The 144,179-nt window shown below is 43.9% G+C and overlaps 7 protein-coding genes across 10 annotated transcripts; all 7 read left to right on the plus strand.

The window, feature by feature from the left end:
* Window positions 1-13,366: 13,366 nt before the first annotated feature.
* Window positions 13,367-22,249, plus strand: LOC129863160 (arrestin-C-like). Its single transcript, XM_055935090.1, has 13 exons — window positions 13,367-13,450; window positions 18,678-18,738; window positions 18,835-18,879; window positions 19,781-20,034; window positions 20,134-20,207; window positions 20,393-20,531; window positions 20,651-20,735; window positions 20,816-20,888; window positions 20,978-21,115; window positions 21,203-21,286; window positions 21,396-21,469; window positions 21,821-21,844; window positions 22,191-22,249. Exons 1-13 carry the CDS (start codon window positions 13,367-13,369, stop codon window positions 22,247-22,249), a joined length of 1,194 nt encoding a protein of 397 aa, XP_055791065.1.
* Window positions 22,250-23,543: 1,294 nt separating this feature from the next.
* Window positions 23,544-29,948, plus strand: LOC129863161 (putative thiamine transporter SLC35F3). Its single transcript, XM_055935091.1, has 7 exons — window positions 23,544-23,619; window positions 25,486-25,867; window positions 26,278-26,497; window positions 27,501-27,626; window positions 29,013-29,205; window positions 29,392-29,481; window positions 29,646-29,948. Exons 1-7 carry the CDS (start codon window positions 23,544-23,546, stop codon window positions 29,894-29,896), a joined length of 1,338 nt encoding a protein of 445 aa, XP_055791066.1. The 3' UTR covers window positions 29,897-29,948.
* A 23,306-nt stretch (window positions 29,949-53,254) lies between these two features.
* Window positions 53,255-55,510, plus strand: LOC129863460 (protein ZNRD2-like). Of its 2 annotated transcripts, none has more exons than XM_055935479.1 (4): window positions 53,255-53,446; window positions 53,533-54,053; window positions 54,259-54,343; window positions 54,655-55,510. In XM_055935479.1, the coding sequence occupies exons 2-4, from the start codon at window positions 53,871-53,873 to the stop codon at window positions 55,098-55,100; spliced, it is 714 nt and encodes a 237-aa protein (XP_055791454.1). In that variant the 5' UTR covers window positions 53,255-53,446; window positions 53,533-53,870; the 3' UTR covers window positions 55,101-55,510. The 2 variants fall into 2 exon arrangements, with proteins under 2 accessions (XP_055791454.1, XP_055791455.1); XM_055935480.1 differs by having other exon boundaries at window positions 53,256-53,446; window positions 53,908-54,053.
* Window positions 55,511-55,599: 89 nt separating this feature from the next.
* LOC129863461 (leucine repeat adapter protein 25-like) lies at window positions 55,600-59,734 on the plus strand. The gene is made up of 3 exons (XM_055935481.1): window positions 55,600-56,549; window positions 56,819-57,079; window positions 57,451-59,734. The coding sequence occupies exons 2-3, from the start codon at window positions 56,828-56,830 to the stop codon at window positions 57,733-57,735; spliced, it is 537 nt and encodes a 178-aa protein (XP_055791456.1). The 5' UTR covers window positions 55,600-56,549; window positions 56,819-56,827; the 3' UTR covers window positions 57,736-59,734.
* Window positions 59,735-64,638: 4,904 nt separating this feature from the next.
* On the plus strand, window positions 64,639-100,580 carry LOC129863462 (EH domain-binding protein 1-like protein 1). Of its 3 annotated transcripts, XM_055935482.1 has the most exons (23): window positions 64,639-65,352; window positions 75,154-75,211; window positions 75,341-75,436; window positions 75,592-75,645; window positions 75,781-75,959; window positions 76,078-76,217; window positions 82,576-82,632; window positions 83,379-83,577; window positions 84,356-84,847; window positions 85,187-85,801; window positions 85,941-86,411; window positions 86,648-88,117; window positions 94,683-95,199; window positions 95,360-95,532; window positions 95,769-95,817; window positions 95,924-96,490; window positions 96,643-96,694; window positions 96,854-96,915; window positions 97,611-97,722; window positions 97,879-97,978; window positions 98,133-98,206; window positions 98,539-98,653; window positions 98,798-100,580. In XM_055935482.1, the coding sequence occupies exons 1-23, from the start codon at window positions 65,249-65,251 to the stop codon at window positions 98,883-98,885; spliced, it is 5,844 nt and encodes a 1,947-aa protein (XP_055791457.1). In that variant the 5' UTR covers window positions 64,639-65,248; the 3' UTR covers window positions 98,886-100,580. The 3 variants fall into 3 exon arrangements, with proteins under 3 accessions (XP_055791457.1, XP_055791458.1, XP_055791460.1); XM_055935483.1 differs by lacking the exon at window positions 85,941-86,411 and having other exon boundaries at window positions 64,641-65,352; XM_055935485.1 differs by lacking the exons at window positions 85,941-86,411; window positions 86,648-88,117 and having other exon boundaries at window positions 64,654-65,352.
* A 1,728-nt stretch (window positions 100,581-102,308) lies between these two features.
* Window positions 102,309-108,992, plus strand: LOC129863468 (ras-related protein Rab-1A-like). The gene is made up of 6 exons (XM_055935491.1): window positions 102,309-102,783; window positions 105,905-105,977; window positions 106,109-106,204; window positions 106,315-106,410; window positions 106,506-106,637; window positions 107,598-108,992. Exons 1-6 carry the CDS (start codon window positions 102,770-102,772, stop codon window positions 107,790-107,792), a joined length of 606 nt encoding a protein of 201 aa, XP_055791466.1. The 5' UTR covers window positions 102,309-102,769; the 3' UTR covers window positions 107,793-108,992.
* A 31,300-nt stretch (window positions 108,993-140,292) lies between these two features.
* Window positions 140,293-143,214, plus strand: LOC129863464 (endosialin-like). Its single transcript, XM_055935487.1, has one exon. The coding sequence runs from the start codon at window positions 140,436-140,438 to the stop codon at window positions 142,518-142,520; it is 2,085 nt and encodes a 694-aa protein (XP_055791462.1). The 5' UTR covers window positions 140,293-140,435; the 3' UTR covers window positions 142,521-143,214.
* The last annotated feature ends 965 nt before the right edge of the window (window positions 143,215-144,179 follow it).

The raw sequence follows: 144,179 nt of genomic DNA on the forward strand, positions 1-144,179 counted from the left end.
GAACAGAGGCTGTGTGGAGATATGAAGAGAACAGAGGCTGTGTGGAGATATGAAGAGAACAGAGGCTGTGTGGAGATATGAAGAGAACAGAGGCTGTGTGGAGACATGAAGAGAACAGAGGCTGTGTGGAGACATGAAGAGAACAGAGGCTGTGTGGAGACATGAAGAGAACAGAGGCTGTGTGGAGACATGAAGAGAACATCGGCTGTGTGGAGACATGAAGAGAACAGAGGCTGTGTGGAGATATGAAGAGAACAAAGGCTGTGTGGAGATATGAAGAGAACATAGGCTGTGTTGAGATATGAAGAGAACAGAGGCTGTGTGGAGACATGAAGAGAACATAGGCTGTGTGGAGACATGAAGAGAACAGAGGCTGTGTGGAGATATGAAGAGAACAGAGGCTGTGTGGAGACATGAAGAGAACATAGGCTGTGTGGAGATATGAAGAGAACAGAGGCTGTGTGGAGACATGAAGAGAACAGAGGCTGTGTGGAGATATGAAGAGAACAGAGGCTGTGTGGAGACATGAAGAGAACAGAGGCTGTGTGGAGACATGAAGAGAACAGAGGCTGTGTGGAGACATGAAGAGAACAGAGGCTGTGTGGAGACATGAAGAGAACAGAGGCTGTGTGGAGACATGAAGAGAACAGAGGCTGTGTGGAGATATGAAGAGAACAGAGGCTGTGTGGAGATATGAAGAGAACAGAGGCTGTGTGGAGAAACAGAGGCTGTGTGGAGATATGAAGAGAACAGAGGCTGTGTGGAGACATGAAGAGAACAGAGGCTGTGTGGAGATATGAAGAGAACAGAGGCTGTGTGGAGATATGAAGAGAACAGAGGCTGTGTGGAGATATGAAGAGAACAGAGGCTGTGTGGAGACATGAAGAGAACAGAGGCTGTGTGGAGACATGAAGAGAACAGAGGCTGTGTGGAGACATGAAGAGAACAGAGGCTGTGTGGAGACATGAAGAGAACAGAGGCTGTGTGGAGACATGAAGAGAACAGAGGCTGTGTGGAGACATGAAGAGAACAGAGGCTGTGTGGAGATATGAAGAGAACAGAGGCTGTGTGGAGATATGAAGAGAACAGCGGCTGTGTGGAGACATGAAGAGAACAGAGGCTGTGTGGAGACATGAAGAGAACAGAGGCTGTGTGGAGATATGAAGAGAACAGAGGCTGTGTGGAGACATGAAGAGAACAGAGGCTGTGTGGAGATATGAAGAGAACAAAGGCTGTGTGGAGATATGAAGAGAACATAGGCTGTGTTGAGATATGAAGAGAACAGAGGCTGTGTGGAGACATGAAGAGAACAGAGGCTGTGTGGAGACATGAAGAGAACAGAGGCTGTGTGGAGATATGAAGAGAACAGAGGCTGTGTGGAGACATGAAGAGAACATAGGCTGTGTGGAGATATGAAGAGAACAGAGGCTGTGTGGAGACATGAAGAGAACAGAGGCTGTGTGGAGATATGAAGAGAACAGAGGCTGTGTGGAGACATGAAGAGAACAGAGGCTGTGTGGAGACATGAAGAGAACAGAGGCTGTGTGGAGACATGAAGAGAACAGAGGCTGTGTGGAGATATGAAGAGAACAGAGGCTGTGTGGAGATATGAAGAGAACAGAGGCTGTGTGGAGACATGAAGAGAACAGAGGCTGTGTGGAGATATGAAGAGAACAGAGGCTGTGTGGAGACATGAAGAGAACAGAGGCTGTGTGGAGATATGAAGAGAACAGAGGCTGTGTGGAGATATGAAGAGAACAGAGGCTGTGTGGAGAAACAGAGGCTGTGTGGAGATATGAAGAGAACAGAGGCTGTGTGGAGACATGAAGAGAACAGAGGCTGTGTGGAGACATGAAGAGAACAGAGGCTGTGTGGAGATATGAAGAGAACAGAGGCTGTGTGGAGACATGAAGAGAACAGAGGCTGTGTGGAGACATGAAGAGAACAGAGGCTGTGTGGAGACATGAAGAGAACAGAGGCTGTGTGGAGATATGAAGAGAACAGAGGCTGTGTGGAGACATGAAGAGAACAGAGGCTGTGTGGAGACATGAAGAGGACAGAGGCTGTGTGGAGATATGAAGAGAACAGAGGCTGTGTGGAGACATGAAGAGAACAGAGGCTGTGTGGAGACATGAAGAGAACAGAGGCTGTGTGGAGACATGAAGAGAACAGAGGCTGTGTGGAGACATGAAGAGAACAGAGGCTGGCTTGGTAGAGAAAGGAGTAACGGATCTGTCTTTGTCACTTGTTTGTGCGCTATGACCTGACACACCTGATACACATAGCCACAAGAAGAAAACAAGGTAGCTTAGGATGCCTCGATCTGCCGGGGAGGGGCGGAACCAACCATGACTACGCAGTTTTTGGGTTTCTATATAAACCCCTTGTGTTTCTGTGTTATTTGGGTTCTCAATGATCACCTATGGGTGGTTGTTGACCAGCTCCATTATTGCAACAATTAATCGCTATTGAAGTGTGATTGTTTGAAGAAAGAACAAAGTCTCTCCTTATTGGTTAGAATTTCCACCACAGCAGACCCCAGACCTCACAGCCATAAAGGGCAATGGGTTCTATAATGATTCAAGTATTTTTTGACAGATCCTAATTGATAAATCAAATTTTATTTTCCTTTTGATGGCATAGAAGGCCCTTCTTGTCTTGTCTCTCAGATCGTTCACAGCTTTGTGGAAGTTACCTGTGACGCTGATGTTTAGGCCGAGGTATGTATGGTTTTTTGTTTGCTCTAGGGCAACAGTGTCTAGATGGAATTTGTGATGAACGATGAAAGTGTGTGTTTTTTGCCAATTTTAACAGCACACTCGTTTGTGTACATGGATTTTATAATGTCGTATGTTTTTCCCCCCCAACACCACTTTCCATCAATTTGTATGGCGGACCCTCATGCCAAATTGAGTTGAATTCAACAGAGCATGAGAAGACTTTGCCTTTGGTTTGTTTTGTTTGTTTGTCAATTAGGGTCTCTCTCTCTCATTCTCTTTCTCTCTCTTTCACACACACAACATTGAAACTGGTGTATAAACTGAAACCTTTCTCCTAATGCAATGTGATATACATTCAGTAACATTAATGCCCTGAGGAATAGCTAGTAACAATGGTTGGTAATGCGTGACTTTTTGCACAAGGGAGGGCTTTATAAATGTATCGAATGCAGTGTTTCAGCCTATGCAACAAAATAATTACTAATAGAGAAAGCAATGATGCGTGCAAAACCTGTCACCCATGATAAAACAAAGTGCACTATGGTAAACTGCATCTTACGGCTTTAATGAACTGGGAGACGCATTAATGTACATGATGTCGCCATATTGGACCGGAAGGAACGTCGACTGAATGACCTCCATTTTAGTGAGAGGCATAACCTGTACAGGAAGCATGTACAGAATACAAATATTCCAAAACATGCATGCTGTTTACAGCAAGGAACTAATACTGCAAAAAAAAAAAAAAAAGTCAAATCAATTACATTTGTCCTGAAAACAAAGTGTTATGTTTGGGGGAAATCCAATCCAACACATTTCTGTGTACCACTCTCCATATTTTCAAGCATAGTAGTAGTTGCACCATGTTATAGGTTTGCTTGTAATCGTTAAGCACTAGGGAGTTTTTCAGGATAAAAAAGAAATGGAATGGAGCTAAGCACAGGCAAAATCATAGAGGAAAACCTGGTTCAGTCTGATTCCACCAGACACTGGGAGAGGAATTCACCTTTCAGCAGGACAATAACCTAAAACACAAGGCCAAATCTACGCTGGAGTTGCTTATCAAGAAGACAGGGAATGTTCCTGAGTGGCCTAGTTACAGTTTTGACTTCAATCTGCTTGAAAATCTATGGCAAGACTTGAAAATGGTTGTCTAGCAATGATCAACAACCAATTTGACAGAGCTTGAAGAATTGTTTACTGCGAAAGGTGATTATCACATGTATTGAGTCAGGGGTGTGAATGCTTCTGTAAATGAGATATTTCTGTATTTCATTTTCAATAAATCTGCAAAAATGTATAAAACATGTTTTCACTTTGTCATTATGGGATATTGTGGGAAAAAAATATTAAATCCATTTTGAATTCAGGTTGAAACACAACAAAAGGTGAAATAAGTCAAGGGGTGGGAATACTTTCTGAAGTCACTGTACACATTGAGTTATATCTCTCAAGTAGTTTTCAAAGCAGTTACCTGTGGCCTGGCCTATGCCAATTGAGGAAAGCCTCTGAAATAGCAGTGAGCGAACAGTATCGAAAGGCCTTACTGCTGGTCACTGGAATTGGTTTGTTTGCCATTGCCCATCTCTGCACACGATTCCTTGATGGGTGACTGGAGAGAACTCTTGATCTCGTTTTTTTCTGCAACTTTTAAATAATATCCAAGTCCTCGAGACTAAAACAGTTCTTTTGTCGCTTCTGACTGAGACAAAAAACTAAATGTATTTGTTAAAACATATATGATGACAGTATTGTGCCTCTGACCAATCAGAGTATCGTGATAAGCTTCTATTCTGTCAAAAACCTGTAGGTGAATTTCGTGGATAACTCTGTCATTTCTTTCTTCAGTATTTTTGGTCACTTAAAGTTTTTTGGACTGAAGCTAGCGCAACATCCTTTTGGAATTTATTTGGTCATTTCACACTTTCCAATCTCATGATACCAATGTCCTCGTCGATAGATGGATGACTGAATTCAGTGCTGGTAATATGAGAGGGTGGGGAAAGTTATGTAGCCTATATAGTCTGTGATGACTTTGTGAGATGAAAAAGGTGCAATGCTTCTCTAACCAAAGAGTTTCAGCAACAAGGATCGCAGCGGAATTCCTGTGGTGTGACGTTCAGAACCACATGAAATTGGACAGCGAGTGACTGTGAGGCAGTGCAGAGCATCCACTCCACAACAACCTCAGCTTTGTAAATAATAGGGACTACGCCTGTAAAAGAGACTCCTCAAGGTACAGTACTATGGTTAAGTGTCTTGCTCAACGGCCACATCAACAGATTTTACACCTAGTCTGCTCAGGGATTCGAACCAGCGACCTTTACTTACTGGTCCAACGGTCTTGCTTGCCCTTGCCAAGCCAGTGGACATATTTAGAATGCAGGATGCCAGCTTCCTGACCGCGTCGAGTCAAACATCTCTACCAGTCCTCCTGTCTGGCACAGTGCCTTACAGAGAGAGAGAGAATAAAATGTTCTTCATGCCTGATCAGGACTTGTGGCGTTCTGAAAGCAAGGTTTCCCAGTCCCCAGGTGTCTTGTCTATCTATAGCAGTCTGAATTGATTAAGAGATAAATCTCCCTCAATCTGTCTGCCGTCTCACTTAGTCTGTAATTGGATTGTGTTGCGGATCAGAGTTGGGTTCCAAGAGACTCCCAGTTAAACTCACAGGGGAATCTTTTGAGAGCTTGGCTATGATGGGGCACGCCAGAGAAGCATCAGATAGGCATCCTACACTCTTAAAACAAAAAGGTGCTATCTTGTACCTAAAAGTGTTATTCAGCTGTCCCCATAGCAGAACCCTTTGAAGAACCCTTTATGGTACCAGGTAAAACTTTTTTGGTTCCAGGTAGAGCCCTTTTGGGTTACATGTAAAACCAGTTTCACAGAGGGTTCTACATGTAACCCCAAAGGATTCTACCTGGAACCAAACTGGGTTCTATCTGGAACCTAAAGGGTTCTCCTATGGGGACAGCCGTTTGTAACCCTTTTTTCTAATAGTGTACCGACTGGCACTGCACTCTCTGGCATTGCAAATGTATTGAGACTGTGGCAGTTGTTGTTGCCCACAAAAGCCTATGATCAAACACAGATATTTACAAACTCCACAGGTACTTGGAAACTCCAGGGCTACTTGTACACTTAGTATTGGAAATAATGGCTACAGTATAGAATAATATCTGGCACCTCTTTCTAGGCATTCTTAGTCTGGCTGATACCAAACTTGTGTTATACCATGTGGGCTATATCAACCAGCCTAAGTCATCCAGGGTATGTTTAAGCAATAAGGCCTGGGGGAGTGTGGTATATGGCCAATATACCACGGCTAAGGGCTGTTCTTCTGCACGACGCAACACGGAGTCCCTGGATACAGCCCTTAGCTGTGGTATATTGGCCATATACCACAAACCCCTGAGGTGCTTTATTGCTTTTATAAACTGCTTACCAGCGTAATTAGAGCAGTAAAAATAAATGTTTTGTCATACCCGTGGTACATGGTCTGATGGCTTTCAGCCAATCAGCATTCAGAGCTCGAACCACATGGTTTATAATTCAAAATAGAAAATGTCACATCTTACTGTATATGTCACTCATCTAAACTGACTTCCAGATCCACATGACATCAATAGTTGTACTACGAAAACTTCACGTGTCATATGAGTACATAGACCTGATTGTTTTGGGCCTTTTACAGATGTTGTCAGGATGATGCAGAGGAAGTCCTTGTATCATATTTCTGGTTCTTCTGCTGCAGAGAACAGGTGGTAGGATCCCTAAATCCAATGAGATGAGATGAGGCTTCCAGGAGTCAAATGTTGGCCCAGTGGAGTTGTTAGAGTTGAGCTCAAACGTTGCGTGTGTGTGACAGAGAGAGACAGAGAGGGGATGTGACAGTATTTTAAAGGTTTGGGGGAGTATAACATGGTAAGTGAATGGTATATAGCTGGATGTTATGTCAATGAAGTGCACACCACATCTGAACTCACTCACCACTTTAAAAATATTTGCCTCCAGAACAAGTATTTAAGACAGAGCTTAACGGTAAGGGGATTACCTTAATTACAAAGAACTTTACTATAGCAGTATCCGCTCCCATGACTACAGATATAGACGCCCTATAACGTCACCTGAAATCAGAAACAAATCAAGGCAAGGCCAGGATGTTGTGCCCTTGTGAGACGTAGGAGAACTCAACAGGATAACCAGACAAGGTAAAGAACACCATTCATAACAGTAACACTAAGCAAGGAAGGCAGCCTTGATGCATGTTTTTTTTCTCGAAGAACCCTAAATATTGGAGACTTAGCACACTCTGTTCAAAGATGGACGACAAAACTCACAACTAGCAATGTTAACTGACTGGCAAATAGATGACATTCATTTTCAAGCAGAAACATCTTCATAAACATTATTTCTTCCTCATTCAAACATAGATTTCAATGTCTTTCAAAGCTGTCACTTCAACACACGACTGAAACTTAATGGTCTTGGTGTGTGAATAACAGGAGCGAGTTTTAGAGTTATCTCAATCGACTTATGTTTTAATTGGTTTCCAACAAAGGTGTTAGCCTTGGTGTCTGGGTAATTATTGGTGTTAGGGTTAGTGGTAGGGTTGCTATCAGAACACTCCCTCCCTGCAAGGACGTGCAGGTCTACGTACCTTAACAGATGTTCCATGGAATTACTTGAAAAGTGACCCTTGGACACACAATGAAGTACCTGGTGATGTTACTGTAATGAGGTTAATTTATATTAAGAATGAACAGTTTTTGCATGTTTTATTGGTGTTAGGGTTAGTGGTAGGGTTGCATCTGCCGGAGTACAGTTATTAAAGGACCAAGAGGGTTAGATTAGGATGGTCATAGGGATACTATGTCACATTTTTGTGAAAAATAAATACAATACCATATTTCCATCCGTAATTCATAATAGTTTAGTAATTGATTCAGAATTAAAAACACATTTATTCAAATTGCAAAATGTGAGGAATTTAATTTGTCAACTGTGCCATCTATTTTGTGAAGTGCACCTATTCCTCCTGCAGCAAAGCACCCCCACAACATGATGCTGCCACCCCCGTGCTTCATGGTTGGGATGGTGTTCTTCGGCTTGCAAGCCTCCCCTGTTAACCTCCAAACGTAACGATGGTCATTATGGCCAAAAAGTTTTATTTTTGTTTCATCAGACCAGAGGACATTTCTCCAAAAGTACGATCTTTGTCCCCATGTGCAGTTTCAAACCGTAGGCTGGATTTTTTATGGCGGTTTTGGAGCAGTGGCTTCTTCCTTGCTGAGCGGCCTTTCAGGTTATGTCGATATAGAACTCGTTTTACTGTGGATATAGATACTTTTGTACCTGTTTCCTCTAGCATCTTCACAAGGTCCTTTGCTGTTGTTCTGGGATTGATTTGCACTTTTGCACCAAAGTATGTTCATCTCTAGGAGATAAAACGCGTCTCCTTCCTGAGTGGTATGACGGCTGCGTGGTCCCATGGTGTTTATACTTGCGTACTATTGTTTGTACAGATGAACGCGGTACCTTCAGGCGTTTGGAAATTGCTCCCAAAGATGAACCAGACTTAGCTGATTTCTTTTGATTTTGCCATGATGTCAAGCAAAGAGGCATTGAGTTTGAAGGTAGGCCTTGAAATACATCCACAGGTACACCTCCAATTCACTCAAATTATGTGAATTGGCCTATCAGAAGCTTCTAAAGCCATGACATAATTTTCTGGAATTTTCTAAGCTGTTTAAAGGTACGGTCAACTTAGTGTATGTAAACTCCTGACCCACTGGAATTGTGATACAGTGAATTATAAGTGAAATAATCTGTCTGTAAACAATTGTTAGAAAAATGCCTTGAAAAATGACTGTCATGCACAAAGTAGATGTCCTAACCGACTTGCCAAAACTATAGTTTGTTAACAAGAAATTTGTGGAGTGGTTGAAAAACTAGCTTTAATGACTCCAACCTAAATGTATGTAAACTTCCAACTTCAACTGTATAGATAGACATGATATAAGCCTTATAATGAGACACTAGGTAAGTTTCCATGAACTTGTCCAGTGATTTCTTGTCACCAGTTAGAAAGTTAGCATGGAAAGTAGATTGCCTGCCATGTTGCCTTTCCATTAAACTGCGTTGTGTCGATGAAAACAGCTGAATGTAATGACGTCACAAGTAACGCCTAACACCTTTTCTCATAAACCTAGTTGAGTATGTTGAATAAAGTGGTTGAAGTGTAAACCATTATCCATTTAGGCAAATTGAGCATTAATAAAGTGGCGACAGCCTGTATGCTGTCCCACAAATCTGTTTCATGTCTCAGGTAGCCCGCAAAAGCCAGCATGGATAGAATGCAAGAGGTGACCTAATATTCTTTATAATAATTCTCAATTGCCTACTTATGGCCATGGTCCGTGCCATTGCAGGCACATAGGCCTAGTATCGATCAGAAACAATTTTATGGTGAAACTTCCAATTGCAATGTAAAGCAATACATCTTCTTGATGATCCAGGACACATCATAAGCAATTCTTGTCTTGCAAAAAATGTATTTAGTTTTCAATCGTAAAACAGCATTTCCATCATCATTTATCTCAATAACGAAATCTCTACAAAAACCAACCCACCCTTGTTGAACTGATACTTTTTTTAAATCTGCTGTTCTCTTACATTTCCATTTTTTTGCGACATTGCTTTTGTCAATGGAAAACGGACAAATATTATCCTGGACTAGTATAATTATTATCTTGGACTGCTATTATTATTATCCTGGACTACTATTATTATTATCCTGGACTTCTATGACAGGTTCTGCAGGAGAGTCTCAGCAGGGTCAGTGACATCAGAGTGACACAGACAGGTTGCCCTGACGATTAACATGATTGTGAAGTCTGCTGAAGCTTAGTGTTGGGGCCTCTGAACCAAATCTGGGTTGCGACAGTCATCAATCAGGACCTTGATGGACGACCTGGCAGTCACTACAGTCAATGCCAGGATACAATTGGATTCTGCAAGGGCTGGAGAAGCTGATCGAATGGGCCAGGATGAGCTTCAAGCCTACAAAGTCGAGTTCCATGGTGCCGAAGAAGGGCAAGGTCGTGGAAAGATTAGGCTTCAACATTGCAGGAAAGCCAATCCCAACCATCTCGGAAAAGCCAGTGAAAGGCTTTGGCAAGATATTCAACAGCAGCCTGAACAACTCAACATCAGTTCAAAAGTCTTGTCAAGAGCTTGAGAGTTGGCTGAGCGCGGTAGATCGGTCTGGACTGCCTGGCAGGTTTAAGGTGTGGATGTATCAGCACGGTATCCTTCTGAGGATACTCTGGGCTCTGCTTATCTACAACGTCCCCATCTCCACTGTCGAGAACTTGGAGAGGAAAGTCAACAGCTATCTCCGGAGGTGACTGCGGTTGCCACAGATTCTGAGCAGCATCGCCCTCTACGAGAACAAGAACAACAAGACAACTGTGAGACCAGACATCACCCTGGTCTCAGAGTCCACAAAGACCATTATCATTCTGGAACTGACAGTCCCTTGGCAAGACCGTCTAGAGGAGGCGTACAAGAAGAGGGCCAAGTACAAGGGACTGGTCATGGACCGCTGGAAGCAGGGTTGGAAGGCACATGCCTATCAAAGTAGGTTGCAGGGGTTTTGCTGGGCAATCCCTTCACAGAGCCTACAGCACACTCAGCATCACTGGAGAGCCATCACCAGCACCAACGAGGCAGCATCACTGGAGAGCCATCACCAGCACCAACGAGGCAGGATCACTGGAGAGCCATCACCAGCACCAACGAGGCAGCATCACTGGAGAGCCATCACCAGCACCAACGAGGCAGCATCACTGGAGAGCCATCACCAGCACCAACGAGGCAGGATCACTGGAGAGCCATCACCAGCACCAACGAGGCAGCATCACTGGAGAGCCATCACCAGCACCAACGAGGCAGCATCACTGGAGAACCATCACCAGCACCAACGAGGCAGGATCACTGGAGAGCCATCACCAGCACCAACGAGGCAGCATCACTGGAGAGCCATCACCAGCACCAACGAGGCAGCATCACTGGAGAACCATCACCAGCACCAACGAGGCAGCATCACTGGAGAGCCATCACCAGCACCAACGAGGCAGCATCACTGGAGAGCCATCACCAGCACCAACGAGGCAGCATCACTGGAGAACCATCACCAGCACCAACGAGGCAGCTGAAAAAGCCACTTGGACGCAAGTCGAGGTCTGATCAACCTTGGCTGGTTTGCCTGGGCGAGGGCGTCTGATGTTGAAAGACCTAAAACACCCATTGAACCCAGGTTACATCACTTATGACGTGTCCAGGAGCATCACGAAGATGTATTCATCTAATAACAATACATTGTAAGGTTGATAAATGATAGCAAGTAATAACAAGTAATAAAGCATTACAACCGGAATGCTTTAGGCAAAGTGTTACCGAGATGTGAACATCAACATTGGTAAAACAAAAAGTACATATTTTTGTTCATGTAACCTCAAATGTATAGTTCAAGCCTGAGCAGGTATTGATAGATGAACACATTACAGCACTAAGCAGATATTGTTAGATGAACACAATATTTAAGTTAATTCAGCTAAACTAGTAATGTAGCCAACATATAAGATATGTTTAGCAAACTGAAAATATACACTACCGTTCAAAAGTTTGGGGTCACGTACAAATGTCCTTGTTTTCCATGAAAACATAAATGAAATGAGTTGCAAAATGAATAGGAAATATAGTCAAGACGTTGACAAGGTTATAAATAACGATTTTTAATTGAAATAATAATTGTGTCCTTCAAACTTTGCTTTCGTTAAAGAATCCTCCATTTGCAGCAATTACAGCCTTGCAGACCTTTGGCATTCTAGTTGTCAATTTGTTGAGGTAATCTGAAGAGATTTCACCCCATGCTTCCTGAAGCACCTCCCACAAGTTGGATTGGCTTGATGGACACTTCTTACGTACCATACGGTCAAGCTGCAGCTCAATAGGGTTGAGATCCTGTGACTGTGCTGGCCACTCCATTATAGACAGAATACCAGCTGACTGCTTCTTCCCTAAATAGTTCTTGCATAGTTTGTAGCTGTGCTCTGGGTCATTGTCCTGTGGTAGGAGGAAATTGGCTCCAATTAAGCGCCATCCACAGGGTATGGCATGGTGTTGCAAAATGGAGTGATAGCCTTCCTTCTTCAAGATCCCCTTTACCCTGTACAAATCTCCCACTTTACCACCACCAAAGCACCCCAGATCGTCACATTGCCTCTACCATGCTTGACAGATGGCGTCAAGCACTCCTCCAGTATCTTTTCAGTTTTTTTGCATCTCACGAATGTTCTTCTTTGTGATCCGAACACATCATACTTAGATTCGTCTGTCCATAACACTTTTTTCCCCAATCTTTCTCTGTCCAGTGTCTGTGTTCTTTTGCCCATCATAATCTCTTATTTTTATTGGCCAGTCTGAGATATTGCTTTTTCTTTGCAACTCAGCCTAGAATCTCGGAGTCGCCTCTTCACTGTTGACGTTAAGACTGGTGTTTTGAGGGTACTATTTAATGAAGCTGCCAGTTGAGGACTTGTGAGGCGTCTGTTTCTCAAACTAGACACTCTAATGCACTTGTCCTCTTGCGCAGTTATGCACCGGGGCCTCCCACTCCTCTTTCTATTCTGGTTAGAGCCAGTTTGTGCTGTTCTGTGAAGGAAGAGGTACACAGCTTTCTACAAGATCTTCAGTTTCTTGGCAATTTCTCGCATGGAATAGCCTTCATTTCTCAGAACAAGAATAGACTGATGAGTTTCAGAAGAAAGTCTTTGTTTCTGGCCATTTTGAGCCTGTAATCAATCCCGCAAATGCTGATGCTCCAGATACTCAACTAGTCTAAAGAAGGCCAGTTTTATTGCTTCTTTAAATAGCACAACAGTTTTCAGCTGTGCTAATATAATTGTAAAAGAGTTTTCTAAATATCAATTAGCCTTTTAAAATTGTAAACTTGGATTAGCTAACACAACGTGCTGTTGGAACACAGGAGTGATGGTTGCTGATAATGGGCCTCTGTACACCTATGTAGATATTCCATAAAAAATCTGCCGTTTCCAGCTACAGTAGTCATTTACAACATTAACAATGTTTACAATGTATTTCTGATCAATTTTTTGTTCTTTTAATGGACAAACAATGTGCTTTTCTTTCAAAAACAAGGACATTTCTAAGTGACTTCAAACTTGTGAACAGTAGTGAACATTTGTTCACACTCAAATGTGAAAAGTTTAGTTAACTTACAAAGTATTGTAGCCAATTACCAAGGTAGGCCTCTTTCCTATAGTGCAATACCCTGTGAGTATTAGATGTTCAGCATACTGTAAGCCACGGGACCAACAACAGGCTTTAGAGAATCACTGTTGTTTTATACTTACCATAGATCAAGGTCATGTCTCTGTCCCTGGGAGTACTTTACTGTGCATTGCACGTTTTAAATCAGTTGGCTGTGGTATTTTTAAACCATATGTTGTCAAAAAAAGGTGTTTGCTTATTGAATAATTGGATTGAGAGACAGACAACAGCATCTTAAACGAGAAAGTTAAGTCGGGGGAGGGGTCAGAGGTCCGGCTATAAGAGTGATGTCAACAGTCAGAGACTGCACTCTAACCACAGAACACTCAAGGGATTTGAACGTCAGTGGAACACTGATAGCTTTAAGAAAGGTAAGATCACCATTCTTTTTGCTTCACAGTTTTGTAGTGAGAGGGATGACGGAAGAGACAAAGCCTTACTCTGTGAATATCAGAAGGACATTATATCAACAGAGGACATCCTAACTGCAAAATAGGTAGAATAATTTAAACTTTCAATGCCTACACAGTTTTCAACTGGCTTTAAACCAGTACTGATGCTGTCTAAACCACTGTAATATAGATGAAAATAAGTTGGTACATGCTTCAACTTGTAGCAAACCAATTATATTTTGACATTGGGATAATGACTGTTGCGCTCCAATGAACATTACTCACTGCATAATTAGGAGCCTCAAATGTTATAGTGGCATGGAACAGCTCAACCCTGACCTCTAAACACTTAGGTCTTTCCTGTCTGGCCTGTTAATACCCATGTCAGTCAGATTTAGTAGGGGATAGTAAAAGGTATTAAGGGAATTACATTGTAAGGATTATTTTTGTCACTCAGGTCAATGATAGAGAAGTAACATAGCATCCCTCCTGTAATTGCTGTAAAATGTACAACACTCAGGCTTATAGCTACTCAATCTAATTCATTAATATCTGATACTGGAAATGGCAGTGGGTTAAATCAGTGTCCGGTAGCCAACTGGCAGAGTCTGATAGCCTACCGGCAGTGTCCGGTCGCCTACTGGCAGTGTCCGGTAGCCTACTGGCAGTGTCTGGTAGCCTACTGGCAGTGTCCGGTAGCCTACTGGCAGTGTCTGGTAGCCTACTGGCAGTGTCCGGTCTCCTACTGGCAGTGTCCGGTAGCCTACTGGCAGTGTCCGGTAGCCTACTGGCAGTGTCCGGTCGCCTACTGGCAGTGTCCGGTAGCCTACTGACAGTGTCTGGTCGCCTACTGGCAGTGTCCGGTCGCCTACTGGCAGTGTCCGGTCTCCTACTGGCAGTGTCTGGTAGCCTACTGGCAGTGTCCGGTAGCCTACTGGCAGTGTCTGGTAGCCTACTGGCAGTGTCCGGTCTCCTACTGGCAGTGTCCGGTAGCCTACTGGCAGTGTCCGGTAGCCTACTGGCAGTGTCCGGTCTCCTACTGACAGTGTCTGGTAGCCAACTGGCAGTGTCCAGTAGTCTACGAGCATTGTTTCTGGTAGCCAACTAGCAGTGTTTCTGGTAGCCAACTGGCAGTGTCTGGTAGCCTACTGGCAGTGTTTCTGGTAGCCTACTGGCAGTGTCTGGTAGCCTACTGGCAGTGTTTCTGGTAGCCAACTGGCAGTGTCTGGTAGCCTACTGGCAGTGTTTCTGGTAGCCTACTGGCAGTGTCTGGTAGCCTACTGGCAGTGTCCAGTAGTCTACTAGCAGTGTTTCTGGTAGCCAACTAGCAGTGCTTCTGGTAGCCAACTGGCAGTGTCTGGTAGCCTACTGGCAGTGTCTGGTAGTCTACTAGCAGTGTCCAGTAGTCTACTAGCAGTGTTTCTGGTAGCCAACTAGCAGTGTTTCTGGTAGTCTACTGGCAGTGTCCAGTAGTCTACGAGCATTGTTTCTGGTAGCCAACTAGCAGTGTTTCTGGTAGCCAACTAGCAGTGTTTCTGGTAGCCAACTGGCAGTGTCTGGTAGCCTACTGGCAGTGTCTGGTAGCCTACTGGCAGTGTCTGGTAGCCTACTGGCAGTGTTTCTGGTAGCCTACTGGCAGTGTCTGGTAGCCTACTGGCAGTGTCTGGTAGCCTACTGGCAGTGTCTGGTAGCCTACTAGCAGTGTTTCTGGTAGCCAACTGGCAGTGTCTGGTAGCCAACTGGTAGTGTCTGGTAGCCTACTGGCAGTGTCTGGTAGCCAACTGGCAGTGTCTGGTAGCCTACTGACAGTGTTTCTGGTAGCCAACTAGCAGTGTCTGGTAGCCAACTGGCAGTGTTTCTGGTAGCCAACTAGCAGTGTCTGGTAGCCAACTGGTAGTGTCTGGTAGCCTACTGGCAGTGTCTGGTAGCCAACTGGTAGTGTCTGGTAGCCTACTGGCAGTGTCTGGTAGCCAACTGGCAGTGTTTCTGGTAGCCTACTGGCAGTGTTTCTGGTAGCCAACTGGCAGTGTTTCTGGGTGCCTACTGGCAGGGTTTCTGGTAGCCAACTGGCAGTGTTTCTGGGTGCCTACTGGCAGTGTCTGGTAGCCTACTGGCAGTGTTTCTGGTAGCTTACTGGCAGTGTTTCTGGTAGGCTACTGGCAGTGTTTGGTCGCCTACTGGCAGTGTCTGGTATACTACTGACAGTGTCTGGTAGCCCACTGGCAGTGTCTGCCATCTGTAGGAGAAATGTGCTGCTATTACATTGTGGAACAGATCTCTCTGATAAAGACAGCTGACTGCTGACAATCCAGTCTTAACTTCTTACTACTGAAATATAGTCAACTACTACCTGTAAACTATACAGGTAGTCTTTGTAACACTTTCCAAATGCAACTCAAGAAGGCCGCTCTCAATGGTCATCAATACCATGGTGTCTGTGGAGGTTGCTGAGGGGAGGACGAAACCATGTGTTTGATGCATTTGATACCATTTCACTCATTCCGCTCCAGCCATTACAATGAGCCCATCCTACCCAATTAAGATGCCACCAACCTCCTGTGCAAGGCGTATCCATTTGGGACACTTCTGGAAGCACTATCCAGGAATCCACTGTAATTTATTGAATACCGGTCGAGTATTGAGATCTGGACCATGGACAGCAACATTGTTGAGGATAGAAAGTGATACAGTCACAAAATACAAACAAGAGAAATGTCAATAGTGGATTTAAACTTATTTTTCAGTTAGACTAAAATGAGAATTCTTATTCTTTTTTTATTCCTTTTATGAGTATTGATACTGTTATGATCTCGTTTTATTATCTTCATCTATCCACTGTACATTTTTCAGGAAACTAAGACACCTTGTGACCCTGTGACCTTGTGAATGCTTTTGGGAAGCCTTGGTCAATATGTGTGACCCACCAGGGACGTGAGGATGAAACCCCTCCATTTAGAATGGAGTATTACATAAGAATGTGCTACCTTGTAAATCCTTCCCAGGTTAGGGTCTCTGTGCCTCTGCAGTCTATTAGATGAGCGTTGTCAATAGCAGCAGTACTTTGAAAAGCTAAACCCCAGCCAAGATTTGGCTCAGGGCAACTAACAGTGATGCTGTAATCTCATTCCACCAGATTATTCCCTGTCACTCAACACAGATACAGCATCCTTTCATCCATAACTCATTGGTGAATCAGGGGTTATGCCTGATAGTGATTGAGATTCACTTTTTGTTGTAATTTTCATGAACTCACACGTTTTGTTTTGTCCACAGAAAGAATTCCTGAAATTGCTGAAAAATGTCAAAGTAAGCCCCCACCTGATTTTCAATTAGACTACATGTTGATACTATTGCAATGTTATTGAATGTCATACATGGTTATATTACTATGTTACTAGTAAAACTTTCTTTTGTTTGTTCGGCCAATGTAATTGGCTGTTTGCAAGTGTTTCAGACCATTTGAGGACACCTTGACCCAAAGATCCTCTTAATCTGTAGAGAGCACAGAGGCTGATGGATCTATTGAATTAACCTGTTCTCTCACCCACTACATCTAGCTTTGACTATCTCAGGTGTCACAGAGTAGATGTCCTTAGATGCACCTCTTCGTCTTCACTATGCTTTAGAAACGCACATGGGAAGAATTCCACTTAGAAACCTTTTCTACTGAGCGGTAGCAACACTCCTCTATTTTGTATACACTCTTAGAAAAAAGGTTTCCAAAAGGGTTCTTCAGCTGTCCCCATATGAGAACCCTTTTTGGTTACATGGAGAACCCTCTGTGGAAAGGGTTCTACATAGAAACTGAAAGGGTTCTACCTGGAACCAAACAGGGTTCTTCAAAGGGTCATCCAATGGGGCCAGCTGAAGATCCCTTTTAGGTTCTAGATAGCACCTTTTCTTATAAGCGTGTACCCATCTATCTCATGTAGGCCTATCTGTTATAACCCTACTTGATGGTATCTGTTAAATGGTGCAGAATAAGAAAATGTATCTAACAAAAACGTCAAGAAATCCCTTTAATACTCAGAGGACTGCTGAGTATGTCAGGAAATAACACAGGAAATAACATGAGTCCTCTCCAACTCTCAGCACATGGATATTAATACCATGAAGTGTTGTCATTCACAAAGGATTTTGTTAGTGACATTAGCCTTAAGTCAAAGTTTTCATCTCCCATAAGGAGAGCATTGTTTCTTCTGTAAGTTTTAAACTATCAAAATAGAGTAGCACACTCCATATATAAACTCCCAGTAATTTATTGGGTATTTACCAACATTTCGGCATCACTGTGCCTTCTTCTGTAGGTTTGAACAGCATGGGTTGAGTTGCATGGGTTGAGTTGCATGGGTTGAGTTGCATGGGTTGAGTTGCATGGGTTGAGTTGCATGGGTTGAGTTGCATGGGTTGAGTTGCATGGGTTGAGTTGCACGAGTTGAGTTGCACGAGTTGAGTTGCCATAAGGTGCTAGTGAAAGTCAATAATAGGTTTGTTTCCCTGAGGACTACTGAGAGGAGGGCTCCAGTCAGTTCAACAGGATTCGAGAGAGAGGCAGGCAAGGCTGCAGCTTTGACTTGAGCACCCTTGAATACCACAAGTACTACGTGGTGAATGGTCACTTATGCAGCGGGGCTTACAGCCCGAGTCAAATCCAGTCAGTTAGGTAATATTACACTCAAGGGTTAATTCCTCAGATCTGCTCATGTAAGACAATGTACGACCCTGACTGATACCTTCTGCCCTCAGTATGGTCTGACAAACACATTTCCAAACTCTCTCGGGATTAGGAAGCATTTTGGACAAAACATGTCAGTTATCATAATTTTGTATAAATAATATGTTTATATCGGGTTGTGTCATTATAATTTGCATACCTTCGCACATTTGATTGACTGTTGATTGATAATTTGTCTTCCGATAAACCTTTGTTTTTTCACTACTTGAAATTAACATTGAGTGTTTAATCCTTGCAGAATGTGCCACTTTGGTCACAAAAGACAGAGAAATGTTTTAAACACTGCTTACCGTTTAGTTTGATATTTTCTTAGGGTATACAAAAAAACCTCTGGGAATGGCGCAGTAAGTGAAAACTTTTCTGTCTCTCTAATACTTGCCCCATAGAAATACAGACCATCACCTATTTGTGATAAATGTGATAGAGCTCCAGAAACATTCTGTTTGATCATTTTATTCTTCTTTTCTTCAGCTTACCCTTTACCTGGGAAAGAGAGACTACGTCGACCATGTTCAGAATGTGGACTCCATCGGTAACTCTTACTTTTATACTTGGCACTTCTGCATCGTAAGTTTAGATATTTGTGTTGAGGGGAAATCTCTAAAATCTCTATCCATCGTTGTTACAGAGGGAGTGGTGAAAATTGATCCTGCAGACCTTGGAGGCAAGAAAGGTACACATTCTTTTACAATACTATTTTTTACAGATAAGTTGCTAATGTTAGTGGTCCTGCGGAATGATTATACACTGGCTAATGTTTATCCTGGTCTCTAATGTTTATCCTGGTCTCTAGTGTTTATCCTGGTCTCTAGTGTTTATCCTGGTCTCTAATGTTTATCCTGGTCTCTAATGTTTATCCTGGTCTCTAATGTTTATCCTGGTCTCTAGTGTTTATCCTGGTCTCTAGTGTTTATCCTGGTCTCTAGTGTTTATTCTGGTCTCTAATGTTTATCCTGGTCTCTAATGTTTATCCTGGTCTCTAGTGTTTATCCTGGTCTCTAGTGTTTATCTTGTAAGTCGCTCTGGATAAGAGCGTCTGCTAAATGACTTAAATGTAAATGTAAATGTAAATGTCTCTAGTGTTTATTCTGGTCTCTAATGTTTATCCTGGTCTCTAATGTTTATCCTGGTCTCTAGCGTTTATTCTGGTCTCTAGTGTTTATCCTGGTCTCTAGTGTTTATCCTGGTCTCTAATGTTTATCCTGGTCTCTAGTGTTTATCCTGGTCTCTAGTGTTTATCCTGGTCTCTAGTGTTTATCCTGGTCTCTATTGTTTAACCTGGTCTCTATTGTTTAACCTGGTCTCTAGTGTTTATTCTGGTCTCTAATGTTTATCCTGGTCTCTAGTGTTTATCCTGGTCTCTAGTGTTTATCCTGGTCTCTAGTGTTTATCCTGGTCTCTATTGTTTAACCTGGTCTCTATTGTTTATCCTGGTCTCTAGTGTTTATCCTGGTCTCTATTGTTTAACCTGGTCTCTATTGTTTAACCTGGTCTCTAGTGTTTATTCTGGTCTCTAATGTTTATCCTGGTCTCTAGCGTTTATCCTGGTCTCTAATGTTTATCCTGGTCTCTAGTGTTTGTGCAGCTGGCCTGTGCTTTCCGTTATGGCCGTGAGGACCTGGATGTCATTGGACTGTCCTTCAGGAAAGACATCTGGTTCAAGCACCTCCAGTTGTACCCTGCTGCTGACCACAAACCCACCCTCACTCCCATGCATGACTGCCTGCTCAAGAAGGCAGGAGAGCAGGGCCATGCCTTCACTTTCGACATTCCCATAAACCTTCCCTGCTCTGTCACACTCCAGCCAGGACCAGATGATGCTGGAAAGGTAGGTTCTTGCCTTGCTATTTATATATATATTTTTTACCCCAGATATATTAAATTCAATGATTCATGATATTTACATTGGCCTTTTGTGTATACCTAGGCTTGCGGTGTGGACTTTGAAGTGAAGACCTACATTTCAGATGTGGCAGACCCAGAAGAGAAACTTGACAAGAAGTGAGTGGCTGTCCAAATACTTGTCTTCTTTTATTGAAATACTTTACACAATAAGACATGGAAATTCTCTACATGTAAAAACAATTGTTTCTTTCTGACACTTTTTCCCTCCCTCCCTCCCTCCCTCCCTCCCTCCCTCCCTCCCTCCCTCCTTCTCTTTGCCACTTTTCCCTCCATCCTTGTAGAGACACTGCCCGTCTGATCGTCCGTAAGATCCAGTTTGCCCCAGATGCAACTGGTGCTCCTGGTCCCAAGGCTGACATCTGCAAGAGCTTCATGATGTCTGACAAGCCTGTCCACCTGGAGGCCTCTCTGGATAAGGAGGTGTGTTAAACAGAAATTCTCACCGGTTTCTACAGCGCATATACTGTAACAGCTATATTAGAATACATAAGAAAAAGGGGTTGCAAACAGTATAATTGTTTTTCTTATATTGATATCAGATCTATTACCATGGAGATCCGATCAATGTCAACGTCAAAGTCAAGAATGAAACCACCAAAACAGTGACAAAAATTAAAGTCACCGGTAAGTCTATCACCGCTGACTCTGAATGTTAGAACTAAAATACTATACTTAAGTTTATAACAGTGGGCTCTTTCCTCCAGTTGACCAGACTACAGATGTGGTGCTCTACTCTGCGGACAAATACACCAAAACCGTACTTTGTCAAGAGTTTGGGTGAGTAGACAGAAACCAACCCTCTCCTCATCATCTTCTAAGAAGTGCTCTTCTCCTGATCCACTAACATCTCCAACCTTCTCTTACAGAGAGACAATAGATGCCAATAGCACATTTGATAAATCCCTCACCATCACCCCCCTACTGGCCGACAACAAGGAGAAGCGCGGTCTGGCGCTGGACGGCAGACTGAAGGATGAGGACACAAACCTAGCCTCCAACACTATGTGAGTGGCAGTCTACATTATTTTCACATTCAAATCTAGACACAAACAACCTGAGTCCATCTCTGTCTTCTCCTTTCTCCTCATCAGTATGAGGGACGGTATGGATAAAGAAGTGTTGGGAATCTTGGTCTCCTACAAGATCAAGGTCAACTTGATGGTGTCTTCAGGAGGGTAAGTATTAGATTAAATACATGTTTGCCTGTAAGCCAATGCCATGTTTTACATTGAAATTGAGGAAAATATTAAATGCTAACCAATTATGTTCTTTACTCCCATTCAGCTTGTTGGGAGGTCTCACAGCCAGTGACGTACAGGTGGAGCTCCCCTTGATCCTCATGAACCCCAAACCCCAAGGTAAAGTAATAGTGTTACCTAATGAATAATAGGATTTACCATATCTAATAAACTGTCAAAGTAGAACTGATGTGATGATGGTGCAATGTCTCTCTCTCTACTCATTCAAGGTTGCTATTCAATGTTACTAATGTAATCTTTCAACTCTTTTCCCTTCTACAAAATCAACCCCGTTACATGAGCAGATGTGTGAGTAAAACATTATAGGATATCATTTTTAAATACGTATTAGTAGCATACACCGCAGTGTTCAGCTTTAATGAAACATAGTCTGTGTTATGCACATTTTAAAGTAATTTTGAACTGCCTCGTGACCTTGTGCTGTTTTCGTGTTTCCTCTATGATCTGCAGAGGTCTCCCGGTGGGAGAGTGAAGGTGAGCTTCTATCCGACAGACTTATAGACCCTAACGTACAGTAGACATAAATATGATGTGAAGTGCCCGTTCATTGGAGGGCTGTTGAACTCTGGTCTTTATAGAGAGCAGACTATCACCAGTATTGGATAGCGCTAGCATAAAGGCACCCGCGGTTGTATGTCAATGAAGTTCAAACAAGTGTAGATGAATCAGATGATCCCGTGACTGAATGGAATGATTCTAATTATGACATTACTTCAGCACAAGAGTTCACTGCCTCAGTTCATGTGCCATCATTCACTGTTGTCATCTGTGACAGTCACCCAGCAGCCATATTTATTGTATGTGTTTTGTGAATCGCCAGAACGCATGTTACCCTTGAGGCTGAGTACATTCCCCCAGCAGAAGAAAGACGAGGAATGAGGGACTGCAAAGTTCAATGGAGCAAAGCTGTTGATGGCTGTCCAGATTGAAAGGCTGATGACCAAAGCAAAGAAGAAACTGGAATACCTCATAGGAAGAACCATCAATAAAAAATGTTAACAGCTTTATATGATGTTGATTTCTCTCACTATTACAGGCATTTTAGTGTTGTATTTTAGTGGTTTTATCAGTGTAGTACCTGTACTGTGGTACCTGTACTGTAATGTATGTAGATATCCAGCCATGTGTATGAGTCATATCATTTCACACGTAGCTTAATTAACCATTCACTCTGTACTTCACACATAAAACCAAGTGGGGTTAATGAACACATTCAGTATAAAGGGGTTTATTGGTTTGCGGATAAACTCTCCCCTAAACTACTCCATCAAACGGAGTTCGGTAGTACTCAGTTCATCATATTCAAAGAATTGTGTTTTTCTGTGGTATGTATGTATGTTTTGGACCAAATAAAAACAACTCATATACTTCTAAGACTGGGCATTCATCCATGCACTGCAGTGCATTGAGGGGAACTGTCCATGGAGCTGAACTGGCATCAGGGAACATCACGTCTTCATAGCAAAACATGTTTTATAATTAAGCAATAAGGCCTGAAGATGTGTGGTACATGGCCAATGTACCACGGCTAAGGGCAGTTCTTTGCACGGCGCAATGCCTGGATACAGCCCTTAGCCGTGGTATATTGGCCATATACCACAAACCCCCGAGGTGCCTTATTGCTATAATAAACTGCTTACCAATGTAATTAGAGCAGTAAAAATAAATGTTGTATACCGGTGGTATACTGGTGGTATACTGTCTAATATACCAAAGTTTGGCAATGTTGACAATCAGCATTCCTGGGCTCGAACCACCCAGTAAAAATGGCTGATATACCACGGCTGTCAGCCAATCAGCATTCAGGGCTCAAACCACCCAGTGTATAGTGTTCTCTACATCAGACACACCAAACCATGTAAATAAGTCAACGCTTTACTGCAATGAAAAATTACAGGTATACAGTATTCCATGTCACTTACACACATTTCAGAGGGCAATATGTAAACACGTCTCACTAAACACACGTCTGCAGTTCTGTTAGCGGCTTCAAGCAACCTCCTGGTATTAGATGGTCTGTGAGCAGGGGGAGTAATCATAGTAATCACAGATCATTCTGGGTTGGCTGAGTTTAAGCAACTTAATTCTCCATACACATCAACGGCTTACCACCCAGAGCCCATGGCTGTAGAAGGATTCAGTGTCCAGAGAAGAGCCGACACTAGAGATAGCCATGAACAAACAAACAGCCAAAGTGTCTCCCTCGCCCTCCCCTGGTCCTGCTGTCTTTCTGCTGCCCACTCCACAGGGTAAGTATATTTCATAGCTTTCTTCTAGTTTTAGGCATAAATCTAACGTTATGTGCATTCATTTATGTGTAGGTCAGGTGTGACAAATCACAGTGACATGTAATACTGCATATTAAGATATTATCTATACATTTCAGTGCTTGTAGATAATGTCATATACAGTTGAAGTCGGAAGTTTACATACACTTACGTTGGAGACATTAAAACTAGTTTTTCAACCACTCCACACATTTCATGTTCACAAACTATAGTTTTGGCAAGTCGGTTAGGACATCTACTTTGTGCATGACACAAGTCATTTTTCCAACAATTGTTTACAGACATATTTTTTCAATTATAATTCACTGTATCACAATTCCAGTGGGACAAAAGCTTACTAAGTTGACCATGCCTTTAAAAAGCTTGGAAAAATTTAGAAAATCATGTCATGGCTTTAGAAACTTCTGATAGGCTAATTGACATCATTTGAGTCAATTGGAGGTGTACCTGTGGATATATTTCAAGGCCTACCTTCAAACTCAGTGTCTCTTTGCTTGGCACCATGGGACCACGCCACTGTCATACCGTTCAGGAAGGAGACGTGTTCTGTCTCCTAGAGATGAACGTACTTTGGTGCGAAAAGTGCAAATCAAACCCAGAACAACAGCAAAGGACCTTGTGAAGATACTGGAGGAAACAGGTACAAAAGTATCTATATCCACAGTAAAACGAGTCCTATATCGACATAACCTGAAAGGCCGCTCAGCATGTCAGAAGCCACTGCTCCAAAACCACCATAAAAATCCAGCCTACGGTTTGCAACTGCACATGGGGACAAAGACCGTACTTTTTGGAGAAATGTCCTCTGGTTTGATGAAACAAAAATAGAACTGTTTGGCCAAAATGACCATCATTATGTTTGGGGGCAAAAGGGGGAAGCTTGCAAGCCGAAGAACACAATCCCAACCGTGAAGCACGAGGGTGGCAGCATCATGTTGTGGGGGTGCTTTGCTGCAGGAGGGACTGGTGCACTTCACAAAATAGATGGCATCATGGGTAAGGGAAATTATGTGGATATATTGAAGCAACATCTCAAGACATCAGTCAGGAAGTTCAAGCTTGGTCGCAAATGGGTCTTCCAACTGGACAGTGAACCCAAGCATACTTCCAAAGTTGTGGCAAAATGGCTTAAGGACAACAAAGTCAAGGTATTGGAGTGGCCATCACAAAGCCCTGACCTCAATCCTATAGAAAATTTGTGGATAGAACTGAAAAAGCATGTACGAGCAAGGAGGCCTACAAACCTGCTCAGTTACACCAGCTCTGTCAGGAGGAATGGGCCAAAAGTCACCCAATTTATTGTGTGAAGCTTGTGGAAGGCTACCCGAAACGTTTGACCCAAGTTAAACAATTTAAAGGCAATGCTACTAAATACTAGTTGAGTGTATGTAAACTTCTGACCCACTGGGAATGTGATGAAAGAAATAAAAGCTGAAATAAATCATTCCCTACTATTATTCTGACATTTCACATTCTTAAAATAAAGTGGTGATCCTCACTGACCTAAGACAGGGAATTTTTCTAGGATTAAATGTCAGGAATTGTGAAAAACTGAGTTTAAATGTATTTGGCTAAGGTGCATGTAAACTTCCGACTTCAACGGTATATTTCTTCAATATGAGAAAAAAACTGACACCTCAGGTTGTGGGAATAATTCGATGATATCTTGAAGATCCACCAAAAAATAGGCAACTTGGAAGTAAAATTGTAATATGGGCTATATTCTTATATTACCCTTTCCCATATGAGAATGATATCTTTATGCATCTGTCATGTTTCTGTTTTCTACAGGATAATATTTTCTCTCTTTTTGCCTTTGGCATATAGAGCATGCTGAAAGACAGAGGGGACCCCAGCCCGCGGCTGAAGATGGGCAGGATGGAGGGCAGGGTGGGGGGAAGGGTGGAGGGAAGGGTGGAGGGCAGGCAGAAGATTGTGTGGAGGAGAAGAGAGAGGATAGTAAGAGCCGCTGTGCCCGCTGCCCGCTGAGAGCCATGTGTCGAGCTGCGTGGGGGCTGGTCCTTGGGTGCTGTGTGGCCCTGGCGTGGGCAGTGGGCACACACAGTGCCAAGCAGTCTCTGGAGCAGCTCCATGCCCCCTTCTTCACTATTTGGTTCTGCAGTACATGGAACCTCCTCCTCTTCCCCCTCTACTACCTGGGACATCTGCTAGGGGCAGAGCAGAGACAGTGGCCCACAGCGTGCTTCAGGTGAAACAAAAGCTAAACAGTCCTCTGACAGACAGGTGTTGGGCCCATTTCAGGTTGAGAGAAGGTTGACAGGGCTATGTGTGGCAGGAAGTCATGATCACCTCTTGTTTTTGTTATTACACTCATCTAGATTGATTCTCTATTTTGGATAGAGTGTAATATAAGGATTTACAGTAACTTTAGATTTGTCAAATTACTAAATGAATGGTTTTCTTTTTAGGGAATATAGAAAACCTATTGCCACAAACCTTCTGTATCAGACAAGATATTTAAGACAAGCTGCTTTGTGCTTTAATCTGCATGAGGCTAGCAGCTAAACAAACATCTTAAAAACAACCCTGCTGTTTATCCAGAGGATTGGTAGAAAGGTTCACCAGGTCACCAGGCGCCTCTGTCTTCCTGTGTCCCAGGCAGTGCAGTGGCTTCCTGGTGGAGGAGGACATGACAGTGAGAGTGCTCCTGAAGGGTGCAGCACCGTTCTCCGTGCTGTGGAGTCTCTCAGGCTACCTGTACCTGCTGGCCCTTTGTCGCATCTCAGCAGGTGACGCCAGCGCCATTCTCTGCTGTAGCCAGGGCTTCATCTTCCTCCTATCCTGGATCGGACTCAACGACCGGTTCATGGGTGTACGGGTAAGAACATCTCCTCTGTTAGCGCTAGATAAAGGGGGAAGGGGGTGGATGGACAGTGTAACACAGAACATCTACAAATGTAGATACTCATTTAAGCATCCAGATACTCACACCAAAGCTTCCATAAAAAAATTCTCAAATGTATAGATTTCCCTTGAGAGAGCGGTGTTTGTTGTTTAATTCAAAGGAAACGGTACTGTATTAAACGACCAGTTGAGGAACGTTGTGATTATGGCAGCCCAGAGAGTGATTGTGTATGGTGTGCTGCACAAGTTTTGAGATGTATAATGGTCAAAGCCATATTGGTCAGGCCACACCCACCCACCAAACAGGAGGGTCACACTTTATTTGGATAGTCTGGATTTTCCATCAGTAGATGGTCTACAGATGGTCATACTGTCAACAAACTATCTGTTGATCAGCAACTGCTTGCTAGGACTATGGTTATGGTTAGGTTTAGAATAAGGGTTAGGATAAGGGTTAAGGTTAAGGTTAGGGTAAGGGTTAAGGTTAGGGTAAGGTTAAGGGTTAAGGTTAGGTTAAGGGTTAAGGTTAGGGTCAGGTTAAGGTTAAGGGTTAAGGTTAGGGTTAGCGTTTGGGTTAGTACATTGACAGTTGAAATGTTACTGTAGAGTCTGCAGATACAGTAGTCTGTAGAGCATCTACAAATGGACTATCCAAGTCAAGTGTTACCAACCGGAGGGCAAACACACCTCAAAAGGCTGTTAAAGAACAGTGCGGGAAACGGGTCGTTCAGTACAAACCGTCACACAATGTAGCAAATGTTCAACCGAACTGAATGCACCCCAGCCAAGCTCTCACCTGGTAATTGTTGACCAACTACATATGTAGGGTTTGACTTTGATGAGTTTGAGTCAATTCATTAATGTGTACCTAACCTTTAAAAGGTGATGTTTATGGCTGAGCAAATCAATAATAGCCAAAGTGTTCCTTGTATCAGTGTTGAGCTGTGATGTCTTCCTGTGTCTTTTTTCTCTATCAGATAGTGGCTGTAATTCTCTCCATCACAGGAATCGTCATGATGGCGTATGCTGATGGTTTCCATAGCGACTCAATCACAGGGGTGGCCCTGGCAGTAGGCTCAGCTTCAACCACTGCCCTGTACAAGGTCATCGCCATTAAAGTCCTACTCCATTCTCCGTTTCCCTTCATTAATCGCATGATTTACTTAACAAAAGGCACATCTCATTAGGTGGTCCAGGTGTCCTCATGACATGGCACGAGGCGGGCTTTTCCTCTTGTATTCTCTGTTGCTCCCGCAAGTAAGCAGGGAGGCTGATGACATCAGAGGGCACCATCAGACCAACTCCTTCATTGGCCAACGCCTTGAAGTTTGCAGTTGGGTCGAAAAAACACTATTTAGCGCAAACATATTTTTTTACCCTTAAGTGTGTCTACGTTACTGTATATACAGATGAAGTCGGAAGTTTAAATATACTTAGGTTGGAGTCATTAAAACTCGTTTTACAACCACTCCACAAATTTCATGTTAACAAACTATAGTTTTGGCAAGTCGGTTAGGACATCTACTTTGTGCATGACAAGTCATTTTTCCAGAAATTGTTTACAGACAGATTATTTCACTTATAACTTACTATATCACAATTCCAGTGGGTCAGACGTTTACATACACTAAGTTGACTGTGCCATAAAACAGCTTGGAAAATGGCAGCATCATGTTGTGAGGATGCTTTGTTGCAGGAGGGACTGGTGCACTTCACAAAATAGATGGCATCATGAGGAAGGGAAAATTATGTGAATATATTGAAGAAACATCTCGAGACATCAGTCAGGAAGTTAAAGCTTGGTCGCAAATGGGTCTTCCAAATGGACAATGACCCCAAGCATACTTCCAAAGTTGTGGCAAAATGGCTTAAGGACAACAAAGTCAAGGTATTGGAGTGGCCATCACAAAGCCCTGACCTCAATCCTATAGAAAATTTGTGGGCAGAACTGAAAAAGCGTGTGCGAGCAAGGAGGCCTACAAACCTGACTCAGTTACACCAGCTCTGTCAGGAGGAATGGGCCAAAATTCACCCAACTTATTGTGGGAAGCTTGTGGAAGGCTACCCGAAACATTTGACCCAAGTTAAACAATTTAAAGGCAATGCTACCAAATACTAATTGAGTGTATGTAAACTTCTGACCCACTGGGAATGTGATGAAAGAAATAAAAGCTGAAATAAATCATTCCCTACTATTATTCTGACATTTCACATTCTTAAAAGAAAGTGGTGATCCTCACTGACCTAAGACAGGGAATTTTTACTATGATTAAATGTCAGGAATTGTGAAAAACTGAGTTTAAATGTATTTGGCTAAGGTGTATGTAAACTTCCGACTTCAACTGTATGCGTGGGATATTGTTTTTCAACAGAAAACGTTTAAAAATAGCTGGAGTTCGTCTTTAGGTCTCCTTCCTAAATCAAAATCTTAACTGTTGTGGTGGGCAGACATAAGCACAAAGTATTCACGTAAGTTTTTATTCTTTAAGGTGTTGTTTAGAAAGCGAGTGGGAGAGGTGCAGCCAGGTACGGCCAGTGTTCTGCTGTCCTGTGTGGGGTTATGCTGCTGTGTCCTCCACTCCTGGGTGTGTGTGATACTTTACCTCACACATGTGGAGTACTGGCCTCCAATCCAGTACATCCCCTGGGACGCATTGTGCGTGATGGCCTCCCTGCTCCTCGGTAACACTCCCCCGCTAATTTCTGTACATATATTCTATTTTTTTATTTTATTTAACTAGGCAAGTCAGTTATGAACAAATTCATATTTACAATGATGGCCTACACATGCAGATATTAAATTTGTTAATTTGAATAACTCTGTTTTTAACATTTCCTTCACTCTTGTCCCTCCTGTCTCACCATCAGCTTTCAATGTCTTGGTGAATCTAGGAAGTGTGCTTGCCTACCCCTCCCTTATTTCTCTTGGAATGTTACTGAGCATCCCAGCTAATTCAGGTACAGAAAGAACAATGATATTTATCTGCTTATAAAACTCTAAACGATAAATCAAGCTAAACAACGGTGTCATTAGAGATCTTCATACAGGTTTTCCTGAAGTCATTGTGGGAATCTCTAACAGCATTCCACTATACCTGACCCCCTACTGTATCTCTCTGCAGCAGTGGATTTCTATGTCGCTGCAGCCCCCCAGCTCAGCCAGGTCAGAGTGGCTGCAGCAGCTATCATCGGGGTGGGCTACCTCTTACTGCTGCTTCCTGGAGACTGGGATGACAGTGTTGTCCACTGGATAGAGGGTCTGTGGCAAGGAGGATGGAAAGAGGACAGTGTGGTTGGAGAAGATGGAGGAGCTGATGGAGGAGAAATTGCAAAGCCCAAGCCCAAACAAGCAGGCATTGCTTCCCTAACATGATGCTCTTTGGTTTTACATGGCAGAACTTGGTCTCAAAAGTCTTTCAACCAAAACCAGGGACGCAACTTTGGTTTTAGAAGTGGGGGGGAATAAATTGGTGGGGGGTCTGGGGGTCCTCCCATTTTTGGGGGCATATAAAGCTAATTTCCTGCATTTCTGCACAATTTAATATGACCCATTGCCCTTTCTAGCCATCTCTATTTAGAACATAAAGAAAGCAAAAATGTCCAGTCATCAAGCTAGGAAAGAGATCATTATTAAATATGTTTATGTGATTGATAAGACTGAACTAGATCAATGAAAATTTAATAATAAATATTGTGTTGCACCTTTAACCAATAGCCTAAAAACTGAACAACTCTTACAAATAAAGTACAAAGACTTTTGATTGTCTTTATTCAATTTCATCCAGACCACCCAGCCAGCCCCGAGCCACCTGCACGCCCAACACCCACCAGTCTAGTCAATAACTCAACTCTCTCCCCAACAAAACTTCCTTCCCATCTTTTTTTATGTCTCAAGGAAAGGTTTGAAAACAAAAGTGTTCTAAAAACACACATACACCTACACAGTAACACACAGAAACAGCACACCCTAAATAAAATCATTAATGTCATATGCGTAAATGTACTGTAGAGCTCTATTTATCTGCACACAATATAGCTGGTTCACCCCGTCCTGTCCCTAGGGGTCCACGGAGCTGTAGCGCCCTAACCCAACACACTCCACTCAGCTTTAAGATTTTACTGAAACATTAATTATTGTTTTCAGGTGTGTTAGGCCAAGGCCAGAGTGACAACCAACAGTATGGCAGACCCCCAAGGCAAGGACTGAGGAATGAGCAGCCCAGCAGCTAGGGATTTCCTAAATAGTTATCTCCCCTGACATGGGCATGTTTTCAATAAAGACACCCTTTGTCATACTGTATTCCATATAAGGTATCCATACATTATGAAAGTTGCACACTATACCCTTAGTCTAATAATACATACTAGTGTATCTAGTGTATCTAGTGATACATAACTTGACATTTCTTCCATCCATTGTGGGAGGATAACCAACCTTCCAATTAATGGCAATGCATTTCTTAGCCACTATAAATGAAAGGTTACACAGTTTCTTCTGATAACAGTCTCCGGTATCAACATTTCCAAGCAAACAAAAACAGGGAGAAGAGAGAATCTGTAGACATGCTGAGATAGAAGAACATACTCTTTCAGCCAGCCTTCACAAGACCATAACATATTGAAATATGTCTCCTTTTGTGTTTTACACCTCCAGCAGAATAATTACATTTCTGTGTGCATGATATTCACTTTCACTGGCATGTAGTACATTCAATGGATGGTTATATGAAAATGACTGGGCATTCCAACATATCTGTATCCATTCATTATCATCAATAGCATCTGCCAGGTCTTCCTCATATTTTTGTTCTATATGCTTTGTGTCATCAGGAAAAGCCTCTATTTGTCAGACTGCCTTAAAATAGTTTCAATTGGGCCTCCCGGCCTCCCGGGTGGTGCAGTGGTCTAAGGCATTGCATCGCCGCGACCGGGAGGTCCATGGGGCGACGCACAATTGGCTCAGTGTCGTCCAGTTAGGGAGGTTTTGGCCGGCAGGGATATCCTTGTCTCATCGCACACTAGCGAATCCTGTGGCGGGCCGGGCGCAGTGCACGCTGACCAGGTCGCCAGGTGTTTCCTCCGACACATTGGTGCGTCTGGCTTCCGGGTTGGATGTGTTGTGTCAAGAAGCAGTGCGGCTTGGTTGGGTTGTGTTTGGCTCTCGACCTTTGCCTCTCCCGAGTCCGTACGCTAGTTGCAGCGATGAGACAAGACTGTAACTACTACCAATTGGGGAAAAAATACATAGTTCCAATATTTGAAGCTTCTTGCTTGCCCAGAGTTTGCTACACAGAGAAAATAGTGTTGTATCTGCAAAAATTCACCTCAGCTCCATCCCAGACTTCCCTGGCTGCTTGACTCTGTCACCATCTTTTCTCCGATGTGAAATACTAAAAAAAGAGGCATGACAAAGAATTACATTGGTGTAAATTTCTACATTATATTATCCATGATTTTAATCAATGGTTCAACAATTGAAATTCCCAGATCCCAGACTAGCCAACTCAAGATGGAATTTTGTATTCATTCACTGATTGTTATAATATACTGCAAAATCCACCTGAGCTCTGTAGACTGGTCTTCCCAGTCTGACCCTGCTGGGACACCTGTCACCATCTGATCTGCTAAGATATGATGAGCATAGTGTTGTGTACTGACTGCACCATGAAGCCTGTAGAGCTGCTTATACCATGTCAGTGTGAAAAGAAGGGAATTAGCTAGGGAAACTGACAGATAAATCATGTTACATTGCTATACTGACTAAGAAAAACTCTGGGTTTTATCATTTGATTCAGGTCTAGTGTGATTGAGGCAAAAATAATAGCTAAAGTTAGTGAGCTAACGTAAACTCACCCCATTCCGTACAAATGTGCGCAACCGCAACATTCATACGAGGCTACAAAGAAAATGAATGTGACTGTAGCGACTGTGGTGACTTCAAAATCTGGTGTAACGGTTGTCCTCCTCCTCTTCGTCCAAGATGGCGTAGCAGTCAGATGTCCATTGTCCTCATCTTGTCCCGTGTATATATATTTTTCTTCGCATATCTTTTTTATATATATATTATTTTCTTCTTAAAAACTCAACTTCAAAACACTCTCCTGCAACCCACCTCACCAAATGTGGTGCGGATCTGTTTTTTTTCTTCCTCAAAAGTATTATTCACCTCGTATCCGAAATCTACAACAGAAGCTAACAAGCTAACCAGAAGTTAGCCAGCTCACAAGCTAACGTTAGTAGCTAACGTTAATAGTTCAGCTAACCACAGCTAGCGCTCATCAGCTATCCTTTAGCTCGGAAAACTATTGCCAGTTTTGTACAACGCGACTCAGACCAGAGCATACCAGACCTATTTTTCTCTCCATATCCCCGGATTTTTACCTCAAGCTCTGGACATTTACACCTGGATCTTGCAGCTAACTAGCTGCTATCCGAGTGTCTATCGGCTAACATCAATTCCGGAGCAAACACCAATTATCCCGGAGCTAGCCAGCTGAAGAGTGCCATCAGCCACTCCTGGGCTACAATCACCTATCCGGACCCGTTTTACTGCCGATGCGGAGCCCCACCGGGCCTTCACGACTGGGATACCGACGTTATCTGCCCGAGGGAGTATTTCAACCGGCCCCTCCATCGCGACGTAACCTGAACGTCCATATACTAACTGCGGCCCGCTAATCGTTAGCTGTCTTGAGCATATCGGCTGCTATCTGAACAGGTCTATCGAACAATCTTCTTAGGCCACTATAACTATTTTGACAACTGGATTGGTCCCCTCTACCACACGGAACCCCACTAATCTACCGACGGAATTGCACGGCGTGGCTAAAAACAGACCTCCATCTTCTGCTAGCTTGCTACCCATGACTAGCTGTCTGAATCACGAAGCTAGCACCAGTTAGCAAACACAATTCTACAACCTCTCTTTCGCCACCGCCATCCGGCTTGGATTCTCTGTCGACACGACCACGTCTGGTCTGCAGACAAATACCCCATCCGCTGTGCCCTCAACCGGCCTCCGTCTGAGCAGACCCCCTCCGTCTGAGCAGACCACCCCCCCGGGCTACTAACTTTAAACGCCGCGGGCTAGCTTAGTGGAGGCCTCACTACTTCATCTACGGCTGGCCCCTGGACACTATGATCACTTGGCTACATAGCTTATGCCTGCTTGACTGTCCATTAATTCACGGTACTCCATTCTGTTTATTTGTGTTTTATCTGTCGGCTCTGTGCCTTAATTCAGGATCTGTGTGTAGTTAATCCGACCCTCTCTGCCCAGTCGTCGCCATTTTTTACCTTCTGTTGCTGTGTTAGCCGACTAGCTGCTGTTATCTGACCTGCTGTTTTAGCTAGCTCTCCCAATCATGACCTGCAATCACTTTATGCCTTATTGTATGTCTCTCTCAAATATCAATATGCCTTGCATACTGTTGTTCAGGCTAGTTATCATTGTTTTGGTTTGCAATGGACCCCGTAGTTCCACTCTCCGTACCTCTGATACCTCCTTTGTCCCACCCCCCACACATGCGGTGACCTCACCCATTGAGACCAGCATGTCCAGAGATACAACCTCTCTTATCATCACCCAGTGCCTGGGCTTGCCTCCGCTGTACCCGTGCCCCACCATACCCTGGTCTGCACATTATGCCCAGAATCTATTCTACCACGCCCATAAATCTGCTCCTTTTATTCCTTGTCCCCAACGCTCTAGGCGACCAGTTTTGATAGCCTTTAGCCGCACCCTCATCCTACTGCTCCTCTGTTCCTCGGGTGATGTGGAGGTAAACCCAGGCCCTGCATGTCCCCAGTCACCCTCATTTGTTGACTTCTGTGATCGAAAAAGCCTTGGCCTCATGCATGTCAACATCAGAAGCCTCCTGCCTAAGTTTGCCTTACTCACCGCTTTAGCACACTCTGCCAACCCTGATGTCCTTGCCGTGTCTGAATCCTGGCTTAGGAAGGCCACCAAAAACTCTGAGATTTCCATACCCAACTATAACACTTTCCGTCAAGATAGAACTGCCAAAGGGGGAGGAGTTGCAATCTACTGCAGAGATAGCCTGCAAAGTTCTGTCATACTTTCCAAGTCTATGCCCAAACAGTTTGAACTTCTAATTTAAAAAATTAATCTCTCCAGAAATAAGTCTCTCACTGTTGCCGCCTGCTACCGACCCCCCTCAGCTCCCAGCTGTGCCCTGGACACCATCTGTGAATTGATCGCTCCCCATCTAGCTTCAGAGTTTGTTCTGTTAGGTGACCTAAACTGGGATATGCTTAACACCCCGGCAGTCCTACAATCTAAGCTTGATGCCCTCAATCTCACACAAATCATCAAGGAACCCACCAGGTACAACCCCAAATCTGTAAACATGGGCACCCTAATAGACATTATCCTGACCAACTTGCCCTCCAAATACACCTCTGCTGTCTTCAATCAAGATCTCAGCGATCACTGCCTCATTGCCTGTATCCGCCACGGGTCCACGGTCAAACGACCACCCCTCATCACTGTCAAACGCTCCCTGAAACACTTCTGCGAGCAGGCCTTTCTAATCGACCTGGCCCGGGTACCCTGGAAGGATATTGACCTCATCCCGTCAGTTGAGGATGCCTGGTCATTCTTTAAAAGTTACTTCCTCACCATATTAGACAAGCATGCTCCGTTCAAAAAATGCAGAACCAAGAACAGATATAGCCCTTGGTTCACTCCAGACCTGACTGCCCTCGACCAGCACAAAAACATCCTGTGGCGAACTGCGATAGCATCGAAGAGCCCCCGTGATATGCAACTGTTCAGGGAAGTCAGGAACCAATACACGCAGTCAGTCAGGAAAGCAAAGGCCAGCTTTTTCAAGCAGAAATTTGTATCCTGTAGCTCTAACTCCAAAAAGTTCTGGGATACTGTAAAGTCCATGGAAAACAAGAGCACCTCCTCCCAGCTGCCCACTGCACTGAGGCTAGATAACACGGTCACCACTGATAAGTCCGTGATAATCGAAAACTTCAACAAACATTTCTCAATGGCTGGCCATGCCTTCCACCTGGCGACTCCAACCTTGGCCAGCAGCCCCGCCCGGTCCGCTGCTACTCGCCCAAGCGTCCCCAGCTTCTCCTTTACCCATATCCAGATAGCAGATGTTCTGAAAGAGCTGGAAAACCTGGACCCATACAAATCAGCTGGGCTAGACAATCTGGACCCCCTATTTCTGAAACTGTCCGCCGCCATTGTCGCACCCCCTATTACCAGCCTGTTCAACCTCTCCTTCGTATCATCTGAGATCCCCAAGGATTGGAAAGCTGCCGCTGTCATTCCCCTCTTCAAAGGGGGAGACACCCTGGACCCAAACTGTTACAGACATATATCCATCCTGCCCTGCCTAGCTAAGGTCTTCGAAAGCCAAGTCAACAAACAGATCACTGACCATCTCGAATCCCACCGTACCTTCTCCGCTGTGCAATCCGGTTTCCGAGCCGGTCACGGGTGCACCTCAGCCACGCTCAAGGTACTAAACGATATCATAACCGCCATTGATAAAAGACATTACTGTGCAGCCGTCTTCATCGACCTGGCCAAGGCTTTCGACTCTGTCAATCACCATATTCTTATCGGCAGACTCAATAGCCTCGGTTTTTCTAATGACTGCCTTGCCTGGTTCACCAACTACTTTGCAGACAGAGTTCAGTGTGTCAAATCGGAGGGCATGTTGTCCGGTCCTCTGGCAGTGTCTATGGGGGTACCACAGGGTTCAATTCTCGGGCCGACTCTTTTCTCTGTATACATCAATGATGTTGCTCTTGCTGCGGGCGATTCCCTGATCCACCTCTACGCAGACGACACCATTCTGTATACTTCCGGCCCTTCCCTGGACACTGTGCTATCTAACCTCCAAATGAGCTTCAATGCCATACAACACTCCTTCCGTGGCCTCCAACTGCTCTTAAATGCTAGTAAAACCAAATGCATGCTTTTCAACCGTTCGCTGCCTGCACCCGCACGCCCGACTAGCATCACCACCCTGGACGGTTCCGACCTAGAATATGTGGACATCTATAAGTACCTAGGTGTCTGGCTAGACTGCAAACTCTCCTTCCAGACTCATATCAAACATCTCCAATCCAAAATCAAATCTAGAGTCGGCTTTCTATTCCGGAACAAAGCCTCCTTCACTCACGCCGCCAAACTTACCCTAGTAAAACTGACTATCCTACCGATCCTCGACTTCGGCGATGTCATCTACAAAAAGGCTTCCAATACTCTACTTAGCAAACTGGATGCAGTTTATCACAGTGCCATCCGTTTTGTTACTAAAGCACCTTATACGACCCACCACTGCGACCTGTATGCCCTAGTCGGCTGGCCCTCGCTACATGTTCGTCGTCAGACCCACTGGCTCCAGGTCATCTACAAGGCTATGCTAGGTAAAGTGCCGCCTTATCTCAGTTCACTGGTCACGATGGCTACACCCACCCGTAGCACGCGCTCCAGCAGGTGTATCTCACTGATCATCCCTAAAGCCAAAACCTCATTTGGACGCCTTTCCTTCCAGTTCTCTGCTGCCTGCGACTGGAACGAATTGCAAAAATCTCTGAAGTTGGAGACTTTTATCTCCCTCAACAACTTTAAAAATCTGCTATCCGAGCAGCTAACCGATCGCTGCAGCTGTACATAGTCCATCTGTAAACTACCCACCCAATTTACCTACCTCACCCCCATACTGCTTTTATTTATTTACTTTTCTGCTCTTTTGCACACCAGTATCTCTTCTTGCACATGATCATCTGATGATTTATCACTCCAGTGTTAATCTGCTAAATTGTAATTATTCGATTTATTGCCTACCTCATGCCTTTTGCACACATTGTATATAGATTCTCTTTTTCCTACCATGTTATTGACTTGTTTATTGTTTACTCCATGTGTAACTCTGTGTTGTTGTCTGTTCACACTGCTATGCTTTATCTTGGCCAGGTCGCAGTTGCAAATGAGAACTTGTTCTCAACTAGCCTACCTGGTTAAATAAAGGTGAAATAAATAAATAAATAAAATAAAATCACGTGAAAAAAAGCTATTTTCCCACACAACATCTCTCCTTCTCACTATCACGCATTAGTTTCGCTTCCCCACCCGCCATTTTTTTAAAGCCCCCACGGAGCTCATTGCCTTGTTGAATTATGCAGAAACGGGCAGCGTGGGGGTCATGTAATTGATTCTGTTGGAAAGGGGAGAAATTGTGCTTTACAATGGTATTGACATTACAGTTGATCTGGAAGTATTACGTTTTTGGGGAGCTAAAATAAGGTCAGTTGTACGGACCAAGGTGATGTACAAAAGTGAGTGAGTTTACGTTAGCTAGCTGTCAGTTTTCCTAGCCAACTTTTGGCTAGCTCTGCTAGCTAATGGTACATCATCAAATGTACATATGTTGAAACAGGACAAAACAAAGGCTACAAAACATTTCCATACACACAACAGCTGTTAGATACTGCTACCTGACAGATACAGTAGTTAGAGGCTAGCTAGAGCTGAACTGGCTGTGGTAGCTGCTAGCAGTTCATTCGCTTCAGCTGAGAAGGGATTGAAAAGTTAGTTACACTACTAGCTCAGCAATGGGAATCATTTGTTATTTTTTTCTGTCAAACAGCAGTTACCTTGCCAGCTATATCAGTCAACTAAAGAGTAGCCCGTTTCTGCTCTCCTTGCTTTTACAACTCTGAGAAAAAGCGCAACATAGACAGCAGTTGCTTCTGTTCAGAAGTCTAGCCTTCACACAGCCTGTCCGCAAGCTCTGTGGGGTCTGTGTGGTCCAAAATCCAGCTCAAACCAGAAAATTGCCTACCTGACCGCTCTGAGGCTTCTACACGGTCTCAAAGCACACCTAAGCTAAGTTTTGTATCACAGTGCAATGATAAAACTGGGAAGGACAAAAATGCAATTTCAGAATGTGTGGGGGTCATGTCCCCCCGTCCCCAGTGAATATTGCGCCCCTGACCAAAACAATGAATTGTCTTGTGTCTTTCGGAGCTAAAGTGTCAGATGACCATAGGCCTGTATATTACAATATTGTGGATGTTTTTCTACTAGGCCTACTCGGTACCCCAAGGGCATGAGTTATGTGTTAGATACCCTCAAATACAGAGTATATCTGTATTTCGCTATGCAGAAAACAAAAGTTAGTTCTCTTTTACTTTACTGATTAATTCTTCATATTTAAAAATATTTTCTATTTTTCTTTGTAATAGTTTTTTTGCATTCCAAAAACAAACTTATACATACAAACAACAACTTACAAGACACACACAAACAATGATTACATCTCATCTGCCCAGACACTCATCCTCATACCCCATCACAATCTTGGTTCCAATAGTTAATATTTTTTTCTAAGAGATTGTTAGTTGGATAGGCTCTGTGCAAGGTTTAGTAAATCTTACCTATCATATGAACATCTTTTTCTGACTCAAATAGGATTCCCTCAAGATTGGTCTGTCCAAAATATTTCAAATCGAAATTACGTCATATGTAACTTTTAATGTATTTGAAACTATCTACATTGGTCAGTCCAAAATTATTGTTTTATTCTGTGATGGAAATAAATGTATTTCCTGTTACCAAGTCATTTACGTTTTTTATGCCTTTCGTTTCCCATGTGGGCCAATTTACTGATTCATTCTTAACAGCTATCTAAGGATTGTTCCATAAGGTTGTGTTTCTTAGGAGTGATATTGGTTCTTGTAAAATACGTTTCATTTTCTTCCATATCTTTATAGTGCTCTTAACTAGGAAGTTGTTCATGTTCTTAGCTTTATCCTTTGAAAATAGACTCGTAAAAATATTTTTGGGATGTGCATGTGCATCTTCAATATGTACCCATTGTTCCTCTTTAGTGCATTTAACTATATATCGCAATGCTTGGGTGGCGAGTTGATACAATTCCAAGTCTGGAAGGTTAAAACCACCCTCAGACTTACAAAAATATGAAACTTTCCTTTTTATTATATGAATTTTATTTGCCCATATAAAGTATTTTTGGTATTACCAAAAATAAATACGAAAACTTTGGCAGCCATGCCATTCTAAAGAGATTTACTCTACCGGTAAGATAACTTAACTGATGTTTGTTTTGTAGCGAGTTGTTACAATTCCAAGTCTGGAAAGTTAAAACCACCCTCAGATTTAGGAAGATGTAAAACTTTACTTTTTATATATGAATTTGATTTGCCCATATAAAGAATGTTTGGTATTACCAAAAATGTATTTAAAAAACTTTGGCAGCCATGCCATTCTAAAGAGATTTACTCTACCGGTAAGATAACTTAACTGATGTTTCTTTATCTCTATAGACACGTTAGCTGACAAAGTCACGAAAACGATGTCAAAGGGGCAGAGTGTGTTGTTCTGGGCTGGGTTTCCCAAAAACGTGACAGCATTAAGATCTTCATCATTCCATTGAAACTAAATAGACAAAATATTATTTTACTTCTTGTCCAGAAACTTGTTCCCCGTGGCCATTTTCCATATGATGTCACTGTAATGGCGCATAGTTAAGCGCAAGATGATATTGCGAGGGGGACCATCAGATCTTCGTTTCCCAAGTCGATGTACCACATCAATCACGTCTCTTAGCCTGTCTTTGATGCATGGTGCCACTTTTCCCAGGATATTAATGACTACTTCTCTAATATCCTCTCCCTCTACCTCTTTTACACCTTCGATTTTCAGATTCCACCCGCGAGAGTACCTTTGAAGTTCAGCTACATTCTCACACAGCTCATTATTTTTGGATTGCATTTTCTTCAACTCATTTCTTAGGAACATTATCTTTTCCTTGTTCTCGCTCACAATTTTGTGTAGTTGATTGACAGTTTCTGACAAATTATCGATCTTCTTTGATGTTTCTTCTGTAGACCGCTCTATGATGGACACTTTGGAGAGCGTGGCGTCTTGTTTAGTAGACAGACTGAATTGCAGAGAAAAGTTCCGACATGGAAATGTCTTTTACTTTTTTCACTGGTGGATTTCTACTTGGGGTATGAGGTAAAGAGGTTGCAAGGATGTCATCCTGGTCAGTTTTGTTCTTTCTCTTGCTTGAGTTCGCGGCTTCATGTGTATCCATGCTACTCTGGTTCTCGTTGTGGCTAGCTAGCATGTCAGCCGTCTTCTGTGAGACTTGGATATTTCGTCTACTTTTGTCTTTCTGTCGTGTTCTTCTCATTCAACTTGACAAAAACTAACTCTAAACTTATCCCATGTCCATAAAAAAAAGTTATAGTTAGTTTCTTTCAATATTAATAGCCAATATTTGACTGCTTGAGTTGCTTGAGTTCGCGGCTTCATGTGTATCCATGCTACTCTGGTTCTCGTTGTGGCTAGCTAGCATGTCAGCCGTCTTCTGTGAGACTTGGATATTTCGTCTACTTTTGTCTTTCTGTCGTGTTCTTCTCATTCAACTTGACAAAAACTAACTCTAAACTTATCCCATGTCCATAAAAAAAAGTTATAGTTAGTTTCTTTCAATATTAATAGCCAATATTTGACTGTTAACCACCTAACCCTCAATATTTCTTTGAAGAGCGAGAAAACACTCCCTCTCACAGCGACGCCATCTTGGCCTTTCTCTAACGGACGAGAAGAAACTCCGCATCAAAGAAGCTCTGATACCGCAGGATCAGGCTGCCAGAGAGAAACTGTGGCCGCTTATACAGAAGGCGCGACAAGAGGGAAAGAAGGCGGGGTTCAAGGGCCCACATGCATTTATCGAAGGAAGAATGATTACTGGGTAACTCTGTTGACATTAACCAAATTGGAACTGTGAGTACTACCATGAGTACAGTTAATGTACTGCCAATAATAAATGTACCGTTCGAACTACAACTGATGAACACTTGCCAAAGAGAAGGAAGTAAATAAATTTGTTATTCTGTTAACCACCGCTACCTCATTTGAGTGTAGTTTTCCGTCGAGTAATCCTCTCAAGGTTCACTGTTTGTTTTATTGTTCACATTAATACTTGTTATCTAATTTGTGTTATTTATTTTTTAATGCAGGAGTTCGTTTTCAATTCACTCAATATTGTTAGTCTGAATGCTAGGGGTTTGAGAAATCCTACAGAAAGGAAAGCTTTATTTTTATACTGTAAACGCAGTAACGCAGATTTTATCCTTCTTCAGGAAACTCATTCGGGTGAAAGTGATTTGAAATTTTGGAAAGCACAATGGGGAGATATGGCCTATTTCAGTCATGGATCAAATCATTCTGCTGGTGTTTTGACACGTATTCACAAGTTTAAAGGTGACATTCTAGAATCCACATCTTCACAAGACGGCAGATGGGTCATAGTAACTGTTAAACTTGACAATGCTATTTTCATCATCTGTAATGTATACGGACATAACTCACATGCTCCTAATAAGACCCTTTATACCCAATTTACCAGGCAAGTACAGGATTTAAGCAACAAATACTCAGAGGATTTTCTAATTATTTCAGGGGATTTTAATGAAACACCTGATGCATCTGCTGATCGTTTTCCTCCTAGAACGAGTCAAAACCCTTAAAATAGTAACATTATCATTACATTATGCAAGGATCTCTGTGTTGAGGATGCCTGGCGTTATTTCAATCCGGATGCTAAGGGTTATACCTGGACCAACAAAACTATGTCACGTAAATCTAGAATAGATTTATTCCTAATTTCCCCTTTTGTGTTACAATTTGTTATAGATGTAGATCATCAGTTGGCTCCCTTTTCTGATCATCACTTGATTTCCCTAAATTTACAAGCTACTAAAAAATCAAAAGGTACTCGAGGATATTGGAAATTAAACAATACACTTCTTAAAGATACTGCTCTCATTGAAAACATCAAATAATTAGCTAAAGCTATTTTGTGTCTCCCGGGTGGCGCAGTGGTCTAGGGCACTACATCGCAGTGCTAGCTGCGCCACCAGAGTCTCTGGGTTCGCGCCCAGGCTCTGTCGCAGCCGGGCCGCAACCGGGAGGTCCGTGGGGCGACGCACAATTGGCATAGCGTCGTCCGGGTTAGGGAGGGTTTGGCCGGTAGGGATATCCTTGTCTCAGTATGTAAAAATGTAATAAAAATGTATGCACTCTACTGTAAGTCGCTCTGGATAAGAGCGTCTGCTAAATGACTAAAATGTAAAATGTAATATTTTTGCAAGAAAAGACTTGGGTCATGGAAGTAGATGGGAATTTTTCAAATATAAAGTCAGAGTGGTAGCCATTAAACGCGCCAAAGAGCTGATGCAATTAAAGAACCATAGAGAAAATTAGATGATGAGCAAGCTTGACAGTTTTCTAAAGAAAGATAATCTATCTGAAGAAGAGGAGTCTGTGTTCAGGTCTTTACAACTAGAATTAGAACAGACTTACACGGATCTGGCAAAGGGCGCCTTTGTAAGGTCAAGAGCAAAATGGATTGAAGAGGGGGAAAGAAACACGAGTTACTTTTTTGCACTTGAAAAGAGAAACTACAAAAGAAAATCTATAACTGCACTCAAAATGAACGATGTTTTATACAAAGATCCCATTACAATATCATAATTTGTCAATTCCTTTTATGAAAACCTTTACAGCTTTCAATTTCAGGAAGATGGTTGTGAAAGCTACATTTGCCACATTCAGAATTATGTCCCTGTAATTGAGGATGATTTCCACTCAGTTTGCGATTCTCCTGTGTCAATTGGAGAAATTAGAGAGGCTCTGAATTCAATGAAAAAAGGGAAATCACCTGGCCCTGATGGCCTGTCAGTTGAATTCTATAGACAGTTTTGGGAGTTGCTAGAAGACCCGATTTTCAATATGTTTCAAGATTGCATTAAAAATGGGGAAATGGTCTCCACTATGAAACAGGGCCTTATTTCACTGATTCCGAAGCCTGATAAAGACCCTTCTCTCCTTGACAATTGGAGATCAATTACTTTATTAAATGTTGATTACAAATTGATTGCTCTGGTTTATGCCAAAAGATTAAAGAAAGGAATAGATACCATAATAAATGAGACTCAAACAGGATTTATGAAGGGCCGTCACATAAGTTCTAACATTCGTTTAGTCTTGGACCTTATAGATTATTCAGATGCAATTGACTCAGATGCGGTTGTCCTATTTCTGGACTTCTGTAAAGCCTTTGACACAATTGAACATAAATTTCTCTTTAGGTCTCTTAAACTTTTTGGATTTGGTGAAAATTTTATTAAAGTAATTCGCATGTTTTACAAAGATATAAATAGTTCTGTGCTACTAAACCTTAATACTTTCAAAAGATTTAGTGTCAACAGAAGTGTACAACAGGGATGCCCAATTTCGCCATTTTTATTCATTTTAGTTGTGGAACTTCTATCTCTAGATATTCTGAATAATGCAAATTTGTATGGCTTAACCATTTTTAACAAAGAAATCAAAATGTCCCAACTGGCTGATGATACTACTCTTTTCTTAAAAGACAAAGACCAGGTCGCACATGCCCTTAATGCTATAACTGCATTTTCTGTTGCATCAGGATTAATGCTGAATGTTTCTAAATGTGAAATCTTATGTTTATTTGACTCTGATGATAAAGAAATTGAAAATATTCCTGTAAAGGACTGTGTTAAATATTTAGGAATACATCTGTCAAAAAAACACTTAGTCAGACAACATTTGAATTTCTCTCCTAAAATTAAGAGAACTAAAAATATATTTAATAATTGGCTACAAAGAGATCTTTCTATACTTGGGAGAGTACTTCTGTCCAAGGCAGAGGGACTGTCTCATTTTGTGTACCCCTCATTATCGTTATGTGTAAATCCAGCTACTTGTAAAGAGATCAATAAGACCTTTCTTGACTTCATCTTGAAAAATAAGTCTCACAAACTAAAAAAATCTGTCCTTTCTAACAAAAGAGCTGAAGGCGGTCTAGAAGTGTTGGATTTTGTTGACATAAATAACACTTTCAAGATAAACTGGTTGAAAAAATGGGGGGCAATGCAAATAGTCTGGGTAGCCATTTGATTAGCTGTTCAGGAGTCTTATGGCTTGAGGTAGAAGCTGTTTAGAAGCCGCTTCGACCTAGACTTGGCGCTCCGGTACCGCTTGCCGTGCAGTAGCAGAGAGAACAGTCTATGACTAGGGTGGCTGGAGTCTTTGACGATTTTTAGGGCCTTCCTCTGACAACGCCTGGTATAGAGGTACTGAATGGCAGGAAGCTTGGCCCTGGTGATGTACTGGGCCATACGCACTACCCTCTGTAGTGTCTTGCGTTCGGAGGCCAAGCAGTTGCCATACCAGGCAATGATGCAACCCGTCACTATGCTCTCGATTGTGCAAATGTAGAACCTTTTGAGGATCTGAGGACCCATGCCAAATCTTTTCAGTCACCTGAGGGGGAATAGGTTTTCACAACTGTCTTGGTGTGCTTGGACCATGTTAGTTTGTTGGTGATGTAGATGCCAAGGAACTTGAAGCTCTCAACCTGCTCCACTACAGCCCCGTCAATGAGAATGGGGGCATGCTCGGTCCTCCTTTTCCTGTAGTCCACAATCATCTCCTTTGTCTTGATCACGTTGAGGGAGAGGTTGCTGTCCTTGCACCACACGGTCAGGTCTCTGACCTCCTCCGTATAGGCTGTCTCATCGTTGTCGGTGATCAGGCCTACCACTGTTGTGTCATCAGCAAACTTAATGATGGTGTTAAAGTAGTACCTGGCCGTGCAGTCATGAGTGAACAGGGAGTACAGGAGGGAACTGAGCACGCACCTCTGAGGGGCCGCCGTGTTTAGGATCAGCGTGGCGGATGTGTTGTTACCTACCCTTAACACCCGGGGGCGGTCCATCAGGAAGTCCAGGATCCAGTTGGAGAGGGAGGAGTTTAGTCCCAGGGCCCTTAGCTTAGTGATGAGCTTTGAGGGCACCATGGTGTTGAACGCTGAGCTGTAGTCAATGGATAGCATTCTCAAATAGGTGTTCCTTTTGTCCAGGTGGGAAAGGACAGTATGGAGTGCAATAGAGATTGCATCATTGGTGGATCTGTTGATGCGGTATGCAAACTGGAGTGGGTCTAGGGTTTCTGGGATAATGGTGTTGATGTGAGCCATGACCAGCCTTTCAAAATATTTCATGGCTACAGATGTGAGTGCTATGGGTCGGTAGTCATTTAGATAGTTTACCTTATTGTCCTTGGGCATAGGGACTATGGTGGTCTGCTTGAAACATGTTGGTATTGCGGACTCAGACAGGGAAAGGTTGAAAATGTTAGTGAAGACACTTGCCTGTTGGTCAGCGCATGCTCAAAGTACACGTCCTGGTAATCCGTCTGGCCCAGCGACCTTGTCAATGTTGACCTGTTTAAAAGTCTTACTCACATCGGTTGCGGAGAGCGTGATCACACAGTCGTCCGGAACAGCTGATGCTCTCATGCGTGTTTCATTGTTACTTGCCTCGAAGCGAGCATAGAAGTTATTTAGCTCGTCTGGTATGCTCGTGTCACTGGGCAGCTCTCAGCTGTGCTTCCCTTTGTAGTCTGTAATAGTTTGCAACCCTGCCACATCCGACGAGCGTCAGAGCCGGTGTAGTATGATTCGATCTTAGTCCTGTATTGACGCTTTGCCTGTTTGATGGTTTGTCGGAGGGCAAAGAAGGATTTCTTATAAGCTTCAGGGTTAGAGTCCCGCACCTTGAAAGCAGCAGCTCTAGCGTTTAGCTCAGTGCAAATGTTGCCTGTAATCCATGTCTTCTGGTTGGGGTATGTAGGTACGGTCACTGTGGGGACGATGTCCTCAATGCACTTATTGATAAAGCCAGTGACTGATGTGGTGTACTCCTCAATGTCATCGGAAGAATCCTGGAACATATTCCAGTCTGTGATAGCTAAACAGTCCTGTAGTTTAGCATCTGCTTCATCTGACCACTTTTTTATAGACCGAGTCACTGTGCTTCCTGTTTTAATTGTTGCTTGTAATCAGGAATCAGGAGGATAGAGTAATGGTCAGATTTGCCAAATGGAGGGCGAGGGAGAGCTTTGTATGCATTTCTGTGTAATAGCTCAAATATAGATCAGTATCAAAAGTAAAATAATTAATCATTTTCAATTCCTGATATTAAGCAAAATAGATGACACAATTTTATTTTTATTATTTTTTATTATTTAGGGATAGCTAGGGGCACACTCAGACACCATTTACAAAAGAAGCATTTGCATTTAGTGAGTCCGCCAGATCAGAGGCAATATGACCAGGGACGTTCTCTTGATGAGTGTGTGAATTTTAACTTTTTCCTGTCCTGCTAAGCAGTACTTTTGGGTGTCAGGGAAAATGTATGGAGTAAAAAATAAATTATTTTATCTAGTGAAGTAAAAGTAAAAGTTGTCAAAAAATAAATAGTAAAGCACAGATACACAAAAAACGACTTAAGTAGTACTATAAAGTATTTTTACTTAAGTTCTTTACACCACTGTGTGCATGTAAACGTAAGCTACTCAATGAAACTGCCATGAGGTGAATTGAAAGTGGCTCCTTTCAGCTCGTTTGATCTTGTTTTTGATACCATGTCTTGTTTTGTGGTGTTTTGACTGATGTCACATCTGTGCTAATATTGTAAAGGCTGTCGCTCTCCTCATCCTCGGATGAGGTGAGGAGAGAAGGATCTTCGGACCAAAATGCGGAGTCAGGGAAATAAGCCATCTTTATTTTACATTTGACAACGATGCAGATGGCAACACGAAAACTAAACAAAACACTTTCAAACTACAAAATAACAAAACGACGTAAAACGGAACCTGAACATAAACTTACATAGACAAACCTAAACTCACGAACAGGAACGTTACATCAAAACACACGAACAGCCAAACAGCTCCGAAAGTGAATAACAACGACGAAGACATCACAGGAGACAATCACCCACAAACACACAGTGATAATGCCCTACCTAAATATGACTCTTGATTAGAGGAAAATGCAAACCACCTGCCTCTAATCAAGAGCCATACCAGGCAAACCGAAACCAACATAGAAACAGGTAACATAGACTGCCCACCCAAAACACATGCCCTGACCAAAAACACATAAAACTAACATAAATAGGTCAGGACTGTTACAGTACCCCCCCCCCCCCAAGGTGCGAACGCCGGGCGCACCAGCACAAAGTCCAGGGGAGGGTCCGGGTGGGCAGTTGACCACGGTGGTGGTTCCGGTTCAGGACGCTGTCCCCTTACCACCTTAGTCACTCCCCTCTTCTGTCTACCCCTTCTAATGACCACCCTAAAACTACTTTCCCCTAAATAAACAACCAACACCGGAACAAGGGGCAGCACCGGGACAAGGGGTAGCACCGGGACAAGGGGCAGCACCAGAACAAGGGGCAGCACCAGGATAAGGACCATCACTGGAATAAGGGGCAGCACCGGGACAAGGGGCAGCACCGGGACAAGGGGCAGCACCGGGACAAGGGGCAGCACCGGGACAAGGGGCAGCACCGGGACAAGGGGCAGCACCGGGACAAGGGGCAGCACCGGGACAAGGGGCAGCACCGGGACAAGGGGCAGCACCGGGACAAGGGGCAGCACCGGGACAAGGGGCAGCACCGGGACAAGGGGCAACACCGGGACAAGGGGCAACACCGGGACAAGGGGCAGATCCCGGCTGAAGGACTCTGGCAGGTCCTGTTTGGACGGCTCTGGCAGGTCCATGCAGGCTGACGGCTCTCGACGCTCATGGCAGGCTGACGGCTCTTGACGCTCATGGCAGACTGACGGCTCTCTACGCTCATGGCAGGCTGACGGCTCTCGACGCTCATGGCAGGCTGACGGCTCTCGACGCTCATGGCTCTCTGACGGCTCTGGCTGCACATGGCTCTCTGACGGCTCTGGCTGCTCATGGCTCTCTGGCGGCTCTGGCTGCTCATGGCTCTCTGACGGCTCTGGCTGCTCATGGCTCGCTGGCGGCTCTGGCAGATCCTGTCTGGTTGGCGGCTCTGGCAGATCCTGTCTGGTTGGCGGCTCTGGCAGATCCTGTCTGGTTGGCGGCTCTGGCAGATCCTGTCTGGTTGGCGGCTCTGGCAGATCCTGTCTGGCGGGCGGCTCTAGCGGCTCCTGTCTGGCTGACGGCTCTAGCGGCTCCTGTCTGGCGGATGGCTCTGTAGGCTCATGGCAGACGGGCGGCTTTGCAGGCTCATGGCAGACGGGCGGCTTTGCAGGCTCCTGGCAGACGGATGGCTCAGATGGCGCTGGGGAGACGGATGGCTCAGATGGCGCTGGGGAGACGGATGGCTCAGATGGCGCTGGGGAGACGGATGGCTCAGATGGCGCTGGGGAGACGGATGGCTCTGGCCGGATACGGCGCACTGTAGACCTGGTGCGTGGTGCCGGAACTGGAGGCACCGGGCTAATGATAAGCACCTTCCTACTAGTGCGTGGAGCAGAGACAGGGCACACTGAACTCTCAAAGCGTACTCTATACCTGGTGCGTGGTACCGGCACTGGTGGCACCTGGCTGAGGGCACGCACCTCAGGACTAGTACGGGGAGAAGTGACAGTGTGTACAGGACTTTGGAGACGCACAGGTAGCTTAGTGCGTGGACCCGGAACTGGAGGCACCGGGCTAGATACACGCACTACAGGGAGAGTGCGTGGAGGAGGAACAGGGCTCAGGATACGCACTGGTAGCCTAGTGCGTAGTGTAGACACTGTAGGTACTAGGCTGGGGCGGGGAGGTGGTGCCGGAAATACCGGACCGTGGAGGCGTACTGGCTCTCTTGAGCATTGAGCCTGCCCGACCTTACCTGGTTGAATGCTCCCGGTTGCCCGACCAGTGCGGGGAGGTGGAATAACCCGCACCGGGCTATGTAGGCGAACCGGGGAAACCATGCGTAAGGCAGGTGCCATGTATGCCGGCCCGAGGAGACGCACTGGAGACCAGACGCGTTGAGCCGGCCTCATGACACCTGGCTCAATACCCAATCTAGCCCTCCCAGTGCGGGGAGGTGGAATAACCCGCACCGGGCTATGCACTCGTACAGGAGACACCGTGCGCTCTACTGCGTAACACGGCGCCTGCCCGTACTCCCGCTCTCCACGGTAAGCCTGGGAAGTGGGCGCAGGTCTCCTACCTGCCCTTGGCCCACTACCCTTTAGCCCCCCCCCCAAGAAATTTTTGGGAGTTACTCACGGGCTTTTTCGGCTTCCGTGCCAGACGCGTTCCCTCATAGCTCCGGTTCCTCTCTCCGGTAGCCTCCGCTCTCCTCAGTGCCTCCAGCTGTTCCCATGGGAGGCGATCTCTACCCGCTAGGATCTCCTCCCATGTGTAGACACCCTTTCCATCCAGAACATCGTCCCATGTCCATTGCTCCTTCTTCTGTCCCTTACTCCGTTTATTTTTCCCATACCGCTTGGTCACATTTTGTTGGTGGGTGATTCTGTAATAGCTGTCGCTCTCCTCATCCTCGGATGAGGTGAGGAGAGAAGGATCTTCGGACCAAAATGCGGAGTCAGGGAAATAAGCCATCTTTATTTTACATTTGACAACGATGCAGATGGCAACACGAAAACTAAACAAAACACTTTCAAACTACAAAATAACAAAACGACGTAAAACGGAACCTGAACATAAACTTACATAGACAAACCTAAACTCACGAACAGGAACGTTACATCAAAACACACGAACAGCCAAACAGCTCCGAAAGTGAATAACAACGACGAAGACATCACAGGAGACAATCACCCACAAACACACAGTGATAATGCCCTACCTAAATATGACTCTTGATTAGAGGAAAATGCAAACCACCTGCCTCTAATCAAGAGCCATACCAGGCAAACCGAAACCAACATAGAAACAGGTAACATAGACTGCCCACCCAAAACACATGCCCTGACCAAAAACACATAAAACTAACATAAATAGGTCAGGACTGTTACAAATATGGCTAAAATGTGCTAGTTAGCTAGCTAGCTAACCAGCAACTGTAATAATGTATTTGAGAGACAAGTGCTCATTTTGCAAATGTATTTATCTTTTCAATAAACATTGGAGACGAAATACAGATTACATGTTTTTGACAACCTAAATTAACCAACCAACCCATCTATTGGTGGTGCAGCTAAACATTCTAATGCCTTGGGCTAAATCAGGGCCACACAGAGGGTTTCTGGGTAGTCTTGAACAAATCTACTTTGAAACAAAAGTATACACCTTAAGCTATGGGCTTTAAAAAATAAGATACCTGTACAATGTCAGATATAGAGCTGAAATCTATTCAATATTAAGTTTGCATCCCAATATTACACTTTATATACATCACAGAAAACGGAAATATGCCAAAACCATTTGACATAGAAACACCGGATTTTCGGTAAAAAGTGTATTCATTATGAAATTATGAAAGAGATGAATAATGTTCCACCCATGAGACCACTAGAGGGCACTTTGGTCATTCCACTGCAGGAAATGGATCTATGACAACAACTATCCATGACATATTGGGTCAATCTTCAAGGTCATAAGGTTACACAACCTACAAAAAAGGTGATGTTTTGGGTGGATAGGCAAAGGCATGGCGAGAGATGGGGTTGTTTTGGGAGGAGTTTAGCCCCTCTGTGGTTCTCCCTGCTATCCCACCTTGGTTTCTCCCTCAGCCAGTGATCTAGGGTAGCTTGAGACGGTAAGAGATGAGAGAGTAAGAACTAAGACGGTAAGAGCTGAGACGGTAAGAGCTGTTGAGGAAGGAGTGGATTCAGTTGTAAGTGAACATTTAAGAACTCAGTACTATCCTTTCTTTAATATATTCACAGATGGATCTAAAAACCCTAAAACAGGAAGGACAGGTGCAGCTTTTAGTATTACTGAGTTTAAAGTGGCTGTGACAAAAAGAGCAATGGATAATTTATCTGTATACACAATGGAGTTGCTGGCCATACTCTTGGCTGCAGAGTGGGTGGAAGAGGTGAGGCCAGACAGGGTACTCATCTGCTCTGACTCCTGTGCAGCACTCATTTGTGTATCGGAGCAGACAGGATGTATTGTATGAGGTTTTGCAGTCCTTGTATAGGGTGAGACAAGTGGTGGTATTTGTGATGTTCCTCTGGGTACCAGCTCATGTGGGAGTAGAGGGGAATGAGGAGGTGGATGTTATCACCAAGCAGGCTCTCAAACATCCAAATGTTGAAATGGAGCTGTCAATCAGTGAAGCAAGCCAAGGGGTTAATAAGAACAGTGGTTAAAAACAAATGATAAGAGTTTTGGAAAAAGGATGGAAAGGGAAGACAACAATATAAGATCCAGGAAAAGGTGGGGGCAGGGAGGTCCTCAGGTTAAGAGAGAAGGGAGGAAAGTGTAATTAAAAGGCTGAGACTGGGACACACAAGGCTCAACAGTACATAGAAATTGGTAGGAAAACATCAGACTGGGAGGTGGGATCACTGTCAGGAGGAGATGGAGACAGTGGAACATGTTCTATTTCAGTGCCAGCAATATGGGGGGGGGGGGGGGGGGGGGGGGGGGGATTGTTGTTAGATTTAAGGAGTAATGGGGTTGAAGAGCCAAGGGGATGTAGTATTTAATTGTGTTTTTCTTTATGGAGATGAGAATAATGGGTAGGATTTAGACCTTCCCTGTCTCTGGTCACACTCCAGTCCAGTTGGTTGTGATAATGAACCTTAAAGTTGGTTGCCATATAAAATCCACAGATGAAGAAGAACGCTTGCAAAGCAGACCAGGCTGGGGTTTGAGAAGTCAATGAGAGAAGTGAAACATTATTCCTTAGCGGTACATTTTCTCGAAATCTAAAGGCACAACCTAGATTCGAGACAATTTTTATTTTTTTATTTCACCTTTATTTAACCAGGTAGGCTAGTTGAGAACAAGTTCTCATTTGCAACTGCGACCTGGCCAAGATAAAGCATAGCAGTGTGAACAGACAACAACACAGAGTTACACATGGAGTAAACAATAGACAAGTCAATAACATGGTAGAAAAAAGAGAATCTATATACAATGTGTGCAAAAGGCATGAGGTAGGCAATAAATCGAATAATTACAATTTAGCAGATTAACACTGGAGTGATAAATCATCAGATGATCAATGTTTTATGTAGTTGAACATCTTATTAATCCAACCTCGTAAAAGTGACAAACTGACAAGTTTTAACTTTTGTAAAAAACAACTTTATATTAAAGGAGTGCCTTTGATTTGATGGCCTGCACATGCGATATCCGAAAGATTAGACCCGATGACGTTCCTGCGCATGAGTTAATGTAGCCAACGTCGCAAGACATCGCCTACAAGAATGATCTTCATACTTTACCACATATAGAACAATGAGACAGATATCTTACCGGATGTATAAATGTGAAGCATCCGCTTGGCGTTTCCACTCACTACCAAATATGGAAGTAGTGAGAGGAAGCGTATTTGACGGCAGTGGGAGAACATTCTGCTAATTTTCTCATTGATGAAACATTTGATTTCAATACAGGTTTCTGTTCCCAAAACTAGAATATGTTACAAACAGAGTTGACTATGTTTTGTAGACTTTACCCTTTGCCAAAGTAAAAAAAGAAGCATTGTTTAGGAGTGCAAAGGCGAAATTAGTCATTGCACACGCGCACTTCACATAGTAGGCGTCCCCTAACGGAATAGATGCTAGAACGCGCCAATAGGATCTTGCTAGCTCGTGTTTCTCTGCCCACCTCCTTGTTTGTTCCCGTTTAAAACGACGGGCTGTTGTCTATCTTGGTTTAGTTATAAAAATATATATTTCACTGTACTGTCTCTGAGCTAGCTAGCTATAGTCTTCCACTACGGCAGGTGGCAGTAGCAAACCTATAAGGTTACATTTCAAATTTAGTGCACGCATGTGTATATACATTTTTTGTAAAGCAACGGCGTGCAGCAACCACGGATAGCAGTGGAATCATGGCACTGAATGCAGGTAAATAAACCAGCTGCTTTCCTCAAATGCTTATGTTTTATTTTGGTAGGCTATCTCAAAAGTTTATTTTGCTAATTGTCTTTCAGAATGCCAGATTCGGACGTTTTGGGGAATTCAAGTTTTGACCGGAAACCCAGTTTGACAGCTAGCTTGGTCAGCTAAGCCAGCTACAGTAACGTTAGCTGGCTAACGTTGGCCAACTAGTTGGTCTACCGGTGTCTCCAGTTAGCACAAACTGACGTCGCATAATACTTGCTAACTAGCTACTGTTGGCTCACTATCGAACGTTAGATTATCATCACCTAGCTAGCTGATAAATTAACCAAAATCGACTAACGTAACGCGTTAAATTACTGTACTCAGTTTGATAAACTAGCTAGCTGAAAGCCAGCCGTGTCCATATGACTGAGTTCTGATAGCTTGAATGTCGGTTTCCTCACCCTCCACGGTTTTCTTGTCAGACGACGATGACTGGACACCCCCTTCAGAATCTGAGATGAAGGTTATTCATGCTCAGCGGGAACGACAGGACAAAATAAGCAAGCTCATGGGTGCCTACCTCCTCAAAGGCTACAAAATGTTAGGAGAATGCTGCGAGCAATGTGGGGTGAGTGGGGAATAATCCAGACCATCCCAGTTTATATATTTGCATCCTATTATATATTTACTGAGTGAGATCTATAGCTAAATATATTTACTCTGTAATGCTTTTTTAAACTAAAGGGATTGATTGGTCTTGTCTTTGGAGATTAATGAGCGTCTAAGTAGTATTTGGGCTTGAGTTTAATAATTGGTTGTTTGTGCCTGTCCAGACGATTCTCCTTCAGGACAAGCAGAAGAAGAACTACTGTGTTGCATGTCAGGAACTGGACTCTGACGTAGACAAGGACAACCCAGGTAAGAGTCTGTGCAGGGCTAGGTTCATTTATGTTATGACTGGGGGGGAAAGTTGCCTGACAACTCATCCTGAATTTAATTTAGCTGCTTTATTGATCACTCCATACAAAGAGAACACTTGTGGGTGTGACATTTGGCTGAAGCAATGTGGATTGGAAGTCAGGCTAGGAAATGAGTTTCCTGAGCTAACTCTGGGCCATGCTTATGACTAATCTAATATTAGTTTGCAACTGAACAAATAATTGTCTTGCGCCAACTAAACTTTTCTTCTCCTTTCCTTCTCTTTCCTGTTACTGTCCTCTCACACTCAGCCCTAAATGCCCAGGCTGCCCTGTCACAGGTCAGAGAGAGACAGCTAGCCTCTCAGCCTGTCCATCTGGACAATGGAGCCCCCTCCAGTGACACCCCCCTCTCCATCACAGGGCAGCCCCGACCAGAGCACTGCGAAGGAGCTGCGTCAGGACTGAGAGGACCCCTACCTCCACCAGCCAACCCCTCCCCTGCACTCACCGTGCCCCCTAGCTTCCTCCCTACATCCACCCCATCCATTCAGCCAGTCCAGGTGGCAGCCCCCATAGTAGCCCCTGCACCTCACCCAGCCCTATCCAGTGCTGAGGATGCAGTGCTGCACAAGCTGCGGTGGGCTACACAGGAGCTCCAGCACTCAGCCTCAGTAGAGGCTAGTATCCAGCTGTGCAGCCTCATCCGCAGCTGCGCAGATTCACTGCGCAGCCTGAAAGAGCTTCACCAATCATGAGACTGAACTGATGGCAATTCTAAAAACAGAAACAAGGCATAAACACATGCTCACATAAGCAACACCGGAAGTTGTAGCAGCTTGATTCCCTTGCAAAGGTTTTTGTGGCAAATATGAACAGCTTCGCCTCAGCCGGTAAAGGTTCATGTAATAAACTTGGACAACTGTCTGTATGCATAGTTTGTATTTTGATTGCCTGACCTGTAGTGTAACATTTGTTTAAACATTGCTGTTACTTTTCATTTGAAGTCTTCTCTGGATTCATGGTAAAGTTTTGACACAAACTTGCATGGTGAGAATGGGCACCTCTGAGTGGTTGAATTTCTTTAAACTACATAGTTGAGTGGGGTTTGACTGGTTGATATTAATGTACATCAATTGTTTATAAAAATCTGAATTTATCCACATTATTCATACTTTCTCTGTGCTTATTACTTCATTTTTAAACAAGTGTCCTTTGTTTTGTGGCATACTACAATATAGTGACAGGGTGGTTATGTAATTGTATGGTGTTGTAGCAATCTATTTATACTAGAAGATGATATTTGTAATATTCAGTAGTGGGACTTTCCTACTTTTTAACAAATAGTGTTGGAGCAACTAAGGATGTTTTTGATAAGAGACTGGATAGATGCATAATGATATTTGCTGTGATGTAGTACTGAACGAATTTCAGTGTGTTGTAAAAACTGTAATAGTGGATAATTTTGGATTTAGGAGTTGTAGTATAAATACAATTCAAGGCAACAAATACAATACAAGTGCCCCACGAATTGAGGTATCACGTGTGACTAACACAGTGTAATTTTGTAAATGCCGGATCTCTGGAATGATGCACAATTCACCCAAGTTAAGTCGAAATCGTGCCAGTGCTGTCTGAGATCACGTGTGACGAAAGTAGAAATGTACTGATGGAGACAGATCCATAGTTCACTCCCCGATTTAATTGTGGGGGACAATTGGAATATTCAGTATTTCTGGATGGCAAGATTGGGTGGGAGTTTTCAGTGGTTTTGTCTTGAGGTTAGGCATTTGGAAATGGGTTAAGGTGAAGAATGTGGTATTGCTAGAATGAAATAAAACACCGGCCTCGACATATGATAATGTGGTTTTCCGGAATTATCGTTCCAAAGGACGTACTTATACTGTTTCCTCTATCCCCAAATATAGTGTGTTTTGGAAGCGGTGTAGCGCCTCGGTCTCGCTGCGACGAAGTGGGACGGGGAGGGGATATTATCCAGGGCGAGTTTGGCAGTTGAGACAGGAAAGCGTAGTGGGAAACAAAGCAAGGACATCAGACATGAATTCATCTTGGTAACATTTGCATAGGCTTCCGTTATGTTTTCATTGTCAAAGCAGTTTTTCATCCACACTACGATGGATGCTGTGTGCATGGCGCCTCTATTGTGCTACTGAGGACTCGTTGGAAATAGAATAACCGGACTGAAGGTGAAGAAACGTATTTTTATTGAACTATATATTCCCTCTACATTTGCGACATGTTCTGTTAAACCCTCATCATCGGTAGATTGCTGATCTGAGACAATAACTACTAGGCTATAGCCGACTTTTAAAAAAAAAATCATCACATACTGTACTTGATAGTGGACTTCCGTTATTGAATCCGTATGTTCTTTATGATTTAATATTTCTGGCAATTATATGATAGCATATAATAAAACGCGCGGAGGTAAACAAATGTTTATACATTGATACAGAGGTATAAAATGAACGGGTTCCAGTCCAGTCCTCCTGAATGTCCAGACAGCGTCTGTTCAATCGAAGGACTACCCCCTTTGCCAAAAGGCCTCAGCGGCATCCTGAACTCCAGTGGTGGCTCATGGAGGGACATCAAAAAAGTATACAGTAAACTGACAAGCATTCAGGCCGACATTAGCAAGTCTACAGTGATCGATACTCTCCGCCGCAGCAAGCCTGCAAGTCTGGACGCAGGGCTCGCAGTGCTGCGCGAAGAAATGGTTGGACATTATTTTGTAATCAGTTGATTTAATTTTATTAGTATTTATTTTAGCCCTATGGCTAGTTTCCCAAGAGTGTAAGAAATGTAAAAACATACTGACATTTGATAAACAACAAAAGCAAATTAAAAACACAAATACATACTATCATTTCTCACAGCTTTTTGTCTTTGATTATTGTCCGCAAATAACACACATCTAGAGAACATCCTGAAATAATAGGGTTATTTTATTTGTTTAATTTAATCAGCTGCTATTTCTGCTCAATTTACCTACATGTGTTATTGTTAATTTGTATTAAATTGACAACGTTTATATAGTTAATGTATGAGATTATTGACACAATTATCCTTTCCTGTTGTGTGTCCTAGGTGGGCCTCAGACAGTTGGACATGTCTCTGCACTGTCAGCTGTGGTCTCTCTATGAGTCCATCCAGGAGTACAAGGGAGCTTTTCAGGACATCTCCAACTCTCTGCTGTCAGAGAGCAGCATCACTACAGAAAATAGTTACTCTGAGGAAGAGGATGATTATGAAGAGGAGGAGAACGATGGTGATAATGTACCTCAGAATCTACCTGGCACTTCACTGACTCTCCAGTCAACTCAGAACTCCCGGGACCAATGGATCAAAGAGTCTTTCCACATTTCCTTATAAACCAACTAATATTTTTCCTGTATTTACATAATATAATCTGTTTCCTGTTCTGTATAGCTGTTTTATTATTTCTTATACTTGTACCCACCTAGCTAGGTTATTGGCAGAAGGACATTTTTAAACTGGTGTCATACTGATGAACCGTCTCCATCACACAAGGAGCTGACATTTTCAACAAAACCTTGTTACTATATAATCCTTCGTTAAAGAGACCTTGCTTGTTGATTTGGACTAATTGTGCATATCTTGAAAACAAAAGCCATATTTCAAATACCTGATCATTTATATGTATATATATATAAATATATACATGTAAATGCCTTGTAATTTACTCCTTCATCGGAGTAAAACAATAGATTTTTCTCTAAATATAATTTTCTTCTCTACAATTTTAAGATTGAATGTAAGCTTAGTCACGTAGTCACATACACACAATGCTGGTATTTCTCCTTTTTGTTTGTTGTGATGGGAAGTTTATGTATTGAGCTTTTTTAATATCTTGGCATAAAAATAAAAAATGCTATGGACAGGTTTGGAAAGGGGTAATTGACATACTCTAACCACTGGATGGCAACATTGGTTGTGACAGATATCAGCATCTGTTCCACATGTAGAAAACCTGAAAAATCTTGTTTCCCAAGGTGAAGTCAGAAAGTCCTTCAGTTCCAAAAAGTGTACTTTTGTTCCTGTGTTTCTGGCTCACGGCAGAGTATGCATATTGATAACTGTGGAAGTGTGCCTTTTTGATAACTGTGGAAGTGTGCCTTTTTGATAACTGTGGAAGTGTGCCTTTTTGATAACTGTGGAAGTGTGCCTTTTTGATAACTGTGGAAGTGTGCCTTTTTGATAACTGTGGAAGTGTGCCTTTTTGATAACTGTGGAAGTGTGCCTTTTTGATAACTGTGGAAGTGTGCCTTTTTGATAACCGTGGAAGTGTGCCTTTTTGATAACCGTGGAAGTGTGCCTTTTTGATAACCGTGGAAGTGTGCCTTTTTGATAACCGTGGAAGTGTGCCTTTTTGATAACCGTGGAAGTGTGCCTTTTTGATAACTGTGGAAGTGTGCCTTTTGATAACTGTGGAAGTGTGCCTTTTTGATAACTGTGGAAGTGTGCCTTTTTGATGGCCGTGGAAGTGTGCCTTTTTGATGGCCGTGGAAGTGTGCCTTTTTGATAACCGTGGAAGTGTGCCTTTTTGATAACCGTGGAAGTGTGCCTTTTTGATAACTGTGGAAGTGTGCCTTTTGATAACTGTGGAAGTGTGCCTTTTTGATAACTGTGGAAGTGTGCCTTTTTGATGGCCGTGGAAGTGTGCCTTTTTGATGGCCGTGGAAGTGTGCCTTTTTGATAACCGTGGAAGTGTGCCTTTTTGATAACCGTGGAAGTGTGCCTTTTTGATAACTGTGGAAGTGTGCCTTTTGATAACTGTGGAAGTGTGCCTTTTTGATAACTGTGGAAGTGTGCCTTTTTGATGGCCGTGGAAGTGTGCCTTTTTGATGGCCGTGGAAGTGTGCCTTTTTGATGGCCGTGGAAGTGTGCCTTTTTGATGGCCGTGGAAGTGTGCCTTTTTGATGGCCGTGGAAGTGTGCCTTTTTGATGGCCGTGGAAGTGTGCCTTTTTGATAGCTGTGGAAGTGTGCCTTTTTGCATCTAACTATTACTTACAGTATCTCACAGGAGAAGTTATGTGGATGCCATTGATATCATTGTTTAGCCCTTTAAAGTTATATGACTGTACTTTTGCATGTTTTTGATTCATGAGAGCACCACTCTGACTGTCTGGCCATTATAAACAAACCATTCCAGCCACACATGGACTTATTAGGTAATGATCCCTGTTCTCTCCCCAGGGTAGGAGGAGGAGTCCAGAACACAGTAGCTGTAAAACATTCAAATACCATCATAACCCATTCCTTACTAACGGAATTAGCCCTGAACATCTAGTGTTTCTACTTATTTAGTGGTTGAAATAGAATTAGAATAAAACATAAAAGTCTTGTTTAAACTTGAAACACCATAATGTTTTGTGTAAAGGAAGGAATACAACCAGGACATCCCAGGTCATTTATCTTGCTAGCTTGCCATCATATTTAGTATAAAGGAAAGTTGACATCAACATCAAGCAATAATAGCAGAGGCTTATACCAGTAGGCCCAGCTTATTGTTGTCTCCACATAGTTCCTTCCATTCTCTGCCCACTTCCATGTACATTACATAGACATTATGCCAGCATAACTAGAACGGAATAACTTCTGTAATTACAGTCTAATAAGTATATTAGTACACACAGAGTCAGTATGTTTTCTTTTAAGACAGAATCAAAAGTAATAGCAGCAAATACTAAGGTCAGAGCGGCAAGTGCACTCTTAGAAAGAAAGGTGCTATCTAGAACCTAAAAGAGATATTAGGCTGTCCCCATAGCAGAACCCTTTGAATAACCCTTTTTGTTTCCAGGTACAACCCTTTTGGTTCAATGTAGAACCCTTTAAACAGAGGGTTCTACATGGAACCCAAAATAGTTTTACCTGGGACCAAAAAGGGTTCTCGTATGGGGACAGTTGAAGAACCCTTTTGGAACCCTTTTTTCTAAGAGTGTACTGCTTAACACCTTAACTGGTGACGGGAATTACATGACAGTTTTGTCCAACTGCTTACACACGTTTTCAAAACTGTCTCCTTTTTTCAAAACTCTACACACAATTCCCAAAACTGCACACACAAAATGCAAAATGCCTCACATCTCCTTCAAAATGTAACACTATATTCAAAATGCCATAAACACATGTCAGAATGAAGCATTTGCATCAAATGGCAAACACTGCTTTCATAATAGTACATTTTTGGATATACCATGTAAACACTGTTGTTCTAAATCTAAAGCTCTTTGGTCTTTCATAGGCTTATATCTACATTTCAATACAATGTTCTACAGTGAAAGTAATCTGCTGAGAGGGGTAACAAGTACACTGTAAACACCAATGCAATGTAGAAACAGAAAATATTTATTAGGCCAAACATTACTGTTGTATACAGTAGCATACAACAAAACCATAAACATATGTAAACCAAAAGTATATTCTTTACAATAGAGTAAAGAACACAATTGTGTGTGTGGGGTCCCGGGGGGACAGTCCAGGAATTGGTAGGGGGAGGGGGGGGGGCAATCACCAGTGCTAAGCTACGCTTCATCTCTTCTCCGGCCTGGGTCTGGCCGCAATACTTCGTCCACATCACAAGATACGTTTTCTCTTGCCAAACATCGAGGGAAGTATCTCCTAGCATGGCGTATCCAACCTTGGACAGAGGCAACCTCTATGTTCCCACATGCGTCCTCCATTGCCTGGAGAAGCGGCATGCGGGCATAGGGTTGGCGATCATACACTTTCCAGCGCCAGGCTGAGAAGAATTCCTCTATGGGATTTAGAAAAGGTGAATATGGGGTTAGGTACAAAACTACAAATTGTGGATGGGTGGCAAACCAGTTTTGGACCAGAACAGCCCGGTGAAATCTAACATTGTCCCATAAAACCTAAAATCTAGCAGGCTCCTGATCTGGATCAGGGACAAGCATTGTGTAAATTGCATCCAGAAAAGTGAGCATATGGCCGGTGTTGTACGGACCCAGTGTGGCATTGTGATGGAGGACCCCGTTTTGAGTGATGGCAGCACACATAGTTATATTACCCCCACGCTATCCAGGGACATTGGTAATTGCCCTCTGTCCTATTAAATTTCTTCCGCGGCGCCTGGTTTTGGTAAGGTTGAAGCCAACCTCATCCACATAAATAAATTCATGGCGAATTACATGGGCATCCAGCTCCAATACTCTCTGAATAAATATGGTATGTCTGAAGTACTGGAAGTAGTGTTGCATACATACCTCTACAAAGTCATGTCGCATATTCTTGACTCTGTCAGAGTTTCTCTCAAATGTCACCTTGTAAAGTTGTTTCATCGTCACTCGGTGCCGTTGGAGGATGCGTTGTATGGTCGACAGGCTTACAGCATTGATGAGGTTAAATATGGTGTCAGTATTCAACATATGCTCTCTTATCTCTCGAATCCTAATTGCATTGTTGGCCAAAACCATATTTATAAGTGCAGTCTCTTGTACATCTGTAAACAAGCGTTCTCGTCCTCCATGATGTCTTTGCCTTTCCACTCTGTACAAAATTCAAACACAGTATGTGTTCAGTATAGGAACTGTAAACAATGTACAAAAAAATGTAGTACAGCATGATAACCAACCTCATTCATTCAATGCAATGCAGTAAATGGATGGCTTAGAGTTACAAATGTTTATGCAATACTATGCAGTCATATGTATTTTACAGTACATTACTGTAATGCTAAAATAGTCATTAGATAGTTGCATACCTGTTCTCATTTCTGAAGGTTCGAATTATGGACGCCACTGTAAATCGACTCAAGTTGGGCTGGACTCTCAGTCCAGCCTCTCTCATTGTCAAACCGTGGTTGATCACATGATCAACAAGTGTTGCCCTAATCTCAACAGAGATGGCTCTCCTTCCTTCTCTTCTTTGCCATCGTCGTCTTCTTCCTCTTCCTCTCCCTCCTACTCCTCTTGCTCTCTGTCCATTGTTGGCATCTATTGTTCAAAACAGGTAATCTGACCATTGACCTATTTATAGGCCTATACTACAGTAAAGCAGTGATTGGTTAGTGATCAGTTAAGCTATTAGTGTTTGCACATGTGAGGAGTGTGTGTGTGACCTGGTGAATAAGTGTAGCATTTTGATTGGTTGTGTTTGGAAAAGGAAAGCAAGTCACTTCCTGTTAGATTTTTGTGTTTTAGGTAGAGAATTGTGTGGTGTTTTGAAAAAAGTGTTTTATGCAATTGACAACTGAGTCAAAGGCTGAGAAATAGCTTATGGTTTTGGATATTTGGTGTGTAGTTTTGCACTTTGAGTGAGAGGTTTCAAAAACCGTGTGACATGAAAATATTTTGTGTGTAAGCAGTTGTAATAGATCAACTCTACCCTTGAGCAAGCTACTTTACAGATCCACTAGCCACCAGGAAATGACTAATTGAAAACAGGAAGCCCCATACATGCCTCAGACATCCATTATCATTTTCCTAATAGCCACAGAGCAAGGCCACTTTACTGCAACATTTGATTGTATTTTCGTAATAACAGTCTCTGAAATATTTTTACCATTGGTGGTCAGTTCCCATTTCAATTTTTTTATTTACTATTCATATAGCAACATAACATTAAAACAGGGGTGACAGCTTTTACATTCCTACTACATCACTGTCAGACTGATAAATGACAGACATTACTTCCATCCACTCAGCTGACAGCAGGATCTGTATCATCACGATGATGATGACACCCTGACATAACACAAATATTTCGAAGAGGGCAAATATTTTCCAGAGTGGTAAAACTTCTAACTTAATTTTTATCACAATGATTGGATTTGTTGGTATTTATTTGTACTGTTTAAATAGGCTATCTGTGTTGATGTCATCAGACATGTCATCAATTAGGTTAGCCTTTGCCTTCTTTGATCTTAAGAGGAGAAGGGCCTCAATCAATAACCTAATGATGATGGATCAAATTAAAACAATCCTTTCTTCACTCTTAGCAGAATCCTAAAGTTACTAAACACTTATTTTCTATTTACCATGATAAGGGAGATATTCAATGTGATCTTTCAAGTAATACAGAACATTAAAACGGGTAAGAGCTTTTACATTCCTTTTAGAAAGTCCCATGTATTTCTATAAATAGGCCACACACAGCTGCGGGAAGTAGGGGTGCTGAGGGTGCTGCAGCACCCCCTGAAAAATCTCAATTAAATAAAACAATGAAGTAGTGCACTAGGCCTTTACTAGTGCTGTATTAGCTGACCGATATAACCACCTGTAGCGTGAGCATGAAAACAAATCTAATGTGGCTTCAACTCAGTTTATGATAGTTAACCTAGAGTCTGAGCAAAGATAAATTACACAAATCCTCTTCTCATTCAGGTCTTTACCTGGCCTTATGACTCTCAGACACTGATAGTGATGTGTTTGCTGCTTGAGTCAAGGTAAATAACATGTTGACTCATGACTTACACATCCGCTGCTGCCTGGCAGAACACTCACTCTGTCTCAGTGAACAAGGTGGGGTTGAGTTAGGAAACTCTTGGCTCTAGCCAGCTGTCTACTTCACTGATCTCTTCCCTTAATACTGGAAAAACATTATTAGTGTAGTTCCATATGTTAAGTAATGACGTTTTGAACATAATCGGGCTCAATAAATGTATATAACTCCTAGTCATAACATGCCTTGATTTTTATTTTGTAGCCTGTGATTGATCGTGCATCCTCTCTGTCAATGTTGTTATAAGACTATTGCAAAGAGGAAAGGAGAGGTACAGAGCTGCTGTGTTCCACGTGTAGGCTGTATCACACTTCTCTATCCCCAGCTGCCTCTGTCCACCCACCCCTCCCTCTTCTCCTTCCAAAAATATACTCCACACAGCTATGGAAAATCCCTATGCATGGCTACTCCGAATACCCGTCGGGACAGGACATCTCTCTTCATGGAAAATCATGCATCATCTTATTGCCCAATGTGCGTTTGGCCCAAATTGAATCACAAACCGTTTAGATAAGTAAGGAAATTAAAGGATGTTCTTAAAATGTAAATCAAATATGAGGATAAAAGTGTCAAATAGGCAAGAGCACTTTACAAATGGCTACAATGTATACTGCAGAGAACAGTGCCAATAATAGTTTGAGTGAACAATTCAGGACAAAGTATTAATTTTGAATATACTTCAGCGAAGTTGGATAAGTGTCATCTGACTCGTTAACGGTCATCATACTGACAGTGGCATCGTACCATGGACGGAATCCAAAGTCTGAAATGTTATTGTTTACTGTTGTACGGATAGGCAAAAAGAAGATAAAAGACAGGGAATTTTGCATACTGCCGCGTCATCAATGCTTTGCAACCGCTCCCCCTTCTTTATCTGCAGCCTACAGACTCAACAAATGATACCACTTGGAGAGTTTATTACACTGTCAGTATAACGTAGCCTAAAATGTGTTATGGTGGCTTTATCGGACAGTTTTATTTCCCTGGCTGGGCGAAGGACAGCTATTATATACCTGGATGAATTGTCGACACTGTCTTTTAACTCGGGAATGCTTATTGTGGACGAGCAGTTGCTTTTAGGATATTTGTTTTTCCTTATTCTGACCATGTGGAAGTGTTAAAATGCGCACGACAGTGGATTCGGTTCCGCTTATAAATACTGTATTTAATAATTACTGTAGTTCCGTGCTACATGTTTTTTTCCTTCGATGCGTTTAGTTGATGGCGACAGTTTTATGTGACTCAACTCAACTTTGTCACCTGCGGCTGTTCCTTTTGAACACGGGCAGCTTGAAGACAACGGTTTTACACACTACGAACTGTCATTGAACAACCATCCCGAAAAGAGTTACAAGAAAGTGGAACTTACTTTCTAAAACTTTGTAATACCTCAACCAAATTATGACTTCGGTTTGGAAAAGATTACAACGCGTTGGCAAGAAAGCTTCAAAATTCCAGTTTGTGGCGTCTTATCAAGAACTTGTGTTGGAATGCACGAAGAAATGGTAGGTTATGTCATTTATTTAGGTTTAAACGAACTCATTTTCACAACATCCCATTGACTCACGTTATCTATCTGCTCCCATGAAGGGCGTTTCTCCTTGTAATATTTCTACTTTAATGTTAGGTTTGCGCAGCCTACCACCATGGACACTGCTTTAGGCATCCTTGTCAAGAACCTATTCCATTTATTTGATCCAACCCATAACGGACCGTATTCCATTTCCGTACTAGTGACAACAGAGTTACAGGAAGAGCGCAGAATGCGGTTAGTTCGTTGTTTCCTTTGAAACAGTAATATGAATAAGAGAGGCGCGTGAGCTGTCGTCACTAGCTACCACAACCACAAAGTCATAATGATGGCTAAACTCTGCCTGTTTCTCCAATTGTTATATTTAAAATGTTATTTTAAACCTAACATTTAACCTTAACACATTGCTAGCCTTATGCTTCACCCTTGCCATGAATGAAGACAATGTTTTTTTACTTATTGTCACGCCCTGACCTTAGATAGCCTTTTTATGTCTCTATTTGGTTTGGTCAGGGTGTGATTTGGGGTGGGCATTCTATGTTTTGTTTTCTATGATTTTGTGTTTCTATGTTTTGGCCGGGTATGGTTCTCAATCAGGGACAGCTGTCTATGTTGTCTCTGATTGGGAACCATACTTAGGTAGCCCTTTTTCCCTCCTTTCGTTGTAGGTAGTTAACTTTGTTAGAGGCTTCATAGCCCTGTTAAGCATCACGGTCGTTTTGTATTGTTTATTGTTTGTCATTCAAATAAAAAGGAATATGTACGCTCACCACGCTGCACCTTGGTCCGCTTCTTACGACGTCCATGACAGAACTACCCACCACCAAGGGACCAAGCAGCGTGCGCCAACCTGGAGGACGAGCTGGACCGGGGAGTAGAGAATGGCAAGGGACAAGACCCGGTCACGGAAGCCCGAGAGGCAGCTAAAAAAAAAATTGTGGGGGGGGGGCACACGGGGAGATTGGCGGAGTCGGAGTTTAGACCTGAGCCAACTCCCGTGCTTATCGTGGGGAGCATGTGACTGGTCAGGCACCGTGTTATGGGGTGATGCGCACGGTGTCTCGAGTGAGCATTCACAGGCCGGTGTGCTCTGTGCCAGCGTCCCGCGTTTTCCGGGTGGTAGTGGGCATCCAGCAAGAACGGGTTGTGCCAGCTCTGCGCTCGAGACCTCCAGTGCGCCTCCACGGCCCAGTGTATCCGGTACCAGCGCCAAGAATCACGCCTCAAGTATGTCTCCCCAGCCTGGTGAGTCCTGTGCATGCTGCCAGAACCAGGCCTCCTGTATGTCTCCCCAGCCTGGTGAGCCCTGTGGCAGCTCCACGTACCAGACTGCCCATACGTCTCCTCACTCCAGTGATGATCTATGGCAAGAAGCCTCCAGTGATGATCCATGGCAAGAAGCCTCCAGTGATGATACATGGCACGAAGCCTCCAGTGATGATCCATGGCAAGAAGCCTCCAGTGATGATCCATGGCACGAAGCCTCCAGTGAGGAGTCATGGCACAAAGTCTCCAACGATGGCCTCCAGTCCGGAGCCTCCAGCGACGGCCTCTAGTCCGGAACCTCCAGCGACAGTCTCCAGTCCGGAGCCTCCAGCGACGGTCCACAGTCCGGGGCCCCCAGCGACGGTGCCCAGTCCGGGGCCCGCAGCGAGGGTCCCCGCACCAGAGGTGCCACCAAAGTGGGGTGAGCCAGTGGTGGAGCGGGGTCTGCGTCCCGCACCAGAGCCGCCACCGCGGATAGATGCCCACCCAGACCCCCCCCCCCCCCCCCCCCCCCCCCCCCCCCCCCCCATAGGTTCAGGTTTTGCGGCCGGAGTCCGCACCTTTGGGGGGGGTACTGTCACGCCCTGACCTTAGTGCCTTTTTATGTCTCTATTTGGTTTGGTCAGGGTGTGATTTGGGGTGGGCATTCAATGTTTTGTTTTCTATGATTTTGTGTTTCTATGTTTTGGCCGGGTATGGTTCTCAATCAGGGACAGCTGTCCATCGTTGTCTCTGATTGGGAACCATACTTAGGTATCCCTTTTTCCCTCCTTTCGTTGTGGGTAGTTAACTTTGTTAGAGGCTTCATAGCCTCTAACGAAGGGGCGGCAGGGTAGCCTAGTGGTTAGAGTGTTGGACTAGTAACCGAAAGGTTGCAAGTTTGGATCCCCGAGCTGACAAGGTACAAATCTGTCACTCTGCCCCTGAACAGGCAGTTAACCCACTGTTCCTAGGCTGTCATTGAAAATAAGAATTTGTTCTTAACTGACTTGCCTAGTTAAATAAAGGTAAAATAAATACAAATAAATAGCCCTGTTAAGCTTCACTTTGTATTGTTTATTGTTTTGTTGGCGTCATTCAAATAAAAAGGAATATGTACGCTCACCACGCTGCACCTTGGTCCGCTTCTTACGACGTCCGTGACAGCTATAGCCAATTTTGTGGCTGTGAAATTGAATTGAGCCTCTACATTTTAGCGTGTATCGTAATTATAGTAGGCTATGGGCACAGGATAAACACTATTTTCACGCCACTTGATACCAACGTGACTTTTTCGTGACAGGTTAGAACTTACGCAACAGTTCAGGAGAATTAACGTAGCAGGTTAGGAGGCAGAGGTTAAGGTTAGGAAAATATATAGGGTTTGCAAAAATACTCTCCTAACTTGCTCCGAAAATCACTTAGTATGGAAGTGGCGTGAAAAGACTGTGTCCCATAGGCACAGGTCTACTGTAGATGTAATGCACACAATAGGCATCAATACTCCTACCACAAGCCTACCTCATCACTGTCATACTGATAAATAACAGACATTACTCAGTTCACTCAGCTGACAGGATAATCTGTATCATAATGATGATGATGTCATGACCAGATCCTGGGAAGCAGGGCAAATGTTTTCAAGAGTTATATCACTTTTAACTTAATTTATTTCACTATGATTAGATTTGTTGGTATTTATTTGTACTGTTAAATAGGCTATCTGTGTTGATGTCATCATACATGTCATCAATTAGGCTAGCCTTTGCCTACTTTGATCTTAAGAGGAGAAGGGCCTCATAATTGATTCAATTAAAACAATGCTTTCTTCACTCTTAGCGAAATCCGAAAGTTACTACGTACCTTTTTTCTGTCAACCATGATAAGGGAGATCTTTCAATGTAGTCTTTCAAGATTGTTCAGTGAGTGTCTGAGTTGCACCATAGACTACACAACAATGTAATTTGTTAACAGGCCTGCCAGCCGTGCCATGTCCTTGCGTATTCTGTCATGTTCCAACAGAGCTATAGCATGTGCTATTGTGTACTGTACAGTAGTGTGACTATATCATTCTTTCTTGGCAGATAAGATTTAAACTTGGAATAAAACACAGACCATTTGAAATCTGATATGTCGTCCGTGCGTTGAGCTTTGGAGCTTTGAGCCCCATCAGGGTGATGGATCGATTAAAATCACATTTTATTTGTTGCATGTGCCGAATACAACAGGTCTAGACTTTATCATGAAACGCTTATTGACAAGCCCTTTCCCAGCAATGCAGAGTTAATATGAAAAAATAAAGGAAATATTAACACAATAAAATAACAATAACAGGGCTCTATACAAGGAGTACCGAGTCAATGTGCAGGAGTACAAGGTAGTTTTGTATTTGTATTTTGTATTTATTATGGTTCCCCATTAGTTAGGCAGCAGCTACTCTTCCTGGGGTCCAGCAAAATTAAGAATGTTATACCATTTTTAAAACATTACAATACATTCATTACAGAATTCACAACACTCTAAGTGTGTGCCCTCAGGCCTCTACTCCACTACCACATATCTACAACACAAAATCCATGTGTACGTGTGTGTATCATGTGTGTGTGTGCATGTGTCTCTGCCTATGTTTGTGTTGCTTCACAGTGCGCCTCCCAAAGTCTGTTCTGGACTTGGGGACTGTGAAGAGACCATTAGTGACATGTGTTGTGGGGTATGCATGAGTGTCTAAGCTGTGTGCTAGTCGGTTAAACAGACAGCTCGGTGCTTTCAACATGTCCATACCTCTCACAAATACAAGTAGTCAATCTCTCCTCTACTTTGAGTCAGGAGAGATTGACATACATATTATTAATGTTTGCTCTCTTTGTACATCCAAGGGCCAGCTGTGCTGCCCTGTTCTGAGCCAACTGCAACTGTCCTAAGTTCCTCTTTGTGGTGCCTGACCACACGACTGAACAGTAGTCCAGGTGCGACAAAACTAGAGCCAGTAGGACCTGCCTTGTTGATAGTGCTGTTAAGAAGGTAGAGTAGTGCTTTATTATGGACAGACTTTAGTGAATGATTTGTCCCAAATACAATGCTTTTCGTTTTTGAAATAGTCTTTGAAATATTTAGGGCTAAATTATTCCTAACTTATTCCTGAAACTAACTGTAAGGGGTGCGTAACTGGTGGCAGGGAAGTCAGACGCAGGAGAGCAGAACTAGGTAATAGCCGGAGCAGTTTAATTGCAAAACCAACGGCCTAAAGAAATAACCAACATGGGTACAAAACCCGACGCGCACCAGTAAACATGTGCACAAGGACTTACAACAAACAATTCCACACAAAGACATGGGGGGAACAGAGGGTTAAATACACAACAATAAATGAGGGAAATGAAAACCAGGTGTGTAGGAAAACAAGACAAAACAAATGGAAAATTAAAAGTGGATCGACGATGGCTAGAAGACCGGTGACGCCGAACGCCGAACGCCGCCCGAACAAGGAGAGGCAGACTTCGGTGGAAGTCGTGACTAACTGCAGCTCTTTGTTAATTGTTGCAGTCATTTCAGTTGCTGTAGCAGCTGACGTGTATAGTGTTGAGTCATCCGCATACATAGACACACTGGCATTACTCAAAGCCAGTGGCATGTCATTAGTAAAATCAAATCAAATGTATTTATAAAGCCCTTCTTACATCAGCTGATATCTGATGTAAGATTGAAACAAGGTAATGGGCCTAGACAGTTGCCCTGGGGAATGCCTGATTCTACCTGGATTATGTTGGAGAGGCTTCCATTAAAGAATACCCTCTGTGTTCTGTTAGACAGGTACCTCTTTATCCACAATATAGCAGGGAGTGTAAAGCCATAACACATACATTTTTCCAGCAGCACACTATTATTGATAATGTCAAAAGCCGCACTGAAGTCTAACAAAACAGCCCCCACAACATTTCTATTATCGATTTCTCTCAGCCAGCCATCAGTCATTTGTGTAAGTGCTGTGCTTGTTGAATGTCCTTCCCTATAAGCGTAAAAGTAAAGGGTAAAAGTGACTAGGCAATCAGGATATAAAATAAAAAGAGTAGCAGCAACATATGTGAAGGTTGTGAAAGTGTGTCTATGTGTGTGTATGTGTGTGCTGGAGTGTCAGTTTAGTATGTGTGAGTGTGTATGTGTGTGTTGGAATGTCAGTGTAGTACAGTTGAAGTCGGAAGTTTACATACACCTTAGCCAAATACATTTAAACTCAGTTTTTCACTCTTCCTGGCATTCAATCCTAGTAAGAATTCCCTGTCTTAGGTCAGTTAGGATCACCACTTTATTTTAAGAATGTGAAATGTCAGAATAATAGCAGAGAGAATGATTTATTTCAGCTTTTATTTCTTTCATCACATTCCCAGTGGGTCAGAAGTTTACACTCAACTAGTATTTGATAGCATTGCCTTTAAATTGTTTAACTTGGGTCAAAAGTCTCAGGTAGCCTTCCACAATAAGTTGGTGAGTTTTGGCCCATTCCTCCTGACAAAGCTGGTGTAACTGAGTCAGGTTTGTAGGCCTCCTTGCTCGCACAGTTTTTCAGTTCTGCCCACATATTTTCTATAGGGAGAGGTCAGGGCCTTGTGATGGCCACTCCAATACCTTGACTTTGTTGTCCTTAAGCCATTTTGCCACAACTTTGGATGTAAACTTGGGGTCAATTGTCCATTTGGAAGACCCATTTGCGACCAAGCTTTAACTTTCTGACTGATGTCTTGAGATGTTGCTTCAATATATTCACATAATTTTCTTTCCTATGATGCCATCTATTTTGTGAAGTGCACCAGTTCCTCCTGCAGCAAAGCACCCCCACAACATGATGCTGCTACCCACCTGCTTCATGGTTGGAATGGTGTTCTTCGGCTTGCAAGCCTCCCTCTTTTTCTTCCAAACGTAACGATGGTCATTATGACCAAACAGTTCTATTTTTGTTTCATCCGACCAGAGAACATTTCTCCAAACAGTACAATCTTTGTCCCCATGTGCAGTTGCAAACCGTAGTCTGTATTTTTATGGCGGTTTTGGAGCAGTGGCTTCTTCCTTGCTGAGGTTCTTCCTTGCTTTCAGGTTATGTCGATATAGGACTCGTTTTACTGTGGATACAGATACTTTTGTACCTATTTCATCCAGCATCTTCACAAGGTCCTTTGCTATTGTTCTGGGATTGATTTGCACTTTTCGCACCAAAGTACGTTCATCTCTAGGAGACAGAACGCGTCTCCTTCCTGAGCGGTATGACGGCTGCGTGGTCCCGTGTTTATAGTTGCGTACTATTGTTTGTACAGATGAACGTGGTATCTTCAGGCGTTTGGAAATTGCTCCCAAGGATGAACCAGACTTGTGGAGGTCTTGGCTGATTTCTTTTGGTTTTCCCATGATGTCAAGCAAACAGGCACTGAGTTTGAAGGTCGGCCTTGAAATACATCCACAGGTACACCTCCAATTGACTCAAGTTATGTCAATTATCCTATCAGAAGCTTCTAAAGCCATGACATTTTCTGGAATTTTCCAAGCTGTTTAAAGGCACAGTCAACTTAGTGTATGTAAACGTCTGACCCATTGGAATTGTGATATTATAAGTGAAATATAAGTGAAACAATCTGTCTGTAAACATTTGTTTGAAAAATTACTTGTGTCATGCACAAAGTAGATGTCCATAACAATAGTTTGTCAACAAGACATTTGTGGAGTGGTTGAAAAAGGAGTTTTAATGACTCCAACTTAAGTGTATGTAAACTTCCGACCAGTGAGTGTGTGGGTAGAGTCCAGTGAGTGCGTGGGTAGAGTCCAGTGAGTGTGTGAGTAGAGTTCAGTGAGTGTGTGGGTAGAGTCCAGTGAGTGTGTGGGTAGAATCCAGTGAGTGTGTGGGTAGAGTCCAGTGAGTGTGTGGGTAGAATCCAGTGAGTGTGTGGGTAGAATCCAGTGAGTGTGTGGGTAGAATCCAGTGAGTGTGTGGGTCGAATCCAGTGAGTGTGTGGGTAGAGTCCAGTGAGTGTGTGGGTAGGATCCAATGAGTGTGTGGGTAGAGTCCAGTGAGTGTGTGGGTAGAGTCCAGTGAGTGTGTGGGTAGAGTCCAGTGAGTGTGTGGGTAGAATCCAGTGAGTGTGTGGGTAGTCCAGTGAGTGTGTGGGTAGAGTCCAGTGAGTGTGTGGGTAGTCCAGTGAGTGTGTGGGTAGAATCCAGTGAGTGTGTGGGTAGAGTCCAGTGAGTGTGTGGGTAGAGTCCAGGGAGTGTGTGGGTAGAGTCCAGAGAGTGTTCATAGAGCCAGTGCAAGAATATCAGTGAGAAAGAAAAGGGTGTCAATGTAAATTGTCCAGGTGGCCATTTGATGAACTGTTCAGCAGTCTTAAGGCTTGGCGCTCAGGTACCGCTTGTAGTCTATGACTTGGGTGGCTGGAGTCTTTGGCAATTTTTAGGGCCTTCCTCTGACTCCGCCTGGTATAAAGGTCCTGGATGGCAGGGAGTTCGGCCCCAGTGAGGTACTGGGCCGTACGCACTACCCCCTTGCGGTCAGATGCCAAGCGGTTGCCATACAAAACGTTGATGCAGAAAGTCAAGATGCTCTCAATGGTGCAGCTGTCAAAGCCACGGGAAGCAGGGATGCTGAGGGATGCAGCACCCCCTGAAAAATCTGAATAATTACAAAATATATATAAAGAAACATTTTTGAGAAAAGAAAATGTGCACTGGGCCTTTAATAGTCCTGTATTAGCGGGTCGGTATAGCCGTCTGCAGCACGAGGATCTGAGTGACCATGAGGATTTTGAGGATCTGAGTGACCATGAGGATTTTGAGGATCTGAGTGACCATGACAAATATTTTCAGCCTCCTGAAAAGGCATTGTTGTGCCTTTACAACTGTGTTGGTGTGTTTGGACCATGATATATCCTTAGTGATGTGAACACAGAGGAACTTGAAGCTCTCCAGTTGAACTGGGTATCACTTATAATAACACAAACATGAAGAGTGATCAAACTGTCCATCTCATGTTTAGTAATAAGCTGTTCTAACTTGAGAACCAATGAGGGGGAGTTTTTTGTTGTTGAGAAAGCCTTACTACTGGTTGCAGCTGTCAGGGTCAAAGTCTTCAGTCTCAACAAATGATCAGTCTTGCCTCTGGTTGAGTTTATGACAGCTGGAGCATGACACAGCAGACTGTTTTTGGTGTGAGTCATATTGGCCTCTGTTAACTCAGGAAGGAGTATGGGTGTGCTTTCTCCTGTTGTAATGGGTTTGTCTGTTCCAGTATGTCAGTCTATTTCTGTGCCCTATGATACCACAATATTTTAAAAACAACCCCCTCCCCACCCAAACATGCCATTTGGCTCCCTTCTGCGCTGTTGCTCTAACAATCCGAGACAGAACTGAATTTGCCCCTGCTTTCTATGTGCTCCTAAACAGGCTGTATTAGCCCAATGACTCTATGTCAGTAAGGAGTCCCCTGCACTAGAGGAACTTCAATTCAGTTTAGATAGATCCTACAATAGTAATATAATAAACAGGGCCTGCATTTCACGTGCATTACAATTTACAAGCAATATTAGTGAGCAGACAGCTCAACTGTATTCCAGAATAACATGATATAGTTATAATAAAGTGGGAGGGTCTTGTTATAACATAAACAATCAGGATGGGAGGGTCTTCAGACTGTAGATTAAAAGTAATTGAGCAATATGGGTCCTTCCTCTTGTGAGGTACCCCACCCCCAGAGGCCTCAAGAAAGCAGTGCCATTGGCCTTAATGCAGCTTCCTTCCATTATTCCCGTGTTGCAGAAGCCAGAGCTTCTCCTTCTAACAAACACAATAGGCAAACCAAGGGTTGGAAACTTCTCCCAGTCAGTGGAGACAGAGCAACACTTGTATAATATTACACATTGAGGACAGATAGAATAGCAATGTATTGGACAAACAGTCAAACATTTGTGTAGGCCTATGACATATTTCATGAATGCATTATGTAATGTAAAATAGATTCCGAGATTTACTTTAGACACACACACACACACACACACACACACACACACACACACACACACACACACACACACACACACACACACACACACACACACACACACACACACACACACACACACACACACACACATATATATATATATCCTGTGTCTCTTCCAACCTTTGGGTTGTGTGTATTGGGTTCCAGCTGATTGTCTGCTATCCACCCTCTTCGTCATCTGTTGTGGAATAGAACATCTGTTAGGTCATGATTCCCTTGCGTTGTTCAGTTTGTGTAAAACAAACTTTTTCTTTGGAGCTGAACCACCAGTGATGACACTGACTGGGGAAGCAGTCCCGTTCTTCTCAGAAAATTGTTTCATAACAAATAACAGAGAACTTGTGTGTTGGTGTTTGTATTAGTGTTTTTGTGGAAATTATTACATTGAAACGCCAAAGAAGATAACTTATGCTGAATTATAATAATCTACAAAACAATTTATTGTATTTCTCACTGTTTCTTGTCTCATTGTCCCTTTTTGTATGATTTTAGGCAACCAGATAAAGTCAGGGTGGTTTGGACCAGAAGAAATAGGCGTATGTGCTCTAAGGTAAATACTCACCCTGTTTTACTTACCTCAAAACAGCACATCTCTTATCCCACCAGGATGGCAGGGATGCATTTCCATCATTTCTATCATGTTTTGATGTAGTCTTGTTGTCTTGATCTCTCTCTCTAGCTTCATGGATGGCAGCCGGGCATCAAGAACCCCTACAGGGGGATGGTGGTTTGGCCCGTACCTGAAAACGTGGATATCTCCCTCACACTCTTCAGGGTAAATATCACCCCATGGGTATTCATGAGTACACTGCACCATAGCTATTTGCTTCTGTGATAAATCATCTTTAGACATTTCTAATGTAAATTGACAACATACAACAACATGTGTCCTTTTCCCCTGTCATTTCCATCTCTGTACTTACCCACTAGGATCCCCATTCTGATGTGTTTGAAGACAAAGACTGGACATTTGTCATTGAGAGTGTGAGTGTACTTTCTGCCTCTATCTAATACAATATCTCATAACAGGCAGCATTGAAATATAGAAGTTCATTAAAGATCATCTAATGGTACCACTAAAGCCCACTCATGAATGTATCCCTGCTGCTTGCCTTGCAGGAGACAAAGGGTCAACGTAAGGTGTTGGCTGCAGTGGACGTGAATATGAAGAAGTTTGCCAGTGCCACTCCCACTCAGCAAGACCTGACATTGAAGCTGAAGCCCCTGTCTGTCAAGGTGGTGGAGGCCACTCTGAAGCTCTCCCTGTCCTGTGTGTTTGTCAGAGAGGGGAAAGCCACGTGAGTCCATCCCATAATATCCCACTAATGATAGATTCATAATTACCACTACAGTAATAACATCCGTAATGACTTCATTATGTATTTTAGTTCACAATGCTGTGTTACTCTCCCACAGCGACGAAGACATGCAGAGCCTGGCCAGTCTGATGAGTGTCAAACCCACAGACATCGGTAACCTTGACGACTTCAACGAGAGTGATGAGGAGGAAGACAGGAGGTCTAGTGCTGGAGCTAGCATTATCAAAGCTGCCGCAGGTACACTTCAATTATACACTCATACATACATCGTCAGATAAAACCTTACCTTCTTTGATGCTTTCTGTTGTTCATCTCTCTATTTGATGCTTTCCTTCCTCTCCAATAAATGATGGCATCCTCACTCTACCGCTTCATTTTTTTAAAGTCTATCTCCTGTCCATTCTTTTTCATTCTCATTGCTTTCTTTCACCACTTTCTCTGCCAGCTCCTCTCCTTCCTGCTCGCCCGGTGCCTCCCCCGGGAAGGAGGCCTGCTCCTCTCCCTCCTGCTCCTCTAAAGAAACCCCCTGTCATAGGTACCCTGCCTCTCTTCCCCTTGTTCTGTTCTTCATCTTGTTCTGGCCTTTGGTGTCCACCTTTGTGTCTCCTTTCCAATCATCCTACCACAATACTTTATGTATAAATGTATAAATTACCATCATTTACCAAAATCATATCCAAGGATGATACAAATGACAATTGTAACATTACATAGAGCTGATGGATCCCAGTACCCTCAGTACCACCAGTTCCCTCAGATCCCTCAGTTCCACCAGTTCCCTCAGTTTTACCAGTTCCCTCAGTTCTACCAGTTCCACCAGTTTCCTCAGTTCCACCAGTTTCCTCAGTTCCACAAGTTTCCTCAGTTCCACCAGTTCCCTCAGTTCTACCAGTTCCACCACTTCCACCACTTCCACCAGTTCCCTCGGTTCCACCAGTTTCCTCAGTTCCACCAGTTTCCTCAGTTCTACCAGTTCCACCAGTTCCCTCAGTTCCACTAGTTCCCTCAGTTCTACAAGTTTCCTCAGTTCTATCAGTTCCCCGAGTTCCACCAGTTCCCCCAGTTCCATCAGTTCCACCAGTTCCCTCACTTCCACCAGTTCCACCAGTTTCCTCAGTTCCACCAGTTCCACCAGTTTCCTCAGTTCCACCAGTTCCATCAGTTCCATCAGTTCCATCAGTTCCAACAGTTCCACTTGTTCCCTCAGTTCCAGCAGTTCCCTCAGTTCCACCAGTTCCCTCAGTTCCATCAGTTCCACCAGTTCCCTCAGTTCCACCAGTTCTATCAGTTCCACCAGTTCCATCAGTTCCACCAGTTCAGCCATTTCCCGTAGTTCTACCAGTTCCAACAGTTCCCCCAGTTCTACCAGTTCCATCAGTTCCACCAGTTCCATCAGTTCCACCAGTTCCATCAGTTCCACCAGTTCCATCAGTTCCACCAGTTCCCTCAGTTCCACCAGTTCCATCAGTTCCACCAGTTCCCTCAGTTCCCTCAGTTCTACCAGTTCCATCAGTTCCACCAGTTCCCTCAGTTCCCTCAGTTCTACCAGTTCCCTCAGTTCCATCAGTTCCATCAGTTCCACCAGTTCCACCAGTTCCATCAGTTCCCTCAGTACCACCAGTTCCCTCAGTTCCATCAGTTCCACCAGTTCCCTCAGTTCCACCAGTTCCCTCAGTTTCACCAGTTCTATCAGTTTCACCAGTTCCACAAGTTCCCTCAGTTCCACCAGTTCCCTCAGTTCCACCAGTTCCCTCAGTTCCACCAGTTCCCTCAGTTTCACCAGTTCTCCCAGTTTCACCAGTTCCCTCAGTTCCATCAGTTCTATCAGTTTCACCAGTTCTCCCAGTTTCACCAGTTCCCTCAGTTCCATCAGTTTTATCAGTTTCACCAGTTCCACCAGTTCCCTCAGTTACATTAGTTCTATCAGTTCCACCAGTTCCCTCAGTTCCACCAGTTCCACCATTTCCCTTGGTTCTATCAGTTCCACCAGATCCCTCAGTTCCCTCAGTTCCATCAGTTCCCTCAGTTCCACCAGTTTCCTCAGTTCCCTCAGTTTCACCAGTTTCCTCAGTTCCACCAGTTCCATCAGTTCCCTCAGTTCCACCAGTTCCCTCAGTTCCACCAGTTCTCTCAGTTCCACCAGTTCCCTCAGTTCCATCAGTTCCACCAATTCCAACAGTTCCCTCAGTTCTACCAGTTCCATCAGTTCCACCAGTTCCATCAGTTCCACCAGTTCCCTCAGTTCCACCAGTTCCATCAGTTCCCTCAGTACCACCAGTTTCACCAGTTCCACCAGTTGCCTCAGTTCTACCAGTTCCCTCAGTTCCATCAGTTCTACCAGTTCCACCAGTTCCCTCAGTTCCACCAGTTCCCTCAGTCCCACCAGTTCCCTCAGTACCACCAGTTCCACCATTTCCATCAGTTCTACCAGTTCCACCAGTTCCCTCAGTTCCATCAGTTCCATCAGTTTCATCAGTTTCACCAGTTCCCTCAGTTCCACCAGTTCCTTCAGTTCCACCAGTTCCTTCAGTTCCACCAGTTCCCTCGGTTTCACCAGTTCCCTCAGTTCCATCAGTTCTATCAGTTTCACCAGTTCCCTCAGTTCCACCAGTTCCCTCAGTTTCACCAGTTCCCTCAGTTCCATCAGTTATATCAGTTTCACCAGTTTCACCAGTTCCCTCAGTTTCACCAGTTCCCCCAGTTTCACCAGTTCCCCCAGTTTCACCAGTTCCCTCAGTTCCACAAGTTCCACCATTTCCCTCAGTTCTACCAGTTCCAACAGTTCCCTGAGTTCTACCAGTTCTACCAGTTCCATCAGTTCCACCATTTCCCTCAGTTTCACCAGTTTCCTCAGTACCACCAGTTCCATCAGTTCCCTCAGTTCCACCAGTTCCCTCAGTTCCACCAGTTCCATCAGTTACACCAGTTCCATCAGTTCTATCAGTTCCATCAGTTCCACCAGTTCCCTCAGTTCCACCAGTTCCCTCCGTTCCCTTAGTTCTACCAGTTCCAACAGTTCCCTCAGTTCTACCAGTTCCATCAGTTCCACCAGTTCCATCAGTTCCACCAGTTCCATCAGTTCCCTCAGTTCCACCAGTTCCATTAGTTCCCCAAGTACCACCAGTTCCCTCAGTTACACCAGTTACACCAGTTCCCTCAGTTCTACCAGTTCCACCAGTTCCCTCAGTTCCATCAGTTCTACCAGTTCCACCAGTTCCCTCAGTTCCACCAGTTCCATCAGTTCCATCAGTTCCACCAGTTCCCTCAGTTTCATCAGTTCTACCAGTTCCACCAGTTCCCTCAGTTCCACCAGTTCCCTCAGTTCCACCAGTTCCCTCAGTACCACAGTTCCCTCAGTTCCACCAGTTTCACCAGTTCCACCAGTTCCCTCAGTTCCACCAGTTCCTTCAGTTTCACCAGTTCCCTCAGTTTCACCAGTTCCCTCAGTTCCATCAGTTCCATCAGTTCTATCAGTTTCACCAGTTCCCTCAGTTCCACCAGTTCCCCCAGTTTCACCATTTCCCTCAGTTCCATCAGTTATATCAGTTTCACCAGTTCCCCCAGTTTCACCAGTTCCCTCAGTTCTATCAGTTCTACCAGTTCCCTCAGTTTCACCAGTTCCCCCAGTTTCACCAGTTCCCCTAGTTCCACAAGTTCCACCATTTCCCTCAGTTCTACTAGTTCCAACAGTTGCCTTAGTTCCACCAGTTCCCTCAGTTCCATCAGTTCCACCAGTTCCCTCAGTTCCACCAGTTCCATCAGTTCCACCAGTTCCCTCAGTTCCACCAGTTCCACCAGTTCCATCAGTTCCACCAGTTCTCTCAGTACCACCAGTTCCACCAGTTCCATCAGTTCCACCAGTTCCCTCAGTTCCATCAGTTCCACCAGTTCCATCAGTTCCACCAGTTCCATCAGTTCCATCAGTTCCACCAGTTCCACCAGTTCCCTTAGTTCCATCAGTTCCATCAGTTCCACCAGTTCTATCAGCCTCGGTGCCATTAGTGTCCCTAGGACCCCCATTTCCCTCAGTGCCAGTCTTTACCCACTATCAACCACTTCCCCAAATCTTCCATCCCAGCAGGGGCTCAGGTACCTGCAGCCAGGCAGATAGACTGAATGATGCTGCCTTGACAAGTGATTACTGAAGCTTCACTTGTTTCTCAATCTGCATGATGGTACTCCCTGAATTGCCTATGAATTGCTTAGAATTATTTTCAACAGAAGTATCCCCCAGCAAGGGCATGCTGTAGGAATGTCTGGGCTGTCTAATGAGAGTGATTTTGAGCAACATAGAAATGACTAGTAGCATCAACCAGGGGCACTTTTGAACCTGTTTGCTTTCGTTTAAGACTTCCAGTGTTACTGTAAGATAACAGAAATGTTCTCTGCATTATTAACAGGAAATTGTGGTATAGAAAAAAGTAAAAGTAACATCAGTGCACGTCTTAAGGCATGCCTTGTAGTATCCCTCTTTCCACCAAGTCATTGCTCTCACTCATTGGTTTCTGCTATTTATCTTCCCTCTTTCCACCAAGTCATTGCTCTCACTCATTGGTTTCTGCTATTTATCTTCCCTCTTTCCACCAAGTCATTGCTTTCACTCATTGGTTTCTGCTATTTATCTTCCCTCTTTCCACCAAGTCATTGCTCTCACTCATTGGTTTCTGCTATTTATCTTCCCTCTTTCCACCAAGTCATTGCTCTCACTCATTGGTTTCTGCTATTTATCTTCCCTCTTTCCACCAAGTCATTGCTCTCACTCATTGGTTTCTGCTATATATCTTCCCTGTTTCCACCAAGTCATTGCTCTCACTCATTGGTTTCTGCTATATATCTTCCCTGTTTCCACCAAGTCATTGCTCTCACTCATTGGCAGAAACCAATGAGTGAAAACTTTCCTTTCCTTGTTGCTGCTAGTGCCTGGGTCTTTTCTCAGTAGTCTCCCAGGGGCTCTGAGTGGCCCTGCAGTGGACTTGAAGCCTCGGGGTGTTGGCCTCTCTCAACCCCCCTCCGACCCACAGAAAGGTACCAGACACATGGCAGTTCATAGGTCAAAGGCCACCTACTTGATCACATTAGCCATTATATGTCTTTAAGTTGGACTCATGGAGGTTTGAGTCTCATGCTGTAGTTTTTCTTACACTATCGTCTTTCTGTCCTCTACTGTCCTTTATGACTGATGCCCCCCCCCCCACCCCCCTCTACTGCAGCACGCTCAAATGTCTTCAGACCTCAGATTGTATCAACTTATCAGTGTCCCTCCTCCCCCTCTATCTTTTCCACTGCTGCTTCTCCTCAAGATAAAAACACTTTTACTGCCCTATCCCAGCCAGTCCCACCGCACCCGAAACCCCAGCTCCCAAACCCTGAGCCAGGTAGCCAAAGCTGATAACTTTGTGTTACTTCTATTATAGCTTGTGTAGCTTGTTTCGCTTCGGTTGTATTATCTTGGAGCGTGAGCCAAAGCTGACTTGCTGCTATGTCTTCACTCTTAATTCTGGTTGCTGAACTAATTATATATTTTTTCTCTTCCTTCTTCCTTTGTTTACCTACAATCTTTGACTTACAATTCTCTTTCTCTCTCTCTCTCTCTCGCTCTCTCTCTCTCTCGCTCTCTCTCTCTCTCTCTCGCTCTCTTTCTCGCTCTCTCTTTCTCGCTCCCTCTCTCTCGCTCGCTCTCTCTCTCACCCTCTCTCTCTCTGTCGATCCCCTTCATCACCTCTCTTCTCTCAGTCCGGCGGAGGGAGTGGGGGAGCCCAAGGCCTGTGTCAGGCCCCTCTGGCCTGTCCCCCTCCTATTTCTGTCCCTCTCCCAGAGATGCCATGGCCCCTGTCCCCCCTGTCGCCCTGTTGACTAGCCTGGACCTGGATGCTCTGTGTGACCCTCACTCTCCTCCCCTTTCCATCCCCTTCCCTAAGTCCTCACCTCCTTTCAAATGTCTTTTCTCTCACAACCCTCCAACTCCTCACCCTAACACCCACCATAAACTTGTCCTAGTTGTTGCCCCTCTCTCTCACCCTCTACTCAAGCCTGTCCCTCTGTTTCCTGCTACTGTCCCTGCCTCAGCTGTTCTCACTGCCTCCCAGTCAGGTACTGAACCAACAGGTCTCTCAGCATGAAAACCATTAGGACATGGGAGGGGATGGGAGCGCAACTAGCTCCAAGACATCAGCCTAGTTTCATCAATAAAACCATTCTGGACAGTTTGTCCCTTGCCCTACACTACCCGTTGGCAAAGCACTGAGACAACCACAATATTCCACGGCCAAATGTAGCTTTAACTAAATTAATTCAATGCCTGTGAGCAGTGCTGAAGGCACAGTACCAATGAAGTGGTGTACTTAGCTAAGAATATATATTCCACAAAGTACCTGTTGTCTGTAGACAGAATGACACGTTCTGTTGCATATGTAATGGAGTAGAACGTTCTGTTACTGCTGCCAGTAAAATATCAGTTCTAACAACACTTACGTACTGTATAAATCATGTTATGCACTGTTGAGTGTCAACAATGCCGTAATTATACACACTGAAATAACATAATATTGTACGTTATCCCCATGACATGATGTGTGTATGTGTGCGTGTTTTACAGAAATACAGAGGGAGTTGAAGACTCTCACAGAAGAGGAATACCACAGTCCTACTCTTGGTGAGACATTCTGCCATGTTCTCGCTATATGTATACTATCAGTCTAATGTACAAACTGTGCTAACCACCGATATGTATGAGCCCTGAATAACACTCAAATGCATTCATAAAGATAATTTTTTACATAATACAATTATCTAAACAGTATTTACTATATTACATTATAAACTGGGTGGTTCGAGCCCTGAATGCTGATAGGCTTAAAGCCTTGATATATCATACCGTATACCATGGGTATGAAAAACATTTATTTTTACTGCTCTAATTACGTTGGTAACCAGTTTATAATAGCAATAAGGCAACTCAGGTGTTTGTGGTATATTGCCAATATACCACGGCTAAGGGCTGTATCCAGGCACTCTGCGTTGCGTTGTGTTTCAGAACAGCCCTTAGCCGTGGTATATTGGCCATATAGGGAAAGGGAAAGGGGATACCTAGTCAGTTGTACAACATAATACATTCAACTGAAATGTGTCTTCCACATTTAACCCAACCGCTGAATCAGAGAGGTGCGGAGGGCTGCCTTAATCGACATCCACGTCTTCAGCGCCTGGGAAACAGTGGGTTAACTGCCTTGCTCAGGGGCAGAATGACAGAGTTTTACCTTGTCAGCTCGGAAATTCGATCCAGCAACCTTTCGGTTACTGGCCCAACGCTCCTACCCGCCAGGCTACCTATCACACCCCCCCAGGCCTTATTGCTTAATTATAGCATAATCTATATGTTTTACTCTCTGATTGCTCTAGGTCCGAAACTGTCAGAGCAGCAGACGCCGTCTGTCTCCAGTGAGAATGTTCCCCTGGCTCTGAGAGGGGACGAGTCTCCTCGCTCCCCCAGGACCGTCAGGATCGCGAACCAACAAGCCTCCATAGAGAAAACTGTGGGGTTGAAAGATGCCAGTACCATTAAAACTGTGGGGTTGAAAGATGCCAGTACTATTAAAGGGTGAGTTCCTAGTAATGGTATACCGTACGTACAGCCACTTCACAGCTTGGACCTCACACATTGATTTTTAAATGGAGTTGTTGCTGTCTTGTTGCTGTGTGATGTAGTAGGCAGTGGTATTCAAAGTCGGGGTCTAGTGGGGTCACTGGGGAACTGCAGCGGTGTCGGCAAAATTAACAAAAAAGTAAGAGTACAGATTATTGTATGGGACAATATCCAAACGTTTTTGAGAATGATTATTTGAAAAATGCAATTTTATTGAGTAAATGTATTTTGAAAATATAATGAATTGAAAGTTATTTGTTGGTGTAAAAATGGCCTTTTTCGTCTCTATTGATTGCTATAATTTTTTGCCTAACCATAAAATCGATGCCAATGGATACAAAAGTTTTATGGAGTGAAAGGAACCATTGCCATGATTTCAGCTTTACAGCAATAGTGCAGAGACACGCTGTAATCTGACCTCCTGCTTGATGGATCCCTGTTGACTCATAAAGGGCAGAAATAGGCCTATGTATGGCCTCAAACAGGGAGGACTGGTAAAGAGTGGCATGTATGTCTCTAGTGTCTGATATTTATACCCATAATTACCCCCCCCCCCCCCCCCCCCCCCTTTGTCTTGTTACACCTACTTTCATTTCACCTTCTATAAAGCACAACCCTCCCTAACACTACTGGTTCATGACCCTGCCAATGTGTGTGACCTGCTTGCTGTGTGCCCCGCAAACTCCCTGCTCTCAACGTCTGAGCTCTGACACCAAGTATCTTTGTTCCTCAGTTCTGGGCAAGATGGCGACCCAGCAACTGATGTTCCTGGCCCTATTCACACAGAAGTCTCAGCAGAGCTTATTCCAGCGCTCCCTCCTCCATGGCCTTTCTCTAGCCCAGAGACAGAAGCACCAGAGAGCACTACCCATACAGAGCCTTCTACCAGCATCCTGGGAGCTTTTAGTGCTGATAACACGCCATTGGCTGAAAAGAAGCCTGACTTTAAACAGAAATCCAATGAGACCAAAGAAGTGCCTTCTCAACCTGCCAAATCAGAGGACAACTCTGCCTCAACCCCGGGTGAAAAACCTTTTAGTGCAGACAAGCCTCCATTGGCTGAGCTCGACCTTGATGACATAATCATAGAGACGTCTGATCCGTCAGTCATGGCCGGTAACTTATTTTTGGAGGACAATGCAGATGAAGAAACATCAAAAGTGGGCGCAGTAAAGAGGTCACCATTCAGCACCTTGATGACTGAAATGGATCATCAGGATGGAAGGTGAGTGTGACATTCCGTAGACAAGCACACACTAACACTGTGCTGCAGTTTCATCCTTTTTCCTCATCCTCATGTGACGATGTATAATAACATGTCATCCTTACAAGCCTAAACACTATACTGGGCCATTTTACACAGACACTATTTCTGTGTTTATTGAAAGCTCCTCTGTGTTTCTCCTTAACACAAAAATATGTTTACCATTGCAAGTGTACTCACACACGTGCACACATATACACACACACACGGACGCGCATGCACACACACACAAGTGCGCACTTCTGAGAATAATATCTCCATTGATGCTCAGACCCTTAACATCAATGTCCCTGTCCACAGTGTTGAACAGACAGCTGATCCAGAGTCGACTGGAGTGCCAACATCAATGGAGCTCCACGTAGAGCACGGCCCAGTTGACACAAAGACACTTCCAGAGATTGGAAACATCACGTGTGGAGATGCAGCTGAGAAGCACACCAAAGGCCTAGAGCAGCCTGTTGATAAGAAGCAGGGGAAACAGAGCCCAGTGCCTCATTCACCTTGTTTATATGACCTCAACAGGTCAGATGAAGACAAGGAAATTATGAAAAACATGGCTGCTCTGAAGGCAGGTCCTCCCAGCAAAGACAAGGAAATTATGAAAAGCATGGCTGCCCTGAAGGCAGGTCTTCCCAGCAAAGACAAGGAAATGAAAATGCCAATCAAAGAGAAAAGGCCGTCGTGGGCTGAGGAGGTTATGGGCTCCAAAGAGAATGTTAAGAAACAGATGGACCATCAACCTCGGTATGAGAAGGCCTCATTATCACAAGCTGATGAGCACAAATCAGCCACTCTGGAAGTTCAAGTGAACAAGAGTGTAGAGGAGTCACATAGTTCTGAATGGAACGCAGTGAAAGAGGAAGCAGGCGTTTTGGAAGAACACAGAAGAGATGCTAACTGTGTTCTGAAAGAGCGGTAAGTGAGAGCACATCTTATTAGCATTTTCCTCTCAACGAAATGTCCTTTAACCTTGTCAACCTTTCTATTGTCTAACTCTCACTTCCTCTGTCCCACTCCATGTCCTGTTCCATGTCACCTTCTGTCTCTCTTTCAGTTCTTCTGACCATGTGTCATCAAAAGCAGAAATGTTTCCCTTGTCAGGCAGTGTCAGTGTAGATAAAACCATAGAAATAGATGTACTATCAAACAGTAGTTATTCCATTTCTATGGGTAAAACCATGGATGCTACTCCAGTAAGCCTAGAGACACCCAAAATGCCTGATACCCCGCAATATGAAGTCCTTGCACCTATGATCCAATTGAGATTCACATTAGACACCATAGCTGAGGATGTAATGGAGAATGTAGAACTGCCAGAGAAGACAGACCCACAGCTTCAGCCTCCAACAGAGGCCCTGGAGCAGCCAGAGGTTCCACTCTGGAAGGCCCTGGAGGAGAAAGCTAATGATCAGGAACCAGAGCAGGACTCTGGAGAAGTGATGATCAAAGATGAAGTCCTCAGGGAGGAACAGGGGGAAGTAGATGAGAACATGTTAGTGCCAGATGTAGAATCACTGGAGACAGGGTAAGTGTGGAAGGAAGGGAGGCATCTCTATAACACTGAGAGTAATTGATGACTTCAGGGATACCCCAGTTCAAGTTTACCATATAGATGTGAATTATGGTCTGGTGGTAATCCTTGGCAATAGTTCAAATGTAATACGATGCCTGGCCCTGTCCTACAGTTATTTTGAGTGTCTGATCTGTAAGTATTCACTGTGTCATAATACTGATGTCCTTCCCATATGTTTGCCCTCTCAGCTCAGACAAAGATGTTAAGCCAGAAGCTGCTATTATCAGAGTTGAGGGTCACAAGCAAATCATCTCAGATGAATCAGAGCTGCTCCAGATGCCAGCTTCCCCAGAGCCCACTACACAGTCTTCAGCTACCCCAGACCCCACTGCCCAGTATTCTGCTACCCCAGAGCCCACTACACAGTCTTCAGCTACCCCAGAGCCCACTACCCAGTATTCTGCTACCCCAGAGCCCACTGCCCAGTATTCTGCTACCCCAGAGCCCACTGCCCAGTATTCTGCTACCCCAGAGCCCACTACCCAGTTTTCTGCTACCCCAGAGCCCACTACCCAGTATTCTGCTACCCCAGAGCCCACTACACAGTCTTCAGCTACCCCAGACCCCACTACCCAGTATTCTGCTACCCCAGAGCCCACTGCCCAGTATTCTGCTACCCCAGAGCCCACTACCCAGTATTCTGCTACCCCAGAGCCCACTACCCAGTATTCTGCTACCCCAGAGCCCACTACCCAGTCTTCTGCTACCCCAGAGCCCACTACCCAGTCTTCTCCTACCCCAGAGCCCACTACCCAGTCTTCTCCTACCCCAGAGCCCACTGCCCAGGCTTCAGCTACCCCAGAGCCCACTGCCCAGTCTTCAGCTACCCCAGAGCCCACTGCCCAGTCTTCTGCTACCCCAGAGCCCACTACCCAGTCTTCTGCTACCCCAGAGCCCACTACCCAGTCTTCTGCTACCCCAGAGCCCACTACCCAGTCGTCTGCTACCCCAGAGCCCACTACTCAGTCTTCTGCTACCCCAGAGCCCACTACCCAGTCTTCTGCTACCCCAGAGCCCACTACCCAGTATTCTCCTACCCCAGAGCCCACTACCCAGTCGTCTGCTATCCCAGAGCCCACTACCCAGTATTCTGCTACCCCAGAGCCCACTACCCAGTCTTCTGCTATCCCAGAGCCCACTATCCAGTCTTCTCCTACCCCAGAGGCCACAGTGACCCAGTCTTCTGCTATCCCAGAGCCCACTACCCAGTCTTCTGCTACCCCAGAGCCCACTACCCAGTCTTCTGCTACCCCAGAGCCCACTACCCAGTCTTCTGCTACCCCAGAGCCCACTACCCAGTCTTCTGAATCACTTAGAAAACAGATGATTGAAGAGGAAAATGGTAAAGACAGTGTACCGTCAATATCGACTACACCTCCTCTGGATCTCCCCACGAAGGCTGTCGGTAGCTCCACCATGGAGCGCACATTGCTGTTAGACACGCCTGTGTCAGTGGAAGGAGACATTTCTCCAGCTGGAGAGTCAGATGTTAAGAAGGAAGAGGGGCCGTGCGATATGAAGTGTCCTCCCAGTAGGGAGGCTGTAACTGAGGCAGAAAGGCCTCTGTGGGCTACTTTAGAGGAGGAAACTAAGGAGAAGGGGACAGAGGGAATAGGCATGAGCACATTGGAACCAACAAAGAATACCTTGCAAACAGGGTAAGTTACTGGGGGTTGAACACATCACAGCATGGCATAAAGTGTCTGTGGGGCACATTTACACTAGACATGCATAATTGTGGTGGTGTTGCCATTTAAAAAATGTTTTAATGCTCGCCAACAAGTGCCAATAACACTGCGTTTAGGCTATAACTTTTCTGGAGACTAGTCATTTTCCCCATATTAGAAATCATGACCTATGGATCATGACTCTATGGATTCCAGTCCTTCTGCTGGTTTCAGATTAGTTTCCAAACAAGTGTGTCATTTCATATCTGTATCCGTGGCAGCCCATCTAGACAGGTGTCTGTAGCAGAGATCTACATTACTGAGTACCTATAGGACATTTTCCTCCCATCTCCCTCCAAGTAAAATAGAGAAACAGACATTTACTTTCACTGTGACAGTTCAGGAGCCTTTGACACACCATCGACTGAGGAGGCCCAATTCACCCTTCTAAGAAAAATAGATTGTATCTGGAAAAATGTGCTGTTGTCCACACTGAGTCTGAGAAAGGTGCAAGTCAGTCAGGTTCTTCCATGTTCGGCCCAGGACACCCCAACAATGAGCAGCAGGTAGATCTCTCATGAGAGTATTAGTGGGTTCCCTGTACATTTTAGTCATTTAGCTGACACTCTTATCCAGAGCGACTTACAGGAGCAATTAGAGTTAAGTGCCTCGCTCCAGGGGCACATCAGCAGATTGTTCACCTAGTCGGTTCGGGGACACAAACCAGCAACCTTTTGGTTACTGGCCCAACGCTCTTAACCACTAGGCTACCTACCGCCTGTACAGAGGGTAACTCTGAGAGGCAACCGAGGCTTACTCAGCTTTGTCAGCTCTGATCAGCATGGCCACAGGCATTTTAGGGACATTTAGTACCCTTGCTTGTAAAAGCATGTTACCAATAAGATGTAAAGCTTGAATAACAAAAAGGTTGTTTAAACCATTTTTACAGATTTCAGATCTATGTGTATAAAGATTGGATGGAAATATGAACAAGAAGTAGGTGTCCAACTATGTCACCTTGAAATGTGTCTTAAAGTCTGCATCTTCCATGCCTGCGGTAAATGTAACCTAAAAACATAGTTCAAATATCCCCATTCTCTAGTTATGAGACTGTTATGAGACATACTTCAGCCATATGGACCAATGTCTAATGACAACGTGGTCTCAGAGCATTTCGTATTATTCTGTACGTAAATCAGAGAGCCTCTATTTAGTATGAAATGTTACTTTTCGTATGGTATGTTTTAATTTGTGGATATCCATCATCCATTTCGTATGCTATGAATTACAATTTGTATTATTTGTTATGAATTGCAATTTGTATTATTTGTTACGAATTGCAATTCATATCATTTGTTACGAATTGTAATTCGTACATAATGTTACAAATTTGCAAAATGTATAGTATGTCACGAATTTGCAACACGTATGATATGTTATGAAATTCCAATTTGTTGTGGCTAATGTTAGCTCGGGGTGGCTAAGTGGCTAATGCTAATGTTAGCTAGCTGGGTAGCGTAAGCTAGGCTAGGGGTTAAGGGTTAAGGTTAGGAGTTAAGTTAAAGGATTAAGGTTAGGGGCAGAGTTTGCTAAAAGGGTTAGGGTTAGGGGTAGATTTAGCTAATGCTAAGTAAACTCAGCAAAAAAATAAACGTTCTCTCACTGTCAACTGCGTTTATTTTCAGCAAACTTAACATGTGTAAATATTTGTATGAACATAACAAGATTCAACAACTGAGACATAAACTGAACAAGTTCCACAGACATATGACTAACAGAAATGGAATAATGTGTCCCTGAACAAAGGGGGGGTCAAAATCAAAAGTAGCCGTCAGTATCTGGTGTGGCCACCAGCTGTATTAAGTACTGCAGTGCATCTCCTCCTCATGGACTGTACCAGATTTGCCAATTTTTGCTGTGAGATGTTACCCCACTCTTCGACCAAGGCACCTGCAAGTTCCCGGACATTTCTGGAGGGAATGGCCCTAGCCCTCACCCTCTGATCCGACAGGTCCCAGACGTGCTCAATGGGATTGAGATCCGGGCTATTTGCTGGCCATGGCAGAACATTGACATTCCTGTCTTGCAGGAAATCACACACAGAACGAGCAATATGCCTGGTGGCATTGTCATGATGGAGGTTCATGTCAGGATGAGCCTGCAGGAAGGGTATCACAAAAGGGAGGAGGATGTCTTCCCTGTAACGCACAGCGTTGAGATTACCTCAATGACAACAAGCTCAGTCCGATGATGCTGTGACACACCGCCTCAGACCATGACGGAACCTCCACCTCCAAATCGATCCTGCTCCAGAGTACAGGCCTCGGTGTAACGCTCATTCCTTTGACGACAAACGCGAATCCGACCATCACCCCCGGTGAGACAAAACCGTGACTCGTCAGTGAAGAGCACTTTTTGCCAGTCCTGTCTGGTCCAGTGACGGTGGGTTTGTGCCCATAGGCGACATTGTTGCCAGTGATGTCTGGTGAGGACCTGCCTTACAACAGGCCTACAAGCCCTCAGTCTAGCCTCTCTCAGCCTATTGTAGACAGTCTGAGCACTGATGGAGGGATTGTGCGTTCCTGGTGTAACTCGGGCAGTTGTTGTTGCCATTCTGTACCTGTCTCGCAGGTGTGATGTTCGGATGTACCGATCCTGTGCAGGTGTTGTTACACGTGGTCTGCCAGTGCGAGGACGATCAGCTGTCTATCCTGTCTCCCTGTAGCGCTGTGTTAGGAGTCTCACATTACGGACATTGCAATGTATTGCCCTGGCCACATCTGCAGTCCTCATGCCTCCTTACAGCATGCCTAGGGCACGTCACGCAGATGAGCAGGGACCCTGGGCATCTTTCTTTTGGTGTTTTTCAGAGTCTTTAGTGTCCTAAGTTTTCATAACTGTGACCTTAACTGCCTACCGTCTGTAAGCTGTTAGTGTCTTAGCGACCGTTCCACAGGTTCATTGAACAAGCATGAGAAACAGTGTTTAAACCCTTTACAATGAAGATCTGTGAAGTTATTTGGATTTTTACGAATTATCTTTGAAAGACAGGGTCCTGAAAAAGGAACGTTTCTTTTTTTGCTGAGTTTAGTTGCGAAGTAGCTAAAACGTAGTAAGTAGTTGTAAAGTTGCTAATTAGCTAAAAAGCTCTCTACAACTGAAGAGACTGGCAGGATAAGCTTAGTGGAGACTTTGCGTTTGGCTAATGTGGGGCAAGAGATGGTCAAGGACCCAACCAACAAAATTGAGCAAGAGGCCGAACCACTGAAGGAGACCACCAAACTACATAAAGACACTACCAAACCTTGGAAAGAGATCATCAAACCACACAAAGGGACTGCCAAACCACTGAAAGAGATCACAGAACAACCGAATGAGATCACAGAACAACCAAATGAGATCACAGAACCACTAAAGGAGATCACATAACCACTAAAGGAGATCACATAACCACTAAAGGAGGTCACAGAACCACTGAAGCACATCACAGAACCACTGAAGGAGATCACAGAACCATTGAAGGAGATAACAGAACCACTGAATAAAATCACAAAACCACTGAAGGAGATCACAGACCACTGACGGAGATCACAGAACCCCTGAAAGAGAAGACTGTGAAGGGTAAACCAGAGAGGGATGTACGTCCACCTGTGTTACCACCTCTAGAATACAAAAAGGATTCAAAAGCTGTACAGACGATTTCCACCGCCGAGAGAAGCAGAGCTGATGAAATAGCTTCTGAAGAGTGCTTGGAAGAAAATAAAGACGAAGCCACCCCCATCGTTAACGGCACTAAAGCCTGTAAGGAGACGATCCAGTGTTCATCCCTGACAGCGATTCAGATGAGTTGGGAGTTTGAGATGGGCAAGAGGATATGGGCACAGTGTGGCTAGCAGAGTTTTACATACAGTAGATGGAGGGTAAGTGCCTGAGCTCCTGTCGCTCTCTGCACTACTTTCCTGCATGGTTTAATTAGGCAGATGTTATTCATGCCATAGGAATGGAGCTCTGTTTTGACTGGGTTTGTGTCTTCAGACATTTGGAGTGGTACAGTATTTTCTTTATGCTGAGTGATCTTTTAAAGATTTCTCGTAAAGTTTTTTGTCATGAACTTGTGTTTTTTATATCTTTGTGTGCCAAGTCTTCTACCATGCCTGAGGAGAAAGTTGAATTGTTGGATGTTAGTGCTGAATGAGCATGTGAACTGAACCCAATTAAATGTTGTTCAGGGAATGTAATTGGACGTTATCTGATAGTGAGCTTGCCGTGTTGATGTTTACTGTTGACCGTTGTCTTTTGTCTGTGACATTGTTGAGGATTGTGTGGCAGTCTGTATTTTGGGGAATTTATTGAATTGCTATTGTAGCCATGCCAGATGGCTAACATTGATATCTCTGTTTCACAGTCCAGGGGTGTTATCTTCTTCACCACCTGCTGAACATGAGGACACACGCCCTGGTGGTTTGTCCATACAGCAGGCCATGTCAGTGTTGTCCCCTCCTGCAGGACCTTTTGCCAGAACCATTGAACTGGAACCACTTCCTTGTCATCGCAGCAAAAATAAAAATATCACTCCTCCAGTGCCTCTTCAGGAAGTAGGCCCAGAAAGAGTTAGTCAAGACACGGCACCTGTTGCCAGTTGCTTTACTCCACCAAAACAAAAGAAAACTGTCCCTCCACCAGATAATACAAGTAATGAGGCAATGGCCCAAGAGAGCAGCACAGATAGCTTAACAAAGGAGACCCTTAACACTGATGCTAAAGAGGAAGACATTCTAAAACCACTAATCCTCACCATGGAAACAACTTTTTCAGATAGCAGTCTGGTGACAGCCAAAGAGAAGGGAGCCAATGACCAGCATTATCTACCAAAGGAGGGTGACGATGAGAAAGATGTCTCTGTCAACTCAGTGGTCCCATGGCCTCTACCACCCTCTCAACCTGGAACATCTACTACATGTCCCAAGGTCTCTCACATAAGCCCTGCAGAACCCCCCAAAGATGAACTAAGCCTCATAAAAGAGGAAAAGTTGCTACTGGCTAATATTAGTCAGTTGGCAGAAGAAGAGACATCAGATGTACATGTGCCTGCCCCCTGCGTCAGAAAACGCCTGATCCCCTTCTTGCATGGGGAAGACCTCTCTCTGAACCCAGAAGATCTCCCAGCCTCCGAGGCCAGTGAGGAGCAGGAGACTCCATCACCGGAGATTCCCCAGGAAGTCAGTCTAGACAGGCCTGAGTCAAACCACCTAGACCAAGATGGAAGGAAAGATCAGCAGGAAATCATTTGTGAGCCCTCTACCATAGCCACCTCCTCATCAAATAGTAACCCATCAGAGAATATTACTGACTCTAGTCAGGGACAGGTCCTGGAGGACCTGGTGGCAACCACTGAGAGTATGACATCAGACTCCACTGTGAACTTGACAGTCCATTCAAAACAACCAATGGAGGGTGAGGAAAGTATACCGAGGACAGAAACAGGGACAGATGGGGTACCTGTTGACAGAGGACTTGAAATAGACAATGGCCTGCTCTCTACCTTTCTCTGTGTCACTGCCCAAGAGGAGTGCTTGTTATTGACTGAATTAGCGGAGACAGTCTCCCATAAGAATGTGACTGAATCAGGGGTTGAGGAGGAAGAGAAGGGCCTTGAGATAGAACAGGATACCACTCTTTGCACTGTAAATACATAGTGAATAAACAGTAAGTTGGCAGAACAATATGAAGTTAATCAGATCATGTAATCTGGCTCTTGTAACTACTTGCACAGTTAAATAATATTCACATGAATCCGTGCTTAACTTTAAACAGTTTTTGTTTGTTTTGCAGGATATTCAGTAAGCTCCAAAAATATTGGGACAGTTACAATGTTGTTGTTGTTTTTGCTCTGTGCACCAGCACTTTACATTGGACATTATACAATGACTGTGCAGACTGTCAGGGGTTTTTCATCCATATCGGGTGAACCGTTTAGAAATTAAAGCACTTTTTGGACAGTATTGGTACAAATTCACGTATGTGTATTAAAGTAGTAAAAAGTTAAGTATTTGGTCCCATATTCATAGCCCGCAATGACTACATAAAGCTTGTGACTCTACAAATGAGTTGGATGCATTTGCTGTTTGTTTTGGATGTGTTTCAGATTATTTTGTGCCCAATAGAAATAAATGGTAAATAATGTATTGTGTCCTTTTGGAGTCACTTTTATTGTAGATAAGAATAGAATATGCTTCTGAACACTACATTCGTGTGGATGCTACCATGATTATGGATAATCCTGAATGAATTGTGAATAAGGATGAGTGAGAAAGTTATAGACGCACAAATGTCATACCCCCAAGACATGTTAACCTCTCACCATTACCAATAACAGGGGAGGTTAGCATTTTTGGGGGGGTATGATATTTGTGCGTTATTTCAAATCCGTACTGCTGAAGTACAGAGCCAAAACAACAACAAAAAATGTTTGTCTTTCCCAATAATTTTGGAGTGTATAACTGAAACTTGACTTTGCTGTCCCATCGTCTTATTTCTCCTATTTCTGTCTCTATAGATCTGAGACGGCTGAGGGGGGGGGAAAGTCCAGTGGCCTGGCTGTCCCAACAAGATGCTCTAAGAAAGCTTCTCAGCCATCCTCACCAGACACCACAACCCAGGGCAACATCCAGGGTAACATCCAGGGTAACATCCAGGGTAACATCCAGGGTAACATCCAGGGTACCATCCAGGGTAACATCCAGGGTACCATCCAGGGTAACATCCAGGGTAACATCCAGGGTAACATCCAGGGTAACATCCAGGGTAACACCCAGGGTAACACCCAGGGTAACATCCAGGGTAACATCCAGGGTACCTCAGGCAGTGAAGAGCCACAGTCCAATGGACAGACCCCAGCAGATAAGGAGGTCCCTTATGGTCAAGCATCAGATGCGGTTGTTCCTCCTCGACGCAGCAAGAAGAAACCCCTTCCCTTTCCTGTGATCTTCCAGGAAGTTGCCCCAGAGGCCTCCACTCCCACTGCGGACAGGGACGAAGCCCATGGGAAGGATGTGTTCTTTTTCTGCCAGGAGGTACATTTGAATTTCAAATTTATTTTTTTACAAGTGAATATAAACACTTCATTATATTTAAAACACAGCTGAACATTGACTATGTTAATGAGAATGTCATCTATAACAGGTCTCTCTCCCTCTGTTCCTCTCTCTTTTCTCTCCTTCACACCCTGCTCAGATGCCTGGTCCTCTGCCCAGTCCTGGTCTTGTGTCCTCCAGCAAGTCTTTACTGGAGTGGTGCCAGGAGGTTACAAAGGGTTATACGGGAGTGAAGGTCACTAATTTTAACACCTCTTGGCGCAATGGTCTGGCTTTCTGTTCCATCCTACACCACTTCTATCCTGACAAGATGTAAGCTCTTAATCACTAATCAGATAAATCACCCACAATATTCGATCCTAGTCTGAATGTGAAAAGTCTAGCAACTTTATTAGTAGTCCACGCATGTACTTTAAACCCACCCATACAGCTGAATGTAGGAGAGGTAGAATTATTCCATCTCCTTACAGGAAATAGGGTAGAAGTTCTCACAAAATAGTAGAAAATGTCCTCTCAGTCCTTCTATTAACTACTGGTGTTTTTCTTAGAGCTTTTGAGGCACTGGAACCCAACGATATCAACTTAAACAACAAGAAGGTGAAAACGTCAAGCTTATCGATGACATATTTACATAATTATACATAATGTCTATAAGGAACACAGAAGTCGTTGTTTTTTGTCCTACCTATTCTCTCTCCCACAGGCCTTTGATGGCTTCGCTGCGCTGGGCATCTCCCGACTGCTGGAGCCCTCAGACATGGTGCTGCTCTCTGTGCCAGACCGCCTGATCGTCATGACTTACCTGAGTCAGATCCGCACCCACTTTACGGGGCAGGAGCTGAGTGTCCTTCAGATAGAGCACAACAGCAGCCAGTCCAGCTATGCAGTGACTGAGCCCAGTGAGGGTTCGGATGTGGATGCTGCTGCTCGCTTCTGTGCCCGCAAGTTACAGGAAGGTAGCATCTCCCTGGAGGACAGTGCTACAGAACAGGCCTCTAAGCCCAATGGGAGCCTAGTGCCACCCCCCCGGACTAAACGGGTGACAAAAGTGGAAGAGAAGGGAAGCGGAGCTGGTGATTTGGATGGGGGAACGGGAGAGACACAGACCCCCGTTCCTCCACCCAGGTCACACACCTCTGCAGCCAAATCAGGATTTGGTCACGTAAGAGACGCCGACCTGGTGAAGAAAAGACGCTTGCGGCTGAAGAGTGAGTCCATGGATGAAGGGGATGTGGTGGAGCAGCAGAGTAGCACATCTAGGAGCACAGAGGTACATGCTGAATACTTTCCCAGCTTTTAAAACTGTTTTCTTGTATTTGAACAGAGATTGATGTTCTATTAATGTGCTAATATTTTGCTATTTAAACCAGGCCATGTTTCTCTTTACCTATCATGTCTATTGTGTTTGTGTCTCCTGTCCAGTCAGCTGAAAGTGTATCAGACAGAGAAGTGAAGAATGTCTCCTCAGAATCCGGTAGGAGGTTTACCGGGAGATTTTTACCTGAACTGAATGAGCAGACAACAGAAAAGGACAATGTGTAAAGCATGATATGAAAGGCTGCATTCTCTGAGTTTTTTCTATTGTTGTTGTAAATATACTAATATGCAGTCTCGCTGTTTGGTCTGTGTGTAGAGTCAAGGAGCCCAGCACAAGTCCAGGAGTCCAGTGTCCCAAGCCAGGAGGAGGCTACTCTGGTCAGTTCAAACATTTTCCTTGACATCACATTATTATCCACTTGACTGTTTATATTTGTTTTTCTCTTTTGGTTTAGGCCACCTTCTCTCTCTCTGTTTAGCTTAAAGGCCCAGTACAGTCAAAAATGTGATTTGCTGTGTTTTATATACACTGAGTCTAGAAAACATTATGAACACCTGCTCTTTCCATGATGTAGACTGACCAGATGAATCCAGGTGAAAGCTATGATCCCTTATTAATGTCACTTGTTAAATCAACTTCAATCAATGAAGGGGAGGAGACAGGTTAAAGAAGGATTTTTAAGCCTTGAGACAATTGAGAAATGGATTGTTTATGTGTGCCATTCAGATGGTGAATGGGCAAGACAAAATATTTAAGTGTCTTTGAACAGGGTATGGTAGTAGGTGCCAAGCGCACCGGTTTGAGTGTGTCAAGAACTGCAACGCTGCTGGGTTTTTCACACTCAACTGTTTCCCATGTGTATCAAGAATGGTCCACCACCCTGGACATGGAGCCAATTTGACACTGTGGGAAGCATTGGAGTCAACATGGATTTCTCTTAGTCTTTATTCCTGTTTCTCCCTCTAATCTCCTGACCGTTTTCTCTTTGTCGTCTATGTTCATCTGTGTGTCTGTCCTTGCATGTCCGTTTTGGCAATGTGTGTCGCTGTATCTTCATGGTCAGCGTCTTCAGGACACCAGTCAGTATGTGCTGAGTGAGCTGCAAGCCCTGGAGACTGAACAGAAGCACATCGACAACCGAGCAGGCATCGTGGAGAGGAGACTCAGAAGACTGATGGAATCAAGTGAGAAACAGAACAAGTGGCTGTAAACTTAACAGGAAGTGTCAGGCCTACCTTTACGTGTGCTTATCAAAGGCCACAGATTCCTGTTGTTACTTTTCTCAGTAGATATAACAGGATCGTACCTCTGAGGTGCCATGTGTTGTGTCCTTGCTCCAGGTAGCGACCGTGACGAGGAAGAGAAACTGATCCAGGAGTGGTTCACTCTGGTCAACAAGAAGAACGCCCTGATCAGGAGACAGGATAATCTGGAGCTGCTGTAAGACATAACACACCACTCACACATCTATTATTCTTAAGAACACGTAACATGATTATATTACTAGGAAATGGTTTGAACTGAAATGCGCTATTTTATGTTCTGTGTGTGTGCCCAGCAGACGGCAGCTAATTGAATGTATTGTATTTAACAGGCAGGAGGAGCAGGACTTGGAGAAACGATTTGAACTACTGAATAGAGAACTTAGAGCCATGATGGCCAATGAAGGTTAGTGAGTCCAATGCATAAACACAACCTTGTTTACATTGAACACAACCAGTGAGACGACTGTAGACCTATAGCAGTTGTGTGTGTATATATAATTACTATGATATCGTCTCTCATCCCTGAAAACAACAGAAAGGCCCACACACTGAATATGCTCCAAATTACCACCTTTATTGACAATGTTTTGATCCAGATCTGACCTGAAGAAGATCCTTGTGGTTTGAAACGTTGTCATATTCATTGTGTGAGCTTTTCTGTTATAATACTAAATTGTTTAAGGACGTGCGTATGACCACAACTTTTCTATCTTGCCTCATCCCACCTCTCTTCAGAGTGGCAGAAGACTAAGGCCCAGCAGCACCGGGAGGAGCTTCTACTGCAGGAACTGGTCTCTCTGGTCAACCAGCGGGACGAGCTGGTCAGGGACTTGGACGCCAAGGAGAGAGGGTGAGTCTAGCCCATCTGTTATACAGCCATGCTTATGCAGTGTGACACACTAAGCATGCACACACATAAGCACACATATTCTACACACCTTTCAAACGATGCAGTACTGTGTGGTTGTTTATGCGTGCGTTTGTGTGTCCTCAGTGCCGTTGAGGAGGATGAGCGTTTGGAGCGGGGGCTGGAGCTTAGACGCAGGAACTTCAGCAACAAAGACAAGTGTGTGCTGCAGTGAGAGTAGGGACGACAATGACAAATAGCGCAGTGCCTTAAATACCAACCCATCTAGAACTAAACCTCCTCAGTCTCTGCTTCAAACCAAGCTCTCAGTCACTCAGCAACCTACAATATGAAACACTCCTAGACAAACATGTCACCACAGCAACAAATCCTTAACTGGGATTTTGGGACTGATCGTTAATAAACAATTATACCCCCGGAGGTGCTGGGGCTGTGTGCCTTCCCTTTTGGAGATACTTGAAGAAATAAATCCCTCTGTACCTTGAGGTAAGAGACTGGGAAGGTCGCCCATCCATGGAGTACTTTTGATTGAGAAACGAGGACCTTTCCAATTCAGTCTGTCAATGTGCCTTACTCTGTAATTCAATAGACAGAAAGCCCACTGTACAAACAAATGTGTTGTATACTTTTAGACCGCCATGAAGCTAAGAGGTTCAGATGTATAGGCCATCAGTGTTTATTTTTACATCTATAAACATCTCACTGATGTCATCAACAATATAAGAGAACTTTGCCTGAATGCTTTGGTGGAACTGGCTATGAAATGAACGGTCTGGTGTTTAGACACAAAATAATCAGGCCTCTCTGTATACAGGAGGGTTTGATCATATCAGGCCTCTGTGTATACAGGAGAGTTTGGTAACATCAGGCCTCTGTGTATACAGGAGGGTTTGGTAACATCAGCTCTGTGTTTTACTTTGGACCCAGATGTTTGATGAAAGAATCAAGTTTATGAGAGTATCACGTCTTGATGACTTCTGGTGATGACTTGTAATTGTGTTTTATCAATCTTTCTTTTATTTATGAATTGAACATGTGCATGAGAAATGTTTGGGTTAGGTGTGTCAAATTACAAGTGGCATGAACAGTCAGCTCTAACCAGAAATGAAAGAAAAAGAGAATAGTGAATAAAGGTGAAACTAGTTGTAGACAGAGGCTAGTAGTCCTACTTGGAAAACATACATACCATCCTGTATATAATACTGTATATCCTTCTATTATTCTGAGTCTCCCAAGTGGTGCAGCGGTCTAAGGCACTGCATCTCAGTGCTAAAGGTGTCACTACAGACCCTGGTTTGATTCCAGGCTGTGTCACACCTGGCTGTGATTGGGTGGCACACAATTTTCCCAGTGTTGTCCGAGTTAGGGTTTGGCAGGGGTAGGCCGTCATTGTAAATAAGAATTTTTTCTTAAGACTTGCCTAGTTAAATCAAATTTAAATGAATTACCTGGCACTGCAGTTCTTTCAATGTTTTTTTTATTTTAGCAAAGACCTGTCAAATTGTCTAGTATTAATAGTCAACATTTACCAATGGCTTGTTAGATGTTATGTGCTATTATCATAGATGATGATTCCTATTATTCATGGTGTTATTAATATTCTGATTATTTTCTTAACTATTTCAATTTTTGTTTTGTCTTCTGCATTGTTGGAAAGGGCCCTTAGGTAAGCGTTTCATTGTTAGTCAACACTTCTTCTTTTTTTACGAAGCATGTGACATTTTTGGGGGGTGTAGATCTGAAAATGTAATGATGTGACAATAAAATATTACTTTGTCCAAGCCTCTTTTTAGAAAGGATATGCAATGTTTTGTTTAAACCCGTGAATGATACATAATACATTTTAAGAGTTTGTTTGAATATGTTTTCTCTAATTTGTTGTCATATTAAATTATGTGGTACTTCTTCACTTTTTTGTGGATAGATGTCATTGTGTTCTGAATATATCTAGTATTTTTATTTTATATTTTTTTATTTTACCTTTATTTAACCAGGTAGGCAAGTTGAGAACAAGTTCTCATTTACAACTGCATCCTGGCCAAGATAAAGCAAAGCAGTTCGACACATATAACAACACAGAGTTACACATGGAGTAAAACAAACATACAGTCAATAATACAGTAGAAAAATAAGTCTATATACAATGTGAGCAAATGAGGTGAGATAAGGGAGGTAAAGGCAATAAATAGGCCATGGTGGCGAAGTAAATACAATATAGCAATTAAAACACTGGAATGGTAGATTTGACAGTAGATGAGTGTGCAAAGTAGAAATATTGGGGTGCAAAGGAGAAAAATAAATAAATAAATACAGTAGGGGAAGAGGTAGTTGTTTGGGCTATTTATAGATGGGCTATGTACAGGTGCAGTGATCTGTGAGCTGCTCTGACAGCTGGTGCTTAAAGCTAGTGAGGGAGATAAGTGTATCCAGTTTCAGAGATGTTTGTAGTTCGTTCCAGTCATTGGCAGCAGAAAACTGGAAGGAGAGGCGGCCAAAGGAGGAATTGGCTTTGGGGGTGACAAGTGAGATATACCTGTTGGAACGCGTGCTACGGGTGGGTGCAGCTATGGTGACCAGCGAGCAGAGACAAGGCGGGACTTTACCTAGCAGGGTCTTGTAGATGACCTGGAGACAGTGGGTTTTGCGATGAGTATGAAGCGAGGGCCAGCCAACGAGAGCGTACAGGTCACAGTGGTGGGTAGTATATGGGGCTTTGGTGACAAAACGGATGGCACTGTGATAGACTGCATCCAATTTGTTGAGTAGGGTGTTGGAGGCTATTTTGTAAATGACATCACCGAAGTCGAGGATCGGTAAGATGGTCAGTTTTACGAGGGTATGTTTGGCAGCATGAGTGAAGGATGCTTTGTTGCGAAATATCTTGATCTTGAACTATTATTTATTACGTTTGTGCATGATGAATAAATACGCCTCCTTTGGTGTTTCAAAAAATGTGTATTGTGTCAGTGTACTGATACAGGCCATAGTTGAGCCCTGCTGACGCGAACCGCGTATTTTTTCCAAAACGCAGTTACGCCAAAACCACGCCCCGTTATTCAGAGAGACGTTCTACTACGCTCCCATTGGCTAGCTTGAGTTGTCTCACTCACAGGCAATCAGCGCAGAGACAGTGACCTTCCAAGGTAAGGATAGAAAGTGTAATTGAACAATTAGCTGCCTACCGTAATGCAGGCCTATTATTATCATGTATTTATTTTCAGAGTTTCAATGAGTTGTAAAAATGTCTCGGAGAACTCTGCTGAATTCCCTCAATTGAAGGTGAGCTAAATTAACCTAAGCTACCTAACATCACTAGGTCGGAATTTGAAGTTGATTTATATTATCATTAGTAGTCTATTATCAGGTAAAATCATGTGCTTATTATTCATAATTTCTCTAATATTTATTAGCTAATCATTCAGTCGAATACGCTATGCTACAGACATTGAATCTGTCTTTGAACGTTAGTGGCTAGCTCGGTCCATGACATTATGTTATTATATTTTTCAATTTTGAAACATGGGCAAATATTAATCAGTGACTGAAATTTCGCGCTACGTGATATTCACTTCCGGACTTGGAGAGCGCTCAAAGCGTTTTAGAACGCCCCTCTGAATAACGGGGCGTGGTTTTGGCTTAACTGCGATGGGGAAAAGAAAGACGCAGCTGGCCAGAAGAACGTTCAGAAGGGCTTTGGCTGAACTACATTTCCAATCTGTGTAGGAAAAAGATTTAACGTCATCACTCACCGACACATGCGCAAAAGGCTAGGGATTATGACGAGTAAGCAACAAGTAATGCGAGAACAACAAGGTAAACAAAGCTATGTTTACCTAGCAACACTAATTCTAGCTAAATTGGTTAGTCACCGAACACTTAAGTTACTTACCTAACCAACAAGCTATACAAAACATTTTGGCTCGTGAAATTGCAGAACCATTTGCCAAACTAGCGTTAGCTAAGCTATTTACTGTACAATAACGTTAGCTAGCTACAACAACAAGTCTTCTTTCCTACTACGATAGCAACGCAGCTAGCTACCAAGAAGATGAGTGTGTGACCCAGACAAGGGCCAAGAAAACACAGATTTCGGACACCATGAATCCTGAATAGTGAGTAAAGTTGGTGATGTTTTGATGTTGTTTTTGCTAGCTCCATATCTAATAACACCGGATGATGTAACAAGCATTTTGTTGTATTTTTTATTCCAAGTACAAATATCAGGCACAAATATTCGTTATACAAATGATCAACAATCAACAATTTACATCACTACAGTACATCAAACACGTCTACCGCAAACGAAATACACGAGTAAAATAAGAGCCCTTAAATACATAGCTAGTTACCGTAGCTAACTGCACACAAAAAAAACATGAGATTTTTTCTGAGTGAATGCAAATGCAGCTAGCTATCTAGCTACTGTTAGCTTGCTAACGTTAAGTCACAAAACGCTGCGTCATCTTTTGTTTACGTACTAGCTCGCTCTCTTTGTGCGGAACATCTGCCATCATATCGGGTTGTTTTTTTACAATGTTGTCATGATCATAGCAAAAGCTATGCTGACAAAACAATGTACAATATTGTTGATCTAGTTAGTTGGATGAACTATGCGTCTCGTGCTACGTTCTATATTTAAGCAATAATGCCGAGGAGGTGTGGTGTGTATATATGGCCAATAAACCACGGCTAACACGGAACCCAAACCGGCTGCGCGCGTGCGCTATCGTGCATAAATATATTTTGCAATGACATTCATTTGGGGACAGGTCGAAAAGCATTAAACATGTATGGCAATTTAGCTAGTTAACTTGCACTTGCTAGCTAATTTGTCCTATTTAGCTAGCTTGCTGTTGATAGCTAACTTGCCCTGGGATATAAACATTGAGTTGTTATTTTACCTGAAATGCACAAGGTCCTCTACTCCGACAATTAATCCACACACAAAACGGCCAACCGAATCGTTTCTAGTCATCTCTCCTCCTTCCAGGCTTTTCATCTTTGAACTTATATGGTGATTGGCATCTAAACTTTCATAGTATTACCACGACAACCGGCAAAACATTTAGTCTTTCAATCACCCACGTGGATATAACCAAGGAGGAGATGGCATGTGTGTACCTGCTTCTATAGATCAATGAGGAGATGGGAGAGGCAGGACTTGCAGCGCGATCTGCGTCAGAAATAGGAATGACTTCTATTTTAGCCCTTGGCAACGCAGACACTCGTTGGCGGCCGTGAGCAGTGTGGGTGCAATAATTGAAAAACATGGATTTCAAAATGTATTTTGTGATGCTTGCATGCGACGTGTCCGGTCTGGTCAGCATGTAAGGTATCCAGGCACTCGCGTTGCGTCGTTGTATATTGGCCATATATCGCAAACCTGCGAGGTGCCTTATTGCTGTTTTTTGTATTTAACCTTTATTCAACTAGGCAAGGCAGTTAAGAACAAATTCTTATTTACAATGATTGCTTACCCAGGCAAAACACAGATGGCGCTGGGCCAATTGTGCACCGCCCTATGGGACTTCCAATCACGGCTGGATCTGATACAGCCTGGAATCGAACCAGGGTCTGTAGTGAAGATTCTTGCACTGAGATGCAGTGCCTTAGACCGCTGCGCCACTCAGGTTACCAACGCAATTAGAGGAGTAAAAATATATGTTTTGTCATACCCGTGGTATACTTAAGCAGTAAGACACGAGGGTGTATGGTATATGACCAATATACCATGGCTAAGGGCTGTTCTTAGGCACGGCAAATTGCTATTATAAACTGGTTATCAACATGTTTAGAAGAGTAAAAATAAATGTTTTGTCATTCCAGTGGTATACGGTCTGATATACCACGGCTGTCAGCCAATCAGCATTCAGGGCTCTTAACACCCAGTTTATAATGAACTGATAATGCCCTCGAAGCCGGTGATGGGACCAATATATCCTCCAAACCCCGGCTTCGAGGGTATTATCACTGTTGGGGTTTCCAACATATTCAAATAATGATTGATGTTCATTTGATGAATTTATTCATACTATTTCATCCTTCCACAAGATGTAGTCCTGAAATAAATCTAGGGTTGCTACCAAGCCGGCTGGTCGTTCGTTCTATTGGTTCGGGTTGCCAGACCTGCGACCCAGTCGTTCAGTCTTTTTGTTCTGTAGCTATGACTACCTGTTCAAGCTGCTTCTGATTGGTGATTCAGGGGTGGGAAAGGCCCAGTCGTTCATTCTAAATGTTATTGCCGTACTTATTGCCGTACTGGCTGGCAACGTTCTTATCCCTTGCTAGCTAGACAACTACTGCTAACTTAGTCACGTCAAACAGTGCAGACAGAATAACAACAGTAACTGCATTTGTTTAAGCTGTTTTCTAGTGACATTTATTTGGATACATCTATAACAATGAGCTAATGAGGCACAATTTCGCCTGGTGTAGAAAACGTGCTCTCTCGGCAGAACACTGTTGTTCAGAGGAGCTAGCCAACAACACAGCTAACACAATCACTTCAAACTGAAGCTAGAAAGACTGCAAACTAACTGCACTTCGTTTCGATTGACCTTCTTTCAATTGACATTACTTTGTATATATCCATAATGCCAGCTGATTCATTATTTTGACTGGCTGAGAAATGCTGCCTGCCTCTCTCGTCCCGACTCCCGACCCCTAAAGGTTCAGTACTGTGGGACAGTTGGAGGTCGATTTTGAATATTTAAACAATGTTGGAAATGTCAGAGAGACTTACAGCAAGGTTTATACAAATCTCAGCTGTTGAAAACTAAATGTTAGTCTAAAAGAAGTGTGTGTAGATCAAGTTTATGACTTGTCTGCCTGGGCTGATGAGACAGTGGATTGTGCAGTCAGATGGAACAGCGTAAATAGGCATTTTAACGTCATAGATTTAGCCGGTAGTAACTTGTGCAATAGACACCGGCTGGAATGCTCTTTTAACCAACCAGCATTCAGGATTAGGCCCACCCGTTAGATAAGGTCTGTCAGCCAATCAGCATTCAGGGCTCGACCCGTCCAAGTTTATAATTTTCCTCTTTGACATTTCTTTGCACACCCTTGCAACTGTAGCTATAATAACATAGCTAATTTCAGATGGAAATGACAGCATTGCATATGAACTTAGCCTAGCTCCCCAGAGACCCAGATGAAAGTCAATGCTGGGGGCTTGATTGAATAGATTTGTTTGTCTGTTATTTAATGTTCCCTAACCTGGTTTCCACCTAGTGACTACCTGTTCAAGCTGCTTCTGATTGGTGATTCAGGGGTGGGAAAGTCTTGCCTCCTGCTTCGATTTGCGGTAAGAACTATCAGTGTTCAGTGTTACTGGCATTTTGATCAGTCTTCAGCTTTACATCAACGTTTGGATGGATACTGTGTGTCCATTTCTTGATTAAAGCTATGTTTTTTATTTTTTATTGTGCATTTCAGGATGACACCTACACGGAAAGTTTCATAAGCACCATCGGCGTGGACTTCAAAATCCGAACTATTGAATTGGATGGCAGGACCATCAAACTACAGATTGTGAGTTGAGTCAGCAGCTCTGGCAGCTGTCCTGGGAAGTTTAATTGCAGTTCATGCTTTCAACCATGTAGTGCGTTAACTAACATATATATTTTTTTTATTGTCTTTAGTGGGACACTGCTGGTCAGGAGCGGTTTCGCACCATCACCTCCAGCTATTACAGAGGAGCCCATGGTATCATCATTGTCTATGATGTAACAGATCAGGTTAGTGACTCCCCTCCACAAAGAAGATTAATGAACATCTATGAGTCAACCTGCATTTATTAACAACACATAACTGAGGTATTTTCTCTTTCTAGGAGTCTTACAACAATATAAAGCAGTGGCTGCAGGAGATTGGCCGCTATGCCAGCGAGAATGTCAACAAGCTGCTGGTGGGTAACAAGTGTGACCTCACCACCAAGAAGGTAGTAGACTACACAACAGCCAAGGTGAGTCCTCAGGAAACATGGACTCTCATACAGATTAATCACAGTATTTGGGTATATTATACTCTGTAGCCTTAGTTTGTCGTAGTTTACACCAGGGCCTAAAATGTACTTTTTGTCTTCCAGCCACTGTGGTAGGTAAATGAAAAAAACATACCAGCCACTCAAATTTTTTCACCAGTCAATTGTTTGGGGGCCATAAACACACAAAAAACAGATCACCATGCTTTGTAATGTTTCTAAAACATAAATGTAATAAGTAATGTGGTATATTGCTCAATTTCATTTAGTTTTTTGTGACGTGAGTCTTTTAAATCAAAATATCAGAGACTCCTTTAAGGGCGGGACATTACCGTGGTAAAAGGTAATGAGTAGTGTCGTGTGTCTGAGATTTTGGATCTGACTACAGCGTGTCTTCGCTATCAGTTGAAGCAGCAGACTCAAACTAACATTGAAAAACAATCGAGATTTAGGACTAAGTCTCACTTTGTAGATTTTTTAGGGTACATTAGACCAGCTTTTATGCTTGTGCACAGCGCCTCAAAATGAATCTATCAGCACTTCACTCAGTGTGTGCACAGCTCCCCTGCAAGGCAATGTTGCTGCGTGAGGAGGGGTATAGGATTCTTATTTCTTTGTGCGATTAGCAGCTATAAAACAAAACACAGAAATACTTTGAAAACAGCTACTGCATTTTTCATACTTACTTTTCACACTTTTTTATTTGTGAATGTAACGCTCGCATTGTAGAACCCTGCAAATTGACCACTCGCCAGCATGGCTGGGGAAATAGACATTCTTACCCGCCAATACCTAAATCTACCTGCATTTGGCGGGTGTTCATTTTATGCCCTGGTCGACATGCTCAATTATCAACCCTTGGGACACACTATTACTTGCAATGGAAGCACCCTACTACTGCAGTCAGACTGGTGATTGACCCGTCTCACTCTCCTCAAACAGGAATTTGCTGACTCCCTATCCATCCCCTTCCTGGAGACCAGTGCGAAGGATGCAACTAACGTGGAGCAATCCTTCATGACCATGGCGGCTGAGATTAAGAAGCGCATGGGGCCCGGGGCCACGGCAGGAGGAGAGAAGCACAACCTGAAGATTGACAGCACTCCAGTGACGCAGTCTGGGGGAGGATGCTGTTAGGACGGTCCAGCCCTCTCCTCTCACCCCCAGAGGCCCATGAGTAGAGTAACAGTATTGGTTTGAAGTTGGGATGCTTCTGACAGAACAGGAAAATATGGTGGTGGGATCTTCAAGAACTGACTGACATTTTTTACCTCTTGACCAATGCCCATAATTGAGTGAGTAAGAAAGTTTTGTGCCGAAGGAATAGTCCCCCCTCAACTCTTTTTTAATTCTTATTCACCGATATGCACAGAAGTGGAAATATCTTAATAAAAAAAAATGTGGTATGGCATAACTGATGATTGTAACTAATCCAGCACTTTCTGTCTCTCATTATATGTATCACAGACATTTTTTTTAACACACACACAAATATAGTGTGATTGAAAGAAATCATGGATGTTCTTTCAACTATGGTTGACTTTATTACTTAAGTAATAAGGCCTTTTGAGGTGTGGTATATGGCCAATATACCACGACTAAGGGCTGTTCCTAAGCACGAGGCAACGCCGAGTGCCTGGCCACAGCCCTCAGCCATGGTATATTGGCCATAAATCAAAATCCCCAGAGGTGACTTACTGCTATTATAAACTGGTTACCAATGTATTTAGAGCAGTAAAAATACATGTTTTGTCATACCAATGGTATACCACTGCTGTCAGCCAATCAGCATTCAGGGCTTGAACTACCCAGTTTATAATATCCTTTGTGACCTTCATGGTTCCTGGTCACACTGCTGACTGTTGATGGTGACAATGTGAAATAAGAGACTCTTTGTGACAGATAAGGCAGAATCTTTATGGACAAGGTCAATTTGTATCATCTTTCTGTCCGAAATCAGATTTAAACCTCATTGGGCCCGTGCACCCAAACACTATATAGGTAGAAATATGGCTGCTGTTGAGGAAAAGGAGAGGACATGGTGAAGTAAAACAATTTTCGCAACCTGGGGACCACGTGGTAAATGGAAACCTGCAATCATGGTGTCCACATCTTTAATGTCTGATTTAATCATTGCTATATGATACTATTATTACATGGTGGTTTTATTACTGTGATGTTTGTTTGTTTTTGGTTCTCTGTTTTCTAATCTATAATGTGTGTAAACAATTATGTTGTTGTTGTTGTTACCTAATGATTGAGTGCATAACCAGAAGCTGACAGCATTTGGTTCTTTCTGGAGTGGAAGCTGGCTATAAACAGGAGGGAATTAAGGCATGTCCAATACTTGAGCATTTCATTTGACCTCACATCAATTCAGAATGCTGCTGTACCATCACAGCTTTACATGTTCCCTATAATATACTATATGGGCAACCTCTGGTTGGTGTCTGACAACATACCTTTCATTATTACAGTACTAGCCAGGGGCGGCTCTAGCAGACGCTCTTATCCAGATCAAATACACACATAATATATTTATTTGACAGAGGTATTGAACTGCCCATTGTTCAGCACAGCAAGCAATTAGGGTTAAGTGCCTTGCTCAAGGGCACATTGACAGATTATTCACTTAGTCGGTTCAGGAATTCCAACAAGCAACTTTTCGATTACTGGGCCGACGCTCCTAACCGCTAGGCTACCTGCCGCCTATAGGGCCCTGGTCCAATGTACTGCACTTAATAGTTTGCCACCTTGCAGCAAAACAATATAGGGCCCCCCTCTTACAGTGAAGAGAAAATTGTACTTATTAAAGTTCATTTTCTGTCATTCTACATATTTTGCCATGGGACTTCGAGAAAATGTTGCAGTTTTAAAGCACGTTTTCTGCTATTCTACATATTTTGCCATGGGGTGGAGAGAGATTTTTGCAGTTTCAAAGCTAATTTCCTGTAATTCTACACATTTTGTAATGACATGCCATGTTAAAATGGTCTGAGTGAGAATGACTAACAAAATCAATGGGGGCCCCCTGGAGGTCAGGGTCCCTGCACACGTGTCCATTCAGTATTCTCTGATTACTACAAGTTTAGATAGTCTAGCCAGCTAACTACCAATCTAACAATTGTTAGCTGGCATGGCTAATTGATTGACTGTCAGTGAGAGACATAACAAGAGAAAAAGTAATGATGCACAACCAAATTTTGAAATTTCACCTGGTGTTTTCTACTATTGTTACTCTCAAAAGTAAATTGAGACACCGACTGAGTTCCTGATTTAAAAATATATATTTGGTCGTGAGGGCCCTAAGCCACCACATGTCGCTTATGCCTGGAACCGGCCCTGGTACTAGCTCAACCATGCCATTAGTCTCCATGATCCAGCATTAAAGGAAGGTTGGATTTTGGTATGTGTTGAAATTAATTTTGGGGGAGAGTATGGCACACATAGTCTACCTCGGTTAGGCTTTGTTTGATTGTTTTGTTTTCATGTTTGACTGTTTGCTTCAACTTTAATTGCAGACGTCTATGCTAATGATCATTATAGAGGGAAAGAGAGACAGAGGACCGAAGAAATAACACCACCATCTCAAATTAGTATGGGGATTACAACAAGAGAAACTTTTGCTGTCCTGAATAAATACTGTAGAACTGGGTCTGGCTGGCAATTCCACATGCCTTTAAGCATCATCATTGATATCTTTTGCCTTTTTGTTAAAGGTGTTATTTGCGGTTGGATGGTAAGCAACATACCAGGGGAAGTTAGCAGAGTTTTTCATTGAGTAAAATCTGTTTGTTAGCAGACCGATCAGGCTTCCTAAATCTATACACTAAAAGTATGTGTACACCCCTTCAAATTAGTAGATTAGGTTATTTCAGCCACACCCATTGCTGTCAGGTGGTTAAAATCGAGCACCCAGCCATGCAATCTCCATAGACAAACATTGACAGTAGAATGGCCTGTACTGAAGAGCTCTGTAACTATCAATGTGGCACCGTCATAGGATGCCACCTTTCCAACAAGTCAGTTTGTCACATTTCTGCCCTGCTAGAGCTGCCTCGGTCAACTGTAAGTGCTGATATTGTGAAGTGGAAACGTCTAGGAGCAACAACAGCTCAGCCGCGATGTGGTAGGCCACACAAGCTCACAGAATGGGACCACCAAGTGCTGAAGTGCGTGGCATGTAAAAATCGTCTGTCCTCGGATGCAACACACTACCGAGTTCCAAACTGCACCATGAAGCAACGTCAGCACAATAACTGTTCGTTGGGAGCTTCATGAAATGGGTTTCCATGGCCTGAGCAGCCTCACACAAGCCTAAAATCACCATGCCCAATGCCAAGTGTCAGCTGGAGTGGTGTAAAGCTCACCGCCATTGAACTCTGGTTCAGTGGAAAAGCATTCTCTGGAGTGATGAATCACACTTCACCATCTGGCAGTCTGACGAACGAATCTGGGTTAGGAGGATGCCAGGAAAACGCTACCTGCCCCAATACATAGTGCCAACTGTAAAGTTTGATGGTGGGGGAATAATGGTCTGGGGTTGTTTTTCATGCTCGGGCTAGGCCCCTTAGTTCAAGTGAAGGGCAATCTTAATGCTACAGCATACAATTACATTCTAGACAATTCTGTGCTTCCAACTTCGTGGCAACAGTTTGGGGAAGGCCCTTTCCTGTTTCAGCATGACAATGCCCCTGTGCACAAAGTGAGGTTCATTCAGAAATGGTTAGTCAAGATCGGTGTGGAAAAACTAGACTGGCCTGCACAGAGCCCTGACCTGAACCCCATCAAACACCTTTGGGATGAATTGGAACGCCAACTACGAGCCAGGCCTAATCGCCCAACCTCAGTAATGCTCTTGTGGCTGAATGGAAGCAAGTCCCAGCAGCAATGTTCCAACATATTGTGGAAAGCCATCCCAGAAGAGTGTAGGCTGTTATATTTTTATTTAACCTTTATTTAACTAGGCAAGTCAATTAAAAACAAATTATTATTTACAATGACAGCCTACCACGGCCAAACCCTAACCACACTGGGTCAATTGTGCACCACCCTATGGGACTCACAATCACAGCCGGTTGTGATACAGCCTGGAATCAAATTAGGATCTGTAGTGACGCCTCTAGCACTGAGTTGCAGTGTGTTAGACTGCTGCCCCACTCGGGAGTTATAGCAGCAAAGGGGGGACCAACTCCATATTAATGCCCATGATTTTGGAATGAGATGGTCGACGATCAAGTGTCCACATACTTTTGGTCCTGTATTGTACTAACTAATCAACATCTCTACTTAAAACTACAAATAACTGATTTCTATCCACTAATTCAATCATTTGGCCTTTGCTAGTTATTTCTTCTTTGATGTGACCAATTTAACATGTTTTTAACGCCCAGAAGACATTGCAGTCCATAGTCATAAAGTATATTGTTATTATTACCATTATGAGTATTGTGTTGACTCTATATATCGGTTTAGTAGGTCTTTCAGACCCTAACATTTCTATTGAAAGTGAATGTAATACGTATAATGACCAGCAGAGGTCAGAGTTAGCACAAAATACAGAACCTGGACAGGAGCTATTCTGACGCTATTATAGCCTTTTGATAATCCTCTTGAGCTGTACACCATCTGAGATAAGAGAGTTTATCAAGACAATTTACCTTCTAGCTCTCGTAGGCCTTCCGCTTCGCATGGCAGGGGAAGACTTGAAAACAGCATGATTTCAACACAAGTATGCCAGTTGGATAATATTGATAGTTTGTTGACGCTGGATGGTGTGTGCAGTGTGTCCATTCTATCCTGTTTACTTCTTGCCTGTTCTTATGTCGGGAGTTTATACTGGGACACAGCAGTCCCAGTCCACACAGCAGTCTGTCAATAGTGTAATGTTGTGTACTAGTACTATAGCAAAGCAAATTATGTGTACACAGGGATAGTCCCAGTGTGATTAAAAGGCGTTTCACCACTGTGTTGGTGGTCTCTGCTCTGTCACCTCGTCTTGAAAGCATGGGCAGATTGGGTGGGCATCATGGTAAATTGCAAAGATAGGAGAACCAAACCTCAGCATCCATCATGTTTTTCAAAGTTGCAATTAAGTCATTGATTATTGTTTATGTAGCCTGCTCTACAATTGTGTAGTCTGTGTACAGATCTATGTGTAAGACTTCTACTTAACTTGAGTTGAGTCAGAAATTTCTGGGTCGGTGGGAAATCAGTACAGTAGGCTTATTGAAGGCTATATTTATATTCATATTGTCTTCTCTCCCCCTTAAACTGGGCCCCTCCCTGTGGGATGTAATGGGCATTCGACTGGAGGGCTTTGTGCCAGCTGCCACGTTACCCCTCATTCTCACCATGGTAGTGGACCTGTTTTACATTAGACCCCCCCCCCCCACACACACACACACACACTCTAAATATGAGTGTGAAAAAATCTACTATGTCAAACAAAACTATTTAAATCTGAAACAAAAATCAGGAGGACTGGTATCTTACTGGTATTGACTGCTATGTTACTGGTACGTTACTGGTATCTTACTTAGAATGTTGCTAGTATATTACTGGTATGTTACTCGGATGTTACTGCTATCTTACTGGAATTTTACTGGTATCTACTAGTATGTTTCTGGTATCTTACTAGCATGTTACTGGTATCTTACTTGGATGTTACTGGTATCTTACTAGCATGTTACTGGTATCTTACTAGTATGTTACTGGTATCTTACTGGTATCTTACTTGGATGTTATTGGTATCTTACTGGTATGTTACTGGTATGTTACTACTATGTTACTGGTATCTTACTGGTATCTTACTGGTATCTTACTCGTATGTTACTGGTATCTTACTGGTATGTTACTAGTATGTTACTGGTATCTTACTTGGATGTTATTGGTATCTTACTGGTATGTTACTGGTATCTTACTAGTATGTTACTGGTATCTTACTTGGATGTTACTGGTATCTTACTAGTATGTTACTGATATCTTACTCGTATGTTACTGGTATCTTACTGGTGGTATGTTACTGCTATCTTACTTGGATGTTACTGGTATCTTACTAGTGTGTTACTGGTATCTTACTAGTGTGTTACTGGTATCTTACTAGTATGTTACTGGTATCTTACTAGTATACTACTGGTATCTTACTAGTGTGTTACTGGTATCTTACTAGTATACTACTGGTATCTTACTTGGATGTTACTGGTATCTTACTAGTGTGTTACTGGTATCTTACTTGGATGTTACTGTTAACTTACTTGGAAGTTATTGATATCTTACTTGGATGTTACTGGTATCTTACTAGTGTGTTACTGGTATGTTACTAGTGTGTTACTGGAATCTTACTAGTATGTTACTGGTATCTTACTTGGATGTTACTGGTATCTTACTAGTGTGTTACTGGTATCTTACTAGTATGTTACTGGTATCTTACTGGTATGTTACTAGTATGTTACTGATATCTTACTTGGATGTTATTGGTATCTTACTGGTATGTTACTGGTATCTTACTGGTATGTTACTGGTATCTTACTAGTATGTTACTAGTATCTTACTTGGATGTTACTGGTATCTTACTAGTATGTTACTGCTATCTTACTTGGATGTCACTGGTATCTTACTAGTGTGTTACTGGTATCTTACTTGGATGTCACTGGTATCTTACTAGTGTGTTACTGGTATCTTACTAGTATGTTACTGGTATCTTACTAGTGTGTTACTGGTATCTTACTAGTGTGCTACTGGTATCTTACTAGTGTGTTACTGGTATCTTACTAGTGTGTTACTGGTATCTTACTAGTGTGTTACTGGTATCTTACTAGTGTGCTACTGGTATCTTACTTGGATGTTACTGGTATCTTACTAGTGTGCTACTGGTATCTTACTAGTGTGTTACTGGTATCTTACTAGTGTGTTACTGGTATCTTACTAGTGTGTTACTGGTATGTTACTAGTGTGTTACTGGTATCTTACTAGTATGTTACTGGTATCTTACTTGGATGTTACTGGTATCTTACTAGTGTGTTACTGGTATCTTACTAGTATGTTACTGGTATCTTACTTGGATGTTACTGGTATCTTACTAGTGTGTTACTGTTATCTTACTCGTATGTTACTGGTATGTTACTGGTATCTTACGAGTATGTTACTGCTATCTTAGTAGTATGTTACTGGTATCTTACTAGTATGTTACTGGTATCTTACTGGTATCTTACTAGTATGTTACTGGTAACTTACTACTATGTTACTACTATTTCACTAGTATGTTACTGCTATTTCACTAGTATGTTACTGGTATCTTACTTGGATGTTACTGGTATCTTACTTGGATGTTACTGGTATCTTACTTGGATGTTACTGGTATCTTACTGGTATACTGCTATTCAATTATGCACTGATCAAATTTCGTGGTCACTTCCAAGTTCATCCTTCTAACTCTTCTCTCAGCTGTCTTTTCTTGGTCCCCTGGCCCAGTCAGCTATGGATAACCCCACAGAAATGACATCGAGCCTTATGAGTTATATCAACCATGTTTAAGTGTCAATATGTCTGTGTGCATGCTCCTGTTAGTGTTGGTGTGTATATCCCCAAGAGTTGGCCTGGTGTGAGGGAGTCTGTGCAGTGTGGGTGGGTGTTGATACTCACCCTGCTTCAGACCCCAGGCCCTGGGCGGTGTGTGCGGAGGACCTGGTGGTGGCCCCACTGACTGAGGAGATGGTGTTCCGGGCCTGTATGCTGCCCATGCTAGTACGCTGCACAGAACCCACCGCTGCCATCTTCATCGCTCCTCTCTTCTTCGGCATGGGTAGGGCAATGCAGACGTTAGTAGACAGGTTAGGCCTGTCTCTTATTATTATTGTTTTACTGTTACAGTGGAAAATATCAAAATAAAAGCTTATTCCAAATGAAAAGAACACCCTCACCTCTTTGTCATGGTTTAAACCAGTGAAAGTTGAGTTAGGTTATTTCAATTGCATTCATCTATCTACTCTGCCTGTCTGCCTTTCTCTCTGTCTGTCTTGAGATATCACTAGCGAACTCTTTAACATTGTATCAACTGGGTCCTGCCCTCACGCGAACTTGCAACATTGTATCAACTGGGTCCAGCCACTAGCGAACTTGCAAAAAATGTTCAGCTTGGCCTTCAGTTTCCCGCGCCAATGAGCCCGATACAGACACCAACAGCTGTATTTGCATCTGTATTTTAGCCTCTTTTCAGGTATGCCGACTTTAATTTGTACAAAAAATGTAAACCTGTCAGCAAGAAACGTCAATTAATTCACACTACAAAAGTGTGTCATTACACTTTTTGGTGTTTTGTAACAGATGTTTCGTTCGCAGGTGCACAAATCGCAGGTGCACAGCGCACTGTTTCGATGCTGGAGATACATTCGCAGGTAGCATATTTACTTTTTGAAGTGATTTGTTTGACAATCAGATGTAAACATCATGGCTGATTGTGTTCATTTCATGCCACATTAAAAGGTCATACATTTTTACCGTTAAAATATACCATTAAGCCCATTAGGAAGTCCCATGAAAAAAAAGAGGACTAATACACGTGGATGCAATCTTTGAATTTGAATCGGAATGTTTTTCTCTCTGTCACACTGTTACATCTGTCCATGTTGGTGTGCTTTTGGTCTCTCCTCAGGCCATTTGGTGGGGCCAGTGTTGTGCCACTCCTTCTGTTACAGCATGGGCCTCCCTCCTATCAGCTCTGCCCTGGAGCATCCACAGTGTGGCTTGATGCTGTTCTCCTATCTGCTGGATGTCTTCTTCTTCCTGAATCTCCTCTTCCCCCTAACTGATCCCTTCTTCGATGGCATAGCACCCATCTGCAACCTAGCGCATGGCTCACACACTGCATGCTCCTGGTGCCACCCTCAGCTCCATAGCAACATGGTTCGTTCAATCTATGTCCGCGGGGAGAGATTTTTCGATAGCTCAAACCATTGGTACGTTGTCAAGGAAGACGGTCACGTGTGTCTCGAGCCCGGTATGGGGACGGGGACAGGGACAGTGGAGGAAGCTAAACTGTTAGCAGCACACTGACGTTCGTTTCACATGTTATTTTTCTTTGTTAGAATCTTTATGTTTCGGGTCTTTAGTAACGTCTGCCTAAAACCATTTCTACAATCTCCATCCTATTTGGCCTCATATTCCACTGAAATATACTAGTGAGTTTAGCCCATTATGCTGTTAAAACCATACTCACGTAATGTGTATTCCAGCTCCCAGCATGACCTTTGCTCAAAAAAGAAAACAACTATTTTCTACTTGGATCATTTATTTGTTGTCTCCAGAGTATTTTAAATGCCCATAACAAATCCATTCAGTTTGCCCAGTAGCTGTTTCACACATATGGTTGTTGGTGCATTCCCCTGACGCCCCTTAGTGGGGAATAACGTCAGGTTTTACTGTCTGAACAGGGGACAGAGATTTTACCACAGGGTTAGCACAGTGGGAGGTGACATTCTATGAATCATACTCTCATAAACGTTTAGAAACAGAAAACACTAAGGTCAATGGCTAAATTGTTTTCTTACCTAGATTGCCAAAACTGTCTGTAAATACTTGCTTTGCAGCCCTAAAATGATTCCCAAATCTCCAGTTGTATATTTATGCCCCTCTGTCCCCTTAATTCTGCTCATTATAATCAGCATGGCCCAGTGGGCTCCAGTCCTGCTTCTGGGTAGAATATCAGCCACTAGGAAGTTTTTTTCTTGAAAAGACACAAAAATGTGGATTATTATACAAGCAGGGCACTAACTTATCCAAGCTGTGCAAGAGCAGACAATTCCTTCATGTGTTAAAATATTTCCTGTGTCTTGTCCTATTGGAAACCGTACTGTCCGTTACAATGCACCACGGCTGCTGTAAAATGACCCTGTGCCATGTACATTCTTTCTCTGCTAAATGGGATGGAATGTTATACACAGTGGTTATCGTGTTTCATTTTTCCTGTGTCAAGCATGTGTTTAGCAGCTGTCCGTTTCTGCCCAAGATGTACTTGTCTCCACAACAGAGTGGTTCACATAAGAATGACACTCATCAATTGACATGGGTTCAAATGACATTCATCGGTTCTGAGTGTCTATAAAGCTCTCTGAATGGACTCAGAAGGCTGAGATGGTTGTTGCCTGGAAACAGGAACATTATTTCCATTCTTTGATAGAACCTGGCTCCAGGAACGCTCGAGGTCCAGGAAACTTTCATTCCAGCGTCCTCATGAGGCACTGTGGAAACAGTACGAGGACAAAGGCGCCACATCACAGAGAATTAACTGGAGACTGCCTGGAGTTTATTACCATATGGCAACCATCGAGCTAAAGCCCCACTAATAGCCAGTTCACAGGCCAAGGGCCTTCAGAGACATCCTAGTGACCCATAGGCCAAGGGCCCTCAGAGAGATCCCAGTGATCCACAGGCAGAGGGTCCAGGACCACAAGCAGAAATCAGTGGGGTGACCATGTGCATGCTTCTGTGTGCTTTAGTGTTTTGAAAAAAACAAACAAAAAAAACATTTAGTTTATTTGAATAAATGTCCCCTCCCTATTATATGAATTAAACTCCTAAGATCAAAAATAGTATAATTGACTATGGGATGATTTGTGTGTAATGGAGAGAGAGACGTTTAGAGGTATACATATATTAAACAACTCAAGAAAGAACTGTCAACCCCTGTCATCAACAATAAAACAATTATCATCTGGCATATTTACAAATCTACAATGTTGAATGACTAGGTAAGAAATATGCATAGCTAGCACAATCCATCTGGCAGAATATAGTCCTCAAATCAACTATAGGCAAAAGGGTTTCATAATGCCCCACAACCATTGTATATTATTCCACAACCAACAATAAACCGTTACTACAGAAGCATTAACCATTTCAACAGGAGAAACAGAAGCAGAGTAGAGAGAGAACTTGGTCCTTTTGTGTCTCCCAGGGTGACTTAGTACCAGTCTCAAGGGCACCTTCCACCCTGTCCTTTAGAGAGAAAGTTTGTGGACTTCCACAGGCAGTCGTCAAGAGTCTGAGGCTTGGATTCCGGTAAAGATTTCATGTGGCATTCCCTTTTCCGGGATCACCTTCTATTGTTAATGCATTTACCAGGATCCAGTCATATTCCTTTGATAATCCTTCACGTTTATACGGCCATTTCTTCCAGCCCTCAGAAAGGCAGTGACAGACACGCTGATATGTGTGAAATATGGAAAAGCTGAGTCTATATCTCATCTGGTAAATTAATGGTCTATGAGTAATTTTGTACTCAGAATATTATCTTACTGCAATTATTCCCTTCAACACTATATAAGCAAGGAGGAATGATAGCTCTTTGAAGCTGTTACCGCTTCTGCTTACGGATGTAATAATTTGACATGAACATTTATTTATTTAACCTTTATTTTGACAGGGAGTCATGCTGAGGCTGTCACGATCGTCTTCGTGAGAGAGAGAGAGGACCAAGGTGCAGCGCATGAAAAATACATCTTCTTTTAATGAAGGAAAAACAAACACTTACAAAATGAACAAAAACAAACGATCGTGAAGCTAAACCTGAACTAAGTGCACACATGCAACATAGAACATAGACATAGACAACTACCCACAAAAGCCTACTGCCTATGGCTGCCTTAAATATGGCTCCCAATCAGAGACAATGAATGACAGCTGTCTCTGATTGAGAACCAATCTAGGCAGCCATAGACATAACTAGACAACTACACTCTTCTCTGCCCCATACACATACAACACCCCTAGACACTACAAAACATGTACATTCCCCATGTCACACCCTGACCTAACTAAAAAACATAAAGAAAACAAAGAATACTAAGGCCAGGGCGTGACAGAGGCCAATGTCTTTTTCACAGATGAGCCTTGTATACACATCAATATACATTATACACATCGCTATACACATCAATACACACTATACACATCAATATATACTATACACATCAAAATACACTATTCACATCAATATATACTATACACATCAATATACACATCAATATACACTACACACATCACTATATACATGAATATACACTATAGCCATCAATATACACTATATACTATACACATCAATATACACAACAATTTACACTATACAAATCACTATACACTAGCAATACTATACACATCAATATATACAGTCGTGGCCAAAAGTTTTGAGAATGACACAAATATTAATTTTCACAAAGTCTGCTGCCTCAGTGTCGTTAGATATTTTTGTCAGATGTTACTATGGAATACTGAAGTATAATTACAAGCATTTCATAAGTGTCAAAGGCGTTTATTGATCATTACATGAAATTGATGCAAAGAGTCAATACCCTTCTTTTTCAAGACCTCTGCAATCCGCCCTGGCATGCTGTCAAATAACTTCTGGGCCACATCCTGACTGATGGCAGCCCATTCTTGCATAATCAATGCTTGGAGTTTGTCAGAATTTGTGGGGTTTTGTTTGTCCACCCGCCTCTTGAGGATTGACCACAAGTTCTCAATGGGATTAAGGTCTGGGGAGTTTCCTGGCCATGGACCCAAAATATTGATGTTTTGTTCCCCGAGCCACTTAGTTATCACTTTTGCCTTATGGCAAGGTGCTCCATCATGCTGGAAAAGGCATTGTTCGTCACCACGGTTCCTGGATGGTTGGGAGAAGTTGCTCTCGGAGGATGTGTTCGTACCATTCTTTATTCATGGCAGTGTTCTTAGGCAAAATTGTGAGTGAGCCCACTCCCTTGGCTGAGAAGCAACCCCACACATGAATGGTCTCAGGATGCTTTACTGTTGACATGACACAGGACTGATGGTAGCGCTCACCTTGTCTTCTCCGGACAAGCTTTTCTCCGGATGCGCCAAACAAACGGAAAGGGGATTCATCAGAGAAAATGACTTTACCCCAGTCCTCAGCAGTCCAATCCCTGTTCCTTTTGCAGAATATCAGTCTGTCCCTGATGTTTTCCTGGAGAGAAGTGGCTTCTTTGCTGCCCTTCTTGACACCAGGCCATCCTCCAAAAGTCTTCGCCTCACTGTGCGTGCAGATGCACTCACACCTGCCTGCTGCCATTCCTGAGCAAGCTTTGTACTGGTGGTGCCCCGATCCCGCAGCTGAATCAACTTTAGGAGACGGTCCTGGCGCTTGCTGGACTTTCTTGGGCATTCTGAAGTCTTCTTCACAACAACTGAACCGCTCTCCTTAAAGTTCTTGATGATCCGATAAATGGTTGATTTAGGTGCAATCTTACTGGCAGCAATATCCTTGCCTGTGAAGCCCTTTTTGTGCAAAGCAATGATGACGGTACGTGTTTCCTTGCAGGTAACCATATTTGACAGAGGAAGAACAATGATTCCAAGCCCATCAGCACCACCCTCCTTTTGAAGCTTCCAGTCTGTTATTCAAACTTAAATCAGCATGACAGAGTGATCTCCAGCCTTGTCCTCATCAACACTCACACCTGTGTTAATGAGAGAATCACTGACATGATGTCAGCTGATCCTTTTGTGGCAGGGCTGAAATACAGTGGAAATGTTTTTTGGGGATTCAGTTCATTTGCATGGCAAAGAGGGACTTTGCAATTAATTGCAATTCATCTGATCACTCTTCATAACATTCTGGAGTATATGCAAATTGCCATCATACAAACTGAGGCAGCAGACTTTGTGAAAATTTATATTTGTGTCATTCTCAAAACTTTTGGCCACGACTGTACTATACACATCATTAAACACTATACAAATCAATGTACACATCAAAATACACTATACACATCAATATACACAACAATATACACTATACATTATAAAGGTCAATATACAATATACACATCAATAAACATTATACACATCAATATACACTATACACATCAATATACACTATACATATTGATATACACTATACACATCAGTATACACTATAACATCAATATACACATTAATATACACATCATTATGCACATCAATATACACTATACACATCAATATACACTATACACATTGATATACACTATACACAACAATATACACATCAATGTACACTATACACATCACTATACACAGCAAAATACACTATATACATCGCTATGCTTATCAGTATACACTATACACATCAATATACACAATACACATCAGTATACACTATACACATCAATATACACTATACACATCATAATATACATCAGTATACACTATACACATCCCTATACATATCAGTATACACTATACACATCAATATACACTATACACATCACTATGCTTATCAGTATACACTACACATCACTATACACATCAATATACACAATACACATCGGTATACACTATACACATCAGTATACACATCAATATATACTATACACATCAGTATACACTATACACTATACACATCATAATACACATCAGTATACACTATAAACATCCCTATACACATCAGTATACACTATACACATCAATATACACTATACACATCAGTATACACTGTACACATCAATATACACTATACACATCAATATACAGTACCGTGCAAAAGTTTTAGGCAGGTGTGAAAAAATTCTGTAAAGTAAGAATGCTTTCAAAAAATTACGTGTTAATAATTTATATTTATCAATTAACAAAATGCAAAGTGAGTGAACAGAAGAAAAATCTACATCAAATCAATATTTGGTGTGACCACCCTTTGCCTTCAAAACAGCATCAATTCTTCTAGGCACACTTGCACACAGTTTTTGAAGGAACTCGGCAGGTAGGCAGGCCCAAACATCTTGGAGAACTAACCACAGTTGTTCTGTGGATTTAGGCAGCCTCAGGTGCTTCTCTCTCTTCATGCAATCCCAGACAGACTAGATGATGTTGAGATCAGGGCTCTGTTGGGGAGCCATACAATCACTTTCAGGACTCCTTATTCTTCTTCACGTTGAAAATAGTTCTTAATGACTTTTGCTGTACGTTTGGGGTCGTTGTCATGCTGCAGAATAAATTTGGGGCCAATCAGATGCCTCCCTGATGGTTTTGCGTGATGGATAAGTATCTACCTGTACTTCTCAGCATTGAGGAGACCATTAATTCTGACCAAATCCCCAACTCCATTTGCAGATATGCAGCACCAAACTTGCAAGGAACCTCCACCATGCTTCACTGTTGCCTGCAGACACTCATTTGTGTACCGCTCCCCAGCCCTTCGGCGAACAAACTGCCTTCTGCTACGGCCAATTATTAAAATTTTTTGACTCATCAGTGAAGAGCACCTGCTGCTATTTTTCTGCGCCCCAATTCCTGTGTTTTCTTGCATAGTTGAGTTGACAGATCTCCCACAAGGCCATAAAAAACGGGGACGCGAACCCTTCAAGATCTCCCCACAGTTGGAGGGTTCGCGATCCCCCCAATGCACCAACCTTGGGAACTCATGAGGAAAAAGACAAAAGAAAACAATAATAAAAAAAAAAACAAAGGACATCAAGGACAGCTAAATCATAACAGCAAGGCCAACTGTATATGTTTGAATGCATGTCTGGCACTATTTACATATGTGTGTCTCATTGTATGTGTATATGCATGTGTACAAACACCTGCACGGCATCAGCCTCAGGCAAACCGGCATTAGTAGTAAAAACACTGCCCCTCAGTGTCATTCAAACTTACTTTTTTTATACTTTATCTTTGAACATCATTCTATCTCCCGCCCAGCAACTCCACTCCCACTTGTCTCCAATTCCACATCCCAACCCTCAGCTTCCCTCAGCCCATCCCACCTATTTCTGCTGGCCACCCTCTTCGGATTTCTACGCAACATATATATTTCAACTATGATGTTTAACAAACAATTTCAATCTATCTAATCGAATAGAATCCACAGGCTGCAAGTTGAAGATAAGTATTTTTACTCCAGATCTCCCAACAGTACTATTTCTAGGGTCAATTTTGGATAATTTTCAGCCATTCCTGAACCTGAAACCAGAAACAGGCTACTTGAGGGCAATACCAAAATAAATGGTCTATTGATTCTGTATCCTCACAACAAAATCTGCAGAGCTTCGATGATTTTATGTCCCAAATATTCACATTTGTTGGTGGCAAGAATTCTATATAATAATTTTAGCTGCAAAGCACAAAGTCTTGAATCTTGCATCATTTTATATATCAACTTATACACCCTGTACCATGGAATCAGTACATCAAAAATCTCTTCCCAACTATTTTGCAATCTGTATGGCACAGTTGTCAACATACTGGTCCTCAAATGAAAATGGTATACTTTCCTATTCATGCTATTTTTATTCCTCTGCCAGTTTTGATCCTTTATATTGGGCAGACAGACCAGTTCCCTACCTCCTCCCGCTGCCACCTGCCTCCTCCATTTTTGGGGTAATGCTGTAATCAATTGGTTGTACTCTTGGATTGAGCAGACCTTCCCGTACAATTCTGATAACTCCATGAAGGACATAACTCTACCATTCCAATTTACAATATAATTTAAGATCAAAATACCCTTTTCAAACATCTTTCCCATAAATACAGGTATTTTATCAACCAGCACATTTGAGTTCAGCCATAATATTTGTTGTAATATTATAGCTGACCTTGTTAGCTGTTTGGCTGTGTCACGACTTCTGCCGAAGTCGTTGCCTCTCCTTGTTCGGGCGGTGTTCGGCGGTCGACGTCACCGGTCTTCTAGCCATCATCGATCCATTTTTCATTTTCCATTGGTTTTGTCTTGTCTTCCTGTCACGATCGTGTGGCGGATTGACGGACCAAAATGCAGCAGTTGGAAAATAAGCCATCTTCTTTTATTTTAAAAGATGACAAACAATAAACACGAAACACTTAAACAAAATAACAAAACAACAAAACGACCGTGAAGCTACAAACGTTGTGCACATACATACAGGCTACAAACGTTCTACATAGACAATTACCCACAACAAATGAGAGCCTATGGCTACCCTAAATAAGGCTCCCAATCAGAGACAACCGAAATCAGCTGTCTCTAATTGGGAACTCATTCAGGTAACCATAGACTCTCCTAGACAACTAAACATACATAGACAACGCTAGACACCTGAACTCCACACAAACCCATATACTACACAACAACCCCTTTACCATAAAAAACACCCAAAACCAACAAAACACAAACATTCCCCATGTCACACCCTGACCTAACTAAAATAATAAAGAAAACAAAGAATACTAAGGCCAGGGCGTGACATAACCCCCCCCTTAAGGTGCGAACTCCGGGCGCACCATTACACAGTCTAGGGGAGGGTCTGGGTGGGCTTCCATCCATGGTGGCGGCTCCGGCTCTGGTCGTGGTCCCCACGTCACCACAGTCCCTAACCGCCTCCTTAGCTTCCTCCAGATGACCCCCCTCCACATTAACCACACTGCATTAAGGGCAGTTCCGGACTAAGGGGCAGTACCAGGGTAAGGGGCAGTACCAGGGTAAGGGGCAGCACCAGGGTAAGGGGCAGTACCAGGGTAAGGGGCAGTACCAGGGTAAGGGGCAGCACCAGGGTAAGGGGCAGCACCAGGGTAAGGGGCAGCACCAGGGTAAGGGGCAGCACCAGGGTAAGGGGCAGCTCCGGACTGAGGAATGGCAGCTCCGGACTGAGGAATGGCAGCTCCGGACTGAGGGACGGCCCATGGCTAGCTGACGGATCTGGCTGCTCATGGCTGGCTGACGGATCTGGCTGCTCATGGCTAGCTGACGGATCTGGCTGCTCATGGCTAGCTGACGGATCTGGCTGCTCATGGCTGGCTGACGGATCTGGCTGCTCATGGCTGGCGGATCTGGCTGCTCATGGCTGGCTGACGGATCTGGCTGCTCATGGCTAGCTGACGGATCTGGCTGCTCATGGCTAGCTGACGGATCTGGCTGCTCATGGCTGGCTGACTGATCTGGCTGCTCATGGCTGGCTGACTGATCTGGCTGCTCCTGTCTGATTGGCGGCTCTGGCAGATCCTGTCTGGTTGGCGGCTCTGGCAGATCCTGTCTGGTTGGCGGCTCTGGCAGATCCTGTCTGGTTGGCGGCTCTGGCAGATCCTGTCTGACGGACGGCTCTAGCGGCTCCTGTCTGGCTGGCGGCTCTAGCGGCTCCTGTCTGGCGGACGGCTCAGTAGGCTCATGGCAGACGGGCGGCTTTGCAGGCTCATGGCAGACGGGCGGCTTTGCAGGCTCATTGCAGACGGATGGCTCAGATGGCGCTGGGGAGACGGATGGCTCAGATGGCGCTGGGGAGACGGATGGCTCAGATGGCGCTGGGGAGACGGATGGCTCAGATGTCGCTGGGGAGACGGATGGCTCAGATGGCGCTTGGCAGACGGGCAGTTCAGTCATCGCTGTGCAGACGGCAGACTCCTGCCGGCTGAGGCGCACTGTAGGCCTGGTGCGTGGTGCCGGGACTGGTGGCACCGGGCTGGGGACACGCATCTCAGGGCTAGTGCGGGGAGCAGCAACAGGACGCACAGGACTCTGGGGACACACAGGAGGCTTGGTGCGTGGTTTAGACACTGGTGGTAAAGGGCTGGAGACACGCACCATATAGCTAGTGCGTGGAGGAGGCACTGGTGGTACTGGGTTGGGGCGGGGAGGTGGCGCCGGAAATACCGGACCGTGCAGGCGTACTGGCTCCCTTGAACGCCGAGCCTGCCCAACCTTACCTGGTTGTATGCTCCCCGTCGCCTGACCAGTGCGGGGAGGTGGAATAACCCGCACCGGCCTATGTAGGCGAACCGGGGACACCATGCGTAAGGCTGGTGCCATGTACGCCGGCCCGAGGAGACGCACTGGTGACCAGATGCGTTGGGCCGGCTTCATGACATACGGCTCAACGCTCAGTCTAGCCCGGCCGATACGTGGAGCTGAAATGTACCGAACCGGGCTATGCACGCGTACAGGAGACACCGTGCGCTCTACTGCGTAACACGGTGTCTGCCCGTACTCCCGCTCTCCACGGTAAGTACAGGGAGTAGGCGCAGGTTTCCTACCTGACTTCGCCACACTCCCTTTAAGGCCCCCCCCAAGAAATTTTTGGGTTGTACTCACGGGTCTCCAGCCTTGTCTCCGTGCTGCCTCCTCATATCGCCTCCTCTCGGCTTTAGCTGCCTCCAGCTCTTCACGAGGAAGGCGATATTCTCCCGGTTGAGCCCACGGCCCCTTACCATCCAGTATCTCCTCCCATGTCCATGAATCCTGTGTAGGTAGGTCCTGTTGCCGCTTTCCATGCCGCTTGGTCCTATGGTGGGTAATTCTGTCACGATCGTGTGGCGGATTGACGGACCAAAATGCAGCAGTTGGAAAATAAGCCATCTTCTTTTATTTTAAAAGATGACAAACAATAAACACGAAACACTTAAACAAAATAACAAAACAACAAAACGACCGTGAAGCTACAAACGTTGTGCACATACATACAGGCTACAAACGTTCTACATAGACAATTACCCACAACAAATGAGAGCCTATGGCTACCCTAAATAAGGCTCCCAATCAGAGACAACCGAAATCAGCTGTCTCTAATTGGGAACTCATTCAGGTAACCATAGACTCTCCTAGACAACTAAACATACATAGACAACGCTAGACACCTGAACTCCACACAAACCCATATACTACACAACAACCCCTTTACCATAAAAAACACCCAAAACCAACAAAACACAAACATTCCCCATGTCACACCCTGACCTAACTAAAATAATAAAGAAAACAAAGAATACTAAGGCCAGGGCGTGACACTTCCCACACACCTGTTTTCAATCCCATCCATTACCTCTTGTGTATTTAACCCTCTGTTTCCCCTCATGTCTTTGTCAGAGATTGTTTTATGTCAGTGTTGTTTCTGGTTCTATAGGTGCGCGACGGGTCCTCGTACCCATGTTTATTTTATGTATGTACATTTTCGTGTTTGGAGCATGTTAAGTGGACATTTATTAAAAGTCTCCATTTAAACTCTGTTTATCTCTCCTGCGCCTGACTTCCCTGCCACCTATACACACGACTCTGACAGAATCTCTGACCCTAACTATGAAGTCAGCAGGAGGAGACACTTCGCTCATGGAGGTAGAGGAACGCGTCATGGAACAAGCGGAGGAGATTGACAGTCTGAGCGCTGCCATGGATCGCATTGTCCAGAATATGGATCGCTTGGAGAGACAGGGAGTTTTTCCAGCGCCTCCACCACCACAACCGGTATTTCCGTTGAACGCTTTTTCTCCTCCTGGACATAACAAGATCCATTTATCCCTACCCACGGGATACAATGGAGATACTGCCAGCTGCCAGGGTTTTCTCCTAAAACTGCACTTGTATCTGGCCACGGTCTCTCCAGTACCATCGGACCGTGAGAAGAGTTCCGCCCTCATCTCATGCCTCACCGGGAAAGCCCTGGAGTGGGCCAGCGCTGTGTGTAGAGAGGAGGATGCGGCGTTGGACCATTTTGAGGAGTTCATCCGCCATTTCCGAATGGTATTCGACCACCCATCCGAAGGCAGAGCGGTGGGTGAGCTCCTCTATCATCTGAGGCAGGGGACAAGGAGTGCACAGGAGTTTGCTTTGGAGTTTAGGACCTTGGCTGCCGGCGCTGGATGGAGCGACAGGGCCCTGATCGACCATTACCGTTGTAGTCTACGCGAGGACGTCCGTCGGGAGCTGGCCTGTAGAGACACCACCCTCAACTTCGATCAGCTGGTGGACATGTCCATCAGGCTGGACAACATGCTGGCTACTCGTGGACGTCTAGATCGGGGTCTGGTTGTTCCATCCTCCCGCACCCTCTCTCCCGAACCTATGGAATTGGGAGGGATGGTGCACAGGGAGACCGGAGGGGGTTCCCGCTCGAGCACCATCTATGATCGCAGAGATCACACTGCTGGTCGGTGCCGGGTTGGTTCCTCTGGGAATAGAGAAGGCAGGCAGGGCACTCTGGCATCACCCCAGGTGAGTAGGCACCATTCTCATCCAGAGCCCTCTGCTGCACTAATGTTTGTCTCTGTCACTTTTCCGGATTTTTCCCTGCATTCCCAGTATAAGGCGCTAGTAGATTCAGGCGCGGCTGAGAATTTCATTAATAAAAATTTAGCTCATAGTTTAGGGATCCCTATTATTTCTGTGGATATGCCTTTCCCTATTCATGCCTTAGATAGTCGACCAATAGGGTCAGGGTTTATCAGGGAGGTCACCGCACCTTTGTATATGATAACGCAGGAGGGTCACAAGGAGAAGATTAGTCTTTTCCTTATTGATTCCCCTGCGTATTCTGTGGTGCTAGGCCTACCCTGGTTAACTTGTCATAACCCCACTGTTTCTTGGCCACAGAGGGCTCTCACGGGGTGGTCGCGAGAGTACTCAGGTAGGTGTTTAGGGGTTTCCGTTGGTGCTACTACGGTGGAAAGTCCAGACCAGGTCTCCACCGTGCACATTCCCCCAGAATATGCCGATTTGGCTCTCGCCTTCTGTAAAAAGAAGGCGACTCAATTACCACCCCATCGACGGGGATTGTGCGATAGATCTCCTGGTAGACGCTGCATATCCCAGGAGTCACGTGTATCCCCTGTCGAAAGCGGAGACGGTGGCTATGGATACATATATCTCTGAATCCCTGCGTCAGGGGTTCATTCAGCCATCCATTTCACCCGCCTCTTCGAGTTTCTTTTTTGTGAAGAAGAAGGATGGCGGTTTACGCCCGTGCATTGATTATCGAGGTCTCAATAAAATCACGGTGAAATATAGTTACCCGTTACCTCTGAGAAATACAGTTATTGAGTCAATGCACGGGGTACGCTTCTTCACAAAATTGGATCTCAGGAGTGCGTACAATCTGGTGCGTATTCGGAAGGGTGATGAGTGGAAGACGGCATTTAGCACCACCTCAGGTCATTATGAGTACCTTGTCATGCCATATGGGTTGATGAATGCTCCATCAGTCTTCCAATCATTTGTAGATGAGATCTTCAGGGACCTGCACGGGCAGGGTGTAGTGGTGTATATCGATGATATTCTGATATACTCCGCTACACGCGCCGAGCATGTGTCCCTGGTGCGCAGGGTGCTTGGTCGCCTGTTGGAGCATGATCTATATGTCAAGGCTGAGAAATGCTTGTTCTTCCAACAATCCATCTCCTTCCTAGGGCATCGGATTTCCACTTCAGGAGTGGAAATGGAGAGTGACCGCATTACAGCCGTGCGTAATTGGCCGACTTCAACCACGGTTAAGGAGGTGCAGCGTTTTTTAGGGTTTGCCAATTACTACCGGAGGTTTATCCGGGGTTTTGGTCAGGTGGCTGCTCCCATTACCTCACTGCTAAAGGGGGGCCCGGCGCGCTTGCAGTGGTCGGCTGAGGCGAACAGGGCTTTTGGACACCTAAAGACTCTGTTTACCTCGGTGCCTATGTTGGCTCATCCGGATCCCTCTTTGCCATTCATAGTGGAGGTAGACGCATCCGAAGCTGGGATAGGAGCAGTGCTCTCTCAGCGTTCGGGTGTGCCACTGAAGCTTCGCCCCTGTGCTTTCTTTTTGAAGAAGCTCAGCCCGGCGGAGCGAAACTATGATGTGGGGACCGGGAGCTGTTAGCTGTCGTAAAAGCCTTGAAGGTGTGGAGGCATTGGCTTGAGGGGGCTAAACACCCTTTTCTCATCTGGACTGACCACCGCAATCTGGGGTACATCCGGCAGGCGAAGAGACTGAATCCTCGCCAGGCAAGGTGGGCCATGTTTTTCACTCGTTTTGTGTTTACTCTTACTTACAGACCAGGCTCCCAGAACGTCAAGGCAGACGCATTGTCTCGGCTGTATGACACAGAGGAGCGGTCCATGGATCCCACTCGCATACTCCCAGCTTCGTGTTTGGTGGTGCCAGTAGTGTGGGAGCTGGACGCTGACATTGATCGGGCGTCACGTGCAGAGCCCTCTCCTCCTGAGTGTCCAGCTGGTCGTCTGTACGTTCCGTCTGCCGTCCGCGACCGATTGATCTATTGGGCTCACACGTCACCCTCCTCTGGTCATCCTGGGATAGGTCAGACGATGCGCTGTCTTGATGGGAGGTACTGGTGGCCCACTTTAGCTAAGGACGTGAGGATTTATGTTTCCTCCTGCTCGGTGTGCGCCCAGTGCAAGGCTCCTAGACACCTGCCCAGAGGTAAGCTTCAACCTTTACCCGTTCCTCAACGGCCGTGGTCGCACCTGTCGGTAGATTTTTTTGACTGATCTTCCACCTTCACAGGGTTACACCCCGATCCTGGTCGTTGTGGATCGGTTTTCGAAGTCCTAACGTCTCCTCCCTTTGCCCGGTCTCCCTACAGCCTTACAAACTGCAGAGGCCCTGTTTACACGTTTTCCGGCACTAGGGGGTGCCTGAGGATATAGTGTCTGATCAGGGTCCCCAGTTCACATCAAGGGTCTGGACGGCGTTCATGGAACATCTGGGGATCTCGGTTAGTCTTACCTCAGGTTTTCACCCCGAGAGTAATGGGCAGGTGGAGAGAGTTAACCAGGATGAGGGCAGGTTTCTGCGGTCCTATTGCCAGGACCGGCCGGGGGAGTGGGCGAAGTTCGTGCCCCGTGCAGAGATGGCCCAGAACTTGCTACGTCACTCCTCCACTAACCTCACTCCTTTTCAATGTGTATTAGGGTATCAGCCGGTTCTGGCTCCTTGGCATCAGAGTCAGACCGAGGCTCCTGCGGTGGACAATTGGTTTCGGCGCGCTGAGGAAACCTGGGAGGCAGCCCACGTCCACCTTCAGCGCGCCATGAGGCGCCAGAAAATTGGCAAAGACCGTCGCCGCAGTGAGGCCCCGGTGTTCGCACCAGGGGACAGGGTCTGGCTCTCGACCCGAAACCTGCCCCTCCGCCTGCTCTGCCGGAAGCTGGGTCCGCGGTTTGTGGGGCCGTTTAAAGTCCTGAGGAGAGTGAACGAGGTATGTTATAGGTTACAACTGCCCACTAATTACTGTATTAATCCCTCGTTCCATGTGTCTCTCCTCAGGCCGGTGGTGGCTGGCCCGCTCCAGGAGGCTGAAGTGCGTGAAGTTCCTCCGCCTCCTCTGGACATCGAGGGGTTCCCGGCGTACTCTGTTCGATCCATTTTGGATTCGAGACGTCGGGCGAGGGGCCTTCAGTACCTCGTGGACTGGGAGGGGTACGGGCCGGAGGAGAGATGCTGGGTTCCGGTGGAGGACGTTTTAGATCCTTCCATGTTAAAAGAATTCCACAGCCTCCATCCGGATCGCCCTGCACCTCGCCCTCAGGGTCGTCCCCGAGGCCGGTGTCGACGCGCGGCTGGAGCCGCGCGTCAGGAGGGGGGGTACTGTCACGACTTCTGCCGAAGTCGTTGCCTCTCCTTGTTCGGGCGGTGTTCGGCGGTCGACGTCACCGGTCTTCTAGCCATCATCGATCCATTTTTCATTTTCCATTGGTTTTGTCTTGTCTTCCCACACACCTGTTTTCAATCCCATCCATTACCTCTTGTGTATTTAACCCTCTGTTTCCCCTCATGTCTTTGTCAGAGATTGTTTTATGTCAAGTGTTGTTTCTTGGTGTATAGGTGTGCGACGGGTTCTCGTACCATGTTTATTTGATGTATGTACATTTTCGTGTTTGGAGCATGTTAAGTGGACATTTATTAAAAGTCTCCATTTAAACTCTGTTTAACTCTCCTGCGCCTGACTTCCCTGCCACCTATACACACGACTCTGACAGGCTGTTCCTCACCCAGTTGTATTCCTCCTACACAGCTGTTTCTGTTTCAGTTAATGACTGTTGCAACCTACATATTGAATTGATGATCATTAGCACCTGTTTGGTATAATTGTTTAATCATACACCTGACTATATACCTACAAAATCCCTGACTGTGTGCAAGTGTACCTACAAGAATTGATGCTGTTTTGAAGGCAAAGGGTGGTCACACCAAATATGGATTTGATTTTTCTTCTGTTCACTCACTTTGCATTTAGTTAATTGATAAATATAAACTATTGACATGTCTATTTTTGAAAGCTATCTTAATTTACAGCATTTTTTCACGCCTGCCTATAACTTTTGCACAGTACTGTACACTATACACTTCAGTATACACTATACACATCAATATATACTATACACATCAAAATACACTATACACATCCCTACACACGTCAATATAAGAAAAGCATAACACAAACGTGTCAGTAAAAAGGTCCACAATCTGAAGTTCCCTGAGGCTTTGAAGATTATTCGATAAATAAAGTGCAAAAGAAGTGAATGGAGATTTCCTTAACTCAGTGAAGATGGAAGGGATCTCCAGAGGTAGCTGAGACGGGGTGTGGTGTCTCCTAAATCTCTATTACTGGGACAGCATAGGGCTAACAGGCTTACTGTAACTCACTGAAATGATAAACCTCTGAAATCTATCCAGTACACAAAACATTAAACACTGCATCCCATACTGCAGTGTCGTGAAATAAAATATGTGCAACTGTGAGTAGAGCATGTACAGAACTATAAAGATGACATAAACATTTCAGCAAGAGCCCATCTCAAATGAGTTGACAAAATCCTGTGTGGAAAAGAGGTTGTGATGATATTGTTGTAATCAGACATTTAAATGACCTCTTCACGGTTGAAAGACAGAACAAATCAGTATACTGCTCAAGTAGGACAATCTTTATAAATCTCAGCAACCCTCACAAACATAAAGCATTAACTAATTTTCCACCAAAGACAAGTCTTGACAGCTAAAAATGTTGATGATGGAAACAGATATACCACACTGTGTCGGATAGAGATTTCAGTGTTGGCCAGGAATATGAGTCTGGTAAAAAAAAAAAAACATTCAAACTATCTGGGAAGTATCGAGCACTGCAAGTAGAGGAGGTTCTTCATTTTCCTCTCGTTTTGCAAGAATTGAGACTGAACAGAGTTAAGACTGGGGGTAGTGTCTGCATCTCTGGTGGCATTGATCTCAGCACTCAAAACATAAACACGTCTCATTACACTATAATATGGTCATCTTTTATAGGCTGTCATTGTAAATACGAATTTGTTCTTAACTGAGTTAACCTAGTTAAATAAAAAAAACAGGTAAAAAAATAGGCAGATATAGCCAGTACCCTCTACTCATATGTCCTAGCAGAAGTCCAGGGGGCTACATGTATTTGTACACTCACTATATCAGCAGCCTCAGCTAGCTGTGTGGACCATAGAGATCCTATCATGTATATGTCATTCTATGGTGTGGACATTAGGGTTCTATTTTATGGAGGTCATTTTGACTCTATTATGTTGTCACTCCCTCCCTGATGGGACCTCTAGGACCCGGTGGAATAAACAGGGAATTCCACAATGTACACATTAACTCTCTGAAACCTCTGTTCATGGTCAAGGCCTCTTTTTTAGTAAAGGCCCGTTGCAGTCAAAAACGTTTAATATATATTTCCACACTGTGAAGTTGGAATAATACTGTGAAATTGTAAAAGTTATTTTAATTTCCTTTTAGTGTAAGAGCTGTTTGAAAAGACCGACTGAAATTTCAGCCTGCTTTGGTGGGATGGAGTTTTGCCTGCAAGGTGACATCACCAGGCGGTAAATTAGTTAATAGACCAATGAGAAAGAGAGTTCCAAACCTCTGCCGATAACAGCTAGTTTTCAGTTTCCCCCTCCCCACTCAGACCATTCCCAGACAGTCCTAGAAAAATTATTGCTTGAGAAATTGCTCTTTGGTAAGAAGCTAATTTTATTTTATTTTTTTACCATTTTAATTTAAAGCAATCACAGTAATGTACTTAATTGTTACCCAGAAATGATTTGATATTGAGATAAAAATGGCTGCATTGGACCTTTAATGCATCTGAATGTGTAATTACAGTGAGCTCCAAAAGTTTTTTAATGTTGTTTTGGCTCTGTACTGCAGCATTTTGGATTTGGAATGAGGTCGGTACTTTAACCTCATAGTCAGTATAGAGCATAGAGACAAAACAACAACATTGTCACTGCCCCAATACTTTTGGAGCTCAATGTATTTGTTGAAAAAGAGGTAGCCTGAAAACATTTGCTTATGAATTGCAAATGGTTTGAGACAGGGTAGTATAAGACGTGGATATAATTATCTTCTTTTTCCTTTACCCCATAACAAAATCAATGGGAATTTGTTCCCTACCATTAGTTGACCACATGGCTGTAGTTAATTGTTTCAGTATGTCTAATGGGAGTCCTCGGGCGGCTGATGCATGGTGCCTGGAAGCCAACATGAAGGACATGGGCGGTCTGACCAACACAAGCAAACAGTGATACGGTTTACATCTATACAAGACGGCTGATTTTGAGCCCGAACTTTGCCTTTTTGTCAGAAGAGTCAAGGAACAAGACACCAGTAAATTAGAATATCCAAATATGAAATTATGAATAAAAGATGACAAAAATGTCATGATAAAAAAAAAAACAACTAGAAAGATCAGCTGAGAATACTGAGACTCAGGGAAGGTCTACTGAGTAACTAAAAACAGGTGGAGCCAGTCTGAGACCCAGAACTACTTTAATATCTCCAGGGTTCATACATACAGTAGGAATAGTTGGACAAAAGCAAGCCATCAATCACATTAAAAGGCAACGTTTTAATCTATTGTGCCTTAGCACTGCACTGCATATCAGACAAGGTCTGAGGTATGTGTAAACTGGCTGCCAGGTCCATAGAGACAGAGACAACATATGATTTCCACATAAGCAGCAATAAGAGCAACACATGCTACATGCATTAATGGTGAGGACAGAAAGAGGAGGAGAGGGTATAAGAGAGGTCGTGGCAGTTTATACTACACCTGGGACATTTTCAATAGGATGCTAGGTCTCAGCATATTCACATAGAAGTGGAATATATAGAATGGAATACATAGAACCATGTCTGTTCTATCTATTGCAATTCCAGAATGCAACTCCAGAACTCCTCACTGAAAACGGCGAAGGCTGGATTTTGGCTCTTTGGAAGCAGGAGGGGCTAACATATCTGAGACTTTCATGCAGACTAATTGGAAAGCCAGGCGGAGTAAGAAATGGAGAAAGAGAGGGAGAAAGAAAGTGAGAAGGAGAGGGAAAAAGAGAGGGAGAAAGAGAAGATGAAAGAGTAGCAAAAAGAAAGGGAGAATTAGAGGGAGAAAGAGAGGGGAAAAGAAAGGGAGAAAGAAGGAAAAAGAGAGGGAGAGAGGGAATAAGAGAGGGAGAAAGAGAAGGGAAAAGAGAGGGAAAAAGAGAGGGAGAAAGAGTGGGAGAAAGAGAGGGAAAAGAGAGGGCGAAATAGCGTGAGAAAGAGAGGAAGAAAGAACAATCCCTACCACAAGACTCTCTTCCTGCCACAGACAATCTTTCTTTCCTCTGTCTGAGAGCTATGCCAGAGAGGTCCCCGTGGGTCTCTGGGCTCTGTCTGAGAGCTACGCCAGAGAGGTCCCCGTGGGTCTCTGGGCTCTGTCTGAGAGCTACGCCAGAGAGGTCCCCGTGGGTCTCTGGGCTCTGTCTGAGAGCTACGCCAGAGAGGTCCCCGTGGGTCTCTGGGCTGTCTGAGAGCTACGCCAGAGAGGTCCCCGTGGGTCTCTGGGCTCTGTCTGAGAGCTACGCCAGAGAGGTCCCGTGGGTCTCTGGGCTCTGTCTGAGAGCTACGCCAGAGAGGTCCCCGTGGGTCTCTGGGCTCTGTCTGAGAGCTCCGCCAGAGAGGTCCCCGTGGGTCTCTGGGCTCTGTCTGAGAGCTACGCCAGAGAGGTCCCCGTGGGTCTCTGGGCTCTGTCTGAGAGCTATGCCAGAGAGGTCCCCGTGGGTCTCTGGGCTCTGTCTGAGAGCTACGCCAGAGAGGTCCCCGTGGGTCTCTGGGCTCTGTCTGAGAGCTACGCCAGAGAGGTCCCCGTGGGTCTCTGGGCTCTGTCTGAGAGCTATGCCAGAGAGGTCCCCGTGGGTCTCTGGGCTCTGTCTGAGAGCTACGCCAGAGAGGTCCCCGTGGGTCTCTGGGCTCTGTCTGAGAGCTACGCCAGAGAGGTCCCCGTGGGTCTCTGGGCTCTGTCTGAGAGCTACGCCAGAGAGGTCCCCGTGGGTCTCTGGGCTGTCTGAGAGCTACGCCAGAGAGGTCCCCGTGGGTCTCTGGGCTCTGTCTGAGAGCTGGTCAGATTTATAAAGTCCTGGTGTCCTCCCTGCTGCTACTGCAACGGTAAGGTCAGGAGGAGAGATGTGGAATAGAACACCCCTTCATTTTTGGTCAGTGTCCCAGAGGGGTATAGATAAATAGTCTAGTCTGGTGTGTACTTGGGCAGAGGTCTGCTCTCAGTGGTTTCATTGTTTTACCATTCCTATTGGTTGGCTAGCTAATTCATAGATTGATCCAAGCCTTAGTTTGGGGAGAAACAAGTCTTTCTTGTGACTAAAAAAGGACAAAACGTTCTCTTTCACACACAAGTTTACAAAATACAGAATACATTTTAAAAATCAACCACCGTGTTGGGTTTTATTCACACAAACCATAGCGCATTTGAGTCCTGTTAATTCTGTTACTTGGCTCTGTGTTCAACAGTTCAAACATAGCTGGTTCTGGATCACTGGTATTACATAACAGGAATACATGCTGCTGACCTTGTAAATTATGTGTGTCATGTCAGCCAAGCTAAACAAATCCCAAAGAACAGAATCATCTAATCACATTTGATTTTTAACAATGCAGTTTTAAGAAAAATACAAAAAAAAGTAACAAATAATTAAAGAGCAGTAGTAAAATAACCGTAGCGAGGCTATATACAGGGGTACCGGTACAGAGTCAATGTGCAGGCTATATACAGGGGGTACCGGTACAGAGTTAATGTGCAGGCTATTTACAGGGGGTACCGGTACAGAGTCAATGTGGAGGCTATATACAGGGGGTACCGGTACAGAGTCAATGTGCAGGCTATTTACAGGGGGTACTGGTACAGAGTTAATGTGCAGGCTATTTACAGGGGGTACCGGTACACAGTCAATGTACCCGGTACCCCCTTTAAATCACTGATGAAGGATTTTGAGGCTGATTCCCTGACCTGTCAATGTTTTTAATTTGCTGTTTTTGATATTGTTATACTCTTGTGAATTCATGAATGGTTTTTACTAGATTACTTGTAGTTTTTCATGTTGTCTGTCTGTAATTTTTTGTAATGACTTGGTGCTGCCTATCTTGGCCAGGACGCTCTTGAAAAAGAGATTTTAAATCTCAATGAGCCCTTCCTGGTTAAATAAAGGTTAAATAAAATAAATAAAATAAATGTGCAGGCTATTTACAGGGGGTACCGGTACAGAGTCAATGTGCAGGCTATTTACAGGGGGTACCGGTACAGAGTCAATGTGCAGGCTATTTACAGGGGGTACCGGTACAGAGTCAATGTGCAGGCTATATACAGGGGGTACCGGTACAGAGTCAATGTGCAGGCTATTTACAGGGGGTACCGGTACAGAGTTAATGTGCAGGCTATTTACAGGGGGTACCGGTACAGAGTCAATGTGCAGGCTATATACAGGGGGTACCGGTACAGAGTCAATGTGCAGGCTATTTACAGGGGGTACCGGTACAGAGTCAATGTGGAGGCTATATACAGGGGGTACCGGTACAGAATCAATGTGCTGGGGCACCGGTTAGTCGAGTTAATTGAGGTAATATGTACATGTGGGTAGAGTTATTAAAGTGACTGTGCATAGATAATAACAGAGTAGCAGCAGCGTAGAAGAGGCCGCTTGCCGTGTGGTAGCAGAGAGAGAACAGTCTATGACTAGGGTGGCTGGAGTCTTTGACCATTTTTAGGGCCTTCCTCTGACAGCCAGTGTTAGGATAACTTCAATTAGAGCTGCACTCACAGTTTCAAACTATGTCAAGATAAATGATTCAGTGTTGCCAAATCAGTGATAGTCAAGCTAACAAACATTATTTATTTAGTTATTATTAACTTATGAGTAAGTTATTTGTTTTTTTGGTCATGTGTTCATCAACACCAGGTGTGGGCAGGTCAAGCTGCAGAATGGATGTATTCATTTATAAAACAATCAAGAAGAGAACTTGTAAACAAAAAAAATAACGATGAGATTAAAAGGAATGCATGCTCGATAAGCTCTGCAGAGTTGACCTGGAGCAGGAAGTGACCTCATAAGGCTCAAGTTTCCTATTTGTTTGCACTGAAACTCAAGCCAGCAGAGCAGGTCAATCTGATAGACATCTGGAACTCACTGAGCTGATTCCCCAGATGACCTCAATGAGTGTGTAGGCATAGGCCTAAACACTCAGTGATTGGAGGAGCAGACACTGTATTGATCAGTTTCCTATCACTATGTCAACAGACAAGGGCTAACCGGACCTTCACATTGGTCATTCCAAAATGAAGATGAAATGATGACCAAAAAAACAGGATATTCAAACAGTGTTTTGATACTGATCTGTTAAGTGTGTTTTGACATTTGTGGTGTCTCAGAAGGTCATGTGCCTGAAATAACCCACAATACAAATTCACCCAGATGTCAACAGCAGGAAAGACATATTCTTCTATGTGTATTATACTAAGTCCTTGGCACGGTACTGTATCTAGCCTACTAGCATTATGGAAAACACGATCTGGTAGCCATCTGGAAGGATATTGTCCTGAACCAGAATTGTTTGACTTGGAAAAGACCAGTACGATTTCAAACTGTTTGAAACATACTGTATTTTGCCCCAGGGATGGTCAAACATATCAAGCTAGGCTACCTGCTGTGACAGTGATGCAGTAGTGAGTCCCACAATATTGAAAACCAAAGGTGGACTTCATTTAGAGACTGTTGGAAAATAGACAAAGAGAACAAAAACAGCCATTGCTTGAACTCTGTGACTGTTGGATAACCTGTAAACTGGTACAGTGGCTGTTGTATTGGTAACGCCACAGTGAACGTACTTGCTCCTTTTCATCCTGACCCTAAAAAGCTCTGCACACAAACTATTTGTCTGCATACTTTTCCATTTCCCACAGATTATGTAAACCTGCGTAGTCACACATCTTGGCCCAATCATCCAACACTACCAATGTTTCACATCTCGAGGCATCATGAGTGTGTCAAGAATGAACATCTATTCATCATATTAGTTTTTTTGGGGGGGGGGGGTAAATCCAGCCACACGTAAACTCTATAAATGTAACAGCCAACAGACGTTTGAAAAAGAGAGACGATTTTTTACGAGAATCTGGACATGGAATTCAGCACCTGAGATGGTTTGTTTTCACAGTTGAATATACATCAGAAAGAGAATGGAAACAACTAGACTGTAAGGAAAGATCAGTCCTTAGAACAAAAACAATGATTTGTTTTGACAGTCTCCACTCTTCATCCTTCTGAGAAACTGGGAAAATGAATCAGTTTCCATTATTGTGGCTGGAGCTGAAGTAGTTTTGGTGGGGGGGTGGTTGGTAGCAGGGTTACGAGTCATTCCCTTAAAGTTATGAAAACCATACGGCACAAGAGAAAACCATCGTCCGGCACAGCAGCCCCCCCCCCCCCTCCTCCACACAGTCAGTCATTACTCAGCCCCTCTTCCAAAAACATACAATCCTTTTTCCTTTACGTACCCTCCTTCTTTCTTTCTCCCCTCCCTCCCGTCTCTTTTCTTTCTCCTGCAGATCAGTTAGAATGCTGCTACCAAGGCAGAGGTAGACAAGCAGGAGAAAGGCCTCTGACTAAATGTAAGAGAAGAGTTTTGTTTGGGGGAAAGTTGTGGAGTATTTTTTTTAAAGCAGAAAGAAAAAAAGTATTACTTAGAGAGAGGTGTAGTTAGGTGAGAAAAGACAATGGTACAGATGGGGAAGATGAGCTGTGCCTTGCGCTCCTGTGCTCTTCTGGCAGTCTTGTGTGCCTGCTGGCCTCCCTGGACTCTGGGACAAGAGCTGCAGGAACAAGATGCCCTCTGCACTGCAGATGGCTGCTACGCCGTCTATTTCCAACGTAAGACCTTCCGGGAATCTGCAAGGTTCTGCAAGGACAAACGTGGTTCCCTGGCAACCCTAAAGAGTTCTGAGGAAGCGGCTATGGTCCATGAGCTCCTTTCGTCGGTGGAGCAGCGCGGCCCTCGGGCCAGGGTCAGACTGTGGATTGGGCTCCATCGCCAGCCCAGGCAGTGCTCTGCCACACGCCCACTTAGGGGATTCCAATGGATCACAGGTGAACAGGACACCCAGTACAGAAACTGGCTGAGAGCGGACTCACCTAGTACCTGTGCCGCGCCCCGCTGTGTCGTCATAAGCGTCAACACTGCTGCTGACACCCGAGAGCAGCACGACAACTTCAAGTGGCTGGATGGCTCCTGCTCACTGGCTGTGGATGGATTCATGTGTCACTACACCTACCGGGGGATGTGCCCTTCTCTGAAGAGTGAGGGAGGCGGACCTGCACTGTATACCACCCCTTTCAGCCTTCTCAGCACCATCCTCACTCACATCCCCTTTGGTTCAGTAGCCACCTTGCCCTGCCAAGACCATGAGGACAATGTAGGAGACCAGTCTGTTCTTTGCATTCTGAGGGAGGATGGGAGTGTGGGCTGGTCAAAGGACGCCCCCCTCTGCTCTGATGGGCCCCAGGACTGGTGTGAAGAGGAAAATGGTGGCTGTGAGCATTTCTGTCAGAATGCTGACACACACTATTACTGTGAGTGTTCTGAAGGCTTCACACTGGCAGAGGACGGCCAGACCTGCCAGCCGAACCGTTCCTGTGGCACGGCCAACTGTGAGTTTGACTGTGAAGAGACTACTAAGGGATTCCGCTGCAAATGTCCAAATGGTTACCTGTTGGCACCTGGTGGACGCAACTGCCTGGATGTTGATGAGTGTCTGCAGGCGCCCTGCCCTCATATCTGTGTAAATTCTCCTGGGACATTTGAGTGTCGCTGCAATGAGGGCTACGAGCCTGATGAAGACGGAGAATGTGTGGATGTTGATGAATGCAAAGATTCCAGCAGCTGTGCACACAGATGTGAGAACACCCCTGGTTCCTATGCATGCCACTGCCGCCAAGGCTTCACTGAGCTGCCTGATGATCCAGGCTTATGCCAGGACATCGATGATTGTCAGATCTCCACAAGCTGCCACCAGAAGTGTCTCAACTATGTGGGTGGGTTTGAGTGCTATTGTGAGGCAGGGTACGAGCTGCAGTCAGACCAGTATTCCTGTATGGCTATTCCAGAAGGTGAACATGAGTATTCATCCACAGCTACCTCATCCTACCAAACCTCTTTCTCCTGGGTCCCCGAATTCCCAGACTGGGTTACCGACACCACAGCTTTGGAGTGGCTGACAGAGCAGACCAGCCTTGAGAGGCTTCCTACTGAGAAGACAGCCTCTATGCCGGTTCCACACAGGCCGTCAAATGACCATAACTCACACTGGGATGTTCTCACATGGAGAAAGCCCGCTCAGAACACTGTCACACCCTCGCCCAGCTCATCCTCCCAGGAAGATGATGTCACTCAAAGCCAAGCAGGTGATCCCTCAGTGGTGTCCAGCGTTAGTGACAGCCACCACCCAGCAGTCCAGAATGACAGGGGGGCTGGGGGAGTGGTAGAAACCCCAGACAGTAACTCTGAGGTTAAGGCTGCCACCATCCCCACCATCACACTCAGAGTCCCACTTCCAGCCCAAACAACAGCATTCACATTCGGGTCAGAGCGGCCTGACAGTAAGGGCAAAAGGAAGCAGGACAAGAGCTGGCTTCTCGTAGCACTCCTGGTTCCCCTGTGTGTTTTCATTGTGGTAATGCTGGCTCTGGGCATTGTGTACTGCACTAGCTGTGCTGTAGAACAAAACAAGAGAATCACTGACTGTTACCGCTGGATCGTCACCTCCAAATCAGAGGACAAGAACAAGGCGAAATCTCCTGCTTGACCAATAGAGGGCATACTGACTTTTTAATGAACAGTTCTGAATAGGGGGGGTGAATAAAGGGTTAAATAAAGGACAGGATCCAGACCACCCATCTGATGGCCTCTGCTGCTCTTACAGTGAAACTGAACCCCTGCGGAACATTCTAGTGTCTCTGTCTGAAGTTCATCTACAAATAGTGCTTATTAATTATGACAACATAAATGAAGTGCTGTTTTTTTTAGGTATTGTAAAGATCTGATAAACGCTTCTGAAGACAGGGGAGATGACTTTATCGAGAGAAAGGGGTTCATATTTCACTGCTAGTGCTTCTGAAGACAGGGGTGATGACTTTATCAAGGGGAAGGGGTTCATATTTCACTGCTTGTGCTTATTTCGCCACCACCAGAAAAATGTCTTAAACAATTATTAATTTAGCAGGTGCTAAAGTGTATTGTAGACCTCGTTATTGAGGTTAATCATAATAAACAGAATAAACGTCAGAGTATTAATTTAAGAAACCTAGATGAGAAACAAGCCCATACATTTATTGAGAAGAAACACTGTGCAAGCAAAATGCTCCAATTGCAGAATATTTGGATATGTTGCCGTTTGTAATGTGTACCCACTTTTGTTAGTTAGGCCTATATTGAATTATGTCCTTCTAGATTCGTTGCACTGAGTATGCATTGGATTTGAATAAAATCAATAAACCATTTCTGTTTTGTTTGACTGATACACTTCATGCCGTGAAAAGGATGATGAATAGAGCAAGCCAGCTTGTAGTCCGAAAAACAGAAATGAGTTACCTCTGGTTTGTTCAGACATTTCTATGGGGAAAATGAATGGGGAAAGAAGAGGGTTTGGGGATAAACACCAAATATAAGGTCTAGGCTTAGGAGATCTTATATTTTTTTGTTCTATGAGATAATATAAGTCAGTTAACATGTCCTTTATGAATAATGAAGCCTTTATGTGCTTTTCTTTATAACATAAATGCTTCAACATTCATAAAAAGTGAAGTTGGCTGATGAAAATGATCGCATGGAACAAAATGTATAATAAGATCTCCTAAGTCTGTGTTTACCACCGACCTTATTTTCAGCATTTATCCAAAAACCCTACAAAAACGCCATTCATTTCTCCATAGGCTTTGTCCAACTAACCAAATGTACACATACATGTTATTCAATCATTGCACCCACACTGCTTGCGCGAGTCAACGAGCATCTAAGTAGCCAGGCGCTAAAATAGAACTTGGTTCTATTTGTGAGCTTAATACGATGCAAGTCCCGCCTCTCCCATCTCCTCAATGGTTTTTAGGAGCATATACCCATGTGGGTGATTGAAAGATGAACTGAGCTCCACACTCCAGTCTATAGTGGTAATGGACCTTTAAGTTGGTTGCCAACCGCCATATGAAGTCCAAAGAAGAAGAAGCCTGAGGAAGGAGAGATTATTAGAAAACAAACTTTTACCCTTGTATCTGTGGATTAATTGTCTTGTGCATTTTAGGTAAAATAACAACCCAATGTTGCCATACATGTTGAATGCTTTTCGACCTGTCCCCAAATTAATATAGTTGGTCTGGTGTGGGGGGCCACAATCAACATACGCGCGATGGCACACGCAGACGCACGCGCGCGTGAGGTCTGGTCAGCTTGATTTAGTGGCTACAGAAAG

This window comes from Salvelinus fontinalis, chromosome 10 (genome assembly GCF_029448725.1).
Source record: "Salvelinus fontinalis isolate EN_2023a chromosome 10, ASM2944872v1, whole genome shotgun sequence".
Taxonomy (NCBI): Eukaryota; Metazoa; Chordata; class Actinopteri; order Salmoniformes; family Salmonidae; genus Salvelinus; species Salvelinus fontinalis.

Bases quoted from the DNA above. Each gene is read 5' to 3' on its own strand.
- LOC129863461 (XM_055935481.1), top strand. From the start codon at position 56,828: ATGAACGGGTTCCAGTCCAGTCCTCCTGAATGTCCAGACAGCGTCTGT. The intron at 57,080-57,450 runs GTTGGACATTAT...TGTGTGTCCTAG, and splicing joins CAGTGCTGCGCGAAGAAATG to GTGGGCCTCAGACAGTTGGA.
- LOC129863468 (XM_055935491.1), top strand. The intron at 105,978-106,108 runs GTAAGAACTATC...TGTGCATTTCAG, and splicing joins GCCTCCTGCTTCGATTTGCG to GATGACACCTACACGGAAAG. The intron at 106,411-106,505 runs GTTAGTGACTCC...TTCTCTTTCTAG, and splicing joins TCTATGATGTAACAGATCAG to GAGTCTTACAACAATATAAA.
- LOC129863160 (XM_055935090.1), top strand. From the start codon at position 13,367: ATGTCAACAGTCAGAGACTGCACTCTAACCACAGAACACTCAAGGGAT. The intron at 20,889-20,977 runs GTGAGTAGACAG...CTTCTCTTACAG, and splicing joins GTACTTTGTCAAGAGTTTGG to AGAGACAATAGATGCCAATA. The intron at 21,470-21,820 runs GTAAAGTAATAG...TATGATCTGCAG, and splicing joins CATGAACCCCAAACCCCAAG to AGGTCTCCCGGTGGGAGAGT.
- LOC129863462 (XM_055935482.1), top strand. From the start codon at position 65,249: ATGACTTCGGTTTGGAAAAGATTACAACGCGTTGGCAAGAAAGCTTCA. The intron at 65,353-75,153 runs GTAGGTTATGTC...GTATGATTTTAG, and splicing joins TTGGAATGCACGAAGAAATG to GCAACCAGATAAAGTCAGGG. The intron at 75,960-76,077 runs GTGAGTCCATCC...ACTCTCCCACAG, and splicing joins GTCAGAGAGGGGAAAGCCAC to CGACGAAGACATGCAGAGCC.
- LOC129863464 (XM_055935487.1), top strand. From the start codon at position 140,436: ATGGTACAGATGGGGAAGATGAGCTGTGCCTTGCGCTCCTGTGCTCTT.
- LOC129863161 (XM_055935091.1), top strand. From the start codon at position 23,544: ATGAACAAACAAACAGCCAAAGTGTCTCCCTCGCCCTCCCCTGGTCCT. The intron at 26,498-27,500 runs GTAAGAACATCT...TTTCTCTATCAG, and splicing joins ACCGGTTCATGGGTGTACGG to ATAGTGGCTGTAATTCTCTC. The intron at 29,482-29,645 runs GTACAGAAAGAA...ATCTCTCTGCAG, and splicing joins GAGCATCCCAGCTAATTCAG to CAGTGGATTTCTATGTCGCT.
- LOC129863460 (XM_055935479.1), top strand. From the start codon at position 53,871: ATGTCGGTTTCCTCACCCTCCACGGTTTTCTTGTCAGACGACGATGAC. The intron at 54,054-54,258 runs GTGAGTGGGGAA...GTGCCTGTCCAG, and splicing joins AATGCTGCGAGCAATGTGGG to ACGATTCTCCTTCAGGACAA. The intron at 54,344-54,654 runs GTAAGAGTCTGT...TCTCACACTCAG, and splicing joins CGTAGACAAGGACAACCCAG to CCCTAAATGCCCAGGCTGCC.